The 103,701-nt window shown below is 42.7% G+C and overlaps 1 protein-coding gene and 1 pseudogene across 1 annotated transcript; both read left to right on the top strand.

The window, feature by feature from the left end:
• Positions 1 to 6,123: 6,123 nt before the first annotated feature.
• Positions 6,124 to 37,071, top strand: LOC135873662 (DGAT1/2-independent enzyme synthesizing storage lipids-like; annotated as a pseudogene).
• Positions 37,072 to 40,780: 3,709 nt separating this feature from the next.
• Positions 40,781 to 89,405, top strand: TGS1 (trimethylguanosine synthase 1). Its single transcript, XM_065398574.1, has 13 exons — positions 40,781 to 40,993; positions 48,641 to 48,705; positions 50,316 to 50,494; positions 52,562 to 53,429; positions 55,358 to 55,478; positions 56,249 to 56,335; positions 57,195 to 57,369; positions 62,556 to 62,901; positions 64,211 to 64,390; positions 65,442 to 65,585; positions 67,639 to 67,855; positions 69,826 to 69,904; positions 89,154 to 89,405. Exons 1-13 carry the CDS (start codon positions 40,893 to 40,895, stop codon positions 89,268 to 89,270), a joined length of 2,679 nt encoding a protein of 892 aa, XP_065254646.1. The 5' UTR covers positions 40,781 to 40,892; the 3' UTR covers positions 89,271 to 89,405.
• Positions 89,406 to 103,701: the final 14,296 nt, after the last annotated feature.

The following is a 103,701-nucleotide window of genomic DNA, read 5'->3' as shown; positions in this document are numbered from 1 at the left end:
GTCGATGCTGCGTACTCCGCTCGCCGAGCTGGAGTACCAGCGTCGAAGGCGAGCACTTCCGGGATCGATCCGGGGCACTTCCGGGATCGATCCGGGATCGATTTATCGCGTCTTAACCAGACGCGATAAATCGAACTCAGAAAATCGATTGCTTACATCCGGACCCGGATGTAAGTGAAGACGTACCCTTTGTTTGGAAGAATAGAAAAAGAGGAAGGAAGATGATGGATAGTTACTGGTACATAATATATTTACTCTGAATTACAGCTGAATGATTTACTGATTCACTTTGTTTTTGCCACTGTCAGCCACATTCTTAGTTTCATTTAAAATAAGAAATTGGATATTCTAAAGTCTATAGGATATTATTAAAATTAGGCATCCCTAAACTCTTGGTGTAATTACCTTCTTATGCATGGACAATCAGTGTTTGCCAACAGTCTAAACTTTAATAGGCATGTTTAATAGGCATATTTATTTATATTTGTATATAAAAATGGTCATCTGTGTCCATAATTTTTAACTTTTTATCTGAACCAGAAGAAACTCAAAGAGAACAATGAATTTAGGCAATGTGTAGCTGTCTGTTTGCTAACAGGCATATGAAGCTATCCACTCTCTAATACAGTAGCAACTATAGGCAAAATTGATCACCATATAAACTACCTTCAACTGTCCTTAGACCATTATGGTCACCCATCAGCAAGCCAGTTTTTGCATTGTTCTGTCCCTGTAGTGTGTCTGCCAACTATTTCCCTCTCCCTCATTGCTCATATTTGGGCAAAAACCAGATACCTTGTAGAGGAGGAAACAAAGCAGCTAAGGGACAGAATGTATTACTGAGCTGAGTGGGAGGAAAGGAAAATTAGAAAAGCTGCCAACTCCCTTTCTCACATGGGCTAGCCCTACTCTGACATCTCTAAGGCTTCGTCTTCACTAGGAAAAAAGGCATATTCTAAACTTGCGTTAGCTAACTCAGGGTAAAATCCTAGGGAAGACAAGGCAATTTTCACATGAGTTAGCAGATCAACTTGAAGAGAGGGAAGAGAGGCTATGAAGACTCACTTCTAGTGTCCTTGTAGTGTAAGCAGGACACTGCTTACTCATTACCATTAGAAGGTACAGGAGAGGTTCACTACCCATGATTAACTCAAAAGTGTACTTAAGGCCTGAACCAAAGTCCATTAAAATCAATGGAAAGACCTTCACTGGGCTTTGGATCAGGATTTTTAGTGGAAAAAAATGAGTGATCATTGGGGATGACACTTGGCAAATATTTTTATAAAGAGCCTGGAGAAGAAATCGATACATCGTAAATATAAAATCAGTTCAATGGAAGTGAATCAACTCTGGCTCCAACTGAAACTGTATTTATATCTAGGGCTTTGTATATACCATATGCACAAAACGTTAGATTTGAATGACTATTGATGTACATTTAATATCTAGAGAGAAGAAACACTGCAGTTGTTTTTTGTATATCTTTCTGTTTTAAATCCCACCAACCTGCTCATCACTTTTTGTTGTCTGCCATTTCTAACAGAAACATGGAACCATGGTCAATCTTCTGAGGTCAACGCAGTGTGAGTGTAGACATCATGGCAGTAAACAGGCTAGTGCATACAGGTCTGGGCAGTTTTGGGATACCAGCAGCAGCTGTGCTCTCTGTGCCTTTGTCAGGGGTGAGAGTAAAATTTAACTCTTACTGGTATTGGGATCGGCTCCGGACCCCCCGGAAGGGGCGGGGGTGGGGGTCAGCATCCCCCAGCCAGCCCATCCGCGCTGCCCGGCCCGTGCTGCCCGGGGCTCCAGCGGCAATTTAAAGGGCCCAGGGCTCTGGCCGCCGCTGCCATGGTAGCAACGGCGGCGGCCGGAGCCCCGGGCCCTTTTAAATTGCTGGACCTAGAGCAGCTGCTCCTTTTGCCCCCCCCCCTGCCCCTTCCCCCGTTGGCGGGACCCGCGGCAGTGCTTTAAGGTCAGCGGTATGGGCCGGTACCTGCGGCCACTTTTTACCGGTACGCCTTACCGGTCCATACCACCTTACTTTCACCCCTGGCCTTTGTTACCCTTAGGAGTGAGATTAGCTAGTGAGATTCCACTACCTGTGGAAAATAGTGGCAATATTCAGTGCCATTTTCCTATACTTGTACCTACAGAAATAGGGACTGAAATTGTATTGTTTCATACAATCAAAAATATTTCCCTTTGCTCCTCCTCCTCTTTCCTCCACCCCCCCCCCCCCCCGCCCCGGCGCACCATGGCTGGGGCTGGAGAGTGATACTGTGCTGCTGGTATCCTGAAACTGCTCAGGCCCTTATGCCTGACCACAGATGGCGGAAAACAAAAAAGGGCCAGGCAGGTTTGTGGGCTTTAAAAAAAGTTGTGAAAATTATGTGATGTGGCTGGCATTAGAGGATGGAAAAAGTTACATGACGGGAACATGATGCCTAGATCCCTCTGTGACTCATTTCTACCCCACAACATGTTGCAAAAATTTCCCAAATGGCATTGCGCCAGACAGTGGCACACTGGGAAACCTACCCATAATGCACCACACTTCATTGTCACAAGCATTCCTGGTGAATATGTGAAGTGCCAATGTAAGCAGTTAAATATACCTGCGCACAAGTGATTTATTAACTTTGGTGACTGTATGCCAATGTAACTTGCGTCGACCAAAATTTGTAGTATAGACATGGCCTAAGAGAGGTTTTCCAAATCTTTTCTTAAGGCTGTACCTACACTACAGAGCCTATACCTACATTGCCATGTCATCGTAGCTATGCCAGCATAACCCTGTAGTGTAGATGCAGCCTACACCAATGAGAGGGGTGCGTCTATCTGTGTAGGAATACCACCTCCCTGAGTGATGGTAGCTACAATGATGGAAGCATTCTTCCATTGACATAGTTGTGTCTACACTGGGGGTGAGGTTGGCATAGTTACATCCGTCAGGGGTGTAGCTTTGTTGACCTAACTTTTAAGTGTACACCAAGCCTAAAATGTTTCCCAACCCTTCACATGTTAAGAAATGCCTCAACGACCAGCTCCCCTCTGAGTCAGGATTATGTGAATCACTTCCCTTCCCTTTTGCAGCCCTGTGACAATTAAACTGATTGCTTTCATGGAAAAGAAATGGGGAAAGCTTTTATTGTAGTGTTCTTTCAGTGTAATTTACCAGCTGGTAACAAGTTAAACCAGTACCTGTGACCAACCAGCTGTCTATTCATACCCAGCAAGTACTCTATGCACCACTGTTTGGAAACCTCAGGTGTAAATTACTGAGGGTGTGTGGCAGAGAGGAGGGTTGTGAAATTAAAACTAGAGCTGGCGAATCTCAGAATTTCCATTCCATAGGAAATTCCAACATTTTAAAATTTCCCTTAGTCCTGAATCAGAATGAAAAAAGTAAAAATTTCAACATTTGCTGCATAACAAAATTTGTGAAAATGTTGTTTTGGAAATTTCAACACTACTTTATCAAAACTTTTATGTATATTATAATATAAAAGTCAAAATGCTAACATTGAAATGAAGCACTTTGCTAATGTTTCATCAAACATTTTGACAAAAATCAACATAAACCTGCAAAAGGTTTCAGTTTAATTGAATCAGCATTTTCTGATAGAAAACTGTTCTGTCAGAAAATTTTCAACCCGTTCTAATTAAAACAATGTACAAATCCATCAAGAATTATGAGAATTTAAGACAATGAGGTCACGAATAAATAATATTACAACCACAGCTGTCTGTTAGTGAGCAACTGTGTAACAGATGAGTGAGGTACTGTAAGAAAGCATTACTTTATAAGAAACTAATAGACAATTTAAATACAGAACACTGGTGATTTCTCTTTTCAAACAGAGAATCCAATTACTGGTGGGGGCCCCTACGTGCTAATGGAATATAAATAAATAACAGGCAACTTTCCTCCCTTGATTGTATCAACCTTGCATTGCATCAGAGAAAATGAAGACTTTCTGGACAGAAAAACATGCCGAAGAATCAGAGAGGGCAGTGCAGAATGGGGAGGAAAATTGGCAGCATGTGACCTCCAGAAGAAGAATGAGGAGAACCCATGTACCCCCTATGTAGACAGAGGTAGGAAACCGTTTTCAAGCTCTCTGCCAGTGCCATAACAAGGGCAAGGTGAGTGAGGCACTTGCCTTGGGCGCGCAAAGCTGAGGGGTGCAGAAAAAGACAAATTAAATTTTTTAATTCTTATTATTTTATGAAAAATTATAATCACATAATATGCATATTGCCTCATGACAAATGTACAATGTAAATGGAAAATAAATAGAATACACCCTACAGTAATTATAAAGCATTGGTTCTGAAACTGGGGGTCGCGACCCCTTGGGGGGTTGCGACCCGGTTATGTGGGGGGTAGCGAGCCCCGACCCCGGCACGCAGCTGCAAGTTGCGAGCCCCAACCCCTGCACCGGGCTGTGAGCCCCGACCGCGACACTTGGCTGCGAGACCCGACCCCTGTGTGGAGCTGCGGGGCTACGAGCCCTGACCGCTGCGCCGGGCTGTGAGCTCTGACCCCGACAGGGACGCGCAGCTGCGAGCCCTGACCCCGGCGCTGGGCTGCGAGCCCCGATCCCGACGCCGAACTGTGAGCCCCGACCCCTGCGCCTGCCTGCGAGCCCTGACCCCGACCCCTGGCTGCGAGCCCCGATCCCGGGCTGTGAGGCCTGACCCCGACCCCTGTGCGCGGCTGCGAGCCCCAACCCCGACCCCTGCGCCGGACTGTGAGCCCCGACCCCTGTGCCGGACTGTGAGCCCCGACTCCAACCCCCACAGTTCATGATACACTATGATGCACACCTTATAGGTATTAGCTGATTTTGTACGCGGATGTTATGATTAAAATAAATAAACGTTCTATTATCATTATTATTCTTGTTATTTACGTATTTTTCTTTTTTTTTTACAAAGTAACTACTATGAAATTATATGGAGGGGGGAGGGTGCAATTTTATATTCTTGCCTCGGGCGCAAAAATAGCTAGTTATGGCTCTGCTCCCTGCACAGGTACTACTGCGGAGAATGATTTGGAAGAGCCATCTGAGGGAAGAGATCAGAAGGAGACCCCATCAACCAGAAGACATGAGATGCATTGTCCTATGGATGGGGGTTCCACGACCACCACTCCCAAGAAGAGGACACGGGTGGTGGTGGTGGTTTGGGGCTCCCTCCGATGGGGGATGGAGTCATCCATCTGCCGACCAGACCGAGAGACTCGAGAAGTGTGCTGCTTGCCTGGAGCTAGAATTCAGGATGTGATGGAGTGTCTGCCGAGACTGATCAAGCCCTCGGATCGCTACTCCTTCCTACTTCATGTGGGTACCAATGATACTGCCAAGAATGACCTTGAGTGGGTCACTGCAGACTACATGACTCTGGAAGAAGGATAAAGGAGTTTGAGACCCAAGTTGTGTTCTCATCTATCCTCCCTGTTGAATGAAAAGGCCCAGGTAGGGACCATCAAATTGTGGAGGTAAATGCGTGGTTATGCAGGTGGTGTCGGAGAGAGGGCTTTGGATTCTTCGACCATGGGATGTTGTTCCAGGAAGAAGGATTGCTAGGAAGAGATGGGATCCACCTAACGAAGAGAGGGAAGAGCATCTTCGCAGGCAGACTTGCTAACCCAGTGAGGAGGGCTTTAAACTAGGTTCACCGGGGGACGGTGACCTAAGCCCTGAGGTAAGTGGGGAAGTAGGATACCAGGAGGAAACACAAGGAGGAGAGTGCAACGGGTTGGGGGGGGGCTCCTGATTCATACTGAAAAAGCAGGGCAATCAGCTAGTTATGTTAGGTACATGTACACGAACGCAAGAAGCCTGGGAAACAAGCAAAAAGAATTGGAAGTCCTGGTATAGTCAAAGAACTATGATGTGATTGGAATAACAGAGACTTCATGGGGTAGCTCACATGACTGGAGCACTGTTACGGATGGGTATAAACTGTTCAGGAAGGACAGGCAGGGGAGGAAAGGTGGAGGAGTTCCACTGTATTTAAGAGAGCGGTATGATTGCTGAGAGCTCCAATATGAAACTGGAGAAAAGCCTGTTGAGAGTCTTTGGGTTAAGTTTAGAAGCAAGAGAAACAAGGGCGATGTCGTGGTGGATGTGTGCTATAGACCAGGAGGATGAGGTGGATGAGGCTTTCTTTGGACAATTAACTGAATTTTCCAGAACACAGGCCCTGGTTCTAATGGGGGACTTCAATCACCCTGACATCTGCTGGGAGAGCAATACAGCAGTGCAGACAATCCAGGAAGTTTTTGGAGAGTGTTGGGGACAACTTCCTGGTGCAACTACTGGAGGAACCAACCAGGAGCCGTTCTCCTCTTGACCTACTGCTTACAAACAGGGAAGAATTGGTAGGGGAAGTAGAAGTGGGTGGCAACCTGGGCAACAGTGACCATGAGATGGTTGAGTTTAGGATCCTCACAAAGGGAAGAAAGGAGAGTAGCAAAATATGGTCCCTGGACTTCAGAAAAGCAGACTTTGACTCCCTTAGGGAACTGATAGGCAGGATCCCCTGGGAGGCTAATATGAGGGGGAAAGGAGTCCAGGAAAGCTGTGACTTCCCTGATGTAGCCCTTGTGTCACAAACCTTTTTATGGCCTGTCTCCACTTGCTGCTTCAGACCACCTCAAGAATGACTATAAGAAGAAAAACACACCTGATAGAGGAAATTAACTGTAGATATATGCTTAAATAGCTGTTGGTTTGTGACCAAAGGGTGTCGCAGAGTACCCTGTTGTCATAGTACAGCCCTGAAGGTGTGCTGCCCTCAGCTCCCTCTTCTGGCTCTTGTAAGAATCAATTCCCAGGCCAGAATACTTGGGGTTTGAACCTGCTCCCAGAGAAGTCATTAGGTATATGACAGATGTGATGTTCTTGAAACATGGACTATTCAGACTATTGTTGAGATGCGACATATGCTGTGGACACATAGAATATTCAAAGACGGTCGTATCAACTTTATAAATGTTATAAGGGCTGGCTAGTGATTGTATTTTTGGCTTAATATAGGAATTCAAATCACTGGCGGCTAATTAATGCACATCCCTAATGCAGGTCACAAATCTGTGGAAGTTTCACCCCAGGGATTCAAGAGGCCTGACCAACAAAGAACTGTAAACTGTATAAAGTGACCACATTGATGTGGGGATGTAGCGTCACTCATCCTTGATCCTAGAATGGGCATGAGACTGACCGAGAGGGACAGGACCTGTGAAAAGACATGAAGTACTTTGGAACCTATCGGGGTCTCCATATGCTGTACTGGCAACAGGAGGTGAGCAGCATATCCCAATGGGTGAGGAGGAGGAGCCATTTGCCCCCCAAATTGAGAGGCTCATGGCCATTGCGCCCAACAGGAGGAGACAGAGTGCAGATGGTCAGGGACTCCCTTCTGAGGGGAACAGATGCATCCATCTGCTAACCTGACTTGATATCCTCGGAAGTGTGCTGCCTGCCTGGAGCCCACATTGAGACATTACGGAAAGGTTTCCAAGGCTCATCCATCCCTCTCATTACTACTCCATGCTACTCATCCATGTGGTCACTAATGGTACTGCCAGGTCTGATCATGAGCAGATCAGCAGTGACTACAGGTTTCTGGCAGCTAGAGAGAAGGAGAAGGAGTCAGGGGTGCAGGTTGTGTTATCATCCATCCTCCCAGTTGAGAGTAAGGACTTAGGCAAAGACATGCACATCCTGGAGATTAATGCATGACTGTGCAGATGATATTGACAGGAGGACTTTGGCTTCCTGAAACATGGGATGCTGTTCCAGGAAGAATATCTGCTAGGAAGAAATGGGGTCCACCCATGGGTGTCAGAACCTTTATAAAAGTAGGGGGGCACTGGCGCTGGAAACAAGCAGCAGGGAGCCAGGCCCCCCACTTTTAATATCAGCATAGTTGGGGAGCAGGGGGTGGCATTGACCCCCCCAAACTGCAAGTCTTGGGCAGGCGCAGAACCATTGCCGGAGTTCTAACTTGTCCTTGTTGAACCTCATCATATTTCTTTTGGCCCAATCCTCCAATTTGTCTAGGTCATTCTGGACAATATCCCTACCCTCCAGTGTATCTACCTTTCCCCCCAGCTTAGTGTCAACTGCAAATTTGCTGAGGGTACAATCCATCCCATCATCCAGATCATTAATAAAGATGTTGAACAAAACTGGCCCCAGGACTGACCTCGGGGGCACTCCGCTTGATACCGGCTGCCAACTAGACATCGAGCCGTTGATCAGTACCCGTTGAGCCCGACAATCTAGCCAGCTTTCTATTCACCTTATAGTCCATTCATCCAAGCCATACTTTTTTAACTTGCTGGCAAGAATACTGTTGGAGACCATATCAAAAGCTTTGCTAAAGTCAAGATATATCACATCCACTGCTTTCCCCATATCCACAGAGCCAATTATCTCATCACAGAAGGCAATCAGGTTGGTCAGGCATGACTTGCCGTTGGTGAATCCATGTTGACTGTTCCTGATCACCTTCCTCTCCTCCAAGTGCTTCAAAATGGTTTCCTTGAGGACCTGCTCCATGATTTTTCCAGGGACTGAGGTGAGGATGACTGGTCTGTAGTTCCCTGGGTTCTTCTTCTTCCCTTTTTTTAAAGATGGGCACTATATTTGCCTTTTTCCAATCATCTGGGACCTCCCCCGATCGCCACGAGTTTCAAAGATAATGGCCAATGGCTCTGCAATCACATCAGCCAATTCCCTCAGCACACTCAGATGCATTAGATCTGGACCCATGGACTTGTGCATGTCCAGCTTTTCTAAATAGTCCTTAACCTGTTCTTTCACCACTGAGGGCTGCTCACCTCCTCCACATACTGTGTTGCCCAGGACAGCAGTGTGGGAGCTGACCTTGTCTATGAAGACTGAGGCAAAAAAAGCATTGAGTACTTCAGCTTCTTCCACATCATCTATCACTAGGTTGCCTCCCCCATTCATTAAGGGTCCCACACTTTCCCTGACCTTCTTGTTGCTAACATACCTGTAGAAACACTTCTTATTACCCTTCACATCCCTTGCTAGCTGCAACTCCAGTTGTGTTTTGGCCTTCCTGATTACACCCCTGTATGCTCGAGAAATATTTGTATACTCCTCCCTAGTCATCTGTCCAAGTTTTCACTTCTTGTAAGCTTCCTTTTTGTGTTTAAGCTCACCGAAGATTTCACTGTTAAGCCAAGCTGGTCGCCTGCCATATTTGCTATTCTTTCTGCACATCGGGGTGGTTTGTTCCTGCACCCTCAATAAGGCTTCTTTAAAATACAGCCTCTCTAGTTGTAGACTTCCAGCTTTCTTCGGGAGTTTTAAATAACAAAAATCATATATTTGGGGGGTGGGTGGGAGGAAAGGAGGACAGGAAGGGAAACCCTTCCCCCTCAAATCACTCCACTCCAAACTAAACAAGTCAAAAAGAAGCAAAACTCCCCAGTAGGCAACTTCAATCCAAATAATTAAAGGAAATGGAAAGGTTCGTTAAACTGAGAGAAATCCATTGGAGATACTTATGTAGGAGCAGGATTTTATAATTGTACTATGAGAATTAATGTATGATTTGATTTTATCCTGTCAGCCACCCTTTTTGAATAGCAGAAATGAATGACAGACCAGAACAATCCTTATGACTGATTATGGTCATCCTTTTGTTTTAGGATAAGTTATAATGTCTACTATGATTTCCTATATGTATTACATATTAGGCACTCTAGTTAAATATACATTTCTTTGTTTTAAGGTTTTAGTAAGTAAGAGACAGAATCTTGTATTGTGTCTATGATAAATAGATTAGAGAAATGTTGAGGGCCTGAAGCCCCAATGTGAATTGTTTTCGTTATAAGATTTAGCAAGGCTTGATTTACAATGTATTCTGCTGAATATAAAATGCTGTCTGTATACCTTTGAAGGTTTCTGTAAGAGATTGTTTGTGTGAATGAGGAATGCATGCATCAGGAAAAGATAAGGTGTGAAAGCCATCACAAATGTCCAGATGGTCAAGAAAAAGTGAGAGACTTGGAAAAACCAGGAGACAATCAGAAAACATCCATTGTATCTGATGTTAAACATGTTAGCAGCATTGACGACCTCAGAGGTGAGGCAGGCACCCCCGAAGGTGAGACAACAAATAGAAGATAACAATGGGAAGCCCGACAATAACCATCAAATGATAACACCACTTAAGGACTAATGATTATAGGACAACATTGCAAAATGCATGGACTCAAATGGAAATTTACAACTATAAAGCTGGGGTGTTTTGCCATGAAACTCTGGGTTCAGTCCTGCAAAGCCTTGGAGCATCGGATCGCGACCGACAAGAGCCCAGCTCCTCACTCGTGCTCAATGTAACTGGCCATTAGATTGACTCAAGCTACAACAGACTGGTAACTATAAACATCAACTGGCAGGACTCTGTGTGTGTGTATGTATGTGTGTGTGTGCATGTGTATGACTAAAAAGCATATGCTAACTGCTGTATTCTCAATAAATGCAGTGTTTTTACCTTCTCCTCTATAAAGATCCCGTGTGCTTTGTATGAGCATAACACTTAACCACATGATAGCAGACAACTTTATCCTGACATAAAAAGTTAGAGCTTGTGTAACATTAGGAGCACACAGTGGAAAGCTGATTATAGTTGGAAATGATCTACTTTATAGAGGGAGTCAGCATCACAAAATTGGTTTTACATCTGTTTCCCCTTGCTGATGGGAGAAAGACAGCCCATTCCAGACTAGATAAGACATAAATATGTTTTAAGAAAGTTATACAATTATTTCATGTATGTATTTTGTAATATCTTGTGGTGAGAAAAATTGTAATTTTTAAAAGTAAAAGTTACAGTAAATTATGTAGTTTTTAATATTTGTACAACAAAATATGTAAATTTAACATACTGGTCATCTTTCCAAGTCAATTAACCCAGGCTCTGAGACTCGGCACTACAGGTTTTCTTTGAGGTGTTAGACATACAGCCTACTGCTCTCAAGGAGCCAAGGGCCACAGCTCCAGAGGGGATACATTTCTAGTACAAGAGTCAGAACTGCTGAGGTACACATCAGGGGTGTGGCTTTTCCCTACAACTGAGTAATGTAGTTATACTAACCTAATCTCCTAGTGGAGACCATACCTGAATCAGTGCAAACTTGTGTTTAGAAAAAAGCCTTTGTTTCATAAAAAGTAATGGACTGTTCAACACTGATATATTTACAGAAGGATATCTCCTATTTCACCTACCTTTCTAGTGGATGTAATAACAGCTAGGAAAGTAAATTTTAAAGATAAACCTGCTTTAAAAAATATGCAATTTTGAGCTCTGCACCACCCAATATAACCAACACCTGTCCATTCTGACCATACCACTGTGCACAGGGCTTGCTTTAGGAATTCAAGGAGGGCTGATGAGCAGGGATCCCAAGTCTCATGAATCTCACATGACATTCATACATTCAGCAGCCTTGTCACACCTTCCTGTATTCCAGCTGGGATGTCACACTCGTCTTGCAGTCCTATGGGATTTCCTCTGTAGTACTTCATCCCACACACCAGGGGATGCTGTGGCAGTGCACAGCTACAGGTAACCAGGTGCCCCCTTTGTTTCCTCTCATGCTGATGTCGGGTTCTCTGCTGGCTTGCAGCCGCCAGCCAGCCACGCAGCGAGTGGGGAGGGGCGTCTGCACACCCATGGCCGGCAACGGTGAGGAGAGCACAGGCCTCGCCAGCACCTGACTCCCAGCCCGATGCCTCGCGCCCCCCACCCAACGGTCCTGACACCCCCCACCCAACCGCCCCGACACCCCCCAACTGCCCTGACACACCCCACCCAACCACCCCAACACCCCCCAACTGCCCTGACACCCTCCACCCAACCGCCCCGACACCCCCCAACTGCCCTGACACACCCCACCCAACCACCCCAACACCCCCCAACTGCCCTGACACCCTCCACCCAACCGCCCCGACACCCCCCAACTGCCCTGACACACCCCACCCAACCACCCCGACACCCCCCAACTGCCCTGACACCCCCCACCCAACCGCCCCAACACCCCCCAACTGCCCTGACACACCCCACCCAACCGCCCCGACACCCCCCAACTGCCCTGACACCTCCAACTGCCCTGACACCCCCCACCCAACCGCCCCGACACCCCCCAACTTCCCAGACACCCCCAACTGCCCCGACACCCCCCCAACCGCCCCGACACCCCCAACTACCCTGAAACCTCCCAACTTCCCTGACACCCCCCAACTGCCCTGACACCCCCCACCCAACTGCCCCAACACCCGATCTCCCTGACACCGCCCACCCACCTGTCCTGACACCCCACTGCCCCAACACCCCCCACCCAACTGCCACCAACACCCCCATCCGACTGCCACCAACACCCCTATCCGATTGCCCCTAACACCCCCATCTGACTGCCCCGACACCCAACTGCCCCAACACCCCCACCCAACTGCTCTGACACCCCCACCTGATTACCCTCAACACTCCTATCCAACTGTCCTGACACCCAACTGCCCCGGCACCTCCACCCAATTGCCCCGACACCCAACTGCCCTGACACCCGCCGGTCCTGACACCCCCCCACCACCTATTCTGACACCCGACTGCCCCCGACACCCACCACCCAACTGTCCCGACACCCCTCACCCAACTGCCCCAACAACCCTACCCGATTGCCCCCGACACTCCCACCCAACTATCCTGACACCCAACTGCCCCAACACCCCCCCCACCCAACTGCCCTGGCACCTCCACCCAACTGCCCCAGCACCCCCCCCAACTGCCCCGGCACCTTCACCCAACTGCCCCAGCACCCCACAACTGCCCCAGCACTCCCCCACCCAACTGCCCTGGCACCCCCTAACTTCCGGACACCTCCACCCAACTGTTTCCCCATGCAACTACCCCAATACTCCTACCCAGTTGCCCTGACATCCCCACCCCACTGCACTAACACCCCCACCCACCTGTCCTGAAACCCAACTGCCCCGGCATCCCCCATCCAACTGCCCCAAAACCCCACCCAACTGCTACCCGACAGCCCCGCCCAATGTCCTGACACCCACATCTAACTACTCTCCCCCTACCTAATTTGCCCCAACGCACCCACCCATCACTTGACACCCCCACCCATCACTCAAGTGTCCCACCAGATATCCCCACCCAACTGCTCCAACAGACAACCACATCCATCCCATCCACCACCAGACACCCCCAATCCATCTGCCCCGACATTCCCACACACCACCCAACACCCCCACACAACTGCCCCAACATCCTCATACACCACCAGACATTCTCCACCCACCACCCCCACCCAAATACCCTGACACCCCCATCCATCCCACCCACAACCAGACAGCCCCCAGCCAGCTGTCCCAGAACCCACCACCACACACAGCCCCACCCAACTGCTCAAACACTGCCAACACAGCCTGCCCCAAAAAACCCCCACCCCTATCTGCACCAACACCCAGAGGCCACTCAAGACAATCTGGCACCCTACACAAAACTTCACTGTGCCACCCCCCTCCTTCACCTCCTTCTTCATAGGCTTTGGGCAGCAGATTTGGCCTGGCCGCACTTCCACCATGACAGAGGGGTGGCCAGGCCAAATTTGAGTGCCCAGAAATCTGCTGCCCTAGGCAGCTGCCTAGTTTGCCTTCAGCTAAAGTGGCCTCTGCCAGCACCCCACACCCAACTGCCTAACTACCCCAACAGCCACCACTCAGACCACCCTACTACCCCAGACACCATTCACTCAGCTTTCCCAATACCCCCACCCCACCCATCTGCCCCAGTCTTCTGCCATCTAGCCCACAACTATACAAGCCCCACCCAAGTGCCCCACCACATCCAACTGTCCCACTGCCCCAACACTCCTTCCCCACAACTGCCCCAGGCACTTTCCCACCCAGCCCACTGTGGGGAAATAGAGCAGGGGGGGCCTTCTTTTTAATAGCCAGAGCTGTAAATCTGAAGGCCCCAAAATAAACCCTCCAACAGAGATCTGTTATGCTGACTGCCCTTAAACAGAAAGCAGTACAGGCCAGGGCCCAGGCCAGGGCCCGAACTAGACTAGACTGCACAATTCCCTGTCAAACTCGGTCAAGGGTCATGACCAGAGGAGGGGGGAGGCAAGGAGGGAAAGAATAAAAAAAAGCCCCAGCAGCAGCACTTGTGTGAAGCAATAACCACTTGTGTGAAGCAATAGGTAACTTTAGCTAAATGCAATTTCTTAACTCATGCAGCTTCTCCTTTGGGTGATCTGTGACCCACTCCGTGATTCCAGCTATCTGCAAAAATAGCCAATCATAGATCCTCTTTAGGCATCCCATAGAACCCCCCCCCTAATCTTTAACCAAAAGACCCCGGAAAATAACGTGTCTTGAGAAATGTACCCAAACTGGTGCCAAGTACCACCCCTGGGGAAAACCACCAAGCGCCCCTCTACCCAAATAAACACCCAATTCTCGGAAAATAATGAGGAAGGTACCAGGGGAGAAGGGGGAGGGGGGACTGACCCCGACCCTAGTTTCTTAACTCGCGGTTTAGGGGAGGGACTGACCCCGACCCTAGTTTCTTAACTCGCGGTTTAGGGGAGGGACTGACCCCAACCCTAATTTCTTAACTCATGACGTATTGTTTGTACTTTGCTTGCGGTTTAATGCAATAAAGCCGCCTGCGAGAGGTACTCGTGGTGTCAGTCTTCGGACTGCACCCCAGTGCACTGGTATGTATGTCAATAAACTGGCCTCAGGCTTGAGTCTTTGAACTAAAATCACTGCGTGGGTGTCTTTGACCACAACAATTTGGGGGCTCGTCCGGGATCACTCGACGTCCCACCGGACCGGAGGACCGTGGACCGCTTCCACACCGATCCCAGGCGCCAGGTAAGAGACCCTTGTCTCTATCTGGGCTTCGGTGAGGAGCTGCCCATAGGCTCTAGGTTCAGGTAAGGACGCGCTGTGATCCGAACCTTTTAAGGCTAGACTCATTTGCCTGACGCCTGTTCGTTTTGTGTGTGTCCGTTCTGTAACTTGTCTGTTTAAATTCTTGCATCATGCTGCGCTATCTCTATCATTGTTTACTTAGGCTATAAGTTGGGGGGGGCATAGGGAACTGTCTGTTTTGTGGTGTGTACACGAGGGTCTTAGACCCGACGGTTTCTTTGGGACAGCCTCGGTGAAGTTACTGGGACATCCGTCTGGCAGTTAAACACTTTTAGAGTGCCAGCCCAGAATAAAAACAAGTTTCGGATGACAGGAGATTATTCAGGCAGGAACAGAGGCTGAATAGGCTGGGTGATCTCTCCGGGACATAAAGGAAACCACCACTGACTCCAGAACTGAATGGCCCGAGGACTAGAGGTAAACAACTAAGAGGGAGGCATTTAATGCCTTCTCCCTATGTCCGGGCATAGCTCACTATCCTATTAAGGGAAAGGCTGTGCACGGACAGCGTAAGAGAGTGTAAATTGAGGTTTCTGATCTCGATAAAAACAAGAAGTATGCCAAGCTCCTATGCTTTGCCTTTTTAAGCTTTTTATTTTGACTTAGTCAGCTTTATGGCTATCGCCCTTTGGGGAGTGGTTCCCCCAGAGGGTGCAGGGCCGGCTGCTGAGGAACCCCGGGAAAGTGGACCCCATAGTGAGTAGGGGACGGAATCCACTCCCTGGAACCCACTACGGGCGGGGTAAGGGACCGACAATAGCGGAGACCCCCGCTGTCTGAGTGGGGCAAGGTACAGGGCACCCTGGAACCCACTGCGGGTGGGGCAAGGGACTGGGAAAACTGGAGACCCCCATTGCGCACGTAGGGCAAGGTACAGGGAATCTCGGAGCAGCCGAAGGGGTTGGCAAGCCTCAACCACCAGCAATAGGCTGAGTGGACAAAGTGAGATCCGCCACCCGGGGATTGGCAGGACTCCCACCAGCAATAGGCTGTGTGGACTGATGAGGACTGTCATAGCAAGATCCCGAATTAGGTGTGGTGTGATTGTGGGTCGTAAGGTGGTCCCGGGACCTGCTACGGGCGGGGTAAGGGACCGAGAATAGCGGAGACCCCCGCTTTGTGTGAGTAATAGGTCCCCACCCTTTTCTACCCGTTAAGTGACAATTGTGTCCCTCCTTGCTCGGAGAGCAGGGAGGCCCCGGGAAACCGTCCACGTACTCCTAGGCAGTAGAGCAACCCATCCTGTTCTCCTGAAGGCGGGCCGGTGCTCTCTGCTGGGGGAGGGGTGTACGGGGACCACCTCCTTGCTCAGAGAGCGGGGAGGCCCCAGGGAATCCGCCCGCGTACTCCTAGGTAGTAGAGTATCCCATCCCGTTCTCTTGAAGGCGGGCCGGTGCTCTCTACTGGGGGAGGGGTGTACGGGGACCAAGCCTTTCCTAACCTTCTGTGTGATTGACCTACGACCGAAACCCTTCCCCAAATCTTCCTTTGGGAGCGTGGACTCGCGTATGGAGTGAGCTCCGGCCCCTGGAGTTCGTTTGCCAAAACCTGGGGCAACTGAGCATCCTACCCCGATTCCTCCCAGAGGCGGATTGGTAACTCATTGCCAGACAGGGTGCAGGCGAGAACCTCCCTTATAAATCCTCCCCAGTGGTGTGAATGTTGAGGAATTGGCCTCACCTGGGTAAAGAGGCTAGGAAAATTGTTCTCGCCTAGAAAGGAGACTAATGCCTTACTGCAGTGTTCTAGTGTTGTTGTGTTGTTTAACCACTCTTTGTGTATAATAGTAATTGCTTTGTTAAATAATTAATCCTCTCCTACAAGGAGGGTTAGCAAAAGCCCACCCTCCTTGCTGAATTGATAGTAAAACAATGCCTGTGCCCATGAAAAGAAGGATTGGGCCCAAACGGGCAGGCAACCGCAGTTTAAGGAAGTTAAGAGAGGGGGGGGGGTGAGGGGTTAACTCTGTAATTGCTGGTGGAAATTAAGCAGTGAAACTATAAATAAATGTTAAAAGAAAAATTCTTGGTTTCTTTGCAGCCATTCCTTTGGGAGTGTCTGTAAATAATCCAGGCAAAAGGTTATATAGGTGAAATCATTTGACTATAAAAAAGTTAGTTAAATTTATTAAAAGACACTCCTGGTGTGTATAATTTTTTGTTTTATAAGTTTAAGATAAATTAATGTTGTTTTGGGGTTATAGGACCGAAAAAAATACTTTTGCCAAACAAAGTAAACTAGTGTTGTTTAATTTTGGTAGTTAGCATTTAACCCTTAAGGTGACTTAATGCTTTATAAGCTATAAATTGTTTTAAATATAAACCAAAGTTGTGGCTGCAGCAGGGTAGTCAAAGCCAGGAGAATGAAAAATTTTAAATCTGTTTTGGTAACAAATAGCAAGTAAAGGCTAATATCAACTAAAAAGCCACAAATAGAAATCTTGAAGTGTTGCTGGGTACACCTTATACCCTGATCACCTTTGGCGCTCCCTGGACGGTTGCGCCTCAGGTGCTCTGGCCCTATTTGCTCGCGTGCATCACCGGATGACCGTGCACCCTTGATTGCTGCAGTTAAGTAAAACTTTTCCTCTGTGGCGCAGCACTACTGCCAGCGACGTGATGATTGGGCAGGCAGCACTTTTCCCGCTTTGGGAACTCTTTCTAAATATTTGGATTAATTTTATTCAAATGTTTAAATGTTATAATTGTAAGTATGTGTTAGTTTTAGTAAGGTATTTTCTTGTAAAAAGGGCAAATGCAGGATCTTGGGCGGAGGTTTTGCGGCAGTTTTTGCATTGGTAAAATATGTCATGCGGGGGCTGTTGTAAAGCTTTTACTTAAGAATTTTGTATCACAATCTGGCATATCTGAACTAATTATAAAAGAGCTATGTGCAGCTTCACAGATCCAGTATGGCCAAATGCCCTTTGAAGGCCACTCCCAATCAAAAGACCAAATTCAACCCTCATAAAATTTTTTACCAGAGCACCCAATGCAGCTACCGACAGTGCCCTGCTGGCCCTAGCTCAAATGTTCAGTCATTTAATAAATTACACCATAGCCAGGCACTAACAAATTGTGTTGGGTCCTTGTGTAGACCCAGTCTTCTAGTTTCAGTAAGTGGCGGGGAACCGGAAGGCTGGGTCTGCATAGGGGTCCATCAGCAAAGAACTGCCCTGGCCCCATGCTAAGGGACTCTTGTCCGCTGACAAATCCATTAAGCCTTCGGACCTTGCTAAGAAAACAACTTCTCTACCTGAGGCCATAATAAAGCCTCCAACCAAGCAAGGTGATTGTGCTAGTAGCCCCTCCCTTGCAGCCTCATTGCCGGACAGCTAAGTGAACTAAGACTACGAAAACTTGAAGAATAGCTCGCGGAGGCTAGCCAAAACTACCTGCGACAGAGTGTTGGAAGTTTTATCTTCAGGTAGTTTGACAAAAGAGAATGGAGCCAGAGCTGCCTGGGGATAAGACTTTTAATATTCCTCAGCCTCTCCTCCTTGACGAACTTGGGGTAGGAAGGGAAAAAGTCTAAATTTTAGCTAATCAGTGACCTCCGGTTTGGCCTGTGTCGTATTGCGGTGTATCCCGGCTCAACATGGTTGCCCATCATTATAGTCCCCGCTCCCCAGCTACTCCCCCTCGTGTCTTCTCCAATTCCCATACAAATCTGTCTGGCCGTGGCCTCAGGGAAATTCAAGTCTCGGAACAACAAATGTGGTATAGCACATCCTACCGATGGAATTGTTGTTTCCAGTGGTGGATTGTGCTAAATGCTACTATGAGAACCACCACTTTCTCATTTCCCTCTCTGCTTTCCAAATAACTACCCAGTACCCTAATTGTTCTCAGGGAGCGGCCATTCAACTGGCCCAGCTTGTGCAGTGGGAAAGTTTTTATCGGGGAAAAAGAGGCTTGGTGGAAGGGGCCTTACATGGCCTAACTGGAGCAGCCGCTATTTGGACAATAGACAAAGCCCAGGATCACGAAGAACATCTGGGAAATTTAGAAAGGGCATCAGGCCTCCTTACTGAGGCAGGGCTAATCAACACCTATACCAATATAAAGGCCCTCCATGCCCTGTCAGGACTGGGAACCACAACCCAAACCCTTCTATCAAAATTAATAAACACCCTTGCCTTAGCAGGAAAGGACACTGTCTGGGATTCAGCTTGTAGTCAAATGCAGGATTTCTTTAACGGTCTCTTAGAAAAAATGCAAAACGATGTTTTAAATCAGCGGTGGCCTGAAACCCTTACCACTACTGTGGGAGTGCCACCCGAGCTGTGGAAGTGGAGAAATACGTGGACATTGTCAAAATGGAGCTGTGACTCTGTCACATGTACCTTCCAAGCTTCGGGACCTATTAATGGCACCTGGGCTCCAGTGCACTTACTTGTGCCAAAACCCTGGGCGAATTGTCTATGGGACTGGGTTATCCACCGGCAGGTATGGGAACTTAAACCACCCCATAAACCTAGCCGTTTCATCACCACTCCCTATGATTTCGCTGCTCAACATATCTGGGTGGGTATCGGAACCTTGTGGTCATTATGGCCCTTGGAACCCCCACAGCTATTTTGCCTCCGCAAATTGCATCCTGAAGAAGTGGTTAACGTTTTGATTTGGCATGTTGGGAAGGGGAAGCGATAGGTAAAGATCCAGAGGGAAAATTACTATTTAGTAAGAGCCATGGATGTGCCCTGCCATCGGACCCCCACATCCCTATCCCCTTTCACCTTAACTTAACCACTGCACAAGGAAGCCGCTTTATTGTATGGCCTGCTAATCCTCAGGTTTATGTAACCCTCCATCCAAGTGTTCCTTTTACATTTGATTGGACTTCCCCTATCCCTAACCGCTTCCTAAACCTCACTTCTCTACTCCCTCTGCTCTCCAACTTATCTCACCTGCAAGACCAAATGCATGTAATAGAAATAGAATACAACAAAGAGGCCAAAGCCTTCCAAACTGCTTATCAAGTACATACCTTATGCTCCTCCCATGACATTGCGTGCTTTGCCTCTAAGGAAATCGCCCAAGTTACACCCAGTTGGCTAACCTCTTCTGCCCTTCACATTCTATTTTGGATTGTTCTAGCAATTTGTTGCGAATTAATGTTGGCTGTTGCTTGTTGTCTATGTAAATTTTGCCATTTGCCCCGGCTCCCGGTTCAGCCCCGACCACCACCGGAAGCCCTTTTTATTTTCACAGATGTTCCCCACCCCACACTATATTGTCCCTCAGATCAGGAAATCGACCACCTTAGTGTCATTTCTAAATCCGAATACTGTCCTATGGCCCCTTTGTTTAATGATAGTAGTGATGCCTATAGGGCATCAGAGGAGGGAAATTGTGGGGAAATAGAGCAGGGGGGCTTCTTTTTAATAGCCAGAGCTGTAAATCTGAAGGCCCCAAAATAAACCCTCCAACAGAGATCTGTTATGCTGACTGCCCTTAAACAGAAAGCAGTACAGGCCAGGGCCCAGGCCAGGGCCCGAACTAGACTAGACTGCACAATTCCCTGCCAAACTCGGTCAAGGGTCATGACCAGAGGAGGGGGGGGGGCAAGGAGGGAAAGAATAAAAAAAAGCCCCAGCAGCAGCACTAATGAAATATGTTCATGACTAATGAAATATAATAACCACTTGTGTGAAGCAATAGGTAACTTTAGCTAAATGCAATTTCTTAAGTCATGCAGCTTCTCCTTTGGGTGATCTGTGACCCACTCCGTGATTCCAGCTATCTGCAAAAATAGCCAATCATAGATCCTCTTTAGGCGTCCCATAGAAACCGCCCCCTAATCTTTAACCAAAAGACCCCGGAAAATAACGTGTCTTGAGAAATGTACCCAAACTGGTGCCAAGTACCACCCCTGGGGAAAACCACCAAGCGCCCCTCTACCCAAATAAACACCCAATTCTCGGAAAATAATGAGGAAGGTACCAGGGGAGAAGGGGGAGGGGGGACTGACCCCGACCCTAGTTTCTTAACTCGCGGTTTAGGGGAGGGACTGACCCCGACCCTAGTTTCTTAACTCGCGGTTTAGGGGAGGGACTGACCCCAACCCTAATTTCTTAACTCATGACGTATTGTTTGTACTTTGCTTGCGGTTTAATGCAATAAAGCCGCCTGCGAGCGGTACTCGTGGTGTCAGTCTTCGGACTGCACCCCAGTGCACTGGTATGTATGTCAATAAACTGGCCTCAGGCTTGAGTCTTTGAACTAAAATCACTGCGTGGGTGTCTTTGACCACAACACCACTAACATCCCCCACACCAATCTGCCTCAAGACCCGCTCACCCAGCCCACTACCAGTCATTCTCACACTCCAACCAACTGCCCCTCCACACTTCCAGTGATCCTAGCATTGTCCGTTCTTTTGTTTGCTTCTCTCACAACTATCTCCCACACTTCCCATGTATGTGACTCCATCCCCAAACTGTACCTTACGACTATTCATTACCTTCTCTTTCAAAACCCTCTCTAACACCCACTTCTTCTTTGAAAGCTACAAGAAATTACCAACTAATTAAGGATAGGTTGGGGGCATTAGAGTATAATTGATGTGTATTTATCTATTATTTTTAAATAACAAAAACCTATGTATATAATATATATAAACATGAAACATATTTTGTATATCACTTGTAGTCTTAGGCTCTTATTCTGACAATGCTTATGAACATGCTTAACTTTAAGCATATGAGTATTCCTATTGAAGTCAAGCATACATTTGTGGGATCAGAGCTTTGGACTGGAAGCTGCTTGGGGCAGAGACAATGTCTTAATATGTGCTTAATTACAGTGCCCAGTACAATGGGACACTATCTAATATAAATAAAAAATAACACATATTTATATGTAACCATAGTATTAGCCATATATCAAAGTCCTAGTTTATATAGTTAATGTTAAGAACACCATTTAAATGAAATAAAAATGTGTGAAACTTCTCTGCTAGTAGTAAGAATAAAGGATAATGTCATCTTTTCCTAGTGAAAAAGCTAAGAAAGCTGCCTTGACTATGAAGTTTTGGACTTAATTTGTTTCATTCTCTTTTTAACAGGAGATTCTAAGCAGAAGTCAATCCAGTATTTCAGAGCAGAAACGTGTAAACTATATCACCTATCTGACTAACATATTGGAAGAATTGACTGGTCTGGAGTACCTTAAGACTATCTGGATTAGGTGTTCTACTTCTTGTTGCTGTTAATTCCATTTATAATGCTGCTTGCATTTCATATCGTTCTGTTTGGTGTTCTCTACCTTTCCAGTCTTCTCCTTCATGTTTACAAGAGAAAGAATGACCTAAAGGGGGATTATTCCAGTAAGTTATGGGACAATGGCAGGCAAATGGTGACATGCCTCTGGGACTTGTATGGAAAGTTATGGCATGGTAAGCAAGATTTTTTTTTCTTTAAACATGAATCCAAGCCCTCTTATATGAAGTGACGGCACTAAAGAAAAGTGGTTCTCCATCTAGCCCACAACTACACAAGCCCCACCCAAGTGCCCCACCACATCCAACTGTCCCACTGCCCCAGGTTCTCCAAACAAATACTAGCTGGTTACTTCCTACCCCACTTTGCCATGCTGGCTGCTCCTTTAACTATTCCAGAGCAAGTTCGCTGGCTGGTTCAGTGTGACAAGGTCTTTTTTATGATAAAAAAAAATTCTGTGTCAATGCCCTGTCATTCACTCAGACATTTGTGTTCCAAACTGATGCTTAAGCCTTTCAATATTGTGAACACTCACTGCTATATTTGAATTGACATCTCTTTCCCTGAGAAACTAAATATTACAGAATTGAGAAGGAGCATTTAACGGTCCTAGGGCTAATATGGTATCCCTCCAGTACTGCCTTTTACAGATTGTGCCCCATTGCATTAGCTTAATATTTCGAAGGACACCAATTCTTGGGTGATCTGGTGGTATCTAGCTTTGCAGCTGTATGCCTTCCAGGTGCAGGTATGGATATCTTGCTGAGATTGCTCATGGGGAGTAGAACACCAGCCATCCAAGTTGGGAAGTATGTAATGGGTGGTACAAACACTTTGAGCCCCAAAGAAAGGTGCTCTTGGACCTGGTTCACCACACCAAACCCCCAGTTTCTGTAAAAAGCAAGGCAATATCCACCTAGATCTCTTTGCCTCCCCTGATGAATGGCTAACCCCCCCCCCAATCTTGTTCATGATCCCCAGAACTCCAGGTCTCTCAGGCAGGAGCTGTTCTGGTCATAGGGTCATATTCATGTTTCCTATCCTTCCCCATTTCACTGAATCATAAAGGCTACAGCCCATTGAGCAGATGCCTTTATAATAGCTATTGTGAAGCCAAGACAGTTTGCTGTGCAGGTTTATTTCCCTCTTACACAGTTCCTTCGGTAACAACATCACCTTATAATCAACATTACCTTGATATCAGTGACATGGCAAATGAGAAGTTAATCTTTGGTGCAGTTTCCTTTATGACTTCCTGCTGGTATCTAGTAAGGAACTTATGTTAAATCACAGCATGACTGGTAGAAAACTAATTGCACTTTGTGTATTTCACAGGTTATGAGCTTCATGGTGTGGAAAAAATCCCAGAAGGACCAGGGCTGATTGTTTATTACCATGGTGCCACTCCTATTGACTATTTGTACTTTATGGCTAGATTATGTAACCAGAAGGGCAGACTCTGCCACTCAGTAGCTGATCACTTCACCTTTAAAATACCAGGTAAAGCACTTTCATTGTACTGGGCAGGTGAAGGGAAGGGAGGAGAGTTAGAAATATTTTAAATTCAAAGATACTTGGTGAAATTCATACATTAATACTAGAGATACATACATTAGCACAGGCATTCAGATTGTTTTCCAGTGTGTACTACAAAAATAGTGTAATTTCAAATGTTTGAGGAAATCTGAGGTCTCCTGAAGTTCACAATAGCTATTGGTTCACAGATTTCCAAAAACTTTGCATGTGGCATTAACATAAAGAAGAGGCAGTGTTCTTTCTTCTGTTAAGTATCCCACTTAATATTTTTGGTATAATTAAGGCTGTTGTAAGTGAAAAGAATGCATTATTAAACTAGTTTTATTATTGACTTTCAAAGTTGTAAACTTAATATATAAATAGGGCCCAACGAATTCATGTCTATGAAAAACACGTCACAGCCCATGAAATCTTGTCTTCTGTGTACTTTTACCCTATACTATATAGATTTCACAGCGGAGACAGTGTTTCTCAAACTGGGGGTCCCAACCCAAAAGCGGGTTTTGGGGGGGTCATAAGGTTAATGTAGATGGGGCAGCCCAGCTCTGAAGGCAGCAGCGCAGAAATAAGGGTGGCAATACCATGCCATGTCATCCTTACTTCTGTGCCGCTGCTGGTGGCGGCGCTGCCTTCAGAACTGGGCTCCCAGCCAGCAGCTGCCGCTCTCCAGCCGCCCAGCTCTGAAGGCAGCACCACTGCCAGCAGCAGCAGAGAAATAAGGGTAGCAATAGCCAACCCCCCTACAATAGCCTTGTGACCCCCCCACAACCTCCTTTTGTGTCAGGACCCCTACAGTTATAACACCATGAAATTTCAAATTTAAATATCGGAAATCATGAAATTTATTATTTTTAAAGTCTTATGACCATGAAATTGACCAGAGTTGACCATGAATTTGGTAGGGCCCTATATATAAACTATTCTAATAAATAAACTTTCTGTATCACCATGATAAAATGTTATATTTTACTTATGTAGGAATGTGTCATATGTATCAACATTCTTCCCCTTAAGACATCTGTCCTCCAAGTGTACATATTAACTGTTCTATTTCTATTCTATTCAATAGAGGTTTTTATACTGCACTCATCACTGTATCAGGGGATAGCCGTGTTAGTCTGTATCTACAAAAACAACAAGGAGTTATGTTGTTTTTGTGGCACTTTAAAGACTAACAGATTTATTTGGGCATAAGCTTTCGTGGGTAAAAACCTCACTTCTTCGGATGCACTGTAGTATCTGAGTGCCTTCCAGTAGTGCATTATGCCACGTGACTACATATCTGTCACATGTTGTTTCTTCTCTCATCCTCTCCCCAGAGGGAGAAATGTGTGTAGCGGAGTGTCTTGTTTTGGTAGGGTGTGACTTTTTAATATATATATATAATCTGAGGTCGTGTATATATATATACATATATATATATATATATATATATATATATACACACACGTTACTTTGTGTTTATATTAGAGAAGGCGAAGTCAAAGAAATGCACCTTGCATCTGAATTGATGGTGTTTATGATGGTCCTTAGTTCCTGGGGGAGTTCATTCCAAAGTCTCAGACTCCCCCCAGAGAAAGTTTTGTCTCCTGCACAGACAAGTTTTACTCTTATTGTTGAGAGTTCCATTGTGCCAGAGGAGTGCAGTCATCAGCCATGGTCTTCATTCCAGAACTTTAGATGGTTTTTCACATATCCTGGGCCCAGGTCATGGAGTTCTTTGAAGATCAGGACTGAGACCTTGAACTTGATTCAATATTCTATTGGAAGTCATTATAGAGAGTGGAGGACAGATTTGATATCTTCCCAGTAGGCTGTGTTGCTGAAGAGATGCACTGTGGCATTCTGTACTAGCTGGAGTTTCCTAAATGCTGAAGGTTTCATGCCCGGGTATATTGCATTTCTGTTAGCCAACCAGGAGGTGATGAAGGCATGAATAACTGAGGCCAGGTCTTCATAGAATCATAGAACTGTAGGGCTGGAAGGGACCTTGAGAGATCATCAAGTCCAGCACCCTGTGCTAAGGCAGGACCAAGTTAGCCTAGACCATCCCTGACAGGTGTTTGTCCAACCTGTTCTTAAAAACCTCAAGTAATGGGGATTCCACAACCTCCCTTGGAAGCCTATTCCAAAACTTAATGACCCCTATCGTTAGAAAATTTTTCCTAATATCTCACTTAAATCTCCTTTGCTGCAGATAATTCATTACCTCTTGTCTTACCTTGAGTGGACATGTAGAACAGTTGATCACTGTCCTATTTGCAACAGTCCTTAACATATTTGAAGACTATTGCCAGGTCTCCTCCTCAGTCTTCTTTTCTTAAGACTAAACATGCCCAGTCTTTTTAACCTTCCTCGTAGGTCAGGTTTTCTAAGCCTTTTATCATTTTTGTTGCTCTCCTCTGGACTCATTCTAATTTATCCATATCTTTCCTGAAGTGTGGCATCCAGAACTGGACACAGTTATCCAGCTGAGGCCGTACCAATGCCAAGTAGTGTGAGCCAGTTACCTCCCATTTCTTACATATGAAACTCCTGTTAATACACCCTTTTCACAACTGCATCACATTGTTCACTCATATTCAATTTGTGATGCACTATAAGCCCCAGATCTTTTTCAGCAATCTTTCGAAACCACCAGTAATACAGTAGGGATGAATTTACCTGGCAATTTTTTATGTATGTCAGCACTTTTTCTGGAATAGGTATATTTCAAGATTTCTTGTATTGTATCTTTCAACTGATGTTCTAAAAGACATCAGCTTGCACTGATCAGGGCTGCTCACTACCAAATTCCTCTGGTAGTATTCCATCCATCTTAGCTGTTTTATTCATTGTAGGACAAAGACCTCTCTTGACAGTAACCTTGTCCATCATACTATAGTATACTGTACAACAGAAGCAACACGTGAGGGGGCATGTGGGGGTCACATGCCCCCACAGATTGCTCGGTCACATGGTGCAGCCAGGCCCCCTCCCTGAGGGGCAGCTGAGCCAGTGAGCTGCGAGCTGCGCCAGGCAGGGAGAAGCAGAGGTGGAGGAACAGCCTGGGAGCTGCAGGGAGGGGCTGCTGCTTTCCAAGATGGGGGTCACTGCTTTCCGGGTGGGGGTGCAGCCTCAGGGGGCGTGACTCCAGCTGTTCTACGGTTGTGCCCTCCTGCCCCCATCAGAAGGCACAGGCGGTCTCTGCTGTTTTATACCATATAAACTGACCTCACCACCATAGTATCTAAGCGCCTTCCAGTAATGCATTAAGTGGTATGACTAACATCGCTTGTAGTTTGTCACATGTTTATTCTTTCACACTCTTCTCAGGGTGGGAATTTTGTGTACAGTGTAGCGTTCTGTTGCAGTAGGGTTTTTTGTTGTTTCTTTCTTTTTTTTTTTATCTACACAGTACTATGTTGTTTATGCTAGAGAAAGCAAGGTGGAAGACATGCACCTTACACTTGGTGCTGAAGATGGGGAGGTCTGTGATGGTCCTTAGTTCCTATGAGAGTCCCTTCTACAGTCTCAGACCAGCCCTCGAGAAAGCCTGGTCTGCACAGATGAACTTTACCTTTAAGGTGGAACGTTTCATTGTGCTGAGGAGTGACATTGCTGACCATAGTCTTCAGCCAGGCCATTGAGCACCTTGAAGATAAGAACTGAGACCTTGAATGTGACTTGATATTCTATGGGAAGCCAGTGTAGAGAGTGGAGGATAGGTTTGACGTGATCACTGTAGCCCATGTTGCTGAGGAGATGTGCTGGAGCATTCCGTACTAGTTGAATTTCCCTAAGGACTGATGGCTTCATGCCCAGGTTGTAGCCAGAATTTTTGCTATAGTTTGAAAGTGCAAATGCCTTTCCATACAATGGTGGCTGAACATGTCAGAGTGTCAGTGCCAATAATATCAGAGGATTTTGTTATGCTAGACTTGTTGCTGTTGACTATAAGGGCTGGTCCACACTACCCGCCTAATTCGGCGGGTAGAGATCGATCTTCTGGGATCGATTTATCGCGTCTCATCTGGACGCGATAGATCGATCCCAGAAGCGCTCCCCCGTCGACTGCGGAACTCCTGCTCGCCGAGAGGAGGAAGCGCTGTCGACGGGGGAGCCTGCCTGCGCCGCGTGGACCCGAAGTAAGTACTTTTAGTTCGATATAGGAAACGTTGACTTCAGCTACGCTATTCTCGTAGCTGAAGTTGCGTTTCCTATATCGATCCCCCGCCCCAGTGTGGACCAGCCCTAACAAAATGTCTTGTCTGATCGATATTTAAAGTATAGCCAACTTTGGTTGAATGTGAGGACTAAAGGGGCAGATTGTGTGGACTACCAATAGGTGGCTTATTCGATTTGTCTTCGTTACTACCCTGGGTTTCTGGTAATCCCAGGTACTGATGTCTGGATAAGAAACATCCAGTTCACACAACTTTCCAATTTTATATAAACAAAAATAAAACAATAACATAAAATATAAACAAATCAAATTAAGATTGGTCCGTTGATACTAACCTGATTCATCTAATTATCAGGTTAATTACTGCCAAATACAATAATTCCTTATCCGCTTTATCTAATAATTTGGGAAGGTGGCAGACCTTTTTTAGCTATCAGCCCCAAAATAACAGGGTACTGTCAATCTCAAGGTCTACTGATATTACAATAAAAAAGCTATGTTAAAAGAACATTAAGGTTGAAAAATCAAGCAGTCAAAAGTTAGGAAATGTCAGAATTAAGGTTGCTCATGCAACCTTACTTTGTCCCCCTTATGCGTACACATTATGATACAGTCTCTAATTACATGATCATCTACTATTTTTCCACAAGACCTCTGCCTTATTCAGTGCACAGGATAGACTACGCTCTGAAAATGCATTAGAGTTGTGTAGGCTGTTGGTTGTAAGACCCTGGCCCTATTTGTTGCAGATGTTGGAAGGTTGTTGTGAAAGAGGCAGGGCGCTGCAGAAAGAGAAGGGATGGTCTCATGGTTAAGGCAGCTGAATACCACTCTGGAGAATTAGATTCTATCCCTGCCTCTGCCACAGAGTTCCTATGTGATTCTGGGCAAGTCATTTAAACCAAACTTTTCACTAATTGTGTGTTTTGCATTTTCTGGGTGCCCAGCTTGAGATCCTAGGGCTGATTTGCAAAATTGCTGAGCATTCACAGCTGCAACTGAAGTCAATGGGAGCTGTGCTGTGAACATATAAAGTGATATAGAATGCTAAATACTCTGAAAAATCAGGCCATATCTTTTCCAAATTGGGCACTTCAAATTAGTGGACACTTCGGAGCTTAATTTCTCTGTAACTCTGTTCCTCATCTGTAAATGAGGATAATAATAGTGCCTCATCTCACAGGATTATTATGAAGATATATTCTTCAAATTCTGTGCAGCACTCAGATACTGAAGTAATGAATGCCTGGGATGGGTATACAAACCTGGGACTGGCCAAGTGAGGGTTAATGAAAAGCTCTGGGCCAGACTGTTCAACCCCACCTCAATCTTCAATGAGTGGGATGGCCTAAAAGGGAGAACCATAGCTCAGGTAGTGGCATATGTGGGAGAAGAGCATCTCCCAGAGAAGGGTTTGGTTAAGAGCAGGGATTGCCCAAACAATTACTTCCTGCTGGAGCCCTCTGAGGGGAAGGTGGGCCTGATGCAGAATGATTACTTTGGTACTATTACCAATAACTCACCCGTGGGGGCTGCACAGGCCTATGACCTGCCAGGGGCTTCCTGAAGGAAGAGAATCTTGTTGTGTGTTTGGTTGTTTTCCTTTGGATCTTTGATAGCCCAGGAAAGAACGGACTTCTGCGGGACTCAGTCAGAGGGCTGAGTCTCCCACACCCAGACCCATGCTGTTGACTACCCAGGCATTGCTGACCAGAGGCTGGGTGTATACAACATACTGTCATACCCCAAGGGGGTGCTATGGGAGACCAACCCCAATGGCAATGCCATGAATTTTCCACGGGCTTTTTTTATAATGTTGTATTCAGAGCAGGGTCTGAAGAATGCATGATGAGTAAGTCATGTGGCCATTAATTGAATGATGACACAACTAAAACAAAATACTGAATAATTACCTATCCAATGAGTACCGTCTATCCTGTACATGCTGAGGCAGGAGTCCTATGGAAAAAAATAGTTTGTGGTCACGTAATTCAAGACTGTATCATAAGTATACTCATGGTGGGGGGCAAATTAAGGTTTCAGAGGCATCCTTAAGTGTGGCATTTCTTTATTAGTGCTTGACTTTGCAAACTTAGCATTTTTTGTACGTAACTCCTTGAGGTTTTAAAAATGCACAATTCAAAATAAATAGAAATTTCATCATGAGTCATCAAATTCTGCACATAGGTCATCAGCATGGTTGGATCCTTCAGATCTACAGCATAGACTTCTGCCACTTGAGCTAACAGAGTAACTGATAGCAGTAGTAGGTTGTCATCCTTTAAGTGGACAAGCCACTAGAGGGAAATGAGACATACATTTAGCCAGAGGGTTTTAGAGATATTTACTGACAGCAGAGACATATTGAGACTCAGGAATTTGACATTTCAGTCCAGGTTTTGGTGAGGAGTGTGTTATAGTAGTAACAGATCCTTCTACGCCTAGTCTGAAACCTTCTACTTCTGTTCCCTCCAGCCTGGCCTTTCCCCAGCCTTCTCCTCCACCTTCCAGCCCGTTTCAGTCCTCCCTCTTGGCTCCCTTTCCATCCTAGCTACTGTCTGTCTCCTACCCAAATTCCTCACCCCTCTGCATCTAGTCCAACAACTTCCTTATCCTCCATGCTGCCTGAGCACCTGCAGTGAGGAGATTGAAAGTACAGGCAAGACAATATCCTTGCCTTCAGTTTCAATCCCTAGCAACACAACAATCATCAGTAGCTAGGGTGAGCAGCTAAAGGAAGAGTTCTGCTCAGCTCCAGGATGGAGAATGCTAAATAGCTCTGCGGGGATGGAGCATGTGCAGTCTAGTCAACACCTGGCATCCTCACTTACTTTGTCAGTCAGTCATGCACACAAAGGAAAATCCCTTGTTATTATGACTAAGCAATAGTTCTTTTCCAAAGACAGGTATTTAACTTCTCTCTTTATATTTTGGTTCTCACTGACTATCAGCAATTCAATCTTAACAAAATTCCCTAACACACAAATCTGGGTGAAAGGTTAGACTAATGCTATCGGAAAAAAGGTCTGTCACTCTTACAAATCATGGCTTGGGGTTCAGTTTTCACATGCAGGCCTATCTGCTTCACATGATGTTTAGCCACTTTTTTTTTTTTTTTAGGTTCTTAATGTAAGGTGATCTAGAGTTCCATTATAATGTAAACTGGACATATTTCTTACAGGTATTAAACTGCTTTTGGATATTTTTGGTGTGATGCACGGTGGAAGAGAAGAATGTGTTCAAATTCTGAAGAATGGCCACTTATTGGGTGTCTCGCCAGGCGGAGTTCGAGAAGCATTCTTTAGTGATGAAAACTACAACCTCTTGTGGGGTAATCGCAAAGGCTTTGCTCAGGTGGCTATAGATGCAAAAGTGGTAAGTACCACCTCCTGCATGTATATACAGATGTATTTTCTATCTTGAACATGGGATCCAAAGACTAACAAAATAGTTTTTTTCAAGTATTTTTTATAAGATGATGGATTTATCTTGCCCTCCGTGTCAGAGGGTGCTTCTTCAGCTACCCTATGAGCAGTGCTGACTAGCTTGTTTTCGTGGCCTCTCACTCAAAAACACACACACAATCTGTTTCTCTTCCACCACATGAACCTTTAATCCTTGCTTTCTAAACAGTATTGGACATAGCACAGGTATTGAGCAGGAGGAGCCTGTCACAAAGCTTTCTTCACCCTCTGAGATTTTCACGACTGCCTGTTCCTCCCAAATATATATCCACCCAGTTACTGAGCCAGTTGTCTCATAAGCCCAGCAGCTATCACCAAGGGTCAGTAATCCCTGCTAGGAACGTGTTGATTGACCCAGTCAAACCTGTGCTGCAGCACCTTCAGTGAACAGGGGACTACACCCAGCACTCAGTCATGATCAGTCACACAATCTGTACCTCTATGTTAACCCCTTTAACAAGAATATGATAAATTTTGTACAAAGTATGCCCTGTGAGGCATGATTTGAAAACTCATGATTTGCTGATCATTATTGTCCTTGTAAAATATGTGTGGCAACGTTGCATGTCAAGTTATAAGATTGCTCTGTATGGTATCACTGACATTCCACGTCTGGGGAGCAGCCACAAACCAGTTCCTCAGAGACAAAAGGCTAGCCAACGCCTCAGCTGGGTGTCAACAAAATCAAATGGACCATCACCTGGTTAAGTGGCCATTCTTTGGCAGGAAAGAGGATGCGGGCGAAAATTTACATCTTGACAAAAAAACAGCTGGGGGTTCCCATCCAACCCAGACTTTGTCTCCTGAACCTCAGCTGGAGATGATCCTCAAAGAGGAGAAAGAACTATAAGAAAGGAGAGCAGCTGCGCCAAATTATCTCCCTCTTTCTCTCTAACCATCCACAACACCTGAAGAAAAAAGGAAATAGCTTTGGACCGGGAGAGGGATCCTGACTGAAAGAAATTCAGCCAGTAAAACTGCTGAAATGTGGTGAGAGAAACCTTGGCTTTGAATTCACTTAGCTTGTTAAGTTAGGCATTGGTCGCATTATACTTCTATTTTCTTGTAACCAATTCTGAGTTTTATGCCTCATTACTTGTAGTCACTTAAAATCTATCTCTTTGTAGTTAATAAATTTGTTTTATTGTTTTATCTAAACCAGTGTGTTTGGGATAACGGGATTTGTGCATGTCATTTTCTATTAATAAAATGACATACTTTATAGGAGCTTGAATTGTCAATGAAAGAGGTGGGCAGTACAAGACATACATTTCTGGGAAAGTCTGGGACTGGGAACTTGCTGGTGTTTCTCTGCAGTGTAATGCATGAGTGGCTGGCTATAGCACTCATACACTATAACTGGGAGTAATTTACATGCTGGAGGCTGTGTGTGAGCAGACCGGAAGTGGTAACTCGCACAGTAAAGCAGTGTAAAAGGCACCTGAGGGTAGAGAACTGAGAAGATACAGCTGTTCATGGTCCAGATTACACCCTGGGTAATGTCAGTGACATAAATAAATTCAAACTTAGTTAACATTTTTATTTTCATAATATCAAACCTGAACAGAGATAGCAACATATCTTGAAAAATACACAACCACAACTCTGTGGCAAGCACAACAGCAGTCTTGTCAAACTCTGAGACTGCTCTTGTGAACACAAGAGCAATTTGAATAGAGCATTTCAGTGTTTCAATTGATCGTCTCCAACCAAGTAATATATTACTTATCTGTAAAGCAATTATCTCATTTGTTATATATGTTATATATATATGAGAACCTATATAAAATGTCATCTGGTATTATCTCATACCACTATGCAGCTTTGGGAGAAAATACTTCCTGTACCAGAATACTTCTTGTACAATAAGCATAGCAAAATTTACCTGCCCCTAATGAAACAGCACTGAGGAGAGTGTTATTTTGTATGCTTCAGTCAAAGATCCCTATCAGCAGTCAGTAGGGAGGCTAACCAACCAAAGGCAGACAGTAGTGGATAAGGAGTAGTGATGGAGAGCTCATTTTTTTCTCCCCACCTCATGTCACCTATATCGGTTCTTCTAAAATTGCAGAATCTGTGCAAATTTCCTTTAGGACTTTTGCTTCATTTGGTTTGCCTACCTGCAAGATTTTGCAGCCAATAATATATCTGGATATTTTTTGATCTTACTATTTTAGTCAAAACCACAAAAAAAAAAAAAAATCCACCAGGATTGTGTCTCTTTGGAACGGTTCTGCACTATTTATGGAATCTGTTCTTTCTGCTTCTAAATTTTATGCTGATAACCAATGTTGTTTTAGTGTTTGTGTACTTTGGGACCCTATCCAACACCCCTTGAAGTCAATGGAAAGATTCTTATTGAGAATCTCCCCTTTTAAGTTAGATCAGGCCCATGGTACATAACTAGCTGTAGTTTTTCTAAACAAACACATGACTTCTTTCATTTACTAATAAAAAATTACCAGTTTCATTTCAATTTAGTGAGATGGTAACATTTGCTATGATCATGTGATAGATGGAACGCCTCTCTAGTTCAGAGATGATGAAGGATTTTAAAAAAATTAGACTGAAATGTAGTCCAAATCCTCACCACTTCTTTTTTCTCGTTTATTAGCCCATCATCCCTATGTTCACACAGAATCTTCGGGAAGGATATAGGACACTTGGAAAAATATGTAAGATATAATCCATATGTATCCCTTCAAGTTCAGAATTTTTTTAATATGTGCAATATCTACTATATGTCAGAAATACACTTGTAAATCTATGGAGACTTCTGTTCTGTTTTAACTCTGGTAACTGGTTTTTTTATTATATTAATAAGGGTGCATATCAAATATGTATGAGGTAAAGCAAGGGTAAGTAAAGGGTTTGTTTCCCCACCACCACCCAAGATTCTATGCCGTGCAAATTGTCTTACTTATTTTGTCATGGCCTTGGTAAAATGCTCTTGGCACTTTGCAAACTATTATTTGGATTCAGGGACTCAGCTAGCTTCTAACCTATTGCTCACCATTTACAATTTTTTTTTAAACTCACAGGGTCATTTAGGTGGCTTTATGAATATTCTCGATTGCCAGTAGTTCCTCTATATGGAGGGTTCCCAGTCAAATTTCGCACATATATTGGTGATCCCATACCATATGATCCAAATGTAACTGCTGCAGAACTAGCTGAAAAGGTAATTTGATTTTCTGAATAGTCAAATCTCCAGTTTTCTATATTTAAATTGTTGCTTTTCAAGGGTAAAAGGCAAACATAAAATGTCTGTTAGTTTTTTATAAAGTAAAACTGTTTTATAGTCATCTGTCATCTGTTACATAGTGAACTATTGCTCCCTAACAGATGCCAGTGGCTGTAATTGGTAATTGGTGGCTGCCATCGGCTCCTGACCTCATTGTCTTAAATTGTCATAATTCTTCATAGATTTGTACATTGTTTTAATTACAGCTGGTAAAAAAATTATGATGGAACAGTTTTGTGATAGGAAATGCTGATCCAACTAAATCAAAAACTATTGCGGGAATGTATCGATTTCATAAAAAAAATTGACACAAAATTATCAAAGCAATTAATTTTGACTTGATTGTTTTGATATATATATATATATATATAACATTTTCATATGGTTGTGCTGATATTTCTGAAAAAAGGTTCCTGGAAATTTTTGCTTTGCAGGAAAGTTTGAAACTTCTATTTTCTTCCTTCCAATTGGGACAAAAGGCAATTTTGAAATGTCCCAATTTCCTGTGGAATGGAAATTGTGAGTTTCAACCAGGTCTAGTTTTAATCTCAAAACCCTCCTCCCTGCCGCTCTCCCTCAATAATTTACACCGGAGGTTTCCAAACAGTGATACACGGAGTACGTGCTGGTTTTTTATGGAGAGCTAGCACCGGTGCTAGTTGGACTTGTTACCAGCTGCTAAATTACATTGAAAGAAGTAAACATTTCATTAAAAGCTTTCCTCATTTCTTTTCCATGGAAGCAATTAGCTTGTCACAGGGATGTTATCTGGTTGCAAAAGAGAAGGGAGGTGATTCACATAATCATGACTCAGAGTGAAAGGGTTTGGGAAACCTATTCTATACTATTCAGTGGAGTGAAAACGTGTCAGTCAGTTTCAGGCAACTTGAATACTGTCAGCAGGTAACTGGCCTCTTTAAAGGGAGATGGGGCCAGCCCCACCTGTGCAATAATGAATTAGCAGCTTCCCACACTGAAGGGTAGAGACAAGGAAGCCAGCTGATGCTCTGTTAAACACCTGAGCCTTATAAAAAGACAGAGGCATCAGTCTGGGAGTGGAACTACACAGGGCAGAAATAGGCAAAGGTTTCGTAACAACTCAGCATATCTGACACATCTACTATTTAAATCCTACCTCTAAACCTCATGAATGCATATCAGAGCCCTTCAAAATGTGTAGCAAAGGATCAAAATCTATAGTCTCTTTTTTGCCTTCAAAAACAGACAATCACACCTCTGAAAACATTTTTCAGTTGTTAATATATGGACCTACTGAATTCCAGCATCCCCAGTCTTTACTGTCTACCACTCAGTTTCTCCCTTAAATATTTCAGTTTTTCCTCCGGGGTAGCCTCTTCTGCATGGGGAAAAACTCCCTGATAAAATCTGATCAGCCACTACCTCAGCCTTCTTCAAAATCCTCCTTAAAACTCTCCACTGCCACAATGCTTACAAAAGCCAGCATGCTAATCATAGCTAGTTACAGAGTGGTAGCCGTGTTAGTCTGTATCAGCAAAAAGAACGAGGTGCCACAAGTACTCCTTGTTCTCATAGCTAGTTAGATGACAAGCTGTGATTATTATTCTTCTCCTATGCTTTTCCTACACCCTTCCTATAAAACCAATTAAAAAAAAAACAATCCTACAATGCACGTAACTATAAGCAAAGATGAGCCAATTCTTCATGTTATTCATTTGGCTTTGTGCATATCCCCATCCCCTACCCTTTATGTGTTTGTCTCTTTAGATAAGAAGTCAGAGAAAGGGCTCTCTCTTTTTCTGTTTGTACAGGTCTCAATAATGATTGGGGCCTTTGCGTACTACCATAGTATAAATATTTGTTGTATGGAAGTAAAAATTGTTAGCGCCATCTGTAGTAGTAAATAATCTGAATATATATTATTGTATCTTCCCTTCAGATAGTCAGTAAATTCAGTACAGCAATGGTCTTCTCCCCTCCAGACTTTCCCAGCCTCCCTTTACTTAATTTCTTCCTCCATTCTCTCCCTAGGTTATTTGCTTGTGTGCTTAGCTAACACTGGGCATGACCAGGATATAGGGCCAAATCCTGCAGTGAGCTCCCCGAGGGCACACCCCATTGCAGGATTAGGGTTATAGTCAAATATACTGGGGGCTTTTAATAGCTAAATATGAAATACTTTCTCATCATGAGTTTTAAAGGATATTGAGGGGGATTCCTCCCCTCCTGCTCCTAACAGCATTTTCCACAGATTATTAAAAAATATGTATCGTTAGCAAGCATGATAGTGAGTCTATGAGCTGCAGTGTTCTTATAAAGAAGTAAAATTCTCTGTTTCTTCCCCTTAACAGGCAAAGACTGCAATCCAATCTCTAAGAGACAGGCACCAAAAAACACCAGGAAATATACTAAGAGCTCTATTGGAACGATTTGATAAACATCAGAAAGATGACTAGTGTGTTTAAATATACTGAAACATTTACACATTTGCTAGTAAAAGATCTTTACAATTGCATGTGTTACTGTAACTTGTGATTTCTTTTAAGAAGCATTATCGTTAATTCTTCAATAATTATTGCTGTGTCTCACCTGATGTGCTCTGGACATAAACAGTACCTTTCCTACCAGCAGAAACAGGCTTAAAAAAAAAAAAAAAGTTTTTTTGGGTGTTGATTTCCCCCTATAAAGTAGATCACTTCCAGCTATAGTTGGTTTCTCCCCTTTGCTAAAGGCTTGTCTACCCAGGGAAACTTTCTGGATTAGCTCCACTTGTGGATGCTCTATTCTAGAGTAAAAGTCACTTTGTTCCAGAATAATTTGTGCTGAGTGCTAAATAAGTATGATGAGCAGACTAAAATTTAGCAAGAATGTTTGAAACAGCACTTGGTTGGCTAGTGCTCTTTTGCTCATATTTTTCCATTATTACTGGTGTAATGCGTTTTACTGTGATGTAATTTATGTTGCAGAAAATGTTCCTTGCTGTGAATTTCTAGTTTGTAATTTATTTGTCTTTGACTTAAACTTGAAGGGTCAGAATTTAAGCAGTGAAGACAATATTCTTTATGCAGAAATCGCAAGAATCTTAACTATATACACTTGTCTGTTTGCAATCAAGGGAAGCCAGGTACCCATATAATGACAGAAAATACATTAGATAGAAAGTATCCAATTATCCTATTGCTCTATGGAGATTTTACCCAAACAAGTAGGAATGACAACTGCCCCTACCCCAGGTCTGCCAAAATGGTTATTAAAACCAGATTTTTGATTTAACATTATTTTTTAAATGTTATCCACCACAAAGGTGTCTGTCTTCTTATGGCTCAGTTTTGCATTCCTGTGTACCCATGAATGAATGAGTTTGGGTTGAGAAAGAAGGAAGATCAAGGCCTTGCTGTTCCTTTGTAATGTATTTAAAACAAAGAAAGTGATTTATAGTGTTTCTTTCCAGTTTCTATTATCAAACTTAAATGTGCAAATCATTTATATCCGGCTTTTGTGCACAGAGAATCAAATGCTTAACCATTCAAAATGTTTGAATATATGACAGATCAAACAGTTCCTGCAAAGCATTTTGAAATAATTGGGTTTTTGTCCCTTTTTGCTTCTTTGAGGTATAGACGCTTTAGAAGAGTTAATTTTACCAAAATTTTTTTTGGATCTATTGGTTTTTTTTAACCTTAGAAAGGTCATAAAACGTAAATTCTGGTTTTGCTGGAGAACTTTTAGAGGATATCGGATGTGTTCTGTGAGTTCTTCATTGAAAGTTTGGGGTGTTCCTTTGTTGGAGTGTTTCCATTATGTTGTTATATAGGTGCTAGCAAAAAGAACAAACAGCTCCCCAACCCTGCCCCAGTGCTTTAACCAGTCTGACTTAAAATCCTTTCCCTGCTCAGCTTCCAGTGTCCTGTGATGTCAACATTACTTCTCCAATACTGATCCATTTTGCCTTTATTTTACACAGCCATTGATTGTTAGTATCTATTAATTTTTATGCCCTAAAAGTGCAGACAAATGTTTATTCTGTTGTCCTTTGAAATTTAATCTTCATGTAATAGCCACTTGATGAAAATGGTAAGAGTAAAATCTTATTGAGCAAAATTAGAAATAATTTGTCTTTTAGTACAACAAGGTGTTTTATTTAGTATTTAAAATGTGTCCACTGAGTTTGAAAAGTCAGTTGTTTTCATGCAAAATGACCAATGCACCTCAGAAGTCTTTAGATGTTTTGTCTTCTTCAAAATCTGATTTTTAAAGTGTGGAAACAGAACAGTGTTCTGGTGTCAAAATCAAATGCAATAACTCTTCTCTCAATGTTAAATGTACTTGTTTAGTCATTCAAATCAATTTTGTATGTACAATAGATAAAGCCCTAAATAAAAATAAAGTTTCAGTTGGAGCCAGAACTGATTCACTTCCACTGAACTGATTTTATATTTATCATATGTGGATTTCTTCTCTAGATCATATACAGTGCCATTTACCAAATGTCATCCCCAATGATCACTCATTTTTCCACTAAAAATCCTGATCCAAAGCCCAGTGAAGTCAATGGAAGTCTTTCCATTAATTTCAATGGATTTTGGATTAGGCCTTAAATGCACTTTTGAGTTAATCATGAGCAGTGTACCTCTCCTATACCTTCAAGTGGTCAAGAGTAAGTAGTGTGCTGCTTACCCTACAAGGACACTAGAGGTGAGTCATAGCCTCTCTTCAAGTTGACCTGCTAACTCATGTTGAAAACTGAAAATTTCCTTGTCTTCCCTAGGATTTTACCCTGAGTTAGTTAACTCAAGTTTAGAATATGCCTTTTTTCCCTGAGTGAAGACAAGGTCTTAGATGTCAGAGTAGGGCTAGCCCATGTGAGAAAGGGAGTTGACAACTTCCCTAATTTTCCTTTCCTCCCACTCAGCTTAGTAATACATTCTGTCCCTTGGCTGCTTCATTTCCTCATCTAAAAGATGTCTGTTTCTGCACAATTGTGAGCAACGAGGGAGAAGTAAACAGGTAGCAAACATTCCACAGGGACAGAACAATGATGAAAAACTGGCCTTTTTGATGACTGACCATACTGGTCCCAAGACAGTTGAATGTGATGTATTTGGTGATCTATTTAGCCTGTGGTTTCTACCATATTAGAGCTTAGCCTTGAGTTAGGCATCACATGCCTGCTAGGAAATGGACAACTACACAGCACCTAAATTAGGAGGAAGTGATATAAGGGAGCATCTCTTTGGCACGGGCTCCGAGATATGCTGCTGCCTATCCATTGAAAGAGTGTAGCATATGCTCCCTCTGAGTGCTGGCCAGCTGCCCCCTCTGATGAGGCTAGTGCTGCTGTCCCCTTGGAACTGTCATTGCACTCAGTGCCAGGGATGGAAATGAGGCAGGCTCAGCATGGTGTAGTGGGGACATGTCCTCCTCCAGTCTGGTGAGCCTGTTAAAGTGTTGTGCACCATCTAACTTAAAGCTTTTAGGAAGGAAAAAATACACCATAAATATAAAGAGAGAAAATAAAATACCTATAACAAATGCAGAAATCACCAAGAGAGACCAAGGTGTACTTAAAAGGCACAAAGAACAGAAACAATGTGTTTGAAATATACTGTATACAAAAGGGACAAACAGGCCAGACACCTCTGCCCACTTAAAGAGGACTCCGGTACTAGAACAGCACCTTATCTCAGATTTCCTTATCTCAGGAAATCACTATTGTAGGGACTCGAGAAGCCACGTTCAACAGTGTTCAGATAATAGAAGAATTTGTTCCTAACAAAAAAGTCTGGTAGCAATTGCCGCGCCGCGCGGGAGCGAGTCTGGCAGGAGAGCAGCGCGCTGTGGGGACAATTTCCGAGGAGTGGAAGGCGGCCACCAGCTTCATCCCCCAGTGCCCGGGGGGCCGGGACACGGACTCTGCCCCAAGGGCCAGCAGGGCGCCCCGCGCTGCACTTAACGCGGGAAGTGCCGGTAACGAAAGGCTCAGCCGGGCATTTTCCCAGCCGACGCCAGGGAGCCCAAGCGCGGCTCTCCCGTCGGCCCTGAGCCACGAAGAACACGCTCCTGCGACTCCGCCCGGACCCTATTGGGTGCGACTCCCCGACCCCGCTGAGGCTACTTCCGGCGGAAGGAACGCGGGGCCATTGCGTGCGCAGCGCCCCCGCTTCAAGCTCGGCCTTTCCCGCGGCCGCCGCCAGACTTGCACAGCAGCGCGTGCCTGGAGCCCCGGAGAGCGGCGCGTGACAGCTGCGCCTCGCCTTTCCCGTTGGCCGCGTGCGGGATGCCGTACGAGCCGCGGAGCCGCCTAGTGGCGGAGTTGCTGCTGCAGGCGGACGAGGGAGCTGGCAGCATCCTGTGCCTCTGTTCCCGGGCCTTTGTGGAGTGAGTACGGGCCCCTCCCCGGGGGACCTCAGCTCTCGGGGGGGCTGGTAACTAGCGCTAATGCAGGGTCTGCCTCTTTCCATGGGGTGGGTCTCTCCCTGTGCACTGGGAGGATCGGGGCTTCACCTCTCTAGTGGGTGTCAGCAGGGGAGATACCTGTGTGCTCCACAGCAGGGCTGGGCATTGGACCGGTCCAAAAATAATTGGTCAATGAACTGGCCAAACATTGGTCCAATATTTTCAGAGTGTCAAAATGATAAAATGTTTAAAATTGCTATCATATTAGAACAGTAACAAAAAAGAGCAAGTATCAAAGGGGTAGCCGTGTTAGTCTGGAGCTGTAAAAAGCAACAGAGAGTCCTGGGGCACCTTTAAGACTAACAGATGTATTGGAGCGTAAGCTTTTGTGGGTGAATACCCACTTCGTCAGACGCATGAGTTGGTAAGACAACTCCCACCTGTTCATGCTCTCTGTATGTGTGTGTATATATATCTCCTCAATATATGGTTCACTCTATATGCATCCGAAGAAGTGGGTTGTAGCCCACGAAAGCTTATGCTCTAATAAATTTGTTAGTCTCTAAGGTGCTACAAGTACTCCTGTTATTTTTGCGGATACAGACTAACACGGCTGCTACTCTGAAACAGGACTCTCTGTTGCTTAAAAAAGAGCAAGATCACATCTACAAAATTAAGTTGACCTATGCTACATTGACATACAGCCACCGCAGTAATTAAATTGTTTTTGCATGTCCACACTATGCTCCTTGTGTTGGCCGTGCGTGTCCTCACTAGGAGCGCTTACCTATTTAACTGTCAATGTAGGGCATTGTGGGATAGCTTCTGAAAGGCAGCAACAGTCAGTGTAAACAAAGCAGTGTCTACACTGACACTGCGTCAACCTAACTACATCGACTTCAGCGCTACGCTTCAGTTATTAAGTCGGTGTAGTGGGCAAGTTACATCAGTGGGGGCTACATTTTAGTGTATACACTCAGAGTTTGGTCAATGTAAACTGCCTTATGTTGACCTAACTCTGTAATGTAAACCAGGGCCAAGTCTTTTTGGTCTCCAGTAGGCTCAGCCTTACTACAAACAGCAAGTTATTTAACTGTGTTATTTTACCGCAGAAAAATGTCCAAAAAGAAAATAATTTCTTTACAAATGAAAGAATAATTATTATTGGCTTTTTAGCCATGTTAGGTGGCATACAAACGAGAACATTATTTAAGACTGAGCAGTTTCAAAGAAAAATAAAATTTAAGCAGCAGTAACACAAACACATAGCAACTATAAAAGAAAAGAGTCATTTTTAAATGCACATATGCTAGGTAGGCAGCTAGTCAACTCTTCAAGCATCTTTCTTTTTTTTATCTTCATTTTCTTTGTCAGCTTCAACGGCTTTGTCTATATCTTTGTCCTCATCATCGCATTCATCGGTATCTCCTTCCTCTTTATCTGATGAATATTGAGTCAAGTTTTCATCTACATTTTGTTCTCCAATCTTAAATTATGATACGTTGTCACCAGCTTCCCAGAAAGAGGAGGTCTTCAGTTTCTGGTTTTTAAATGGATGGTTCCCCAGATGGACCAGTTTTGTTTTGCACATGCAGTGATACATGTATGTGTTAAGAAAATCTGCCACTATAGCTATAGTGCAAGGAGGACACAACCCTTTCCACCACAATGAAGGAAAAAGCTGTTTTCTCTGATTGATTCTACTGCTGAGACTTCACTCCATGTTATTTTATGACTGAATGGGCTACCTTTTGCTTTATACTTTCTTACCTTGTCAGTGGTGTTTGTTTATTTGACTATCGTTTAAAATTTGCAACAGCCCCTATGAGGTCACCGGTTGAAACAAATTAATCATCAGTAAGGTCTTGGCCCTGGAAGCATAGGTCAAAAAACTAGGCAGCATTATCTGTGGGAATGATCACTTGATTTTTCTGTGATATTATTTTGTCTATTTTTTTTTCTTCAGATTTTGTAAGTGGACTGTGTTTTCCCAAATATGTTCTTAACTTTCAGGAACTCATTCTTGGCATCAGACAACGTAGAACTATTTTCCGTATTCGGAATGGACTGAAGTAGGGTTCACTCAGTAAAATGAATTTTGAGTTTCGCATCCAGAATTCATTGTCATCAAAAATGTCAGTGCAGATAACTCGGAGACAACACCGCTCCCCCCCCCCCCTTTTTTTTTTCAGTGCGGCTGATTGAAGAGCCTTCTTGTGTATTTGAAAATCTTTGAGACATTTAATAGAAGATGCCCATAGGGTATCACAGGACTTACTCGGAATGGACGAGACTGAGTACTGTACTAAATTATGCTGAAAAACTTGTCTGTTTTTGAAAAACTTGTCAATGCTTTTCAGCTCTTCAACCTCACCAATGAATAGCTACATCGTATAGGCAGCACATCAGTAACACAGATTGTTTGTATTCTCATTTATCAACTAAAAGTCCAAGCAGCTTTCATGTTACTCCGTTGTAGGTCACAACCAAAATAACCTTCCATGGATCCAATTCATTGATTATATTTTTTCACTGGTTAGCAATATATTGGGCTGTGTGGGGTGATGCTCAGTTGTTCACTGGAATGAGTAAACACTTGTTGTGGAGTTGTTATCATGAAGGTGATGACATCCTCATTGCAAATATTGCTCCAGACACTAGAGACCTGTGAGGAGCTTTTGCGATAAAACCAACTCTCTTCTTCATAATTCTCTTTGACGTTTAGAAGACTGCCTGCACGCTGCTTCCTAATAGGTACTTTGTAAATTGGACACAACTTATGAAAAAATTCTAGCATATAAGGATTTTTATATTTATACCATTTCATATAGACATCTAGCAAACATACAGTGAAATTTATTTTTCTGGTTATTGGACATTTTACCCAAAAATCTCTTGATACTAGTTTGATGAACATTGGAAGACTTTCCAGGAGTAGAAGTTTTTGATGCTGAAGCAGATGGGGTAGCAAAATTCTTATTAGAAGATGAAGAAATGAAATTAGTTTCACTTTCACGGTCACTTATATAACTGTCTTCATCAAAAGACTCCAGGCTTCATGATGGTGCTGCCAAAGACAAAGTAGAAGGAGAATGCACAGAAGAAAACCAAATTTTGATGCACGCCAGTTTTCCTTTTTTTGTTGTTTGACTGCAATAATCTATCTCTGACAGCACCTGGACATATACCACAAGAATTCAACAAATGTTTCTCCATTCTACCTACATGTGTCACATACTCAGAAAACCAGAGATTGCACTTAACTTTGGCAGTTGTTGCATGTTCGTGTCTATTAAAAAAAAATTGTCCATGCAAATGATTTTGGCTTCCCCTGACTCTGCATAATAGATTATCAAGTATCTCTTAGAACTAAATGGCTACGCTTAGATTGAAATCTATTTCTAACTCCTGCTGTTCCAGAAGATTCCAGCCAATCAAAATGTTTTTGGGCATGCTGCCCTCTCCCTCCTAGGACCCTTACAGATTCCCAGATCCCGTGGAGAGGGCGGGGAGCAGATGGCCTCCCCTCCCCTCAGCAAACATAAGCAGCAGTTGGAGGAGGAATAGAGCAGGATTTCGGGAAGGGAGGGGCCTCTACAGAGATGTGATGTCAATACTCCTCATTAGCATAAAATATTTTTATATTCTCAGCAAGATTTGTGTGGGAAGGCTTGGGGATTTTTATTGAGGGGAGAAATGGGGGGTTATTTACATGGGCATTTAATGTGGGTTGTTTTGTTTGGTGTGGGTGGGGAAAGTGTTTGGGAGGGCTTAATAGTTGTGATACTTTAGTTAAGGGAGAGGCTTAGTGGCTGCGCATCTTTTCTCTATGTGTTGGGAAAGGAGGTTTAATGTCTATGAATGTGCTTCTTCCTCCCCCACTCCCTTCTAAGTTAACTTCTGTATATTTGTCTAGTTCAGGGGTCGGCAACGTTTGGCACGCGGCTCGGCAGGATAAGCACCCTGGCGGGCCGGGCCAGTTTATTTACCTGCTGACGCGGCAGGTTCGGCCGATCGCGGCCCCCACTGGCCGCGGTTCGCCGTCCCGGGCCAATGGGGGCGGCGGGATGCGGCGCGGGCGAGCGATGTGCTGGCCGCGGCTTCCCGCCGCCCCCATTGGCCCGGGACGGCGAACCGCGGCCAGTGGGGGCCGCGATCGGCCGAACCTGCCGCGTCAGCAGGTAAATAAACTGGCCCTGCCCGCCAGGGTGCTTACCCTGGCGAGCCGCGTGCCAAACGTTGCCGACCCCTGGTCTAGTTAGTTTAAGTCAAACTCTTTGGGGCAGAGCCAGAGTCTTTTAACTTAATAGGCTGTTTAATGTGCTGTCTGAACCACCACGTACATTGATGGTGTCGTATACAAGAAATCCATATGTACAATGTTTGTTCTAGAAGATTCCAGCCAATCAAGGTGCTCAGCTTTCACCCAGTTTACCTTTTTCCCCAACAGGTGGCTGTAAGCTGGCGTGGATGTCCCTCCGCATCTACGTGTGTGTGTATGGGGGGTGGGGGCACACCTCCTTGCAGTTTGGGTCCATTAGAGCCTTCTCTGAACAAAGGAAAAAAGGGGGGAATTAGCAGTTCTCAAGGGGCCCAGCCTTCAAACGGAGCGAGGCCATAAACAGTCTGGGCTCTACCCTGTAACCAGGCAGAGTGGTAACAGTCTCTTCGCCGAGCTATTAAGCAGGGTGGGGCAGCAACCACCCAAGGCTCTGACCAGCAATCAGGCAGCTCTGTAGTACCAGCCCAGTGTAGGGGCTCAGGTACAGGGTGAGCACCACACGCAGTCTCTGGGGGCTCAGGTATGGGGTGAGCTGAGGAGCACAGGCCTCCTGGCCTATGGAGTGGGAGCACTGCCACCCCAGTGGTGGGGTGGCAGGGGGGACGTGGGCTCGCCCAACTCCACCGCGTCCCAACCCAAAGCCCTAACAGTGGCGGAGCAGTCTGCCACTGGGTCAGCAGGGATCTGCCTGCAACACGCTGACCTGATTTGAGGCTTGTTCTCCACCAGACTATTGCCTGGTTCCCCTGCATTGCTTCCTTCTCTCCCCCTCAGGCGTACCTGTATTCAAGGGTCATCCTCAGTCTCCCTGGGATACACTGCCAGGGGTAGTGGTAGCAGTTCCTCCATGTTGAGAACGTTGCGGGTCCCTGGGGCAGCAGCGGTTCTCCTTGGTGCTCCACTCCAGCAGCAGGGAAGAAACATCTGCCTCCTCCAGCAACTCCCTCTTAACAGCTGCTGGGCTGGCCTTTTATATTTCCCCTTCCTGTCCCCCCTCCCCTTGCTTCTGGCGTGCAGGGCTTGGCCCTCCTGGCTCCGCCCACCAGGTGGCTTGTAGTGCTCCCTCCGTGTCCACTTCTGAGAGGGACCACACCTCCTCGCTACAGTGGCCTTAACGTAGTAAAGTGAGTGATCAAGACTAGGGCTGCCAAGCGATTAAAAAAATTAATCGTGCGATTAATCGCATTGTTAAACAATAATAGAATACCATTTATTTAAATATTTTTGGATGTTTTCTACATTTTCAAATATATTGATTTCAATTACAACACAGAATACAAAGTGTATAGTGCTCACTTAATATTTATTTTTTATTACAAGTATTTGCACTGTAAAAAACAAAAGAAATAGTATTTTTCAGTTCACCTAATATGAGTACTGTAGTGCAATCTCTTTATCATGAAAGTTGAACGTACAAATGTGGAATTATGTAAAAAAACACTTGCATTCAAAAATAAAACAATCTAAAATTTTAGAGCCTGCAAGTTCACTCAGTCCTACTTCTTTTTCAGCCAATTGCTCAGACAAACAAGTTTGTTTACATTTGCAGGAGGTAATGCTACCCGCTTCTTGTTTACAATGTCACTTGAAAGTGAGAACAGGTGTTCTCAGGCCACTGTTGTAGCTGGCATCGCAAAATATTTACGTGCCAGATGCGCTAAAGATTCACATGTCCCTTCATGCTTCAACCACCATTCCAGAAGATTTGCGTCCATGCTGATGATGGGTTCTGCTTGATAACAGTCCAAAGCAGTGCAGACCGACGCATGTTCATTTTCATTATCTGATGCCACCAGCAGATGGTTGATTTTCTTTTTTGGTGGTTTGGCTTCTCTAGTTTCCGCATTGGAGTGTTGCTCTTTTAAGACATCTGAAAGCAAGCTCCACATCTTGTCCCTCTCAGATTTTGGAAGACACTTCAGATTCTTAAACCTTGGGTTGAATGCTGTAGCTATCTTTAGAAAGCTCACGTTGGTACCGTCTTTGCATTTTGTGAAATCTGCAATGAAAGTGTTCTTAAAATGAACAACATGTGCTGGGTCATCATCCGAGACTGCTGTAACAGGAAATATATGGCAGAACGCAGGTGAAACAGAGCAGGGAATATACAATTCTCCCCCAAGGCATTCAGTCACAAATTTAATTAACACTTATTTTTTAATGAGCATAATCAGCAAGGAAGCATGTCCTCTGGAATGGTGGCTGAAGCATGAAGGGGCATATGAATCTTTAGCATATCTGGCACGTAAATACCTTGCAATGTCGGCTACAAAAGCGCCATGCAAGTGCCTGTTCTCACTTTCTGGTGACATTGCAAATAAGAAGCGGGCAGCATTATCTCCCATAAATGTAAACAAACTTGTTTGTCTTAGCGATTGGCTGAACAAGAAGTAGGATTGAGTGGACTTGTAGGCTCTGAAGTTTTACATTATTTTGTTTTTGAATGCAGTTATGTAACAAAAAAAAAAACTACATTTGTAAGTTGCACTTTCACGACAAAGATTGCACTACAGTACTTGTATGAAGTGAATTGAAAAATACTATCTTTTATCATTTTTACTGTGCAAATATTTGTGAGCAAAATAATATACACTTTGATTTCAATTACAACACAGAATATAATACATATGAAAATGTAGAAAAACATTCAAAATATTTAATAAATTTCAATTGATATTCTATTGTTTAACAGTGCAATTAAAACTGGGATTAATTGCGATTAATTTTTTTGAGTTAATTGCGTGAGTTAACTGCGATTAATCGACAGCCCTAATTAAGGCATTTATGTAGGCTTGCTAACAGACACCATCATGCAATCAAAAGCGTAGTCTGCCACCTACATCAGGGCATTTGTGCTGGAAGATCTGACAATATTTGACTGGTCAAATAGTAAGCAGTCAAGTGACTGCTCAGTTGACCATCTTGCCTAGCCTACTGTAAAATGTGAGCAAGACAGGATGATGCTAGCAATGAGCTTGGCATTTTGTTAGGGGCAGCATTGGAGGTAACAAAGCATATTCCACTCAGCACCCTCTCAGAAGAAATCTGAGCACTTGGGCCCTGATACTGCCATGAATGACCATTGATCTTGCAAGGGGCACCCCGTGAACAGTTCTTTGCGGAATTGGGGCATTAGATTTTCCCTCTATCTAGCAGGTGGAGGAGGCCCTTATTTCTCAGCCAGTCTTTACAGCTTCTTCTTGTTCTTGCTGATTTTTTCTGTTATTCATCAGTGATGTTGCCTTTTCATTGTTGTTGTGTTGTTTTTCTGTTTCTTTGTATGCCTTTGATGATGATGATGATGAAGATGTGTTTTAATGTTTGGGGTTTTTTCATTTGTTTTATAGGGATCGAAAATTATACAAATTAGGACTAAAGGGGTTTTATGGTAAAGAAGACTATGACAGTACAGGTAAAGTATGCTTGATAATTAAAGACACCAGGGTTGATTTTAGTTCAAGTGGCTAAAATAATTACTAATTATGTAGTAAATATGTGCTTTGTGATAATATGTGTAATTATGTAAACAAGTGATTACATTAGTTATTCAGGGTGCGGTAGTACTGTATAGTTGCTAACCCATAATTATACACTCATTTCTCATCCATTTCTCAATGCTTTTGCTAAGAGGACCTGCCCTGCATAAGGATAACATAATTATAAGTGTACATTATGTTCTGGCAACTGTAACTTCCTCTGCTCTGATTGGCTACCATCCTTAGCACTCCCCATCAAGATGCCTACATGAACATGATTCCCTTCACATCTGATTTCCTCCTTACTATCCTGTCACTCCTACCCGGCCCAGATATTAAATATTTTGTAAAGGAAATGCTCTACTTAGAGAGGAGGCTAAACTTTCCACACACATTGAGAAAGAGCAACAAAGTGGAGATTGAAAGAACTTGGAGTTGTCAGAGTAGTGGGGGTCAGAAACGGAGGCAATCATATTTGTTTTAGGTATATGGATGAATTCTGGGGCCAGTCACCAACCAAAGCATAGAGGTGAAAGGAGAGAGAGCACATTTTAGTAGATGAACTTGAAGATGATCCTTGTTATCTGCATAATAAATATATTTTGGGCTAAGAAACTATAATTTTTTTAAAATGCTTAAGAATCAATTTTCTCTACAGAATTACAAATGTCTGCATTTAGCCAGCCTCATTAATATGCAGTGTCTACTTTGGCAATGATTTTTGTAGTGCTAAACAAATTTGTAATTATGTCAATTTTTTTTTTAAATGTAAAGACTGAGAGAAGAGCAAATGGTGGCTTGATAGCTATCTGTATCCTTTTTGAGATGATTTAGTGACATTCTTGGCACACCGCGTTGTGTAAAATTGTATGATCTTTGTTACCCCATTTATGCTACATTTGTAAAGTTGCTGACCATTTCCATGGTTTAATGATATGCCAAAAGAAGTCCTGTGAAACATTTACTTTCTGTACTCTCTCCCTTGCTTTTAGATTTTTGGCCAGATACTATCAGGCAGCATGTGTTTTATAAATATTTAAACAACTGGGACTTGATTTTCACACTGGGTCTTCATTTTGTAGGCACAAAATTGTGCCTGTAGTGAATTGCACCCACAATTCTGTGTCCCCACTCCATTCATGCTTTTTCCTGGGAATTTATTTTGAGTGCAGTTCATTGCAGGGGCAAAAATCATGCAGGCAAAAACCAAGGCCCTTATTCTGTTATAATTAATTGAAATAATGACATCATTCAAAAGTTCAGAATTCATGAATATATTTCTTGGCTGCTGTGTTTAAAAAAAATCAACAAAACTAGTCACTTCAGATGAGTTGGAGATAATTGGTTTTGCTGCAATGATCAACTAACACAAGAGATGGAGAAGGCCGTACCTACTAAGCAGCTTTCAAATGTTATTATAGAATGTAACTGGGGAAAGAAACTTGCGGTGCAGATCTCCTGATTCTCCATCAGAAAGATACAGAGCAGAGCTGGGTAGGATTGAAACCAATTTATGAAATTGTAAATTAATATAACTTGTTTATAGGAGAGGAGCAAACAGAGGAAGAGAAGGAGGGGAATCATCATCCCAATGTGGCAAAAAATTCAAACAACAATCATTCTTTGGTCCTGGAAGAGGATGAACTGGACTCAGAGGCTGAACTCATGAGAAGTATGGGGTTACCACTTCAGTTTGGAGGACTGTCAGCTCACAAGGAATTTGTGGTAAACCCCAGTTTACTGTGCTTTTTATGCATCTGTATTTCCAGACTCTGGACTATGAAAGTAAATTGAACGCTGTGTGATGTGGGTCTCTCTGCACATGCGTGAAGGAGCTGGTCCACAGAGCAAGTTGTAGGACTAGGAACTGATTAATTTCTTGAATGAACCAGTTTGTGAATAAACTGATCAAAACACAATATTAAAAACAGTGGTACACAAACTATGGGACAAAGAAATTGAATGGGAAATGAATACACACTACTTTTAATTTATAGAACACTGGTAAGAGTGGTGCTTTACAAAGTGTATGTTAAAATAAAGTATGGTATGAGGGCTGTGAAGGAAGTAACATCAGTGAAAGACAGGTATTCGTTCTCTGGAACCAACTTCTTGATGGGACAGCTTTTGCCTCTGAAGTGGCCACACACAATCTGAAGAGCAGGTTTGAGTTTAAGTAACTCTCATGTTTGACTTTTTTCAGATTCATAATAGAAAAGTTTTGTTCTAAAATATAGGTACTTCCAAAGATATTTGTACAGATAACAACCCCATTAGGTAACTCTGGATGTCTTTTATCCAGCAGGCATTAAGAAAAAATGAGTAAGGTTTCCTTTGCAAAACTTGGATCACAGCATTTCAGTTCTAGCTGAACTTTGACAGCAACTGAAAATGGGTTTCCAATTTAACAACTTGAACACTGCTTGTTCTTTTGAAAGTCTCAGCCATTGATGCAAATGAACTTTGAAGCTCCTTTCCTCAGCACTACAAAGCTGAGTGAAGCTGACTGTGATTCAGAAATAAGTTTGGGGATGTACTTCTGTGCAGGATAAGGGTTTTTTTTGTAGCTGTTGGCCCTAGTAAGTTGTACTTAGTGTAACAGAGGATTATTCTCTTTCCATCTTACTGCCAAATTAATAGTTTCATGGATTTAGCCAAAGATCCACTGTCAGGCACTAGTGAAACAATTTCTTGATCTCTGTCGATGGCTTTTAAAAATGACTACAGGCCAAATTCACTGCTTATGTAAACAAGCATTCCTGCGCCAAAGTGAATGGAGTTTCATTTGTTTATACCAATTATGAGTTTAACACCAAGTTGACCATCTTATTACTTTTTTCCTCCTATTAGTTGTTTCCCTGTCTCTTCTCCTTCACCATTGGATAGTTTTGTCAGGTTTACCTTGTATCTTGGGCAGCAAATGGAAGGGTTATTTGCTGTGGCAGAAGTTCATTTCTTCCCCTGCTCCCCTCCAAAAGCTTCCTTAGTATCTTCTACCAGTGATCTCATGAGTAAGCCTACGATTTTGTCATGGATATTTTAAATAAAAGTAATGGACAGGTCACGGGCAATAAAGATGGAAGCCATGACCTCTCCCTGACTTTCACTAAAAATATCCATGACAAAATGGGGAGGGAGGAGGGTCCAGCACCCTGCCCCACTGAATGCAGGGGCGGGGAGCAGTGGCTCCCTGCCTAGTGGCTGGGAGCTGGGGACGGGGGTGGGGAGAATCCTCTGTTACCCTGCAGGGCTGGGAGCTCAGGGATCCCCTCACTGCCTATGGTGACTGGGAGCTCTGGGGGTCCCCCACCGCCCGCTGGAGCTGGGGAGTTCCAGGGGTCCCCTGTGGTGGCTGGGGCACTCTGGGGTGTGCCCTACTGCCTGCCTGGGCTGGGATGCTCCGGGGGGTCCCCCTGCCCTGCAGGGCTGGGAGCTTCAGGGGATCCCCTGTCGCCCTGCAGGGCTGGGAGTTGGGGGGGAGGCCGCCACCCATGGCAGCTGGGAGCTGCGGAGAGTCCCCCACTGCCACAGTGGCTGGGCTGCTGCAGGAGCTCAGTGTCACAGAGGTTGCAGAAAGTCACGGAATCTGTGACTTCCGCGACCTCCGTGACATACTCGTAGCTTTACTCATGAGGAAAAAATACTTGCATTAGCCTTCTGAGTAATGAGTGGAGGGCAGAAGCAGCAATGTCTCTGAAGACAGAACAAGGAGGAAAGAATAAATTCTCCCTTGTGAGTTACTTGGTTCTGGGCATTTTTTAAAAACACATTTTATTTCTCTTTGATTTTTAGGCATCAGAAAATTCCAGAAAGAGAAATAAGATAGTGAAGAAGAAAAAAAAGAAAAAGTTGCAGCAAAAGCACTTGAATGAGATCATGCGGGAAACCTGGGAAGAAGATTGTGAAGACAATAACCAGTCTTTTTCAGATGATCCAGCTTTACATACAGAACAAACTGAGGAGAAAAAAACATGCCAGCTTCCAAATGAGGACAACTGTGAAAATAGAGATTGCCCTATTAATGATGCTTTACCCAGTGAGATGAAAGAGAAATGGGAAAAATATTGGAGTGAGTATGGAGAAGGTCTTCTGTGGCAAAGTTGGCTGGAGAAGCACATGGAAGTAGAATTGTCTGAGAATGTACCTACCTCTGAGCCTTGGAACTCTCCTGACACCAAGGAAAAGTGGAAGCAGCATTATAGCGAACTATACTGGTATTACTGGGAACAATTTCAGTACTGGGCAAGTCAAGGATGGACTGTTGACAGCCCACATAATGATGGCACAGAAACCAACGCGTTTAAACTCGAAACAGATCCTCCAGGAGAAGTAGACTGTGTTAGTACAGATGCTGTATCTCGTCAAGTGCTGGACTCACAACTTACTTCTTATCCTCCCTCCAACATCAGTTGTAAAGAAAACTCTAGTTCATGTGATGAGCACCATAATGAAATCCTCTCTGGGATTAGTAACATAAATCTGGATTTGGAGGAAGTGGAGGAGAGCAAATTAGCCCTAACAATAATTTATGACGGCCATCAAAATCTGAGTTCAACTAGTAGTACAAGGCAGTGTCCTTGTGTTTCCAGCCAGAAGGAATCATGCAATGGAGGAACCAGGAAAAGTGCATCTTCTGAAAATAAAAGCGCAAACCAGTCAGGTCCGTATAGGATTAACTAATATTGATTCTGGTAATATTCCTCCAGATGGATTTATATAACACAAGAACTGACCTTAGCCCTGTCTCTGTTACTCAGTTTAACCCTGGGAATTGAGTATTTTGTAGAATGATTAACAACTTAATTTTATTTTCTTCTGTGTAATTAACTCAAGCCTCATCTCTCTCCTCTTAGACCTTATTATTGAACATATTCTTTGGATAAAAGTGTTTTAATGGAATATCTCTTTTTTTATAAATCTCTGGATGTACTAGAGAAGTAGTGGGATAACAGTATTAGTGCTTCCTCATTTTAAGTTTTTTCTGCTATGCAGCTGCTATACTATTTATATACAGGAAAAGCTGTATTATCTGGCACTTTACAAACCACAAAGCTCTATAAACTGGCATTTCGGGAGGGGTTGTGGGGTGTGGGCTCTGGGAGGGAGTTTGGGTGCAGGAGGAGTTTCGGGGTGCTGGATCTGGGAACTCCCACCCTCTTAATTAACTGGATTTTTTGACTTAATGGCACCCCTCATTTCCCCAACATGCCGGATAACAAAGCTTTTACTGTAAAAACACAGACCAATTGGCTTCCTCCTAGTATATATCTCACTCAGTAGGTTGGAGTAAATAGAACAGAAATAGATGTTTTAATAAATCTGGCCTGTGAAAGATCAATTTTGAAGGAAAGTCCTTATAACCATACAATCCTTTCTTCACTCCATCTTCTCATGTCTGCCCCAAAATACTGTACCTGAACATCTGTTTTTGTTTGATTCAATGTATGTAATATCACAAGGCATCCATTTGCTTACTGCACTATAAACTATTAGGTATGAACAAATCAAGTTGGTGGTACTGTATAAGCCAGATGGGCAAACTACGGCCCGCGGGCCACATCCGGCCCATCAAACCATTTATGTGATCCTCAGCTCCTGCCAAGGAGCGGGGTTGGGGGCTTACCCCGCTCCGCGTGGCTCCCAGAAAGCAGCCGGCATGACCCTTCCTCCCCCCTCCCCCCCCGGCTCCTACGTAGTACACTGATCCCGGCCAATGGGAGCTGCAGGGGCGGTGCCTGCGGTTAAGGCAGCGCACAGAGCCGCCTAGCCGCGCCTCGGAGCCGGAGGGGGGGGGACATGCTTCCAGGAGCTGCTTGCCTTGTGCCTTCCTGCGCTCCCCAGAGGCAGCCCGTATAACCCTTTTGTACTGCTCTGTGGTTTCTTCTGCTTAAGAGGAGGGGTGGAATATGCAAGACCAGCAGTGGCTGAGGTGTTAGGAGGTTGATGCAGAAACCTGTAGTAGCCACTGCTGAGGAGTATAGATAGCGGACAGATTTTCCCGCTTCTCCTGGCAGCTTCACAGAAACACCAGAGGCAGGAGGTTGGAGCCAACTCTCAGCAGCCTCCCCCATCCCTCCTTTCCTTCTGAATCCCCTCTATTCTCCTTAAATTGCTGCCCCTAGCCCTGGGACTGCCAGTGAGTTGTTTGAGTGCTGCTGTGAGTTCTTTAGCCAATGTCACTGCACTATCCTGGCAGACTTGCTCTTAACCATTAAGATGAGAGAAGGGATGAAAATCCTAACTTATTAACTTGCAGTTATTTTTTAAAAAGGACAGGGAAGCCAAATGGGGATTGTCCTGTATAGACTTTTCATATATGGAAACCTTTGAGTTTCTAAAATTGATGTTGCCAAATATTTAAAGATCCTTTAAAACAGCAGAGGAAACATAACTGTTGATATATTGAGACTTAAGATGGAGAAAAGCAAAGGTATGTGTGGTTTGGTAATCACTTGTTTGTCAGACTCAAATACATATTAGTGTACTTTTTTTTTTTTTAAAAAAAAGCTCCAAAATATTTAGTTTTCTGTAGACTGGAGAAGAGATGATTGGACAAACAAAAACAGTGCCGTTTTTATGCCTCTTTAGATTTACAGGAGCCATCTAGACCAAATTCAAATGACAAAAGAGGATCATACAACAATGATAAGAAAGAAGACGAAGAAGAGGATGAGCCACCTGAATATAAACATGCCAAACTCAAGAGGAGGCAAGTAATAAATTCGTTTTTTCTATTTCTAAAATCCGTTTCTGTGTGTTCCTGTGTATTAGAACAGCTCCTAGCACAATGGGGCCCTGATCCTGATTGGATCAGTTGGCTATTCCTGCAATGCAAATAATAATAATTGGCTTTCCTGCCTCCTTATCTTCCCATCTGACAGCATGGAGCTTCTGTGTTGGTTGGAGGTCTCTCTTTCTTTATTCCAAGGAAAGAATTTAGAGCCCTGACTTCCAAACTCTATGGGAGGTATATACACACTTATGTCACCAGATTGTTAAATTAGATGGGATACACCTTCTGTTGAGAATGGACTTGTTTATTTGTAATTGGCATAAAAACCTGCTTTTTTATTTTGGGGGATGGTGAGAGAAGGAATGGGAACAGTATTAAGTAGTTACTAGTTTAGGTGGTAATGCTAATGTGTTAATGTCGTTCCAGTAGCATAAGAACAAGAAATGCTTATGCCTTGAGGTAGAAAAAGCCTATTATCTCCATTCATATGGACAGATTGCCCTTGTCCAGCTTGTGACTTGGAGGATATAAATGGAAAGGTCACTGTCTGTGATACTTACTGATGTGTATATTAAAACTTCATTAATACTTGAGTTTCTTCATGATGTAGCCTTTAAAACCCAGAAGATAAGAGTACAGGCTGTGGAGTCTGCCAGTGTTAATGGGAATTTTCCTCTCTTAGTAGGAACTGTAATAAAAATGGTAACTTTTTACAGAAAGTAACTGGTATCTGGGTTTCTTTATAGCCATGAACTGGATGCAGATGAAAATCCTGTTGCAGATCCTGAGGAAACCTGTTCTCTTCTGGGATTCAAGCATGGTGCAGGACAAAAGTAATGACTTATAAGCAAATTCAGTGTTCCTCCCTCCCTCTCCCCCCGCCCTCCGAAGATTAGCTCCTTTTACGCACTAGCTTCCCCATAACTATTATTTTCAAGTGTACCAGCAATCTCTGTTCCTTTTGACTATTAAGTTATTTGAAGGTTATTTTGAAAATTAGTGTTTGTGCTTAATAAAACTGTAGGTTTATCTTTGGGTGATTGTAGGGGTGGAAAGGAGGGATGCAAAGTGTTAAAGGTGAATTAGAGAATAATAAAAGTGCTTTGAAGTGAAGGTAACAAATAACAAAGGTTTAAATTAGATGGCATCCTAAAGTATAACTCATGTTTTGTTAAAATGCGTGTGGTTTTATAGATATCTCGGTTTTGTGAAATTATGAATTAGTCTCTTAAATTCTCTGCTCCTGAGGACTCTGATTGTTAATCAGCTTTTAAAAGTTTGGTGTCTAGTTAGGAGCCAGATAGGAACTTATTGTGGCTTCATTATATTAGGACAAAGCCACTGTCCTGTTAATGCAGATGTTGACAGTGTTTTATTTCATCATGAAAACAGTTTCCATTGGTTCATGGCATGGTCTACAAACTTGCGGAGGAGGATGTTTTAGTTTGGATCCATCCAGTATGGAGTCCATTTTACTTGTAAGATAAGGTGTCATTAACACACACTGTGTAATATGCAAATATTTTAATTTTATGGGGAGATCTGGATAGTTAAATTTGTATTTAGGCTGAAAAGTGTAATTTTAAGATAATGTTTGGCCTGTCAACCCTGACAGTCTCTCTTTAACATTTCATAACAGCTGAATCCCACATATTTAAACTTCTGTTCTTAATCAGTTATTTTTGATTTCAGATATGGGGGAATTTCAAACTTTAGCTGCAGAAAGGTCCAGTATTTGGAGAAAAATGCAAAGCTCAAATCCCAGTTCTTGGACATGCGCAAACCAGTCAAGAGAAAAAACAAACACATCTTCTTCACAGAAGAGTCAGAAATGTTGTCTTGCCAAAAAAGTAAAACTTTGAGTAAGGTATAAGTATTTCTTATAAGTTTATTTATTAGCACTGGTATAGCAAAGCACCCTAACCACAGTACCATAGATGTATCCGTGTTTGTTCTGATAACTATTATTGAACTGTGAAAACGGGAATGTTTAGGCCAGTAAAGATCAAATGATTGCACATTATTAAGCATCAACCTGGGTCTCTTTATTGCTTACACATCTTTCTTTAGTAAAAAGCACTCTAGTCAGGAAGCATATCAAAACAGTGAAAGACTCTTCATGAGTTGTTTTGAAGAATGTCACTTTTTAAGAATGTCATCTTAACAGCCAACTTATATAAACAGCTTTCGTTACCTCTAGATTCCTCATTTGTTCAGTAATGTGTATATATGTTTCTAATTACACTGGTCTACAATTTTTGAGAAGTCATCTGCTTCAGAGATAAAATGTGCTATTTATTATGTATTTTGATGTGCTGAATTCAAATATGACAATTAAAACAACTGATTGGCTACTGTTTCTAAGATATTTAAGTTTTTACATTTTATGTCTAAGTATATTGTGTAGATAGTAGAGTTTTAATCATAAATTGTAAACCTAGGTCTTTTCATGTGTTTATGGTTGCTTTACATGATAATATTTCACCTGTCCTGTTTATGTAACACTTTAAAAATCAGCAAAAGGGTTATATAAATAAAATGTATTATGAAACAAAAGGCAAAAAACTATTATGTACATAGTTTAGTCCTATTCAGTGTCTACTCGGCGCCTCTTGGCTTGTCTCTTGTATTCATTAAATGGAGCATCTCTTGTCACTGTCCAGCAATAGTCTGCAAGCATTGATGGGCTCCATTTGCCCTGATAGAGTTTCTCCATTGTTGCAATGTCCTGGTGAAATTGCTCGCCGTGCTCGTCGCTCACTGCTCCGCAGTTCGGTGGAAAAAAATCTAGATGAGAGTGCAAAAAATGTATCTTTAGTGACATGTTGCAACCAAGGCTTTTGTATGCCTTGAGGAGGTTTTCCACCAACAACCTGTAGTTGTCTGCCTTGTTGTTTCCGAGACAATTTATTGCCACTAACTGGAAGGCTTTCCATGCCGTCTTTTCCTTGCCACGCAGTGCATGGTCAAATGCATCATCTCGAAGAAGTTCACGAATCTGAGGACCAACAAAGACACCTTCCTTTATCTTAGCTTCACTTAACCTTGGAAATTTTCCACGGAGGTACTTGAAAGCTGCTTGTGTTTTGTCAATGGCCTTGATGTGTAAGGGTGGTAACAAAATCTTCCTTGATTCAACAAGTGGTGGATGCTGAACACTTTTCCTCCCAGGCTCCAATGACTGTCGGAGTGGCCAATCTTTCTTGATGTAGTGGGAATCTCTTGCACGACTATCCCATTCGCAGAGAAAACAGCAGTACTTTGTGTATCCAGTCTGCAGACCAAGCAAGAGAGCAACAACCTTCAAATCGCCACAAAGCTGCCACTGATGTTGGTCATAGTTTATGCACCTCAAAAGTTGTTTCATGTTGTCATAGGTTTCCTTCATATGGACTGCATGACCAACTGGAATTGATGGCAAAACATTGCCATTATGCAGTAAAACAGCTTTAAGACTCGTCTTCGATGAATCAATGAACAGTCTCCACTCATCTGGATCGTGAACGATGTTGAGGGCTGCCATCACACCATCGATGTTGTTGCAGGCTACAAGATCACCTTCCATGAAGAAGAATGGGACAAGATCCTTTTGACGGTCACGGAACATGGAAACCCTAACATCACCTGCCAGGAGATTCCACTGCTGTAGTCTGGAGCCCAACAGCTCTGCCTTACTCTTGGGTAGTTCCAAATCCCTGACAACGTGATTCAGTTCACCTTGTGTTATGAGGTGTGATTCAGAGGAGGAGGATGGGAGAAAATGTGGGTCCTGTGACATTGATGGTTCAGGACCAGAAGTTTCATCCTCTTCCTCGTCTGACTCAAGTGAGAATGATTCTGGTGCATCAGGAACCGGCAGTCCTTCTCCGTGTGGTACTGGGCGTATAGCTGATGGAATGTTTGGATAATGCACAGTCCACTTTTTCTTCTTTGACACACCTTTCCCAACTGGAGGCACCATGCAGAAGTAACAATTGCTGGTATGATCTGTTGGCTCTCTCCAAATCATTGGCACTGCAAAAGGCATAGATTTCCTTTTCCTGTTCAACCACTGGGGAAGATTCGTTGCACAAGTGTTGCAGCATATGTGTGGGGCCCACCTCTTGTCCTGATCTCCAATTTTGCAGCCAAAATAAAGGTGATAGGCTTTCTTAACCATAGTGGTTATACTGCGCTTTTGTGATGCAAAAGTCACTTCACCACAAACATAGCAGAAGTTATCTGCACTGTTCACACAAGTACGACGCATCTCTGCTCACTTTGGCTAAATAGAAATGTGTCCCTTTGCAAAATCAAACACTGACAAATAAGAGAGCATGACACTGTATGATTTCTAGAGCTGATATAGGGCAATTTGTTCAGCAGAGTGATGTAAGCTTCGTTATGATTGCATCATCCATGACTTCTAGGAATAACATGATGCAATTCATATCATGTATGACGCAATATCAGCTTCAGATTGCATCATTCATTGTTTTGCCTAAAAAGCAAGTACTGTCCAAACCCAGTCATAGATTTATTCATAGATCCAGTCAAAGATGTATTTTAGTCATTTCTGGTTTAAATTGAGATCCCTTCCCTTTATAACTCACTTATCCTCCGCCATTCCCAAGTCAAGGGTCGTATATACTGACCCAATAGCATATCTTGAAAACTAGAGCCAATCAACAATTTTAAGCATCATTTTCGTTCTCAGTGACCCAGAATTAGTAAAGTTTGACTACATTTATTTCAGAAGCATTTTGGCTGTAGAGCAGTGTTATAGACCAATGGTGGGCAACCTGTGGCCCGCGCCGGATGCAGCCCATCAGGGTAATCTGATTGCGGACCGCGAGATATTTTGCTGATGTTGACCGTCCGCAGGCACCACCATCCCCAGCTCCCAGTGGCCGCGGTTCTATGTTCCCGGCCAGTGGGAGCTGTGGGAAGCGGTGCCTGCAGGCGAAGGGGCCACAGGGATGTGCTGGCTGCCGCTTCTCACAGCTCCTATTGGCTGGGAACAGAGAACCGCGGCCACTGGGAGCTGTGGGGGGCGGTGCCTGCGGATGGTCAGCGTCAGCAAAATGTCTCGCAGCCCGCAATCAGATTACCCTGATGGGCTTCATGCGTTGCCCACCACTGTTATAGACCGCTGAATTACCTGCATTTTTAAATGCATGTGTTTGCATTTTGAAATACATGCATTAATAGTGAGGAAAAAATATTTGTATGCTATAGTGAATTGTATACACCTGCATAACTTTTTATTGCACATAAAAATACCCCCAAAAAGCTTTATCCATTCTCCTGTCCATCACCAGGACATTTGCTATATCGTTGCTGTGATCACCCAAATCATTGGTTTAGGTTTCAGCCTGACTCAACAGAAGCTACTAGATTGTTCACTATTATAGACTGTAGCCATTGATTTTTAGTCATCACTTTTTCTCCCTTGTTATTTATTTTGATAACTTCAGTATTCTTGTTGGGTTTGTTTACCTGTACCTACTTTAATGTAATCTCAATCTTAACTCTATTTTAACAGATTTTTTGCCTAGGAATTAGTAACATATTTAGAGAAACTTGTTATACAAGTGATTTTTCTAGTTAACAGCCTCCTTTTTAAGATTTGTTATCTCACATTCTTCTAGGGCTCACGGGATTTCCAACTCTCCTATTGCAAAATTAATTTTCTACACTGGTGGGTAGTGGTGTGATGGACCTTAAACTTGTCACTAAACTCACTGATCTAAGACTGAGTATTGCCCACCCTGCACCTGAGGCCAGTGTACTTCTGGGGAAAATTCCACTTTGGGGGGATTAAGAAAGAAATATGTGGCTATTTGAAAATAACTGTATACTTTCTACGATTTACATGAGGGGGTCTGTCTCCTGCTGATGTAAGCCCAGTCTTGCAAAGACAATAGCGGTAATGTTAAGGTTAACCATATGTGGAGATCTTTGAAGGATCAGGGCTCCAACTGTTAACATTAGATAAGGCGTTCTGGTAGTTTTTCTCCAGGGCATTTCACATTGAAGATTTCGCGCTCTCTCTCTCTCTCTCTCTCTCTCTCTCTCTCTCTTCTAAAGAGAGAATAAACTTATTTTGATGGAATTTCCTACTACACGCAGCCTTCCTTAGGTACAATTCAGCGGAAGAGGCAGCTAACGTGGAGCTAATTTACATGCACTTTGCAGCCTTCTTTAAATGCAGTTCACAGGATGAGACAGTTAACTAAAAAGCTGTAAATTTGGCCTACATATGCCAGAAAGTTTTTCATATTATTCTTTGTTTTCATCTCTAATGAATTCTGTGAAATTGGATTATTGTACTACTTATATGAATTAATTGCATGGATTTTGTCTCCTGCACACACAGAGAATGCGTATCTAAAGTTGTAAAGGAAAATCTGTATTATTATTTAGTATTTGAAGAATTAGTCTGATCATATATTGATTCATTGGTCCAAAGAAGCAGTTTGCACATTCACTTTTAACTGTGCAAACTTAAGATTATCAACAGTTTTTTTAGGGTATATAATACGTTAATATGAACTATTGCTATATCAGTGGAAGAGAGTTTTAAACCAGTGGTTCTCAACCAGGGATACACATGCCCTTGGGGATACGCAGAGGTCTTCCGGGGGTACATCAACTCATATAGCTATTTACCTAGTTTTACAACAGGCTACATAAAAAGCACTAGCGAAGTCAGTACAAACTGAAATTTCATACAGACAATGAATGACTTGTTTATACTTCTCTTATACTATACGCCGAAGTGCAAGTACAATATTTATATTCCAGTTGATTTATTTTATAATTATATGGTAAAAATAAGAAAAAGTAAGCAATTTTTCATTAATAATGTGCTGTGACACTTTTGTATTTTTATGTCAGATTTTTGTAAGCAAGTAGCTTTTAAATGAGGTGAAGCTTGGGGGTACACAAGACAAATCAGACTTCTGAAAGGGGTACAGTAGTCTGGAAAGGTTGAGAGCCACTGGTTTAAACTGCCTTATTTCATTGTGATGATGGTGCAATCTAATTATTTGTGATACTTGACAATTCCAGGTAGAGAAGTTCCTAAAACAGGTTAGTGAACCTGTGGAGGAGATTATGTCCCAGGAATCCTTTGCTCAGGATAAGGTGCAGGGCTCCTCTACAAGCAGTGACTCAGAGGAACAGGAAAGTTCACAAAGTAATAATCTCAGTGTGAAAAAGCATGACCCGCTATCTTCCAGCATTGTTAGTTATGAACTTGGAACAAATAACCTTGAAGAAAAGGAGAAGGAAGACGCAACAGCAAGTGGCTCTATCTCTCCGAGCTCAGGAAGACAGGAATGTCATTCTGGACGACAGCTAGTTGCTCTGGATATTCCAGATTATCTTCAGGTAGAAACAGAAAGTGTGAGTCAAGGTACGTACAGTTTTTAATAACTGGAGGCAAATTGGTTATAAACTTTATCCTGTAAGGTTTCTTTACCAATCTATTTGTCATTTTATATTTCCTTAATGAAACTTACTATATTCTTAAATTTTTCAGTCAAAATCTTGCAAACTGAGATTTGGTTTGTGCAGTGCCAGTGCGGGTGAAGGTGGCTTTGGCATTTTTCTGAATAAATTCTGACCTTGCCACTGTTTTTAATAATGATTCTTTGGGGCTTGTAATGAACAGCAGTTTGACAATCTTCTTTACTCCCAGTGAACTCCCTCATTGCAGCTGCATTGTTTCAGTAGTGAGGGAGAGTCCTTAGTAGGGATTGATTCAATTAAAACAAATGTCTGGACTGTCAGAGTTTGGGTTCTTGGATATGTTATTGCACTGAGCCTCAAGGAACATATAATGTGTCAATACTAACATTACTTTATTTTCTAGAAAAAAAAAGTCCAGTATTTTATGAGCCTTTTTTTTATTTAACACTTATTATACTCCAAAGGAATAGGATTACTGAGGATCCCATATACATTCCATTGTTCCTGTGGTTGCAGTTTTACTTATTTTAATATAAGATTGGTATTACATAATTCTTCTGTGTAGATCAGCTTTGATTTCTGGTTTAAATACAAAGCATAATTCAGTTGCTTATACTTGGTCACGAAATTGCCCTCTGATTTGGTTAACAATTGTTAATTATGCAGTGTCAACTATATTGCCATCTGCTGAAAAGAATGGTAAATCTGCTGAGATTCACCCCTTTGCCAGTTAACCAGTCAGCTTAACAGCTAAGTCAGGGGCAATAAGTACAGGAACCAAGCAGCCAAGATAACTAGACTTGACATTGGTGAGCAGGAGGGTTTGACACTGTGGCGGGGGTGCAGATCAGAGAAGCTTGTCAGGGGGTGGTGCTCCAACTGTAAATTCACCCCAAGTTCCTAATGCCACTCTGAGCTCTCATTCTCTTCCCTTTGCCCTGCCAATCCAAACCCACCACAAGACACTTCATCAGTATTCCCCTTTCTGTCTTAATAATGGGTTTGTGGCCTAGCTATATCTGTACTGGAAATTTGGTATGGAACCACTGCAGCCTGCACAAACGTAACCATGAGTGTCTCTAGCTCAGGTCACCAACCTGCAGAATCCTGCAAATGACCGCATATGTAATCCAGCAGTGTGCTTAGATAGGGCATTATAATAGTTGCCATATATTTACTTACATGCTACAGTCCTCACCCTTGAAATGAGGGATTTCTGTAATGATGCTAACTTTGTAATTTGGTGTTTTCAGTTGTAGCAGAACCAACTGAAAGAAGAAATACCCAAAAGAAAAAAAAAAAGAAAAAAAAGAATAGAACTACACCACCATCTTTTCCTGCTGAGATTGCTGCTGATCCTGAGCTGGCCAAATACTGGGCACAGCGTTACAGACTGTTTTCTCGGTTTGATGAGGGGATTAAATTAGATAGAGGTATGTTATTAGCTGGAGCGTGCAAACATTGCAGTGTAAAGGTATTTAAACCTGCACTTTCATCATCTGATAAGAAAAAACAAAGCAGAAGTGAATAATAATTTAATCATTGTGGCATGTATGAACAAATGTATAGTGATCTGGTGCAGATCAGCATAGCTCATTGATTTCAATAGAGCTACGTTGATCTCTGCTGAGGATCTGCCACATATGTCAGACCTGATCTTTTCTGAAAATTGAGCTGCCTGTAATTATACCATATTCTATTTGATTAATTTGGGTCAGCAGTGGTCTTCAGAAATCAGATGGCAAAAGGTGTAATCTGTATATGGCCAAATAAACTTCCAATGTTGAAATATGCTGATTACATGTCATGTTTGCATATTAAATGCTCTAAATTTAGTCAGTTGCTAAAATACAGCTTTACATAGATCTGTATGGGTTCTCCAAGGAAAAAAGTCATAAATTTGCAGAAAGACTAGTGATTGTATAACAACTTCTTGTGGTTTTTTTATCATCTTATTTCAAGCAGCCCCCATTTTCAAGCAGTCCCCATGTAAATATAAGGAGAAATATTAGGCATACAGAACTTCAGTTATAAAGACCCATGTTGTGTCTTCTCTACCATTTTATTTCAGCTCTGTTTTAATTTTAACATAAATTCTGGATCTGCCGTATATTTGTTTGTAACATAATGGTGTTGTTGTGACTTAAGTATAAACCATTATCTTTTCATCACAGTATTGTAGGGCTTGATCCTACAAAGTGCTGAGCACTTTGGCTCAATCTAGCACTGAAGTATATGTTTAGCTGTAATTACATGAGTAGGCTGACTTTAGTGGGACTACTCCTGGACTTAAAGTAAACTGTTGTATCGAATTAGTATTCAGAACCTTACAGGGTCAATCCCATAATTCCCTAGTAAAATGCATGGTGCCAAAGTTGCTGGGCTTAATTTAATGTTCAGCCTCTGTTTAGTTCTTTTGAATGATTGATTTTGGAAACAATTGACAAATTTTCTCTCCGTCCCTTCCCACGCTGCCTCCATCAGAGGGTTGGTTTTCTGTTACACCTGAGAAGATTGCTAAGCATATTGCAAGCCGTGTCAGGCAGTCCTTCAACTGTGATATAGTAGTGGATGCATTCTGTGGAGTTGGAGGAAATGCTATTCAGTTTGCCTTGGCATCAAAAAGAGGTAATCATCTGTTTGTATATAGTGATTTCCCCACCCCATCCCCTGTTCTCTCTACCAGTAGTCCTGATACCGGATTTCTACATGTGTTTTACCTTATTCATTATGTTCTACTGCGATATATACTATTGATGAATTTTTTTACTCCAGCATAAGCATGTCAACCTTTTTGTTTATATATTTGAAAAAAACAGGACTGCTCTTGTGTTTCTGCCATGCATATTTTAATCAGTTTATTTTAGCCAAAGATGATCACTTGTTGCATTATTCAAAGTTATTTTATTTATCACGTGGTTTAGTAAAATAGCTAATCTGTATGATGTGTATATCCCAAGCCCAAGTAGACTCCCATAGCTCTGTAGGGATTGGGCTGGGATAATTTAATATAAAAATAAATAACACAGGGGCTACAGTACTGATTAAAATTAAAATGAATAATACAAATTAATGAAGACACTCCATTTTTAATTTGAATGAAGCTGCTGCAATATTTCCAGTCTCCCACATCAGAGTGGTGCAGAATCTAAAGAATTTGCTGTGGAAGTTAGGTTCAGCTTGTAACAGACTTCCTGGGACAATGCCTGTGACAAACTAAGGGACATCATTGACTGGCTCTGAGAAAAGTGCCATCTAGTCTCCCCTCGCCAAAAAGAGATGAAAAGAATATGGGAGGAAAATGCTCTTCACTCCAACAGGTTAAGAAAAACAGTGTATAAGAGATGTTCCCAAGAATAGTTTTTCTCAAGAAATCATTTATCAGGTTTAATAATCCCACAGTCCCCAAGAATCTTTTAGGTTTTTTTTTTTATTCAGTTGATCTGATTCTGGTGAGGCACAGAAAGTTAAGCTAATCAGCAGTGTGTGTCAGAAGAGCAGTTTACAGCTTCTTGTTTCCATGACAACTATGCAGTATGCAATTGTGTGCCACTTATAAGCACATTACATATGGTCTATAAAATACTGCCAATAATAGGAGCACATGCTGGTGCAGCTGAGCCAGTTCCTGCTAAGTAATGTTAATCTAAAATAAGCGTATTTTTACATTGATAATTTATTGCTACTGCACTAATGGAGTGAAAGCAACTTCTTCAGTGAAAACATATAATACTCAATATTCTGCTCCATGGAATCTCTCACTAAATGTTCATGGGTGCAAAGCAGATTCATATTCTAGTGCTGAATATTTTCTGGGGAAGGCAGATGATGATGTGATCTATGCTAAATTTGGCAGTTCACATTCAGTTATTTCTGTAACTATTCTTTTAATCTAAACTTAGTTTTTTTCTTTATATTTTGTGACTGAGTTTTGTGTAAATGTTTATACTGTATCATAACAGCTCTCATGCTGTACCAGGTGCACATAGTTTCAGTTTACTTTTCAGAAGAGTTATTGATTAGTGTCATCTCTTGCAGCCTGTCTTTCATTTATTCTTGGGGTGAGATCAGCTGCCAGCCAAGGAGTTCGAGCCATGTACCCTAGGGGGTTCTGCTGGTGTCAAGGAAAGGAGTCTTTGCCCTCCCAGAATGCATTGCCTACCAGGGCTCCAGCCCAGTGTTGAGTTGGTAGATCAACATAGTAGCAGATGCACAGTTCCAAATACCCCAGCTCAGGAATGCACAGGGAGCCATTGCAGAACTGTGCTTCACAGCATGCAGAGTATGTTCAACCACAGGCAGCTTTCCCAAATCTCACCTGCTTTCCCTCCTTCCTGCAGTGTGAAACTCTACTGTTTCTGCAGCATCTGGGAACCTCTGCTTTCCAGTGTTGGAGGGTAAGAATTTGCCCCTTTGAGGAAATACAGTTTGGTGTGCTTTAGCAACAAGATTGAGATAATTGGCTATCAGTATATGACAAAAAGTGTACATATTTATAGAAGTCCCGAATGGGAACACAAAATTAGTGGGTTTATAAATGCGTTATGCACCTAAGAACTACAATATAGCACCTTAACCAAAGGAACATCTTATTTTGGCAAGCAATATGGACATCTGTCCAATGACTTTGTCAGCTTGTGTTTCATAGTGTTAATTCTTTTTCCTTTCATCTTCTTTTCAGTGATTGCAATCGATATTGACCCTGTTAAGATCAGTCTTGCCTGCAATAATGCAGAAGTTTATGGAGTAGCTGATCAGATAGACTTCATATGTGGAGACTTCATGTTGCTGGCTTCTCATATAAAAGCAGATGTTGTGTTCCTCAGCCCTCCGTGGGGGGGTCCTGACTATGCCACGGCAGAAATCTTTGATGTTAGAACAATGATATCACCTGATGGATATCCTTTCAAAGTCATATGTTCACAGCAATAGCTCTCACACATTAACAAGAGCTTCACTTCTTTTAGCAGGATAAAACAATGCAGGATTCTTTGGTTCTATCTTGTTCTGTTGATACTTTGGGCTCCTTTGAACTTGATTTGGAATTGCAGGTGCACAGCACGGTTGAAAATCAGGCCTTAAATGTTTGAGGTTGGATACCCAAAAATTGAGGTGCCCAGAATTAGTGGACACACGAAACTTGGTCCTTAGTGACTTGCCCATGCAGAGAGTAGTGTTAAAGCTGGGGTTAATGCTCAGGAGCATCTACCTTCAAGATCAGTGTGCAGTGGATTTAGATCACGTGTCTCCAAAAATTATCAAACAACAATTGTTGATATCGCTTTTGATTTTTCTTCTTCTTTCAATTAAAAAAAACAAACTATGAAGTATATTTGTTTGAAAACATGATCTTGTTGCTTAGGATTTTTCATATGTTCCCTGCCTCTATTTTCTTTCTTGAGGCCATGATCTTATGTGACATGATCATCTTCATATTAATCAGTTGTGGTGTTGCAACCAGAGGATTATGGGACAGATTTTTTCTCCTTCATTAACAGAGGATTTGGCCTTAAGAATTCAAATGAGGAGTAAGCAGCAGGAACATATGAAGACTCCTAAGCAACTGTTGCCTTTTTTTTCCATGCAAATGTACTTAATTATTAAAAATAAAAAAAAACTGGAGTGGGCGAGAGTAGGCAAAGTTGTCTGCAAAGCAGACTTCTATTTCAAAAAAATTAATGAGACTGTGGTAGGTCTTTAAATCAGTGCATCACTGTTAATGGCATTTGTCATGCTGATAATAAAACCAAGATATTCTTAGTATTTTGCTTTGTTTTGATATCAGGCTGGGACTTGAAGTTGGAGCAACTGGTAATTGTTTTTGTAGCTTTTTGACAAACAAGAAAACTTTTTTTCATGTAGGCAGTAATGCATAAAGCATGTGATAAGACCCATCTGTGGGCTACAGAAATACATCAGCTTTCTAATTTATAGTAAAAAGCTCCCAAACAAACATGGTGCCCTAATTACCTATCTGCATATTTATTAGATGATATGATTGTCAGATTTTTAAAAATACAGGCAATCTTTAATTAAATATAAATAAACTGTACATATATACTTAAGATATTTTGTTCAAAATTGACAAATAAAACCTGTTTTAAAAGCTAGAATTTCCACTAACATTTTCCCCGTTTATAAATTATTTATAAAACATTCATCTAGTACTCTTGAGCTCCTTTCCAGTGTGTTAAAATATTTCATATAAAAATATAAATTGATGTAACCAGACAAACTTTCCCTAACTCAAGAAATTACCTACAAAAACACATGGGCTGTGTTTCAGAGTTAGTTACCTATTTTCTTATCCTTTTATGAAAAGTACATCCTAGTTACTTAGAATCTTTTTCCAGACTGTCTAAAACATAGCAGATGTCTGTATCCTAGGAAACCAATCAATAGCACAAAGCAGTCTTATTGTTACTGGATCATTTCTATATTGATATTTTGTAGCAACCTGGTGGCCTCTTGGTAACTTGATAATGTGTGTGTGTGTGTGTGTGTAACTTTCAATTAATCTTTTATATATGTGTGATTTAATTAGAAGGATCAAGCCAGAATATGGGATAGAAAATAGCCAGCAAATGAAAAATGTGTGACAGTTTTAACAGGTACTGTTTTCATTTTAAGAAACAATGTTAGTGAAACTCTGACACATGAAACACTTCATAACATCTGGGCAAATGTATGGAATGTGAAGAGTTTATCCATTTTGGTAGTGCTAGGTCTGACATTTCAAAAGAGTATCTAATGCGTAGCACTAATAGACTAATTAGAAGAATGTAATGTCTCTAATCACTAGATGGGGGATATTCTAACCTAGCAAATGAACCCATGTCAAGCTTTTTTTTCCTTTACTGGCCTCTACATTTGAAATTTTCAAGCTGTCCCAGAAGATCACAAACAACATTGTATATTTCCTGCCACGCAATGCTGACATTGACCAGGTAAGTTATCATTCACAAGTAGCTTTTCAGAAGCAACTTTTCTGATATAAATTTAGCTTTTAACCTTATCCAAATGAATCAGTTGTTGTAGTAGAGGCCTGTAGTTAATAACTTTTACCTTTACAACATATCTTAACATATTGGGAAACTGGATAGTGAATAACTCATGTCAGTTTGTTTTTCCTTACTGCATTCTAGAACAACAGTACGTTACTCTCTCAATTTTGTGTGCCGCTCTCCTCCAAACTCCTATCCTTCTGGCAGGGTGTTAACTGCTTCTTCATATCAATCAAACCAGTTATAGCATGTGTCTTTAACCAGCGCTGGACTTGAGGAGAGTTGTTGAATAACAAAGCTCAGTGTTCAGATTTTCAGTACATAAAGAAAGCTGAAGAAAATCATTATACATCCTGGAATACCAACTTGAGTAGCATCTTAGGTAATGTACAAAATAAACAATGTTTTTGGGCTCTAGAATATCAGTGTGCTGCTAGAAGCAGAGCTGACAGTTACCTATACAATTGCTTGTTCACATATAGGCAGCTCATGAACATAAATGACTAGATGATCCAGAGATATGAAAAAATCATATAAACAAAAGACTTGTTCTACCAGTGTACACTTACTACAGGAATTTTCATTATTAAATTACGTCATGTGCAATGTGAAATTCATTGACTATCAAGAAGCCTACTAAAGTGGAACAGTTCTTGTCAGTATTAGTAGAAGTGAAATAACCCCTTTTGGTTGGGATATACTAATAACATTCGGTAAATAGGTATAGTGGATGTTCTGCACTGTATCTCTTCCAAGAGATTGACTTAATTTCCTCCACTTACAGTATGCGTTAATCTATGCAGAATTCGTAGATTAAGGCCAGAAGGGACCACTGTGATCTAGCCTGACCACTTGGATAACACAGGCCTTAGAACCTTCCTGAATTAATTCCTGTTTCAAGTCCAATAGCTCTGGTTGAACTAGAGTAGATTTTCTTAAAAAATATCCAATCTTGATTTAAAAATCTCCAGTGATGGAGAATCCACCGCAGTCCTTGGTAAATCTTTCCAGTGGTTAATTATCATCACTATTAAAAATGTGCACCTTATTTCCAGTCTGAATGTTTCTAGCTTCAACTTCCAGCCACTGGATCTTCTTATATCTTTGTCTGCTAGATTAAAGAGCCCTTTGTTATCAAATTTCTGTTCCCCATTTAGATACTTGTAGAATAGCCAAGTCATCCTTTAACCTTCTTTTTCTTTGTTAGACTCAAGGATCTCAATCTATTTAGTTTATCACTATAAAGCGTGTTTTCCAATCCTTTAATCACTCTTGTGGCTCTTCTCTGAAACCTCTCCAGTTTTTCAGCATCCTTCTTGAATTGTGGACACCAGGTTTCAATAGTGGTTATACCAGTGCCAAATACAGAGGTAATATAATGTCTTTACTCCTACTCCATATTTCTCTGTTTATGCATCCCAGGTTCACATTAGCCCTTTTGGTCATAACATCACACTGGGAGTTCACGTTCAGCTGATTATGCACCATGACACCCAAGTCTTTTTCAATCACCTCTTCACAGGATAAAGTCCTCTATCTTGTACATATGGCCTGCATTCTTTTTTCCTCGATATAGGCCTAACATTTGGCCGTACTGAATGCATGTTGTTTGCTTGCACCCAATTTACCAAGTGATTCAGATTGCTGAGGATCAGTGACCCGTCCTGTTCATTATTTACCATTCCTGCAATCTTTTGTGTCATCTGCAAACTATCAGTGGTTTTGTTTTCTTCCAAATCACTTATAAAAACGTTAAGTTGTGTTGTCCCAAGAACCAATCCCTGTAGGACCCCACTAGAAAAATAACCGCTTGATGATAATTCCCTGTTTAGCTACATTTTGAGACGTGTTAATCAGTTTTTAACCAATTTAATGAGTACTGTATTGTTTTTGTAGCATTCTAGTTTCTGAATTTAAGTTTAGTGCTGTACCAAGTCAAATGACTTGCAGAAGTTTATTACATCAACGCAATAACCTTTATCAACCAAACGTGTAATTTCATCAAAGAGAGATTTTTGTCAAGTTAGATCTTGTCAAGTTAGTTCTCCATCACTGGAAATTTTAAATCAAGATAGGATGTTTTACTAAAAGATATGTGTAGTTGAAACAAAATTGTTTTGTGGAAATCCTGTAGCCTGTGTAACCCAGGTCAGACTAGATGATCACAATGATTCCTTCTGGCCTCGGAATCTATGAATCATAAAAGAAGTCTTGGGCAGAATCAGGAATAGAATCCAGCCCTCTTCTGTCTCACGCTACTGCCTTAACCACAAGAGAACATCCATACTCTTCTTACAACTCTCTCTCATTCACTGTCCATCCTGTGCACTGAATGAGTCATGCCTATTGTAGAACAAACAGTTTTTAACTACATCCTCATATACTATTATGATGCATGGTGGCTGAACCATTTGAGCGGAAACTTTAAAATAAAATACACCTCTACCCCGCTATAACGCGACCCGATATAACACGAATTCGGATATAACGCGGTAAAGCAGTGCTCCGGAGGGGCGGGGCTGCGCACTCCGGCAGATCAAAGCAAGTTCGATATAACGCAGTTTCACCTATAACGCGGTAAGATTTTTTGGCTCCCGAGGACAGCGTTATATTGGGGTACAGGTGTATTCACCTTGAGACAAAGGGCAAGCATGGAAAACTTCTGGCTGAAAAATTAAGCTTTGGCAGAGTTTTACGAGCAGTTGAAAATGGAATTGTAGAGTGTTAGGCTCCCTCAACTATAGGCATCACTACCAGCTCTGTCTGTAATGTGAAAAGGTCTGTGGTAAGTGTGACCCGAGGTGCCTAGGGTAGCCCACACTGAAAATGCCACAGTCAGGGCGGGCTGCAAAAAGGAGAGTAGATTCTCCTAAAACTGATAGTTAACACTGTAGTTAGATTCACCAGTCAATCACAAACTGTGCTCCTGATCCCCCACACTGGTTATCAAGAAGCTGAAAAAAAGAAATCACACAGCCCCCTTTATTGCATTCCAGTCTCTGGCTCCCAGTCAGCAAATAGGTCCAGTAAAGTGAGAAGTTATTTAAAACTCTATTCTAAACTGTATTTAAAACAATATAAAATGTTCTTCTGATCCCCAGAGGACCAGACATTATATTACCAGATCAATACTAGTTTGGATCTTATCCAGAATACCTCTCTGCCAGCCAATCCTTTAGTATCTAAAACAGGAGTCGGCAACCTTTGAGAAGTGGTGTGCCGAGTCTTCATTTATTCACACTGATTTAAGGTTTTGCGTGCCAGTAATACATTTTAACGTTATTAGGTCTCTTTCTATAAGTCTGTAATATATAACTAAAGTATTGTTGTATGTAAAGTAAATAAGGTTTTTAAAATGTTTAAGAAGCTTCATTTAAAATTAAATTAAAGTGCAGAGCCCCCCGAACCAGTGGCCAGGACCCGGGCAGCATGAGTGCCACTGAAAATCAGCTCGCGTGCCACCTTCGGCACACGTGCCATAGGTTGCCTACCCCTGATCTAAAACAAAGGTTTATTAGAAAAGAAAAGAACAAGAAGAGAGTTGTTAAATGGTCAAAGCAATCAGAGAAGCAGGATTGAAGACAAAATGGAGGTGATACCAGGGCCGATGCAAGGATATTTTGCGCCCTAGGCGAAACTTCCACCTTGCCCCCCCACGCACACACATCGGTTCATTGAGGGACAAATCCCAATGAGCCTTTATAGACCCTAGGGGCCAGCCGTGCCCAGGGGCTGCTCCCCAGACCAGGTTCCCCCCTCCCCAACTCCTGAACTCCCCTGGAGAGTGCACAGCGCCCTCGCGAGCCCTCCCTACCCCACCCCGGTGGCCCCCTCCCCGAGTCCACTCACTGGCTTTGCCGGGCTTGGGCCGCTTCGGCAGCGAGGAGCCGCCTTCCGGAGAGCCAGAGCGTCCTGCTTGCGGGGGCGGTGAGCCCCAGCCATGGAGGAGCCGGCAAGGCGCAGGGGGGCAGCAGCCCTGCAAAGGCAGCGGCGCCGCTAGTGGGGAGCAGCCACGCCCACCGCCCCTCCTGCCCAGGCTGCGGCCCGGCACCCCCCCCGGGGGCTCCTGCAGGCTGCAGCGGATGCATGCGGGCGCCAGCCCCCATGCGCCCCCCGGCACTCCCCTCACCGCGCTCGGGCTCTGCGGCTCCCGGGCATGTAAGCCGCCACCGCTGGGGTGCAGGGGCCCGAAGCCTGCTCCAGGAGGGGCAGCGGCGGCTCACACGCCCAGGAGCCGCAGAACCCGAGCGTGGTGAGGGGGGAGCTTGGGGGTGTGCCTGCCCGGGCTGCGGCCTGGCTGCCCCCCCCCCCCCGAAGGCTCCTGCAGCGGATGCATGCGGGCGGCGGCCCCCGTGCGCCCCCAGCTCCCACCTCCCCACACTCGGCCTCTGCAGCTCCCGGGAGTGTGAGCCGCCGCTGCCCCTCCCGGAGCAGGCTCAGGGCCCTGGCGGCGGCGGCTCACATGCCCGGGAGCCGCAGAGCCCGAGAGCAGCGAGGGGGAAGCTGGGGGGCGCATGGGGGCCACCGCCCACATGCATCTGCTGCAGCCTGCAGGAGCCCCCGGGTGCGGGCGCCGGGCCACAGCCTGGGCAGGAGGGGTGGGGGGCACGGCTGCTTCCCGCTAGCGGCGCCGCCGCCTTTGCAGGGCGGCTGCCGCCCCCCCCGGCTGGGGCTCACCGCCCCCACAAGCCGACGCTCTGGCTCTCCGGTGCCTCCAAAACGCGGCTCCTCCCTGCCAAGCCAGGGCATCACTTTTTGGTGCTCCCAAGCACTTGGCACCCTAGGCGAACACCTAGTTCGCCTAGTGGTTGCACCGGCCCTGGGTGATATAGCTCCCTTTTTGTAAAAGCCACACGGCAAAGGATATATCCTCTGTCCCAAACACAAGCTCACAGCACATGGGCATGGTAAAGCTCTTGGGAGTCCCCTGTGCACAGACATGTCCAAACATGTCCTGCTGACTCAAAGGCATAGCCCCTGGCTTCTCTCAATGGGGTCATTGTACAGCTGATTGCCCTTGATGGGCCATCAAACAGGCTAGATAGTGCTGATGCCAGTGTCTGAGGGCGTCACCCAGAAACACAGCACAGGTTTGAGATGCAGATATATTACATGTTTCAGAGTAGCAGCCGTGTTAGTCTGTATCCGCAAAAAGAACAGGAGTACTTGTGGCACCTTAGAGACTAACAAATTTATTAGAGCATAAGCTTTCGTGGGCTACAGCCCACTTCTTCGGATGCATATAGAGTGAAACACTCTATATGCATCCGAAGAAGTGGGCTGTAGCCCACGAAAGCTTATGCTCTAATAAATTTGTTAGTCTTTAAGGTGCCACAAGTACTCCTGTTCTTTTTGCAGATATATTACATGTATTTATAACTCATGATACAAAGATGATACCTACATATAAACAAGATTATCATACTTAGCAAATTATAACTTTGCCACTGATACCTTATATGGCATATCTTGTAAGATTCATTGCAATTTTGTAATATTGGTATCAATAATGTAAATGGTCACCCATATTCCATACAGTGTTACAGTAAGTACTAATGCAGAAGGATTATTCCTGAAAAATTGTGCCCATCCCAGTTTGTAAACAGCAGGTTTTTTTAGAATGTTTTGTTCAGGATATAAGAAAACAAACAAATGGTTTTTAGTTTTCATTCCTCCTTCCCCTCACTACTTAAATAACATTACATTTGTTTAGTCCTGGAGTGTACAAGGTGGCAAAACACAAAAAAGGAAAAGAAGTAGAATAGGCAGACCCATCCCTAGAGAACTTCTTATGAGATTTGTCATACAGGATCAGGTCATTGGTCCTTCAAGTCTGGTATCTTGCCTACAGGAGCGGCCAATTCCTGATTTTATTTATTTATTTTATTTATTAACTAGAGAAAGGGGGGGGGGGGGAATCCATAATGTACCAAGCCAATTTGTGCTATGTTGTACATGGCCAGCACATGGAGAATATTTGATAAGCAGTATTAATTCTACATGCATATATGGAAGATAACCTTTGTTGTTTGGCCCACTAGTGGAGTAGACTAGCCCTTGGTAAGGTGCAATTAATCAAATTGTTTCTCTTCAGTTCATTCTTCTATCTCTAGAGGGAGCAGTAGTATTAATAAAACATGGGGAAAAGTGTTAAAGAAACTGTTTTGGTTTTTTTAAATCCCATCAAATTTACCTGCCTATGATTGTGTTCTTGTTACAAGAATAATTTTTCATGTGTTGCATTTTTAGGTCAAATTGAAGATGAACAGCCCCAGTAAAATATAAAAGACCTGTTTTTAACTTTTTTTAAAAAAAGGTTCTTTCTATCTGTGCTAATTATAAATCTTAATTTCCTTGTTTTTAAGCACTCTTTAGGGCTGTCGATTAATCACAGTTAACTCATACGATTAACTCAAAAGAATTAATCACGATTAATTGCAGTTTTAATCGCACTGTTAAACAGTAGAATACCAATTGAAATTTATTAAATATTTTGGATGTTTTTCTACCCTTTCATACATAATTGTATTCTGTGTTGTAATTGAAATCAAAAAGTATATTATTTTTGCTTACAAATATTTGCACTGTAAAAATGATAAACAAAAGAAATAGTATTTTTCAATTCATCTGATACAAGTACTGTAGTGCAATCTCTTTGTCATGAAAGTGCAACTTACAAATGTAGATTTTTTTTTTTGTTACATAACTGCACTCAAAGCCAAAACAATTTAAAACTTCAGAGTCTACAAGTCCACTCAGTCCTACTTCTTGTTCAACCAATCGCTAAGACAAACAAGTTTGTTTACATTTACAGGAGATAATGCTGTCCTCTTCTTATTTGCAATGTCACCAGAAAGTGAGAACAGGCATTTGCATGACACTTTTTTGTAACTGGCATTGCAAGGTATTTACGTGCCAGATATGTGAAACGTTTGTGCCCCTTCATGCTTTGGCCACCATTCCAGAGGACATGCTTCCATGCTGCTGACACTCATTAAAAAAATAACAAGTTAATTAAATTTGTGACTGAACTGGTGACAATTGTATGTCCCCTGCTCTGTTTTACCCACATTCTGCCATATATTTCATGTTATAGCAGTCTTGGATGATGACCCAGCACATGTTGTTCATTTTAAGAACACTTTCACTGCAGATTTGACAAAACACAAAGAAGGTGCCAATGTGAGATTTCTAAAGATAGCTACAGCACTCGACCCAAAGTTTATGAATCTGAAGTGCCTTCCAAAATCTAAGAGGGACGAGGTATGGAGCATGCTTTCAGAAGTCGGAAAAGAACAACCCTCCGATGTGGAAACTACAAAAACTGAACCACCAAAAAAGAAAATCAACCTTCCGCTGGTGGCATCTGACTCAGATAATGAAAATGAACATGTGTCGGTCCACACTGCTTTGGATGGTTATCGAGCAGGACAGCATGGACTCATGTTCCCGAGAATGGTGGTTGAAGCATGAAGGGACATATGAATCTTTAGCGCATGTGGCACGTAAATATCTTGCGACTCCGGCTACAACAGTGCCATGAGAATGCCTGTTCTCACTATCAGGGCAGCATTATCTCCTGCAAATGTAAACAAGCTTGTTTGTCTGAGTGATTGGCTGAACATCAAGAAGTAGGACTGAGTGGACTTGTAGGTTCTAAAGTTTTACATTGTTTTATTTTTGAATGCAGGGGGTTTTTGTACATAATTCTACATTTTTAAGTTCAACTTTCATGATAAAGAGATTGCACTACAGTACTTGTATTAGGTGAATTGAAAAATACTATTTTTGTTTTTTTACAGTGCAAATACTTGTAATAAAAAATAAATATAAAGTGAGTACTGTACACTTTGTATTCTGTGTTGTAATTGAAATATATTTATTTGAAATTGTAGAAAACATCCAAAAATATTTAAATAAATGTTATTCTATTATTGTTTAACAGTGCGATTAATCACAATTAATTTTTTTAATCGCTTGACAGCCCTACACTCTTTGTATGTGTGACATACTGCATGTGCTGAATCTCCTTGCATCAGGGTTTTAATGCACTGAGTACATTTTCTCTTAAAAAAAAAAAAAAATCCAGAACTAGCATTTTCAAAGTATCAAAACTATCAATCAAACGATTTAACAATGCTTGGATTGAGAGATCACTTTAGTTGGTTGCTAGTTGTACGTTTACATACCATAGCACAAAATTTCTCCTGGAAAAACTCTTCTGGAGAGACAGGTTTAAAGAAAAGGATTAGAGTCACAGCTTTAAAGAGACTTCCTTGTTCTCTTTAGAGTATTTGTTTTGTTTGTTTTACAGTTTTCAAAATCAAGCACAGTGGAAACTCTGTGAACATTCAGATAGCTGAAGAAACCCTGGTGACTTTTTCACTTACAATGTTTTTTCAAACCAAGTAGTAAAACCATCAGGATCAGGAGCAGAACTTGCCCCTAAGGTAGTAGTGCTGGCTCTTTTCATAGCTTGTTTTTTCTTACGGGATTTTGCTACTCTCTCTTGAAATGTTGCAACCTTTTATACTTGCTGAGAAAGAGCATATTGTTGTGCATATTGTACTTCTGGGGGAACTCTGTGCCGAAAAAATTTAAATTCTGCACACTATATTTGAGAATTCTGCATATTCTATTTATGAAAATAACACAATATAATCATGCGAGTTACTATTATTGTGTTAATTTATTTCAAAATATCTGTCAGCAAGTATGTCTGTAACAATGCAGACAAAAAAAAGATTTTTTTTGACAAATAGATTCCTTACTATGTATATTAATACAGAACTTTGTATAATTCATTTAAATTACAATATAGAACTGTATTTCCTGCACCTGTCAGAAGCAGTGCAAAGGCTTGTGTGAGTCAGGGGTAACAGAGGAGCTGAGGGAGAGGGAAGGAACCTAGGAGTGAACCTGGAGGGTGTTGGGTGTGGGTGGGAGATTTTTCTTTGGGAGGGAGGAGATGGGATTGTTAGGGTGTTAGGAAGCTGCCCCATGCAGACCCTGTCAGACCCCAAGCTTCTCCCCTTCAGTCAGGCATGTCTTCCCCATCCCTTCATCCCCATAGGTGTCTGCAGCTCCCCGCCCCCATCCCCAGGCTTAATGCTGTCACCCCACTAGCTCCTGAGCCAATGCTCCAGTCTGTCTCCCCCCCCACTTGCCATTCTGAACCCCAGTCTGTGACACCCCCCCCCCAGCAGCCCTGTGTGCCCCACTCTGTCCTAACCTGGATCCGTGGGCAGGGGTCAGTGATGAACTTTGCTCCTGGGGGAATTCTGCAACACTGGGCATAGAATTTTGCATTTTCCCACATGAAATACATTTAGCCTAAGAAGTGCTGCAGTTCTGCCTTTTACCCACCAGAGGCCACTATAGCACTAGAACAGCTGGCATGAACACAGCCTGGTGGGCAAAAGACGGAACTGCAGCACTTCTTAGGCAAAATGTTTTTTATGCAGGAAAATACAAAATTATGTGAGACAGATGAATTCTGTGCATCCGCAGATGCACAGAATTCCCCCAGGAGTAATATTGACCTGTTTTCCTTTCTCTCAGACTGTTAATACCGTTGCTAAGAGTTGACCTAGGTTGGAGGAGATGCTCTTTCTGGTACACCCATATATGGTCTGACTCTTAGGCTTCATCTACACTGGACTTCCATCGCTAAACTTTTGTCGCACACACCCTGAACGACAAAAATTTTACTGACGAAAGAGTAGCTACACATAATGTAGACATAACCTTAGAAGGAGAACTTATCACAGTTAGGTCCTAACATGACACATTCATGAGGTTTCTGTCCAGTGTTATTTTAAACAACACAAAAGTTAACTCTGAGACATCTATTCTATCATTAAATGGTAAAAATGAAATTGGTTTTGTGGAGTGGCCCTCCTCATACGTTCTACTGAAATCCTGCAGGTGACACCTCTGATTAAAACTGTGTAGGATGTTTAACCTGGCAAAAAGAAAGAGAATTGGAATAGCTTTAATAAAACGATGGGAGAACACCTAGTGCAAATCACCCACAGGTGGTAAAATTGGTTTTCCAATTCAAGTATCAACTTACTTAATATGATTTTTTTACCAGCCTAACCAATATTGTTAGAGGCTAATTACCAAGAGACGTGTGGAATTTGGATTATCACTAGCCACTCTGACTCTGCTTAATTAGCTTCCATGATACTGTATTCTGAGCACTTGAGTATCCTATTTTTAATTTTAAAAATAATCAAATTGCATACAAGGTCAGTAGTTATGAGTGAATATTTACTTTAGAAAACACATTTTTTTTCCCTTTTAGCAAAAAGACCGTTTATAATATGCGTTACCATGAATTGTCCTTATTTCTTAACACGGTCTGTTTTCAGTTCTGTAAATAGGGCATGCAATTATAAAACAATTAAAAACAACTGTTACAAAGTGCCCTTAGTCCAGTAAACAATTTTCACAGGTTAAAATCATTTGGGTCAAGTTTTGCGAGAGTATCTATTTTTGGGAGCCTCCGTTTTTGGGTGCTCAGCTTGAGATCTTGAAATCTGATTTTCAGAAAGTGCTAAGTATTCACCTTCTGAAAATTGGGTCCCTTTAAGGCAAAGGTTCTCCAACTGTGCTTGCCCCCCTTCTTCCCCCCCCCCCCCCAGGGGTGGCACGGAATATATCCTGGGGGAGAGAGCGTGAGAAGTGTTACCGGGGGGGGGGGGAATGTACTGCGCACATTTTACCCAAAGCGATGAATAATTAGCCAAGCTGATTCGTCCAGACATATCAGGTTCCTCAGCTGGTGCTGTGCATTTGACTCTAGATGGGGCTGTGCATTTTGATGGATTTCTGTTAAGCTTGCACAGCGTTATACAAAGTTGTTGCCATCTATATGTTAATCCGTTTGCTATGATGCGGTGTGCACATTTAATTGTAAGCATCGACCACAAGCAGTTTTGCTTTTCCTCTTATTACAATGGATCATTGGCTCTGTTTGAATCAATGCCTTACTGTTTTTAATATTTAGTGAGAGTTGCATGTTGATTTTTTTTGTTTATCTGTATATGTACTTATGTGGCCGGGGGGGTAAACTACTACAGACACAAAGAAGGGGGGCATGATCAAATAAGTTTGAGAATCACTGCTTTAAGGTGTTTCAAATTGGAGACCCAAAATCACTAGTCCCTTTGGAAAATCTTGGTCTCAGCATACAATAATTAACCTGCTGTAAATTGTCTTCCTATCACTGGATTTTATTCAACCTACTCCACATTATTTCAGCAAAGGTGATTGCAGTCTTTAACTATCAAGACTAATGACAATTCTGTGTTAGCAACCATGAAAGCACCCTTGTTATTCCCAACAAGCAAACTTTCATTGGCCTTCTAAAGTAATCTGCACTGATTATTTTCAACAGTGGTTCTCCTCTCCCCCCTCCCCTCAATGAAAATTTTATGGGGGTGAGAGAGGGAGCAGGATTCTTTTCAGAAAACTAGTAATAATGATTTCCCATTTTGCCCTTCTTTGTTACAAAGGGTGAGGGTGAAGGTAGCCTCAAAGCCGTGTACGAATGGTGATTTATGTTAAACCATTACATTGTTTCACAGAGTTCTCTATTAGAGCTGTTTAGCTGATAGTTAGGAGATAAGTTTTCTCAGCATGCGTCTGTTAGGATTGTAAGGATGAGTATAATATATTCCTCCATAAAGTTAAGCCACAGATGGATTTTCCATACAAAAGCCATTTTCCCAAATAACTTGGTGTAGCTTTGCTATCTTTTAAGCTGTATAGAAAGCCAGTTTATCCAGATATTTTTCCACATTATCTGTAATTCCTTACTTCCTTGGCAACTCCTAGTGCCCTCCCATTCCTTCTATGGTCTCCTTGCTCCCTCTATAGTTTCCCTTAACATCTCTGCAGCTTTCACCATCTTCAGAAAAAAAATTATATTCTAGATGGAAATAATGAGGTAAGTGGGTTTTGCCCATCGCGACAGGGCCACGCTCTGTCCTGATGCCCCAGAAACTGCTCAGACCCACTTTCTTCTTGTATGTAGGCTGCATTTTATTCTAAACCCAATCACCAGCCCCAGTACAGTGCAACATCACAGTTTTAACCTCTGCTTCTTTCAGCCCTTCTTTGCTAGGGCCCTAAAAGGAGAGGAGGTCTCCCTCTCTCTAAGGAGTGCCTTCATTCTAGGCTCAGCTAGCCACGTCCTCCTTCCCCCACATAACACTTCCTTCTTGGCTTTTATCAGGTGGTTCAGGTCTAATTGTTGAGGTCTAATTAGTTCCTTACCTCCCTAGCCTCTCCTTCTGATTAGCTAATTATTCAATCAGCCATTACTAGGGGAACCAATTCAGGCTACAGTGATCAGAGTGCTGACCCACCTGTCACATCTCAGCACTCTGTCTCACCATCAAGTTAGTCTTAACTGGCTTTGAGTGCACTGCTTCGAATAATGCAGAGTCTACGCTCGCACTGCATTGACCAAAGTAGGTTGACCATGGCTCTGTGCTGCTCAGGGAGGTGCTTTCACTGTCTCTCTGTCATGGGATGCTTATGTCAGCCGGAGACAAATTTTTGAACATAGACACATGCATAAATAGGTTGACGCAAGGCGACTTACATCGACCTAACTTTGTAGTGCAGAACAGGCCTAGATCTCCCAGTGTTATTACTCAAATATTTTCACTTAAAATAGATTATTTTGATATTAAGCCATATGGAGCAGAGACTGTCTTCTTGTTCCATGTTTGTACAGTACCTAGCACAAAGGGGGTCTTGATCTATAATTGGGGCCCCTGGGTGCTATGTTAATACAACTAATATATAATAATTGGTGGTGAATTATGTGGAGTTACACTCTGTAAGTGATTGACATTAGGATCAATCATGTTAGGTCTAGAAACATACATGAAAGTTTTTGCAAAGATTAGAGTGTATTCATCTACATCCCAAGAGGCTTCTTATTTGGTTTGAAAAAATAAAATTAGGTGGCTTGTTCTCTTGCAAAAGCAGCAGGGTGCAAAAATTTTCAGATATGGTCTTTCACCTTTATGATATTATCCTAATAAGCCAAATCAATCAAGATAGTATTGAGCTTCTATTTGATATGTTAAGACTAGGCAATACAGGGTATAATGATATTGTTAAAACCTGTCCATAAAAACTACAAACCAAATGTCTTATATTGTTCAAACAAAAAAGAAACCAGTAAAAACTAATTTGAGAATCAAAGTGGGTTCCAGACAGAAACAAATCTCGCTGTAAATTGAGTAAACATGTGGTTTTAGAGGGAAAATGCTTATACGTTAAATTGGGAGGCCAGAATGTAACTCTTTCCTGGGGTTCTGAAGGGTTTCAGGTATGTTCCCTTTGTGCTGATGATTCATATTGTCCACTAAAGATCTTCTGAAGCTTCTTAACTTGCTGTTTGCTATTTACGTTGTAAGATATTTGCACCAGCTGTTTATCAGTAAATACTGAAGTATCTAAAAAATAGTGGTGTGAAATATTCATCAAGAGCAGGGTGGACTTTTGCTTTTAACCATAAAGAGAGAGTCTATTTTAATTTCTATATCAGTGGCTTCCCAATGATATTTTAACAGAACTTTGGCTTCCATAAACTGAAATGTTTTTTTTTTTTTTATTAAGAGGAAAGGTCTTTTCCTGTTAGTTGCCACAAAAACATTCATCAAAAATTCTTCTCTTCAGCTGAGTTTTTTGGTACAGCATATTAGTTTAATACTATAGAAGAAAAGGAGCAGTGCTACTTCTGTTTTTTGGGGAACATCTAATGACTTGTGCTTTAGCTTTTAGCACTTAAGCAAATCTCATTTCTCTTTAACTCTGCTTTATAAAAAAAATATTAAACTTCACAAGCAATTAGATAAGGTGAGGAAAAATGAACACAAGAGACTTTACTGGAAGGGGAGCTATTAATTGGTGACTTGTTGGCCAAATGAATCATCATTGTGTAAATGACAGCGCCAACAAAATACTCATGTTTGGAATAATAACCGGAACAGCATGACAAAAATTCTCAGGATGATGGTTTATAAGATGGCTGCAGAGAAGTTATTACTCAGTGGCTGCACGGGTGTTTCCCTCTGAATTTAAGGAAAAGATTTAGGCAAACTGCCCAGGTGTCAGCTAAAGTCTTGTGCAAAATAAAATCCAATTCTGTTTCATTAAATGTGCAGTGAAAGCAGGATTTCTTTTACAAGCATAAACCAAGACTGTAGCTGTCCACAGCGTTTCAATCCACATTTTCCATGGCAACATTAACGTCTAAAGCATGAAATATCAAATTCTAGGCATGCACCCACTTCATTTTTTCATAGAATATTTTTCCATAGAGTTTAAGTCTAGAAAGGACCATCAGAGCATTTTGTATGACCACCAGTATATCACAAGCCATTACATTTCCTCCATATACCCCTATATTAAGCCCAAAGGCTTTTCTTAGAATAAGGCATTTCAGTCCTCAGGAGACTAAACTGGCAGAGAACAGGACAGACTAAAGTATCACCAATGCTTGAGGCCCCTGTAATGACAGGAAATTGATTAGGTGAGATATGTCTGCATGATCCCAGCGGGCAAACCACACCCCACAATGCAGGGGAAGGAGGAGAAACTCCCAGGGGTCCTGCTAATCCTTCCCAACCTAAGTCTGGCAATCAGTAGGTGAGCAAGACGCACCATCCAGGCATCTAGAAAAAGGAATTTCTGAATACCTCAAGAGCACTGGTCCATCCTGTACGGTGTCCTGTCTTCAGCTGTGGCCAATCTCTGATGCTTCAGAGGAAGGGGAGAACAAATAAACCCAGAACACACCTAGCCAATTATGCGTTGGGGGGGGGAAATTCCTTCCTGACCCCTGCAGACAACCCGCTGAAGCCTGAAGCATGAGATTTGATTATAGTCTATCTCATGACCTACAAGGCATAGACAATAATGTTGAGTAGCTTAACCCAGCTTTCAGATGTTGTATGACATGCATTTCTATCTCTATAGCTTTGTGAGGAGCTGGTCCTTAAAACTGCTGCTGATCCCTTTGGTTAGCATTGCTTTTTAGACAAGGTCCAAGACATAGCAAAGTAGGATGACCAGATGTCCCGATTTTATAGGGACAGTCCCACTTTTGGGGTCTTTTACAACTTCCCTTCCGAATAGTTAAAGGCAAAGAGTGAGAGACAGGGAGATTTTATGTTAATTTGAATGTGCACTGATTGGCACAGGAGAAGAACTTAGATTCATAGATTTTGCCAGGTAACTATACTTACTGTACTTTGCTTTTAAAATGCATCTCATCTATAAAACAAACTCAGCTTCTCTAGTATTTAATGAAGACTCAAGACAAAATAGAAAGAATCACAGGATCAGTTCTGGATTTGCTAAATTTCAAGGTGCTTGGATCTGGGATTTTGGTTTGGGCTTATCTCAGTTTTTAAATAACACAAGAGTTTTGAGGGGTTCCCATATGTACACCTCTACCTCAATATAACGCGACCCGATATAACACGAATTCGAATATAACGCGGTAAAGCAGTGCTCCGGGGGTGTGGGGCTGCACACTCCGGTGGATCAAAGCAAGTTCGATATAACGCGGTTTCACCTATAACGCAGTAAGATTTTTTGGCTCCTGAGGACAGCGTTATTCGAGGTAGGGGTGTAGTTGTCATTCTTCATTGGGTCTTTAAAGTATTTACATGAAAAATGCTGCCTGAAAGGATAGCGAGTAATTGGAACTTCGTTGTATTCTGTGTAAAGCCCAAAGCATTTAAAGAATATCATCTTTCCTTAACAGGTTAGGATTTTTGTTAGCTTCTAGGTTATTAGAATATTAATCTTAATTTTCTATCTACATATTGTATAAAGTGACATGGGTGCCATAGCACAGTTGTAAGACTGATTCTTTAGAGAAAGCAAAATGGTAGTGTGAGCAATCAAAGAAGTTGGGCATTTTAGGGGAGTCTATGCATCGTAAGTCCAGCTAGTGGAGGAAATTGATGCCTAGATTAGCTGCTTTAAGGAATTTAGGTCTGAAGAAAGTACGAGAAAAAGAAGAGGACAGAGAAACATTCCATGATGGATCATGTACTCTCAGCATATATAGTAAGTTTGCACATTACCTTAATTGCTAACCTAAAAAGAGCCATAATTTTTAATCATTGTCTAAGATAACGTAGCTATCCAGATCTACTTTCGTGCTCATATTTTCTTTTTCACATCCCCTTATATTATTTAAAATGTAACTAGAGTAGAAAGGAGAAATGTCAGAAAATTTGGTGGTTTTTTTTTTTTTAAATAATTTTACTAAGAATAATGGGAGGTGCATATTGATATTTCTAAGAATAATGGGAGATGAAAGAACAGAATGTTTTGAAATAACAAAGGGGGGAATAGGGATTGAGGAAGGCAGTAATTGAAGTTTTTAAAAGCATTTGTCAATTAGTGTGTAGTTAGTCTTGTGTAATGCTGGGTTTTTTTCCCCCTCTATAACTGTCAGGATTCATTGAACCCTGCTGATTAGAATTGCCGGCAAGTATCTTGTATGTAATTAGATCTCCAGTAATTTGTACGTGAACGTAATTGGAAAATGTTCTTAGATTTTTTTCCTGCATGCAGGTTGTTCCATATGAGCGAGCAGCACTTCTGTACTGAATTCTGTTTGTTTCTCTGGACGGCCCCTCAACAAAAAGAAGGTTGAGGAATTAGCATAGAGTGTGGGTGGGATTTGAGCAGACAACCTGTGTAGTTCATGGCATTCTGGAATCTTGAGACTTTTATACTACATTTTGTTTAATTTCCCTATATTGTTTAAACTTGTATATTTAATTGGCTTCAAGGAATCTTGTCACACTTTGTTTAAAGTATTTTTAGTGGTTGAATGAAATTGTAACTATATTCATCCTCGATCTAATAGTATGAAATTATAAATAGCCACACACAGTGTAATTGTTCAAATGTGCTTCAGTACGTGCTACCTTTCTTCAATGCTTATGTCCTGCATTTCAGCTAAGTCCAACATTTTATTTTTCTTTGTATTGATACACTGTTGTGTAGTTTCCATTTGGCTTACTAGGAAGCTGGAAAAATTAAAGAAATCAGTCCTTTTTTTGACTTTATCAAACACTTTTATTAAATGCTTCTGTTGTTTAGTAGGAATTCATTAGTCATGCACAGAAACATTTCATGCTGCAAATTCTATTCCTAAGTGTATTGAAATTATATTGAAATGCCTTTTTGCTGGCATTGTGTAGGTACCTGCTCTCATACTGAGTAGTCTCTTCCAAAATATTGATGTATTAACTTAAACAAATCTAATTATAAAACATATGTATTCCAACACTTTTGAAGGGATGATTACTGCTTTTTCTTATACAGAATTCTTAAAGAAGAGTAGCACAAAACTAACCTCCTTAAATTTGTTTTGCCCTTAGATGTTAACAACTTTGCCATTAAAACTTCAAGTAAGAAAAAATAAGTCAGAACATTTAACATTCCTGACCACTTGCCAAATTCAGATTCTTGTGCTATTTATAAATACTTCAGTCAGCTTCTGCTTTTTTGCCTTAAGTGTTAGGTTGCATTTTGACAAGAACAGTGTCTTTTCTTATTAACATTAAACTGTGGGATGAAAAAGCTTTTAATGCTTTTGTTTTTGTCTGCTGCTGTAAGTAAGAAAATAAATGTCTGTTTCAGATTAATATGTAGTCATTGATTTGCATAAAAAAGTTCACAAGTAGAATTTAAATTAATGTTATTTCCTCTCTATTACAGTAGCTGGTTTTTTACTAATACAAAAATAAGAGGAAGTTCAGCATGTTTAAATATAAACTCATGTATAAGTCTCAAAGGAGTTTAGAAGAGGTAACAGTGCATACTTAATTTTGCATTTTAGCAGCTGCTGCCATGGACTTCTTGGTCTAAAGGTCAGTTAAAATCTACTGCAGGCTTGCAGTCCATGACCTTAACATTTTAGTCAGCATAGAATCACTTTGTACCTTTGCTTTCTTGGGAGCAATTTGAATGCAAAACTGAAGCAAAGACAGTAAAGTGTATCAATTTATCACATTGGGTGCCACCCAGTCGTTTAACCGCTGCAGGCAGACTGCAGCACATGCGTGGAACCACACTGAAATCAAGGAGGCCTTGCATCGGCACAGCTGCCAGCCCATGCACATTGCCAGATCAGGGTCTTCAAGGGTACCTTTTCTTTTTTTTCTTTAAAGATACATTTTCAATTACCTTCCCTATATTTTTTCTTTCCTTCTTGTGGTAGTCCATCACATGTACTGCTGTAATAAACAAGTATTTCCTATTGCTCACACTTGGCACAATGGTACTGCATACTGTAAATATGAAGTAGGAAGAACACAATTGCTGAATGCTATCGTCATAGAATGAGAGCACCTGCTGCACCAAGTTCTCTTTGCTACTGTCCTGTAAATATTCCTTTAAAATTAGTGGAGCATTAAGGATGTGCAAAGCATAGTAACTGAACATCAGTAGATTCAGTAGACGTTTTGCCATTGACTTCAATGGGACTAGGATTTCTATCTGGAACATTCAACAGCAGCCAGTCACTTTGCTTTGCTAGCTGTTTTATTCTAAACATTGTGTGAGACTTTAAAATTAAAAAAAAAAGTGTCTAGTCAAGGGTTTTTTTGTGACACATTTTTCTCATCCCATATTTTTTCTTGAGCAGTCAACTCCCGTGTAATCTTTCATCCTTTCCTTGATTCTTAAGATTTAGCCCTGATAATCTATAAAATTTCAGGACTGTCTGGCATTTTGGTGCCTTACTGTTGCTGTTTGCTGCAAGTGAGATGGGCGAACTGCAGTGCTCTCAAAAGACTGAGGGTCCTGTACCTCAGAATTAACATTTATGGTAACCTGTTTTAAATAACACTGAAGTGTGAAACAATAGCAGGCATTTTTCCACATATGTAGTCCTACTGTTTTAATAGCTATGAAGGGGGGAGATTTTTCAGAGGCACAAATGGCACATAGACACTAATCAGCCATTGTTTTGTTGTTTGTTCAAATATTTAGGGGGAGATTTTTTAGTGTTACCGAGGAATGTGTCCCCATTTTAATAGTAGCAAAGAAAACACTTTTGATGATGTTTGGTTATGTGAGATGAATGAAAGACATGTTTTGAAATTGCTTGTTTTTCTGTTTTTATTCTTTTTAGGTTGCTTCCTTAGCTGGGCCAGGAGGTCAAGTTGAAATAGAACAAAATTTTCTCAATAACAAATTGAAGACAATAACTGTTTATTTTGGTGACCTAATCAGACGAGATGTATCCTGAACTCAGTGCATATATACCCAAGTAAGAAATGGATCATGGTGTTCTAGACTTCCTAGTAATATAGACTTGATTTCCCTTTGTCTCTGATTGTTGGCTTTGGTTAAATTTCTTCTGTTTAATTTTTTTCCTCCTTTCATTTTTTGTTTAGAGAAATATGTTTTCATCCTGTTTGTTGCAAATATGTCATTAAAATACTTTTATAATAAAATTTTCAACATTGATGTATTTCTTTAATTAAAATAACAAAAGAAACTGTAGTAGTTTTCATTACCAAAGATCTTATTGTAAATCTAGTGTGACAAAGTTCCTCCTCTATCTTGGTGGGTCCTGCGCTTATTGGCGGATTTTCTTGCCGCAGAGATTCACCATGTGGGTTGGGGAACAGCCCAGAGACCTTCCCCTCTGGAAGAACCCACAGTCCAGGTCAATTGGGAGGTTTGGGGGGAACCCAGGCCCGCCCTCTACTCCGGGTTCCAGTCCAGGGCCCTGTGGACTGCAGCTGTCTATAGTGCCTCCTGTAACAGCTGCATGACAGCTACAACTCCCTGGGCTACTTCCCCATGGCCTCCTCCAAACACCTTCCTTATTCTCACCACAGGACCTTCCTCCTGGTGTCTGATAACGCTTGTGCTCCTCAGTCCTCCAGCAGCACACCCTCTCAGCTCCTTGCGCCTCTTGCTCCCAGCTCCTCACACTCGCACCACAAACTGAAGGGAGCTCTTTTTAAAACCCAGGTGCCTTGATTAGCCTGCCTTAATTGATTCTAACAGCTTCTTCTTAATTGGCTCCAGGTGTCCTAATTAGCCTGCCTGCCTTAACTGGTTCTAGCAGGTTCCTGATTACTCTAGTGCAGCCCCTTCTCTGGTCACTCAGGGAACAGAAAACTACTCATCCAGTGACCAGTATATTTGCCCTCTACCAGACTCCTGTATCCCACTGGTCTGGGTCTGTCACACTAGGGAACGCTGCCTTCAGAATGATACATGTCACAATACCAGTCTAAGAGGAGTTCAAGGCTCTGTTCAAATATGCATGCAGAACCTAAATTATATTTTATAATAGGTATTTTTGTGTTTATCAGTTTTCCAAACCTGCATAATATTCAAAACAAATTGAGAGATATCTAGTACTTAGTACAAACTAATTCCAGAAACAAATAATGAAAATGGAGTTTCTCTGAAAAAAAAAAAAAAGAATTTATAAAAGTCCATGCTTAAATAATTAAACATAATAAGCTACTATATGGGAAAACCTAGCAAAGACTTACCAAAGTCAGAGTTAAGCTGCTCTCAGTTCAGCTGGAAAACATTTATGTGGTCATTGTTCATCATGCTAGGGTCCACAGACCTGTTACCAGGGGTATTTCAGCCTGCTTGAGGCTTGTGGGCAGGACCAGATTTGTCAGTCCCTGGCAGCAGGGCAATAGCCTTCCCCCTGAAATTCCCTCCAGTCTATTTGCCTTCCCCGTGGCCAGTTGTTCACCCAGCCCTTGCTGCTGCAGAACCTTTCTGAAGGAAATTCCAAACTTTATTTCAAATTTCTAACTAGCAGTGTGACTCACTGATGTCTGTCTAATTCCCATTTGTGTCCCTGGGCTCCGTTTTGCTTTCTGGGAAAACTGTCCCCTAGCTCGGCTTCCCCTTCTGAGGTGTTTGCAGTGGCTGGGGCCCCTGCAGGCTTCAGAGAGAAAAGCCATAAGATCCATGTCTTATTCCCCTTTATTGAATGTCTCATTGGGGAGTTCAGCTGGCTCTGTGGGCAGAGTGCGGTCCCAAGCCAGGTAGGGTTGGGCCCTCTGCTGTGGGAAGGGAAAGAGCCAAGCAGGATTGGAAATGAACTGGTTCCAGGGCAAGCAATTCCCCTCCCCCATCTCTGAGGGGAGAGAATCTAGAAGGGCAGTGTGCCCGATAGAAGATTGCACCTGAGTCCCTATAGACCACACCAGCAGCCACATTCTGTGGAGCTCATCCATCTACTCCTCCTTCCCTCAGGCTGTAGATGGAGGGCACTGGACACCCCATGGAACGCTGCCAATGCCAGGAAGTGTGGTAAGGGGCCTTTGGGTCCAACTCCTTCTCCTTGCTACCACTTCTATATCAGACCTCCAGGATCTCTATTGATATACCTAACTGAGGCCTCTATGGGAAACGCAGACCCATGTGGCCCCAGTACAGTAGAAAGGGGTAGAATCTCTGAGGAGTTGATTCTTGAACAACAGTATCTTTCCTGAGAGACCCCCAAGGGGACCTTGTTGGGAAGAGAAGACAACAAATCCAGCTTCTTTGAGGGCAGGGGATTGTCATCCATTTATTTTTCTGAAGGAATGTCTGAGCCAAATGTTGCTCCTCTCTCAGAAGCAGGATCATAGGGACTGAGACACACAAGCCCATTTGTGATTCACTACTCTGTGTCAGCAACTCCTGTCAGGCCCAACATACTCACTACACATGCCACACTGTTGTCATAATCTGTATCTAAAAAGATGTCACGTAAGGCAGTGGTTCTCAACCAGGGGTCTGGGCCCCCTAGGGGCCCACGAGCAAGTTTCAGGGGGTCCGCCAAGCAGGACCAGTGTTGTATTCACTGGGGGCCAGGGCTGAAAGCCTAAGCCCTGCCGCGCAGAGCTGAAGCCTCTGGTTCTGAGCCCCACCACCCAGGGCTGAAGCAGAAGCCTAAGCAACTTAGCTGTGGTGTGGGGCCCTGGGCAATTGCCCTTCTTGCTAGCCCTTAATACCGACCCTGGCTTTTATATGCAGAAAACAACTTGTGGCACAGGTGGGCCCTGGAGTTTTTATAGCATGTTGGAAGGGCCTCAGAAAGAAAAAGTTGAGAACCCCTGATGTGAGGTATCCTTTACAAACTAGTAACACACTGGTTCTGAAAATCTTTGTGTGGTATATTTACAGGGTGTGTACAAAGATATAAATATGTGCTAGAATTATGTTCTTAAAATGTATGGCAAGCAATGCATAAGCACAGTCTACCCTAGACAAAAGAATGTGTATTTGCTTGTCTGACCAGCCTGGTCATCGGGCAGAGACAAGCAAGGGGGACACACTAGGCAAACAAAGCTATCAAGGGGGGAGGAAAACAGCATAATGTCTGCACCCCAGCAGGAAAGAGAAACTTTGTCTGGGATTACTTGTCAAAGTACCTTTCAATGGCTTACTAGAATATAAAAAGGAGATAGAACCCCATCATTATTGGTCACCTAAGGAGTCAAAAAACCCAAGCACTTTGAGTTCCATGTGTGGGTCCTGGCTAAAGAACGGGCCAGCCATTCTGGAAGAATGACTGTGGTGAGACAAACTGCTTTGAACAAAAGACACTGAGTTTTAGTCTTAGAAGCATATTTTTACTTTTGTTTGTAACCATTTCTGTCTTTATACTTGGTATCACTTAAACCTATGTCTTTGTTAATAAAACTTGTTTTACATTTATCATAAGCCAGCTTGATGGAAGTAGAGGGTTTGTCAATCCTGTTAATACGCTGCTGTGTACTGTCTCTTTAAAAGAGCAGTGAACTTGACAAGGTTTTGTGGGTGCTACAGTAAGAGGGGCTGAGTGTGACAAGGAAAGATTTTTGGGAAGAACTCAGGGCTTGGGGGAGGGTGTTGGTGTCACCCTGCAAGCTGGTGGAAGTCAGAGTGAGGCCACTGTGCTATGTGCACACTGCTGGTGTCAGGGCTCTGAACCAAAACTGCACAGCACAGAGGCACCCAGTTACAAAACCCCTTTCTGGTCTGGGTTGAACCTCACGATATCAGAGGAACAAATTCCAGAAAGACTAAATGAATGCTGGTTCCTTTGTTCACCTTAATGTAGTGCAACATGGTAGATAATTCTCAGTGAATAGTCCCCCTGCTCACCTTCGAGTGCAGTATGGCAGATTAACAGAGAAAAGACTAAGCAAGAGATCTGTGCTAATTCCGCTGGGTTCACAAGATTAGCTGTGTATAGTATATCAGTAGATCGTCTGCAGGTAACACAAGTCAGTACTATGGAAACCAGTGCTAGGGGAATTTTGGATAGCTATTGCAAAAAGCTTTATAGCCTAAATAAATAAAGAAGAGAGAAAACCCCCGTTTAGTCTACGCTACCAATAGAAGCATATCCTTGGTGTCTCTGAAAAGAAGGGGGGAGCTAAGAGGTTGCCACAAATATGAATCAAGTATCAGGGGGTAGCCGTGTTAGTCTGTATCTACAAAAACAACAGGGAGTCTGGTGGCACCTTAAAGACTAACAGATTTATTTGGGCATAAGCTTTCGTGGGTAAAAATCTCACTTCTTCAGATGCATAGAGTGAAAGTTACAGATGCAGGCATTATATACTGACACATGGAGAGAAGGGAGTTACTTCGCAAGTGGAGAACCAATGTTGACAGGGCCAATTCAATCAGGGTGGATGTAGTCCACTCCCAATAATAGATGAGGAGGTGTCAATTCCAGGAGAGGAAAAGCTGCTTCTGTAATGAGCCAGCCACTCCCAGTCCCTATTCAAGCCCAGATTAATGGTGTTAAATTTGCAAATGAATTTTAGTTCTGCTGTTTCTCTTTGAAGTCTGTTTTTTTGTTCAATAATAGTGACTTTTAAATCTGTAATAGAATGACCAGGGAGATTGAAGTGTTCACTTACTGGCTTTTGTATGTTACCATTCCTGATGTCTGATTTGTTTCCATTTATTCTTTTGTGGAGGGACTGTCTGGTTTGACCTTGGGAGGCAGGCCAGTCCTCGCTTACAGACAACCCCCCAACCTGAAGCAAATACTCACCAGCAACTACACACCACACCACAGAAACACCAACCCAGGAACCAATCCCTGTAGCAAACCTCGTTGCCTACGCTGTCCCCATATCTACTCTGGCGACACCATCAGAGGACCCAACCACATCAGCCACACCATCAAGGGCTCATTCACCTGCACATCTACTAATGTTATATATGCCATCATGTGCCAGCAATGCCCCTCTGCCATGTGCATTGGCCAAACCGGACAGTCCCTCTTGCTGTGTGACTCCTCGACGATACCCTGGCTCAGCATATTCTGCAGTTCCTGCCACACTGTTGCCCACGTTTTCCTGGGTAGTGGTCACACGTTCTTCCATGGTTTTCATCCGGGTTTGGTTTCTATATGGTGAGACACCAGGTGAGGCCAACCTTGGGTTGCAGAAAATACATCAATTCCTCAGCACCTTCCCATCCATATCTGCTGGTCCTGTTCAAGTAGTAACTCTTATCTGATTGTTACTGTCTCTGGGTGGGGAACTATCATAGCCTGGGGACTGAGCTCAGGAGGGAATGGAATGACAAGGAGTCCCTCCTGTTCTTTCCACACTTTCAGCAGGTTAACATGATATATTTAAGTAGTGTGACACTGTATGGAATATGGGTGACCATTTATGATATTGTTGATACCAATATTATAAAATTGCAAGGAATATGACCAGATATGTCATATAAGGTATCTGAAAATGTTATGATTTGTCAAGTATGATGATTTTGTTTATACGTTTGTATCACCTTTGTATTATGACCCATTAACCTGCCGATTTTTTTGTCCCTTCTTGTGGGCTCTGGATTCCGCCACCCAGATCTGCCCTGAATTGCAGTCCATGTATAGGCAATCCCATTGGAAGTGGCCCAGTTGTCCACACATGAAGCAGTTGCCAGACAGTGTAGGGCCTTTGTTGCTTGTCTCCCGCATTGAACGGTGTTCCTGTGGAAGTGCCTCTAACCTAGGCTGGAGCCTCCCTCCTGTTTTATCTCTCTGTGGGGTTGAATTCCCAAGGGCAGTCTCTGGTCAGTTGGCCATCCCAACCTTGGATTGGGAAGCCAGGTTTCTCTTGCACCTCCCCTTCTTGCCCTTCCTCTGCATTGATCATGGTTGAGCTAGGTTCCACCTTTGGTATTTCCCGGACCAGGTGCGGCAGATTGCATGTAATTTTGTCTGTGTCACTGCTTTTGGAAGACTCTATGGTTGGTGTCACACCACCAACTTCCATACTCTGGGTGGGAGAATTTGGAGAAACTGCTCCAGCTTGACCCTTTTTGCCACCTGCACCCCTCTTTTATTTCTTCAGGCCAGAGCCACCACCAGCAATGTTCCTTTGGAGTCTGGGCTACCACCTGGGCCCGAGGACACCCGCTCGAATTTTCCACCAATTTTGTAGTGGTGGAGTTTGATAGCTAGCCAGCTTAGTGGTCAGACAGTGGTTTCACGTTTCTTTTCAGTCTGCCCCTCCTAGAGGGCACCCTGCTAAGTCATATACAGGGGGCCTCGGTCTCTCCTGTGTGTCCCCTGTTTCTCTCAAGACAGGGGGCAGCATGGTTGGGGGACCCAGGCCCTCCCTCTCCACCAGATCCTGACCCAGGACCCTGTTCCCAGTATCCAGACTGCTCATTGGTCCACCAAGTTACACTCTTCCCCCCCCCCCCACCCCCAAGTCACTTCCTATCGGTCTGTGGTGCCTCCATTTGGGGCATGGTCAGCCTTAGTAGTACCTGCTTTGTCTGCCAGGGGACAACATCATCCCATTCTTTGGGGCCTCTCGTAGGTTCTTGGCTCCAAAGAAGTGTGGGAGGAAATATGGACCACTGCTCCCAGAGTGGCCTTACCAAGGCTGCAATTGCTGTGCTACAACTCTAGGCATCAGCCTCATTTCCTGGTGCAGCCTGTAATTCTTTCCTTCCTCTCACTGGGCTTCCAGCTAGAGAGGGGCAGTGCCTCCCTGACCCAGTACCACGCCATGCCTTGCTCTGGATTAGTGTGGGGTCTGTAAACCCCATCACATGGACAAAATTTATTTCTCAGTGTTTCCTTAATTACTACCTCATTGTCTTGACTGCAGGAGTTTGGAGTGGGAAACAATTGCATGACCTATCGGCTAGCAGTAACACTGGTATCTGCTGAAGTAAATCAGAGTTGTGTAGCATAGTAAAATCTGCCAGTAGGATCTGGGATTCATGATGATATAATTGGAGATCTGAGCTAAATGCAAACAAAACAATGGTATCTTTGCAAGTGTGTGTCAGGTTAGGAAAGCCTACAGTACATTGTTTAAACATTTTTATAATTTAAAAACAAATGACAGGAATAAATGCTGTAAAACAGTACTTGGAAATTAAATTAGCTGCATTCATTTTTTACTTGTCAAATGCATTAAGATGTCAAGTAATATATTCAGCTCAGTGAAGGGTATAATCTATTCATACAGTATGCAAGTGTGATACTGTACAAAGTCAGTCAGGTGCAGAACCCTCAAAACTCCTCAAATAGCCACATATTTTTTCCACCACCCCTCTCCCCTTTTCTAGGACATGGCCACCTAGAAAAGGACCTAATCTGGTGTTATGGGACCTGCAAAAAGGCAACTAGATTTGTCTGTAACTGCAGGGAGTTCTTTTCATTTACTAATAAAAGAGCTAGGATATTGACCTCAGAGGTTTACAAAGACGTGGACAAATCCTAAGCTATGGCCAAGCAGTGGTCAGGGAAGTTGAGGAGGTGGGAGCAAAGATGTCCTTTGCATACCCTAATCCTGGGTTCATTCACCCACTGGTCTGGTTTCCAGCATAAAGAAGAGGTGTTCTTCCTTATACTGGCTTTCAAAGACACCCCTGCTCCACCCTGCCCCACCCCACCCCACCCCGAGCTGTTCCAGCAGCTAAGAATTGCAATGGCCGTGCATGTTCTCCTCAGCCCTACCCTGACACAGGTGACTAGGAAGGATAGGGGGTGATCTAGGAGGTGCTACAGCAAGTATACTCCACCCAAGGATTCCCTGAAACTGGAGGGGAGATTGTCCAGTGACCTGCTGAGCTGTGCAAAACAGCTGTAGTAATGTAAAGTAAGATCTGGCCATTTGACTATTCTTCCTATTAACCTGGCAGTTAACCCTGAATTTTTGTGTATCTTTAACATTTACTTTTTCTTTTAGCAAATGTACCAATAGTAGTGTTGTCTACCAGTTATATCTGGTCTCTGGGGAGCAGGGCTCCTGGCTCTGCAATCAGCTCTTTAGGTGCCTTTGTACAAGTCAAACACAAATGAATTTTCAAATGCCTTCCTTTTGGCAATCAGTGGAGGTTTTGGCCAGCCACTCTGTGGTTCTCTGAAAATGGGGAGTTTTAAAGCAGTTCTAGCTACCCGTTTTTGTTGAAAATCTGCTGTACTGTATGCATGCTATGTGGGTGTGCAGCCAGTGACATATTCAAAAACTCACCAGTATATGATTTTGTGGTCTTCTGACAGGCCATTCTCCTTCTCCCTAAATGTCACAAGTCCTTCCCCTCCCCTTCCAAAGTCACCCCAGACAATACAACAGCTTTCTCATGGGGACACCTGTGGTCTATGGGGACAGCACGATGAACGCATCAACAGCTGGATGGAAAGAAATTCATCATAAACAGGGGCTGTAAGGTGGTAATAAAGCACTTTCCCCATTCTTTGTCCTAACACTGTAAAAGCAGAATGTGCAGTACAGAGACGGATGCTTCTCTGCATTTATACCACAGATTGATATACTTTGAATAAATTACCCTTGTCACATCTTAGGACACTGCCATCTAGACCGCTGAGGACTTGTCACTTTTTTGTGGCAGGACAACCAGCAGTTCTTATTCTGGTAAGTAGCTTTAGTCCCCACTCAGCTTTACTGTGAAACAGAGTCATGGCTTGAGAGCAGGACAGGTCCCAATGGCTTAATTATCTTGTACCAGGTGCTGTGACCTAGACAGCTGACAAGTAGGGCAAAGGTGGTAACGAACTGCATGCTATACATTCTTGATATATAAGTACTCTCTCCTCAGAGTGAAACTCTGAAACTCTCCTCAGAAAAGGTTAAATGCGGAAAGCCTGGCCCAGCAACGCTACAAGAGCTGACTACAGCAATCACACCTGGATAGGGGATTGTGTGGATTACACACTCTCTGGTCCAGATGTAGACTCAGAGAAGCCAGTTCCAATGGACATTAGTTATCACTGAGCCTAATGGAGGAGTTCCTTTTTACTGTAGAGCAGTTGGACCAGTGGAGGGTATGTTCCTGGCAAACAAGTAGTTAATTACAACTCAGGCTCACACAGATGCTCCAAGGAGGGGTCAAGAAAACAAGTGTTCCAAGAGCAGGAAGTTGGAGGTTTCCTGGGAGAAGGCCAAGAGTCTGGGTAAGAAACCTTGTGCTGGGAAATAATCTTTAAATTGTTTTTTTATTATTATTATTATGCAATTCTCCCTGGGAATGGGATCAACCTTGTTTTTATGCTGAATTGCAATTTACAAGGGGTTAATGCCCCAAGCATTCACCACAAGTACAACTAGTGAAGCCTTGTGTAATGAACAACAATTTCCATGTGACTATGCTATGTGACTTATGGCACAGGGCTTTCCCATATGAGTATATGGGGGGGCAGGCAGGATGCAGAAACAAATTGTATGGTGAGAGCAGGACACAGAGACCCAGCTCCTAGAAGGAGCTGCTTGCTGGCTAACGCTGAGCACAGTGGTGCCTGGGCTGTGGCAAAGAATCCAAGATGACTCTGTAATCTCAGCTATGCCTGGTTTAGTAAAGTGACCTTTAGAAGTGACTATCAGTTTGATCACCATGGACCATGTAGTTTTCTAAGAGAGACAATTGAACCAAAAAGCGTAGCCAGCTGGGAACTTGTGAACAGAAATGAGCTGCAATGAGGATATACGGCCCTGGTGAAGAAACTCCAAGTGTCAGGAATGAGAATCTGTAGCTCTACTTGCTGGGTCTCCTGGCAGCCTATGAGCACAGCTGAGCTGCAGCAGGGGCTCCTGATTGATGACACTGCCTGATTGCTGGAGGGAGTCAGCAACTACTGCTCTCTCCCCTGCAGCTGTGCTCTCCTGTGGGCCTGCCTTGCTCTAGTCCTAATCCTGCCTTGTTTGTAGCCTTGCTCCTGTTCTGCTCTGGCTTCCTGAATCCAACTCTGACCCCTGGCTTTGGTTCCTGACTCCGGCTCTGACCCTTTGGCTCTGGTTACTGGCTGCCTGGCTCTTGCTCCAATCACTAGGCCTAACAGCCTACATCCTGGTTTGTGACACCAAGGACCAATGCCAACCACCCTAGCAGTCAGCTGGTTGGATGAAGAATGAAAACAACTAACCTGCATGGGTAAAACAGATTATTTAAAACTCCCCCCTACTTTGTTTGTAGTTCAGAGGCTCATAGAGGAGAGTTCAGATTATTCCTGCTAGAATGATACAACCTTTGAGGGGAAAGATTGGGGGCAGGAGCGTATTTGGACCACTTTAAAGTGGTGGCTTTTATGTTGGAGGCTGCCATTTTGTACAGCAGACTCTTAATTAGCAACTATAAACTCATGCCAGTGTCATCTTCTAATAAATAAAACAAAACACTGGACACAATCCACACCGTACTAAGCGAATGCTGGGGGCAGGGATGTGGAGGGAGGTCTCTCTGTCTCTCTCCTGCAGGTCTCTTTTTTTTTTTTTTTTTTTGGACAGGTTGCCTTTTGCTTTAGATCATTCCTGAAGTCATTTAATCTCCATCAGCAGCGTTAGCTATTCATGGCTATCAAACAGCGAGAGGCAAAGCCAGCATCACTACCAATTATATAACAAAGCTTTATCACAGGAAAACAGTGCCATAGTTCAATGTCAGTCATATATATTCAATAAAAACCACCACTGAGTGACTCACACAAGTAGATGTAAACAACACACAAATTACAGCAAACTATTCTTCTTCACTCCTGGGAAGGAAAATACAGAATAGGGTGAAAGTTTTCAAAATATTAATGTATTTAATGACTTGTTACAGAAATCTGATTATTCTACCTTGATGTCAGTGGACTTATACCAGGGATGATTCTGGCTCAATATGCATATTCTGGTAGCTAAAAAGAGTGCCCTGATTCGGTCACCCAAGGGCTCCAGACTTGCCACACTCTTGCAAATGCTGATACCAGGCACTAAATTATGCTGGATATAGCAGGTGATTACATGTCTAGTTTGGGTTTTCACATAAAACCTACCACTATTATGTTTAAATGCTATGGCAGCTAATGGCCCATCTCCTCCCTTGTCTGACTGGGGCAGATCCCTGGGTGTTCATGTGCATTGTCCTACGTGTATAATTATTCCTATGTCTGTGCATGCTTGGAGCAGGAGTGGGGGAGAGAAGGGAGCTTTGGAGTGATGCCAATGAGGCTGAGACTTTACACATAATTCAGAAAAGAAATTATGCAACCAAATCTAGATTAACAAAGAAGTGGAGCAAGTAGGGCAAAACTGTTTTGAAGTGATAAATTAACATTACATGTTAAGCTGTTTGCACATCTGGGCTGATGAGTACAACAGGGGTGGGTAGTGTACCATTATGCTCAGGAGAAGCTAGTCACATGGCCTGATGTATTCAATGTGTATATATGGCTGGTGGCCAACCAGTCTGTTTACCCATCAGTCCAAAGAATACTGTAAACGTGACCAATGTCAACCAGCTGGCCGGTCAGGAAGGACAGATGGGGAGCACAAAGTGTAAAAACATTTCTCATGGAAATAAATGGACTGCTAGTTTGTCCACAGCCGGAAACTCACAAATCACAAACCTTGTGTGAGGCTACAGAAATACTAGCATATGCAGTTCCACTTAGTCAGTCTCCTCAGCCAAACCAATGGTCAGTACTAGGTGCTGATCTCCATTATAGCAGCATAAATCCAGAGTAACTCACTGGGCTCGATTCTTGAGCCTTACCAAACTGCACTTAATGCAGGACCGACAGAAGAGGTTGGAGGAGGGCAAAACTGGCTTTACACCTGTGACCCTGGGTGCCTAGGGCCGCCCTCACTGGAAATGCCAATGTCCGAGCAGGCTGAAAAAGGGAGAGCAGTACTCCTAAGACTGGTGGAAAACACTGAAGTTAATCTCCCCAACCAGTCACAAACTGTGCTTCTGATCCCCACACTGATTATCAAGAAGCCAAAAAAAGAACTCACACAGTCTCCTTTATTGCATTCCAGTTCTCTGGCTCCCAATCAGCACCTAGATCCAGTAAAGTGAGAAGTTCTTTAAAAAACCTCTGCTCACATATACAAAATGTTCTTCTGACTCCAAAGGGTCAGCCACGTTACCAGATCAGTATAGGTTTGGATCTTACCCAAAATACCAGGCTGCCAGCCAATCTTTTAGTGCCTAAAACTACAAGTCTATTATAAAGAAAGAACAAGAAGAGAGATGTTAAATGGTAAAGCAATCACATAAATACAAGGATTCAAAGTCCATGTATCAGGTTCTCAGCAATATTGGTGAGTTTGCTGGCTTGAAGAAAGTCCCTCTGGAACACATCCACAGCTTGGATGGGTCATTCAGTCCTTTGTTCAGAGCTTCGTTTGTAGAAAGGTTATTCCAGAGGTAAGAAGCAGGACTGAAGACAAAATGGAAATGATGCAGTTGCCTTTTATATTCCTTTTGCCATGTGGCTTGTACTTCCTTTGTTCCAAACCAAGCTGTCCAGCACATGGCATGGAAAAACCTTAGAGTTCTGTCCATTTGCATGCCCCTACATAACAGTAGGGTTCATTGTACAGTTGATGTCCCTTGATGGGCCATCAAGCAGGCCTCGTGCTGATGCCAATCTGCCTCGGGGTGTCACCCGGAAACACAGCACAAGTTTGGAAATACAGATATACTGTATATATCTATAACTCATAATACAAAGGTGATACAAAAATATGAACAAGATCATCATATTTGGCAAATCATAACATTTCCACAGATATCTTACATGGCATACCTGGTCAGATTCCTTGCAATTTTACAATATTGGTATTTATAATATCCTAACGTGTCCCCCAGATTCCATACAGCATCACAACATATTCCTGGCAGCTTCTAGTTTTTTGGGGGTTGGTTGGAGGCAGGTTCAGCCCATGCATTAAGTTCTGGCAACCAAAGATGGCTCTGTCTGAGTCTATTCCTGGAGCTGGAAATACTAGAATACACTGGATGTGGCTGGAGCACCTTTGTAAGCCCTATGACCACAGGGAAAGGGAAACTGAGAGGGTGGGTGGCACAGAACCGTTCTACTCTACCTACAGATTACTCTTGGGGGAAGGGGGATTCCCAGGTAGCTGTTCAAGCTGACTTCCTGGCTGCTTTGCACTGCCAGTAAATTACTCTAGACTTTCATCGGCGCAGTGGAGATCAGAATCCATCCAAAGAAACTTATAGGGCCAGGTTTTGAGCCTCTTGTGTCCTAAGCAAGATTTATTGTTCTCTCATCTGGGCCCAGAGGAGATGGGAGAAGCCTGAGAGCCCTTACAAACGTCTTAATGGGACACCAAGTTAGTGTCAAGTGCTTATAAAGGCAGATGTTGGACAGTTTATAGATTATAATTACTTGGAACAAGAACAAGTTTCCAGCCTGTTTCCTGTTTGAAGCTAAAATGTGATAGTCTCTTCATTTTACTTGCTTCACTCCATATCTCTGAGCTAGCCCTGACCTAACCTTGACTGCTTTTCCTAGTCTAGGCACATCCGTGTGGGGTTAGGTTTTCCCTTCCTAATCTAAATTTACTTTAAATGTGTGTGTGACATAGGTATGTTGCATGTAGATGCTCACCTTGCTATGCTCATGTTTAATTCCCAAGAGTACCTAAGATTTATGTATGCAGTGAGGAGAAAATAGATTCATTAGTGTCAGACCAGACTGCTGACTGATAGCAGAAGAGACCTGTAGTCTCTCTCAGTTCAGAGTGAAACTATCAAATATGCTTACTTTGTATTTGTATTGATGTAACATCTAGAATCTCCCGTCAGAATTAGTGGCCCATACTCCCATGTGTACAAACACAGCCCCTGCCCTGATGGGTTCTAGGGTTGCCAATTCTGGTTGGATGTATTCCTGGAGGTTCCATCACATGACATAATATTTAATTTAAAATTAATCTTTAATTCCTGGAGACTCCAGGACAATCCTGGAGGGTTGGCAACCCTAATTAGCCTAAAATAGCAGCATGAATCACATTCAAGGCTAACGTGCAACTCAGAGGGTAAACCTATGTATACCATTCAAAGCAACTGGTGTTCTCTTCTTTATGTGATATCTTAATCCAGCAACAACAAAAAGTTCAGATTTAGTTGTGGATGGTAGAATGAGCTAATTAGAACAACATCATCATAGAGTTGCAGCCCGTCTCACCAGGTCTGGATTTGGTTTATAGTGTTTTGATCAGTGATTCATATTATGGTGAGCAGATGTCTGTTGTTGTGCAGTGAAGCATCATCTATGCGGAGTTTGTCATGTTTTTAATGCCTTCTGTAGCGGAGCTCTTTAAATGACGCTTGGGTGCGGAAGTTTGTCAGGGTTCTAGATTAGTGGAGAGGTTTTATATACAGATTAGTGCAGTGCAGGAGCTCAGTCTTCTAGTGGCTGGTTTTTGTTT

The sequence above is a fragment of the Emys orbicularis genome, chromosome 2 (assembly GCF_028017835.1).
Source record: "Emys orbicularis isolate rEmyOrb1 chromosome 2, rEmyOrb1.hap1, whole genome shotgun sequence".
NCBI lineage: Eukaryota > Metazoa > Chordata > Testudines > Emydidae > Emys > Emys orbicularis.
Note: the sequence above shows the minus strand (reverse complement) of the source record. Positions and strands in the feature narration are given on the sequence as shown.

Excerpts from the sequence above, each read along its gene's own strand:
- TGS1 (XM_065398574.1), top strand. The coding sequence starts at position 40,893 with ATGCCGTACGAGCCGCGGAGCCGCCTAGTGGCGGAGTTGCTGCTGCAG. Across the intron at positions 53,430-55,357 it reads TAAAAGCGCAAACCAGTCAG|ATTTACAGGAGCCATCTAGA; the intron begins GTCCGTATAGGA and ends ATGCCTCTTTAG. Across the intron at positions 56,336-57,194 it reads AAGCATGGTGCAGGACAAAA|ATATGGGGGAATTTCAAACT; the intron begins GTAATGACTTAT and ends TTTTGATTTCAG.